Here is a 135,347-nt window from a genome sequence, read left to right as displayed (position 1 = left end):
TTAGATTGGCTCTCTTGTCTGATCATTTCCTGATAACATTTAAATTTACAATAATTGATTGCACAGCAGTGGAGAGTAGACTTTATCACAGTAGATGTCTTTCTGAAAGCGCTGTAACTAAGTTTAAGAATGTAATTCACCCACTATTAACACCTTCAATGCCCTGTACCAACACAGAGCAGAGCAGCTACTTGAACACTAATCCAACAGAGGTCAATTATCTTGTTAATAGGATAAAAAAATAAATAAAATAGAGCCACAAATCAGAAGTACCTGACTCCGTGGTATAATTCTCAAACATGTAGCCTAAAGCAAATGACTCGTAAGCTGGAGAAGAAATGGCGTGTCACAAATTTAGAAGATCATCATTTAGCCTGGAGAAATAGTTTGCTGCTTTTTAAGAAAGCCCTCCGCAAAGCCAGAACATCTTACTATTCGTCACTGATTGAAGCAAATAAGAACAACCCCAGGTTTCTCTTCAGCACTGTAGCCAGGCTGACAAAAAGTCAGAGCTCTTTTGAGCCAACCATCCCTTTAACGTTAACTAGTAATGACTTCATGAACTTCTGTACACATAAAGATTTAACCATTAGAGAAAAAAAATACTCATAATTATTTTACAGAACAGAACAGAAGAAGTTTCCTCAGGTAATTCTGGAAATAGACTCTTTGCAAAGTGGCGAATTTGTAAATAGCAGACAAAATGCTGCAGAGAAACATTAAGGAGCTTCAGGAGCTGTGTGAATGAGGCAAAACATAAATAGACATCCAGAGTGGAAAGCAGTGCAAATAAATGCAAACACAGCTTCATGACACTCATCTTTTATCAGATGGATGTCAGTGTAAGCTGTTTTTATCACATTTAACCTGAGATTGAATTTTGTGTAATTTCTGTACAAAATTTAGGACAAGTATGAAAAAAGTGTTTTTTGTTTTTGTTTTGTTTTGTTTTAAACATAAAACTGTTTAGCCAACAACACTGTGTTTTGCAAAGTAAAGCTTGATTCTATCCATTGTATGGTCAGACTTAGCAATGCAGAGATCCATATATTGTTGTTAAGCTTAACATGGGAATGCTTTACAAACATTCAGAGATGAACTTACACACTGGCTTTACTTCTCTGGGATAGCTTCCCCTGAGATTAAACGCTGGTTTGCAAGCACATAGGTTCCAAATCCTTTCAGTGTGAAGTAACGGCAGACCGCTGACAGATCTCGCACACCACAGCTGCTCCATCACGTGACGCATACTGCTCCGACGTGCTAAGGTCATGAGTTGGGTTATGTTGGGTTATGTCGCATAAGTCTCCAAGTTTTGTGAGGTGCTTTTGTGATAGTTAATGGATCAGATTACATTTTTATTTCTCCTTGATGTCCGATCGAGTAATTTAGGTCAGATACATCGGATCAGTTCATCCCTAGTTACTATAAGGTCATTAAGATAAGATGGGCCTGATTAATCAAGACCTAGTATTTGAGGAGCAGGATTTTAAATTCTGGATTTAACAGGGAGCCAATGAAGGGAAGCCAATATAGGAGATGTCATTGTAGGTGTAATTCTAGTTTGAGTTATATTCTTGGATTTGTGATTCTTCATGGTTTTGGTTCTCTTTATTGTTTTCTACTCGTCTTATATTTCTTAGTACAAAAAAGCTTTTATTGCTGGAAGCCAGAAAATACAAACTAAACTGGAAAAAAACATCAAACTAAACAAGACAGGTAAGCAGGTGAAAAAACACTGCGAGGAATGAGGGAGATCGCCACACAGACCAAGGAAAACACAGGTCAAGGTCAAGTTTATTTATATAGCACATTTCCAAACAATCCATGCTGCACAAAGTGCTTAACAATGTAAAATGCCACTAAAATAAATAAAATGTAACACAATGATGCAGTAAAATATAGAAAAAAACCCCCAAATGAGTAGATAAAATAAGTCAATAATAACAACTAAAACAACAACTAAGGCTGTTAAAAACAAATTGCTTGGGTCGAAATGTGTTAAAAGCCAGACCAAAAAATGTGTCTTTAGTAACGATTTAAATTGATCAAGTGTTTGTGCAGATCTAATATTTAAGGGAAGGCTACACTGTAAAAAAAAAAGAAGAAAAGTGCTGTTTTTACAGGAAAACGCTGGCAGCTGGGGTTACCAGGGACTTCCTGTAAAGTGCAAACTTATTACTGCTTTGCCTGCACCAAAACATGCAAAAATATATATTGAGAAAAAACTGGAGAAGAAAATATCACTTTTGGGAAATTTTTGCAGCCATCATCAATAAAACAATTGACAACATTGCATTGCACAACATTTAATTTTTTTCCAACTTGCACAAAATGCAAGGCTTACAGCAACCACACAATTCAATTAAAATGCTATAAAACTGTGGAACATTCCCGCAAAACAAGAACCATCTTCGTGAAACAAGATGTGTCAGATCCTCTACCAAAAAAGGTTACATAGTGACCTGTTAAGACTTTAAAACAAAAATGAAAAAATTCGTGCCAAAATTATCGTAATCACCATCGCACACACCACAAACTGTGTTGTCACCATGCCCATAGCCTTGGTCATAGAACACATCAGGAAAACCACCTGTGAGGAAACAAACCTACACAGGTTCTCAAGAAACACTGCAGTAGCAGCACTGTAAAAAAAATAAGAATAAAACTGGAACATTCTTTCAAAGCAAGAACATCTTCATGAAACAAGCAGGTGGCAGGCCCTCAACCCGAAAAAGGTTCGATGTACACATTGTGGATTTAATAAAGAGAAAATTAATACAGAAAGCATTAACACCACTTGTGGTCGGCGAGATCCTGAATCAAGGTGAGGAATCGAGGGTTCCCGTGGATTTACAGAAAGTGTGCAATAATTGATTAAACAAAATCAGGCAGGTGCTTAAATTTGGGCATTTTATTGATTCCAAAACCTGTAGAACTAATTATTGGAACTGAAATTGGCTTGGTAAGCTCAGTGACCCCTGACCTACAGCTGTGTCTCTAATAAAACCTCTGTAACTTCAGAGATGATGTTCATATGTTGATTAATGGTTTTCTTTCGTTTTTGAGAATATTTTTATAAAATCGCAGGCCAGGAAAATCACCTTCATGTTTTTCTGTGTTGACACAAAGACATCTGCTGTGATGCTCACACCTTTGATAAAGTCTTGCGAGTGTCAGTTTCCTTTTTATAGATACAAAAATATGTAAATGTACTAATCTGAATTATAATATTTCTGACTGTCTGAGGCAAAATTTCCCAGATTCAAATCGAATTGAATCGAATCGTGGATCGAATCAATCAGTGACGATACCCAGCCCTAGTTGGCAGGGCTGGCATGTGCCTGAAGCCTGGAGGAGACGACATCAGCTGCATCACCACTGGGGTGCGCTGTTGGTGGTGGGAATGTGGGAAGTACACTTCAGCGTAATCAAATCCATTCATGTCATCGTTAGCCTGACATCAAACTTCAGACTCTAATTTAAATGATAAAGTTACCCTCAGCCTGTGCATGAAGCAGAAATGAACAAAATAATGAAAATATCCAAAACACTAATGCAAAACAAGTCAACTGTACCACAAATAACAATCATCATCATCTCTAAAAATAATACTTAATAACAAATTAAAGATTTTATTATTGGACTGTTTTTAACTAGCTGTACCTAATAAACTGGGAGCAGAGAGTCCACATTGACTTTGTGCATTCCTCATCATTAATATTAGCTGGTAGAAAGAGATGCTATAAAAATCAAAGAGCTTAAAATCAGACCACAGTTTTACTTTGTTGTGAGCAGAGGTGGAGAGGCTGCAGAGGTCTGTGTTTTCATCTCCATCTGGTTGAAGGCTTTTGGTGTAGCGTACACTGAACCATAGCTGGACTGGCCCGGTGGGCCCGATGGCGATTTTTTGTTTTTATGGGCCGATCGATTTTTTTTTACATTTTTTTATTTTTGGAAGGGTATAAAAATGAAAGGTGTTGGATTGGCCAATTGGTCATGATCAACTCTGGGCTGGACCAATTACAGCCGAGGAGGTCGGATGCACCCTTCCCCTTGTTTAGCAATCTTATAGGCCATCCATCGGCTCTTTGTTACTTCGGAAACATGGCTTAAACAATTTCCACGACGTAATCCGATAACAACCGATCTCTTTACCCGGCGGCTTCCCGTGGCTGTCATGCAACAGGTGTTGTGCCAAAAACTGATTTCCAATGTTTGCGTGTATTTTTTATGTGTAATATCTATGTTGGTAAATAGACTTCGGTGAACAGCGTTTAACAAGGGGGTACATATAGAATTAAAAAAATATCTGTTTTTTCAAGTATCTTTACAACTCTGTGTTATTGTACTTACATTATAACCAATCCGGTCCTTTATCCCCACTTTAAATATTTTTACAGAGCTATTGTAATATTTGAGCCATTTCTGCTGTCCAACTACTTCTTACAAAAGACATTTTTAATGTTAATTAGATTTTTTTTTAACGGCATAAATAAAGGTTATATAAAAGTCACTGCCAAAGACTGATTGCGGCTTCTACCTTGTTACAGTAATGTTGTTTGTAGCTCAATATGACTTTATGTCATCCATGAGTGACGCATTTGACATATGTTTCACATATTATAGCCCAACAAGTTACTTATAGCAATTTAAATACCGGAAATCAGTTTTTGGCAGACAATCATTTTTTGGCACAACACCGGCTATTGCAGTTAATAATACAACAGTTTCTTGCCATTTTTTGTGTTTCTTTTTATCGCTGTGTAACTGAGTTCAACTGAAAGCCTGCATGCGCTAGTACCGCTTGCCACAAGTTCCCAGAATCCTTTGCGGTTTTACCCCTGAATGACGTCACATTTTTGGTGGGCCGGTCTCTAGTCAAAATGCCCGGGCCGATTTTTTGTCCTAGTTCAGCCCTGCACTGAACACACTCCTGCAGGAGGTGAACTGCTCTGTCCGTCCTCTTCTCTGATCCCTTCACACAACTGGTTGTCCTGCAGAAGGAGATCAAAGCAGCTGCTTGATACAAATCAAGCTGTGATGAAGCTCAGGTGTCTCACAATTCCTAAAACTCACCTGTGTGATGTCACCACGCTCAGATTCCACAGGAGGTCCTGAAAAAACATCAGAAGATAAACATCAGTCTCTAAGACGTGTTCACCAAGTAGAACCTGAGGAAGTAAACTCAGGATCAACGATGATAACTGGCAGTAATCAGTTACTGATGCATGTGCCGCCAATATGAACCACAATAACAGCAAACTGAGAACAGTTCCTGTATATTTTTATTTGATCTTATTAAATATCATTTTAGTTAATTCACTACTTTAAGCTTTTAGTTTAGTTTTAGTTAACTCTAATAACCTCGATGGACACACGTTTATCAGGCTGACTGTTACAGGAGAATTAAACAAACTTTGTACAAACTGTGATTATTTTGTTGAGGAAGAATCTCTGTGCCAGGCTCTGTTTGGCTTTTCTGTATATAAAATGATGACAATGATATTTTCCTACTAAATAAACTGCATCTGTTGGCAGACAGAAGCTGATTTCAGGCATTTTCTTTGCATTTTTCTCGTCTGACTCCTGTTGTTAGCACATAAATCTGTTTCCACTGTGACATGATGAGTAATTTCCTACAATGTGTACTCCTAAATGTTTAGGGGAGACCGGGGATAGTTGTAACGTGGGTCAGTTGTAACACTTCCAATTTCTCCAATCAGGGCTAAGTTTCAAATGATGTGACTCATCCTGTACATGCCCAACTCAGTTCTGCTATCACATGTGAAAAATCAGCACATTTGGTCAAACACAGACAATTTAACACGAAAAAAAGTAATTTGTATGCCAAAAAGTAAGTTTTTCTACTTTATTTTAATTTCTAATAGAATTATCTGCTTTGCAGTTAAACTCATCAAACTTAAATTATGTTATTTGTATGTCTATGGGGATATATTCTGTGTAGGTCTTTAGTGCTAATGTTTTAGCTGTTGGCTGTAATGTTAGCTAGTTCATGGCTATAGGAGTCTGGGTCAGTTGTAACAGCAACAGTCTGGGTTAGTTGTAACAAAAATACAGATGTTACAACTTACCACACTATTACTTGAACTTAAATTAAACAAGTTGTGGCAACAACATCAGCAGAGAGAGGTTCACTGGTCACCTTTGTATATGCAGTTAATGCCATTGGCAACACAATTCCTCCACTGTTTGTGTTCCCACACATACATTATGCAGACCACTGTGTAAGAGATGGACCAGTAGGAAGTACTGGTAGTGGAAATAAATCAGGATGGGTGTGAGAAACAGATTTCCTCATCTTTCTGAAGCACTCTGCAAACCACACCAAGGTAAGCCATGATAAAAAGTAATGGAATTGCGATGCTGGTGAACAACTACATTTTTTCAGCTTCATTGTTATGTTCAAAATTGGTGCAAGAGTTGTAGGTTATAATGCCCACTGAGCCAATGAGGCCAAACTCAAGGAAGACCAACCAAAATTAATGAAATATTCAGTTGCAGAAAATTCCATAATTTGTCTTTTTTGGGGGGTTGGAATATGTTCAAAAGCTAGATTTCTGCATTCTGTCACACACACACACACACACACACAGCTACATAAATGGCTCTAAGTGCATTCATGTGTTGAATAAACAAAGATTACATGTTAATGTTTTGTCAGTACCCTTATTTCATTGTGTTACATTTCACCCCAGGATATGTTACAACTAACCCAGACTATGGGGCTAATTGAAACATTTCACTCTTTGTGTTTGAGACCATACCATGCAATGGGTAATTGTGCTGCAGAGAAAATAGCTGCACTATTTAATAGCCGAGACATGTAAATACTTTGCATTACATTTTGAATCCACTACCTTAAAAGAGCTCCAATTTACAGACAGAAATGTCAAAAATGTTACAACTATCCTCGGTCTCCCCTACTATTAAAACTTGTTCACTGAGTATTAGACTCCAGGAAATGAATGTGCATTAGTGTGATGAGCTCTGAAGTGATGAAAACACTGTTGTCATGTGTTTCCTGTAGCCTCACCTTTGGGTTTAATGGCTCTGCTCTTCATCAGCAAAGATGCTAAAAAGATGCTGATGACAACGACCAGAATCAGACGCACATAAAGCAGCACATCTGCAAGAGCTGAACAGAGAAGATTTATTTTACTCACACAGTGTAAACAGTTGTTACAGCAGTGGTGGTGGAACAACTGACCGCAGGCGTTTCCTCTCATAATTGTGGGCGGGGCATATAAAGAGGAAAAGCTGTGCGCGGTCGTCAGCGTGTTACTCCTGTAGAGTCCTGAGTTGTTGTCTTTTTTTAATTTTTATTTATGAAATTATTTAATGAAGTAGTTACTCAGAAGCACAGAAAGTATTTATACTTTCACCAAGTTTTCTGTGTTAAGTTCCTGCTGTTGTACTTTCTGCTAAAACTTGAGCAGCTCCTCATTCTGCTTCAAACACACAGTAACAACTACAGCTCCCACAATGCATTCCTCTGTCTGTGTCTGTTACACTGACACTTGTGAAAAAGCTCTGAAACCAAACAGTGACTAATCACAGTCTGTATCTGTCATCTAGCACAGATGTCATGCAGTGCTGCTCTGAGGAAGTCAGCCTTGTTCTCTCTCAGCTGCTGAGGTGGAAACTTATTTCTCATTTATTTCTACAGTTTTTCTCTTTTACGTCACTAAAAGATCAGAGTGATTCTTCCACAGCTCGTAATGTGTCATTCTTGTGTAGTTCACTCATTAATGGATCTTCATCACATGTAAATCTACATACATATAAAAATCTATAACGTACCTGAACTTCCAGAGGAGGCTGATGAAGGTGTGGAGCTTCCTGAAGTTGAGCTTAAACTCTGTGTTGTTGGTGGTGTGGAGGCTGATGAGAGAAACACTGAAGCTGAAAAAGGTCTCAGAGTCCCGTTTGGTGTTGAAGTGGTTGAAGCTGTGAACAATGAAACCATCAGAGTCATAATAAGACCACTTGAAGCAGTTTATATATCTGCATGTGACTGACGTGGTTATGGGCTGTTTGACAGCAGAACTGATGAAACTTGATGTTTCAGATAAATATAACATCTGTAGGTGATTTGAAGGAAAAGTAGCTGCTTTTGAGACGTGAAGCTTCTGTCACACCTTCAAAGACAAACACGACTGTTAGCAGAAACTCACCTTCTGTGACAATCAGCTCAAAATCATCGTTTCCATCTGTCCACAAGTATCTGTCCAAATAGCACCTATACCGTCCGGAGTCAGACTGTTTCAGCTGTGTGATGCTCACATACAGAGTAGGATATGAGATAAAATATTTTTTCACATATTTAATGCTGTATCTGCCGTTCCGAGCTGCATCTTCAGATGTTTCAACAAGAATGTTTCCATCTTCACATTTTTCCTTACAGAAGAGTTTCCTGCTTCCAGAGAAAGTAAAGTTACATGCAACTATGATGTTTCCTCCTTCCTCTGCTCTGTAGGTGAGAGTTTGTGCTTTGACCAAACCAGTGTTTCCATCCTGAAGTGCTGCTGAAAGGATGAACAATCATTAGTTACAATCTTACTATAGATTAAATGTTTTTTAATTATAATTATTAATTTGAACTGATGACAGAAGTTCAGTTAACTTCACTTTTCAGTTTTTATTTGCAAACAGCAAACTTCCTGTTTTATACACAAACGCAAATCTGATGTGGAAGATTCAGAGTTTAAGGTTGTGAAAAAGATAAATAAAAGTCAAAATTCATTTTTGTATCTTTGACGACATCATCATCATCATCATCATCGGCAGCAGCTATTTCTATATTTGTATGTGAAATGAACATTTTAGTCGTGCTGCTAAACATCCAGTTCTCACGTTGTCACCGCTCACTGTGCTGTTGCTCTTCAGCTCATTAAGAGAAGAAATGAAAAACAGAGTGTTTGTTTCATCAGCTCTACTATTATAAGTTTGTCTCTCATAGAAGAGTAGACGAAAAGTATTTGATTATAGATTCAGTGTCCAATAAAAGTAGAAATTTTCTGGGGATCAAACTGGTTTGAAACTAAAAATAATTTGCAAATTACAAAAAAGTTTGTGGAAACATTTAAATTCCACACAGATTTATATATTTCAAACTGGATATATTTCACAGATTTTCTTATACTTTTAATAACCTGCATGTTTAACCACAACAACCACTAACTATGAGTGAGAACAAGGAAATGAAGAAGGAAGTTGCAAAATTAAAAAGTAAAATGGAGACAAATAAAAGTTAGAACAGAGAAAGTGACAGAAATAAGAAGAGAATTTACTCACTGAGGAAGATGAAGCAGAGCAAAGTGTGTTTCATCTCAGAGCTCTGATGGTTTAATGCTGCTTCTCTTCTTCTTCACTTCAAACCAGGAACTTCTTACTTATCTTAATGAAGAGGTCACGCCTACACACACACACACACACACACCCACACACACACACACACACACACACACACACACACACACACACACACACACACTCCTTCTCTCTCACCACTCGAGGGTGAGTGATGCGATCCTAAATCCCAGCAGTCTGAGTGTGTGTGCAGGTCTGGATCCTGGAGGTCACGCTGGAAGGATCCATCTAGTGGAATCACTGGACTCTCTTCATGGAGCTCATGGCTCAGTAAAACAGCTGACAGAGACACGGAGCATCGTTGATCACATGATCCCTTATCTTCCCTGCTTAGCCTCTTGTGTCTTTGTCTTGTCTTGTGTTTTTACTTACTTTTCCCTGAACACTCTCTCACAGTCTGTTCTCTAAAACCTAAAGAGGAATTATGGACTTGATCAACTGGTCCCTGAATGCAATTGACACCCTTTTCTCAACGAGAAGTCTGAGCTCGGGGGAGCCTGAGTGTTGAAGATATCTGGAACCCTGATAACGGGGTTCTTGCTGATCGGAGCTGGCTTGGCCCTGACTTACCGAAGATTAAAGAAAGCGGAATCAGCTGTTCAAAACCCCACAAGGCTGCCCGCTGGGATTGAATCGATGGGGGTGAATTCTCTAAATGGGCTCACTGAGCGCAGCACGCATAAGATCTTGGAGAAGCTTACGGCTGCTGTGAACACTCAGAATAAGACCTCTGAGCAAAACTTGATCACATCTTGGAGAAGCTCACTGCGGTTGTGAGTTCTCAGAATCGGCTCTTTGAGCATAAGAAGGAACACATCACGGAGCGTAAGTTTGATAACATCATGGAGAAGCTCACGGCTCTCCAACGGGAGATTGAGAGACCAGTGTCGGACTGTTAGAGCAGCTTTGAGTTGTTCGCACTAAAGTAAAAACCCGGGGAAGATGGCGGTCGACTGGACCAGCGCAGACATGCTGCAGGACCGGATGTGCTGTCTACACCGGCTCTCTCTTACCCTTTACCCGCCCCTGTTGCTTGTGCTCTTGTGTTTCTATGGTGTATTGATAGTCATGTGCTGGAAAGAATTTTCAGCAGGTTAGAGTGATTGTGGATAGAGATGGAAAAGAAAACAGAGAGCGAGACAGAGGAGGATAGATGGTGGAAAACTTGCGAGGACTAAAAATAATGAAGTAAGGGTACTAGTGAATATACTAGACCAAAGAGCCATAAGGCAGGAGGAAAGGGAGAAGACCACAGAGAAGATTCATGGATGTAGTGAACAAAGACATGTAGAGTTTGGGTGTGAGAGAGGAGGATGCTAGAGATAAGGTGAGAAGGAGGCAGATGATTTGCACTGGTGACTCCTAAAGGAAGCAGCTAAAAGATCGAAAGATTCAGTAAAATTCCTGAGATACAAACACATCAGTTGGACATGTTATCTGCTAGACTTGTAGTCAAGACCTCCTAAACCAAGACCAAGACAAGACCAAGACCAAGACAGACCGAGTCCAGACCAAGACAAAGTCGAGACGAGACAAAAAAGTCTTTAAACTGCAGCCAGATGCTGCTTCGTTTACGGGTGTCAGGCATATTTATGTGTTTTTGCTTTCGCACAGCCCTCCTCACCGCTGTCTACTGTCTCACTCACTTACTGAGAGGACAGACGCACGCTCCACTTGACTGTTGCGTCTCTCACCCTCTCTGTTTTTCACATAATGATATATCCTATATCCTTGCATGTGATTGGCCACAATATGGAGGGATTGGAGCATAGCTGAGCCACGGTGTGAGAGCTGAGCAGCGAAAGGAAATTAAGCGAGGAGCCGGCTCTCGCTCAATGGGAGTCGACTCCTCTGATTCACTACAAAGCACTCTCTGAGCACGGCTCTTAGAGCTGATGCGTTTGCGCATGACACATTATCGAACGTTACGTTGTGTGTCACGAATACTGTTGACTCCAAATCTCCCGACCACTATGTGGATCTGAGACAGCAAGACCGAGACAGCGAGACCAAGACAAGACCAAGACCAAAGTCCGTCGAGACCAAGACAAGACCAAGACCAAAGTCCGTCGAGACCAAGACCAAAGTCTGTCAAGACCAAGACAAGACCAAGACCAAAGTCCGTCAAGACCAAGACAAGACCAAGACCACGTAACCGGTCTCGAGACATCCAACTCTATTATCTGCATATCAGTAATTATCATACACTAAAGTTTTAATGAGCTTAGAGGTAAGTATAGGGGCATCTGTCCTGGAAGCATTTTTAAAAAATCATGTTTACTTTTAATGAAGGCCACAATGTGGTCGAAATCAAGCCTCATTTACTCATTATTAAAATGTTTTATTTCAATATTTCCTCACTGTGGTTGAACACATTTTATCACTTTATGTTGGTCATTATTAGACATCAAACATCAAAACTACAAACTGTCAAATTCAAAATGTTGAAAGTCTCTCCAATACAACATTAGTGAAATACTTTTAGTTTTAATACAGTATTATTATACTGTAATAATATGTATAGTATTACAATAAACACCTATGTGGAGCAATTCACATCCTTTCACACACAGACTGATGCATCACAGTATTTTTTGCATCATTTTAAGAAGGGCTCTATGAGAAAATTGTGATTGTGAAGTACGAATGTCACTCTGCTTTCACTCTGTGGACTGATGTCCTGCCACTAACACTATTGCTGTTGTTGTTCACACGAAATTGGTTTTAGTTGCCTGCCTTATACTATCTGATAAGACCAGCTGCGACCTGAACAAACAGGAAGTCAAACATACTGTAGTAAAATTTGCCCTTGTCAGTCAGATCATGTTCCTCTTGCTCACGGTGTTTGTGAGTCAATCGAACATGAAAAATTGAAGCACAAGGTCCTGGCATGTTTCACACCAAGCTAAAGAAGCTAGCTGTACAAATGAACAAGCTGCTAATGGATGAGATGAACCCAGAATGGCTAAGAGACGGCCAGACAGTCCTGATCCCAGGACTCTAGAACGGATGGATCCCATTCAACTACCAACCAACAACCTTCCTCAGCACAATGTGGAAGCTCCTGTCGGGCCTTATAGGGGCCAAGATGAACAAGCACATGACTCAATACATGAGTGGAGCAAAGGACATGCTGCATGTTCATGGGCTGCATTAACTGAAAGAAGCAGCAAAACTACAAAAAAAAAAAAAAAAGCAGACCAGACTGGACTTGAGTATAAAGTTAGATGCTAAAAGAAGGAACTCACTGTGAGTTCCTCATTTCTTTTTCTGCGTTGTTAAGATCAAAGTTCCTGAGAAAAAAATCTGCTTTGCACCACATTTCACTCTGTTTTTTTTCATTGTATCATAATGGGACAGATAGTTAACCAGACTGAGGTCTCCAACAGAATGTTTGACACTGCTGTGAAGTCTTGTGTCAGGACACCTTTGGAAGATCGAAAATACTGCAGGTTTGTATTTTTCGTTTCTAGCCTCGGATGGTAGGAGGTTGCAGAAACACTTCCTACTGAGCCGCAGTTGTTTTGCATTTTGCGTTTTGGTGTCACAGCCAGACTTTACTTTATTACAACATGCATGAACACATATTTCAACATTACTGTGAAACAGGATGCTTCTAATTTTGGAGACATTGCGAAAATGAGAGAGAGCAGTCTTACATATTTGTTGAATGTGTGCATTGAAGGACTAGCTAGACACCATATTTGTTTTAGGGCTGCACCCTGTGGAACTCCATAATTAACCTTTGTGTTGAAAGAGGACTCCCTATTTACATGAACAAACTGCAACAAACAAACAACAAAATAAAATGATACGACCAAGAGAAATCTGGTATTTTGTAAGTATAATAATAAACGCAAATTCACAGTGTAATTGTGTAACTTTATTCGCAGCGTCCGCCTGAAATGCACCAATAACATTGAGAGTAGCATCCTCCTCTCTTCCCCTTAATGCTCCCTGGTCACTATGGTAATGCATAAATATTTATTTCAAAATAAGATACACAACTACAACACAGGAAAAGACCCATGGAAACCGAGTTGAAGATAAAAACCCTGAAAACCATAAATTGCACACCTGAGGCCATCTGAGACGTCACCTTTTTGTCTGTCCTGCACTCTCTCTCTTTTTCTTTCTCTCTGATTGTTAAATAAAAGTATAAACATGTATTTATAAGTTAAACTTGTGTTTGAATCCTGCAGGTTATCACACATTTGATTTCCATGTGTGAGAACTGCAAGTGTCCAGAGTGAGGGCAGACTGAGGGACCCACTGCTGCACATCATCTGTGAGACTTTGCGTGTGTGGGGAAGAGGAGGAAGAGGAGGAGGAAGAGCCAGCACCAGCTGAAGGTGGAGATAATAGAACTTTGTGAACGACTGCTAGAAACGTTTAAAAGCAGCGATGTGGTTGGGGATGAGGAGAAGGTCTCTAGCCCTCCACCATCACCGGTCTCCTCCATCATCCCTGCTCCTTCTTCAAAGTGGCATCCATGCTGCGATGCTCCTCACCACAGCCGGATTCCAGGACGTCGGAACAACCGGCTGTGGTGAGTAACAGATATTTTCTAGTCACCTACTAAAAAATTGACCGTTTGCTCTGGGACAATGTTTTGTGTGGGGAGCAACAAAGCCCGTTTTTCTTGTGCTTCTTCTGAGCCAAAGATTATTACCATGGGCACTGTCCATTTCGAGGACTTGCATATTAATCCTGTGAATAAGTAGATTTCCCCCCTCTGTTTCTCTAGTCAGCCCTGAGTCTGTCAACTCAGTGACTGTTCATTCCGAGGAAATCTGCTCCGAATTAATGGATTTTAAGAACTCACCCGAAACTCTGGCTGATTGGGACCCACACCCAGTTTCACACCTTGGCTCAGGCGATTAGAGGATCATCAGGGGGTCCTTTTGTCCCTCCGTGGGGGGAAACTCCCACTAGGTTTATATCTGGGACTCTCCACCATTTGACCTTAGAACTGAAGAAGCTTCTCGGATGAGAGGTGAAACGTCTTCAAGCAACTTAAAGAAGTCCAGACGCTTTTCTTTGCAAGCTCCTTTGACTACGATGACCTGGATGACTGAGAACCTTCACAGACGATTTTAAGAACTGTTCCCTCCATGCTCTTTCTGAGCCTGGGACATTTATTACAGAGTGAACTCCTTCTCTGAAGCTTGAAAGACTGTTTCTCCTGAGAGCTCCACTGAGCTGCCATGTTTCTGTTCCACCAAAGGTTTTCGCACCATCTGGTTCAGTTTCTGTTCCCGCTGGGGGCTCAGGAGAGCCGCTCCAGCCGTCCACGGCTTCCACGCCACCCTCTGTTTCTGCTGGGGGCTCTGAGGAGTCCATCCAGCAGTCTGCGGTTTCCACGCCACCGTCTTTCTCTGCTGGAAGCTCTGGAGAGTCCATCTAGAGAGTTCGCCCGGTTGTCCATGGCTTCCATGCTGCTGCATATTCTCGCTGGTGGCTCAGGAGAGTCCATCTAGCTGCCAGCACAACTGTCTGCGGCTGTCACGCCATCACCTGTGCCTCCACCACGCATGGCGTCCATGTCACTGCCTACTCAACTGCTAGCTCAACCACCAGCTCAACCATCCACAGCTTCCATGCCACCACCAGCTGAACCACTTGCAACCGCCACGCCGCCATCTAGTCCAGTTGCGTCTCCGCCAGAGGTTAGTGCGCTGTCTGGTCCTGCTACGTCTGATCCTGCCTCGGCTGGTCCTGCCTGCTAGCCATGTGAATGGCCATCATTGAACAGAGAGGGTGATTGATGACATCACCTAATAAGCAGTTTTGAGACGCCTTGCTTCAGGTGACCTCAGTGGGTCATATGATATATCACAGTGTCTTCACCCTAAATGTTTTTTCCACATCTTGGCTCATCTGATGAGGCACATGATCAATAGTGGGCCAGTGACCACCAGGATTCAAACACCTGGGATTCTCCAATTCTTGGTTTTTAGAACTGAAGAAGCCTCCTGAATGAAGCATCTTCAAAACATTGCTGAGCTTCAAAAGAAATCCAGTTGCTTTCTTTTTCAGTATCCTTTGTTAGAAGAAGCTGAGTCGAAATACTTCCACTGCAGAAGTTAAGGAAATGTGTGTATTTTTATATTTGTATATTTATATTTTATAAAAGAAAATAAAAACCATACACTGTTAAAACTGCCAATGTTCATGTTTATTTTCATTAAAAATGAGTAGATTACTGCATCTCTTCACTTTTTGTCTTCCTTATATCACATGTCCTTAAAAGATAGCAGTCTGTTTCCTGGTTTCACTGAATCTATCCTACAAAATCATAATAGCAACATTTTTTGTATCTGTTGAGCTAAATTATAAGCAGCTGTAATGAACTTTAACCTGAGGCTATATAACTGTGCAGTTAAGCTATAAATATGTCAAAAGTAAAAAAGTAAATAAAGATAAACTAACTTTAGTATCATTTATACTGAGCTGTTGCCCGCTGAGATAGTTGAGGTTTCACCCATAGCTTAAGTACTCATGTAATTTTCTACACCCTGCCTGATGCCGAGGCTGGCTGGTGATGGGGGGACTGGTTGACTGCGTCCCGGGATCACTGCTGGCTATGGGAAGGCAGCTGTCCATCCACACTTCAGAGTGTGGGGATGGCTGTGTGTGTCCGGGGCTAGCTTGGGCCTCTTCGTCATGCGGTGGGGGCTCCGCTGGGTGTTGGGCAGTTATTGAGTCTCGCCTTTGACTTGTGCTGGGGTGGCCACCGGGGTCAGTTGCCTGCTGGCTATGGGAACTCCGTACGGGGCCTCTGTCCCTCGGCCAGGATAGCATGGTGTCGGGATTCAGATCTTCAGATCTCTTGGGAGCTATAGATAGCTGGGGTCTCTTGGGTCTTTCCCTGGCCTTCACCTTCATTTTTCAAGTATTTTTAAGTACGTTTCATGACAAACAATCATAAACACTCCCATCTTCTCTCTCTCTGGTTCTCTCTCTCTCTCACACACACACGATGTGCTTTGTCTTTCAGGTGTTGCCTATTGTTTGTATACTTTGTCACAGCTGTAGCAGTTGGAGACCCAGCATGTCTGTTTGTTTCATCCTCAAAATTTCCCCCACCCTCATGGGGCGATCGTGGCTCAAGAGTTGGGAGTTCGCCTTGTAATCGGAAGGTTGCCGGTTCGAGCCCTGGCTTGGACAGTCTCAGTCGTTGTGTCCTTGGGCAAGACACTTCACCCGTTGCCTACTGGTGGTGGTCAGAGGGCCCGGTGGCGCCAGTGTCCGGCAGCCTCACCTCTGTCAGTGCGCCCCAGGGTGGCTGCCATCACCAGTGTGTGGATGACTGGTTGTGTAAAGTGCTTTGGGGGCCATTTACTATGTTTTTCTCTCATTTTCTTCTTCTATTCCTCTAAATTTCTTCACCTATCTTTTGCCAATCCAACCTTCACACCCTGTCCGCTCCAACATAATATCCACACAAAGAATAATATGAATAATAAAATTAAATAAATAGATAAAACAAAAACATAAAAAGAGGAGCCTACAGAGAGTCTACAGTGCCAATCGTGGGAAAGTAAATATGTTTGGCACAACAAAGCATTCAGACCATTACGCTTGTTACAGCTGCTGGACAGGTTTAAAAAAAGTACTAATATATTCATTGTGAGGAAATAGTAGAGTACACAGGAGGTGAAGCATCTTTGGTGAGGATGGCAGTACTCAGGTCCACCTGAGGCATTGAGTAGACAACATCAGTTGCTTCACCACAGGGGGCGCTGCTGGTGGCAGGAATGTGGGGAAAATGCACTTCAGCGTAGCAGAGGTTATCTGCCTTAAAGAGATAAAGAGGTGAGATCAAACATTAGAAATAAGACTGTTAAAATGAAATAATGTTGAATATTTAAATTGAAAAACCCACATCTGAAAACAAAAATCAAGAATACATTTTTGTCATAATCATCATAAAGCCTCTGAAGTCACCTTTCAAAATACCTTTGTAACAAAATCTGAACATGACAAAGTTCACAAACGAAGGATTTACTAGACTGCTTTTTTTTTCTTTACTGGACAGTGTTTTACAGTTGAGTTAAATACAGATTAATTAACCTTAACTTTTGATATATTTGTTTTTCACCAGAAAGGTGTTTTTTTTTTTAAATCCCACTGAGTATGCAGCTGATATTTATTCAAAAATACAAATTTCAGTATAGAAAGGATTCTTTTCAATCTTTTTCTCAATTTAAAAGATTTTATCTGCTCCAAACAAAGAGGAAGAACTTTTATTTTTTCAGTCTTCAGTGGAACATTTGTGTTTGAGAACAGATGAATTACTTCACTACACAAACAGTTGCCTGGTTTATGACCTCAGCTTAGAATCACAACACAGTTTTACTCACGTTGTTCTGAGGAGAGGTGACGAGGCTGTAGAGCTCTATATTTTCAACTCCATCTGAACGGGGGTCTTTGGCGGTGGCATAAACTGAAGACACTTCTACAGGAGGTGACCTGCTCGCTATGTCACACTTTCTAATATCTTCATACAACCTGTCGGCCTGCAGCAGGAGAACAAACCAACTGACAGATACAAAGCAAACAATAATGAAGCTGATGTGTGTCACAGGTCCTAAAACCCACCTGCGTGTCAGCATACTCTGTTTCCACAGGAGGTCCTGAAAAACATGCAGGTCAGAAAATAAACGTCTGTCTTTAAGGCTCATAACAGGAAGAAGAACCTGAGGAACTAAACACAGGAACAATTTGAGGAACTACATATGAACTACAGTTAAATGAGGCACATGGCTGATAAAGAATCAAAATCATATCAGTCAGTTTCTGTTGTGAGTCATAAATAAACATTTTTTTCAACAGCGTGACAGAAACGTCACACTTGACTTAATTCATGCAAACGGAGACATTCTGAGCTGAGCATGTTTAGCCTTTTCTGTTTTCCTAGCCTCACCTCTGGGTTTAGTGCTCCTTCTCTTCATGTAGAAAATCAGCAGAGCTGCTGATAAGACGACGATCATAACGAGCAGAATCAGACCCACATAAATCAGCACATCTGCAGGAGTTTAACAGAGAAGATTTCTTTTACTCACAGTGTAAACATGTGGCCTACAGGTCTGTTCATTTAGCAGCAAAGTTGTGCACATACAGAGTAACAAGTTGTGTTGCAGAAGGTAGAAATGTGCTAATCACAGTCTATATCTGTCATCACAGATCTCATGCAGTGCTGCTCTGAGGAAGTCAGCCTTGTTCTCTCTCAGCTGCTGACCTGCTGTGGTGGAAACTTATTACTCATTTATTTCTACAGTTTTCCTGTTTTACGTCACTAAAAGATCAGAGTGATTCTTCCACAGCTCGTAATGTGTCATTCTTGTGTAGTTCACTCATTAATGGATCTTCATCACATGTAAATCTACATACATATAAAAATCTATAACGTACCTGAACTTCCAGAGGAGGCTGATGAAGGTGTGGAGCTTCCTGAAGTTGAGCTTAAACTCTGTGTTGTTGGTGGTGTGGAGGCTGACGAGAGAAACACTGAAGCTGAAAAAGCTCTCAGAGTCCCGTTTGGTGTTGAAGTGGTTGAAGCTGTGAACAATGAAACCATCAGAGTCATAATAAGACCACTTGAAGCAGTTTATATATCTGCATGTGACTGACGTGGTTATGGGCTGTTTGACAGCAGAACTGATGAAACTTGATGTTTCAGATAAATATAACATCTGTAGGTGATTTGAAGGAAAAGTAGCTGCTTTTGAGACGTGAAGCTTCTGTCACACCTTCAAAGACAAACACGACTGTTAGCAGAAACTCACCTTCTGTGACAATCAGCTCAAAATCATCGTTTCCATCTAGCTGCCAGCGTCTGTCCAAAGAGCACCTGTACCGTCCTGAGTCAGTCCTGTTTCAGCTGTGTGATGCTCACATACAGAGTATATGACAGAGTATCTGTTTTTACATATTTAATGCTGTATCTGCCGTTCTGAGCTGCATCATCAGATGTTTCAACAAGAATGTTTCCATTTTCACATTTTTCCTTACAGAAGAGTTTCCTGCTTCCAGGTAAATTAAACCTGCATGCAACTGTGATGTTTCCTCCTTCCTTTTCTGTACGAGGGAGAGTTTGTGCTTTGACCAAACCAGTGTTTCCATCCTGAAGTGCTGCTGAAAGGATGAACAATCATTAGTTACAATCTTACTATTGATTAAATGTGACAGATGATTATCACGTTGTTGTACTTCTTCAATATATGAAATAAAGAATAAGTCAGTGTTGTTTCAGGAGATCTAGTAAGTTGTTCAGAAGGATAGAGAAAAAAAAAGATTGGAGGCTTAATGTACAATAAAAAGTGATTTCTGGGGATCAAAGTGATGTGAAACTAAAAATTATTTGCACACTGCAGTCGTGCAAAAGCAGAAGTTTGTGTAAAAATTGAAATTCCACACATCTTTATATTTCGGGGTTGTATCTATTTATAACTATTACAAAGTGTCCTTTCTCTGAGCTGCATGTTTGAGTGACTCTTTTCCAATTTGTATGAGAGAGAACAAAGAAGTGAAGCAAGTTGTAAAACCAGCTGATTACCTACAAATGACAATAAAGTGAAGGTAAATAAGACTTAGAACAGAGACAGTGACAGAAATAAGAAGAGAATTTACTCACTGAGGAAGATGAAGCAGAGCAAAGTGTGTTTCATCTCAGAGCTCTGATGGTTTAATGCTGCTTCTCTTCTTCTTTACTTCAAACCAGGAACTTCTTACTTCTCTTAATGACGAGGTCACGCCTTCAAAACTCACACACACACAAACACACACACACACACACACACACACACACACACACACACACACACACCAAGACTTTTTTTTAACTGCAATAATGTTTCTTTATTTAAGTTTCCTGTTTCCTCACATAACTTCAATGTTCTTGATTTTCAGAGTATCATTCACGCTCTAAAGAAACCGACTGCGTGAGGTTTACTAAACTATAATTATAGGATATAAACTAGACTATTTTATAACTAGACTAGTTGACTAATGTTGGCTGTCCTCCATTTTCATCACACCAAACAGAACAATCTTTAGTATTTCATTTATCAGACGATGCAGAAATAAAATGTCTATTTATTTACGACTTCTATTTTAAGTTGTGTGTCACAAACTGAATCTTTTAATGTTCAGAAGTTCATCCAGTCTCTATCCAAACTTAAACACAGCAATACTTTTAAAGGAAATATTTACCAGGTGTTTATTTTTTATTTATTCTTTTTAGATTATTTGAAGTTAATTTATTTTTGACATTGTGTTGTTTCTGAAAAAACTCTGACCAAACAGAATAACCTTATATATGTTACATTTTTATTTATTTTATTTTATTTTATTTATTTATTTATTTATTTATTTTATGAGCAATTCTACCCCCAGGTCAAAAACATACAAAAGAAATAGACCAGTAGCCCCCAAACCCCTGGGTTATGGAGCGGTACCGCGCCGTGAGAGTTGATGCTTGTTTTTATCCTTAACTCGGTTTCCCTGGGTCTTTTCCTGTGCGTTATGAATAAATCTTCTTTGTTTTGGTACCGTTACTGGTTTTATTTTGTTGTATTTATCCGCGACACCTTAAAGGCCGGTCCATGAAAATACTGTCGGACATAAACCGGTCCGTGGCACAAAAAAGGTTGGGGACCGCTGACATAGACTATATATATAAGCCATTATGTGTGTGTGTGTGTGTGTGTGTGTGTGTGTGTGTGTGTGTGTGTATGTATATATATGTATATATATATATACATATGTAAATGTACCTGTACACTGCCCAATTTACATAACCACGTAGAGGCAAGGACCTCACAGCACATGCAAACTCCAAGTGTATTATAAGAGTTTGCTGCACACAAGATTGGCAAAAGTACACACATCTGTACTTACTTAGAAGTACAAATACTGCTGTTAAAAAGAAGTTGAAGTACTGATTCAACTTCTTTAGTCAGGTAAAAGTACAGGCTCTGAAATGTAAAGCAAAAGTAATAAAGTAAAAAGTAGCTCTTTGGAGGATATTTCCATTTTGGTGCAAAGCTAACTGAACCTTGTGCTATAATAACATAATTATAAAATAATATCACTAGATGGGAATAAAAACTTTTGTTACGGCAGTGAGCACCGGTGTGTTTGTGGGTCAGACACAAAAGCAGACATGAGACAAAATGAACTGATGATCAAACAAAAAGCGAGCCTTTATTATGGCTGATACAAAAACAAACAAACAAACAAACAGAAAACAAGGACAGAAAGACAAGGCCAGGTGAAATACACAGGCTGGTAATGAGGGAAGAGAAACACCTGGGGAGACACAGCTGACACAAATAATCATGACCCCACAAGTGGAAGTAAAACAAAACACAGTGAACTCATAAATCAGGAGACATAGATGAAACAAAAACTAGAATAAAACTTAACCAAATCGTAGCTCATAATAACAACACAAGAACTTAACATATTTCCAATAAAACATACGGAATCAAAAATACAAAGTAAAGTCAAAATGCTGCATCACAGACCAAGCCCCCGACAACTTTAGTCGAACTTTTTAAAATTCTAATTATACTCAGCTTGAATCTGAAGAAAAAGAAGGAAAATAAAGGCTATATATCCATTTTCTGTTGCCTTCATTGTAGAGGGTGACTTTGCCTCTAAACAGGAAAATGTGTAGCTGTCCCAGTAAGATGTGATTATATTGTTCAAAACTGGGCATTTAATGTAATTCCTATGTTGTATTGTTGCCACCTTCTGGTGGACCTGAGTATTGCGCTTTCAGGTGCGCATGGTTTGGACAGATGTTTTAAGTCAGCTTTATTTTTAGCTTTATTGGCAGCTGTAGCTTGTGGATAAAGAGCAAAACTGGACATGAACTGCAATGGCTCAGTGAGAGGAAAAGAATCATAACTCACAATCATTTCTACCAAAAGCTCCAGTGGATTTTCTTAGTGCACAGGCTGTGATCAGCCGACCTGCTGCTCTTTGTGGATGTGAGCAGATGTTTCATGAGTTGTCCTGCCTGATTTGCATCCTCTACACTGTTTATGCTGTATTTTTTTTTAGATGGTATAAAGTTTGTATGAAAGTGGAATTCAGTGGATGAATCTAAGCATTATGAACTTCAATTCATCTCTGCTAAACTTGATACAACCTTACTCTGACCATGAAACCACAGCCACTGTGCACCATAACTGTTCTTTAAGTCCATCACAGTACAGATCCTGCACTAACCTACTGAGGATTTTCATGCAGCCTTTAAATAACACAGTTAGTCTACCTCAGTTTGTTTTGCACCATAATACATATACTGAAAAATCATAATGTCACATGTACAGACCCAACATTTAAAAACATGAGGACTTACATGTGAGCTTTATATCAGGAGTCCTTCCCTTTAAAACTAAGTTCTCTTCTTCCTCCCCTGTCTTTCTTATCTTTCTTCATCTCTAAGTGAAGTTAGCTCTTTAGTTTTTCTACATGTGAAATACAGCAGCTGGACCTTTAGCTAGCAACACACTGTGAGACAAACTGCACACAGTCTGTGTGTTTGCTGATGTTTGTTGAGCTGACTGAAACGCTGCATTTGAAATTACCTGACACTTAAAAACAAGTCACTCCCTTTATGCTTGCTCCTCTTCTGTAACGCTAGTCAGATGCTCAAATACCTTAATCACAACCTATGGACATCTGCAGTCGTTCCATTGTTGAGACCAAAACAAAAACAGAACAAAACAACAACAACAACAAAATACCTTCCTACTTTTAACCCCTGACTTTGCACACGTCATTTCTTTTTGTGCAACATCGAACAAGATTGCCTTTCATGTGCTTCTGTTCAGGCTCAAATTGATTTGATGTTTGAAAGCTGGCAGTGACAAAATAATACTTCAACCCAAATGTGTTAAACCAAAAGTGAAAAACCTGTTTTGAAAATGTAGGGAGTCAAAGTAATAAAAATAACTGAAAATTGTACTTAAGAACAGTAACAAAGTATTTTTACTTCCCACCTGTGGTTGCACATTATTATATATGATGTATTTTTTATCTATTATGTCTACAAATGTCAAGAAGTCACAAACAAAGGGAGAACATGTCACAGGTTTATTCATTAAAATGATTTATTAAACAAATAGACATAACATTACTCTTTTACACCCCAAAAATACATGTTCAATATCAGCTCAGGTAGAATGGACAGTCACAATGAAGCAGTTCATTTTAATTTGCTCTGCGCTTCATATCCTTGGCCACCAGATGTCACCAAAGAGCACTGTGTTGAAAACCTTCGAGTAATGAACCTTTTTCAATACAAGCTTCAGAAAGCATCCTGTTGCTATGCCAGCTTATATCGGTCATGTGATTTGGAGGTGCGACAGAGGGCCCCAGAAGGTTAATAACACTCACCTTAATTCAATTTTCAGAGTGGAACAATCAACCAACTGTGTTGAAATCTGAAATGTCCATGGTGTTGATTCATAATGTGCTCTGGCACAATCACAGGCATCCGTAAAGCCGCTCTGCGCTATGAGCTGCACCATTTTTAAATGATGGAGGGTGGCACCGGGGGTGTCAGGAGATTATTTTAGTGATTTTTAAGTGAGTGGTAAAATGAAGAAGAAGATTTGGGTAAATGCTGTTTTTCTTTTCTAATGAATGCCACAATGTGATCAAAATCAAGTCTGTGTTTCCTGTTTGTAAGATGAGCTGTAGCTGATAAATGTTTTATTAAAATATTTCCTCGCTGTGGTTGAAAAGTTTGAAATCAGAGCCAACAAGTTTTATCACCTTGTGCTGGTCATTATTAACCACTGACCTACAATATATAAAACAATAAACGGCTAGCAGACAGATGTTAGATTATTAGTGTTGATTTCATCTGTATGTATCATATTAGCTGATCAGCGGTGACATAAAGAAACAGGAAGTCAAACACCACATTGTGGTAAAATTTGCCTCGGCCGTCACATCATGTATCGTGCTTCAAACCCGTTTTCTGTATTTTGAATTCTCTGCCCTCATTTCATGCAGTTCAGAGAGAGAGCAGAGATCCTCTTACACAAAGCTGCGATGGGGGTTATTGTTAGTACAGCGATTCCTCTAAAACAGATGAGACAAACACTGATGTGATTCTCTGCTGCTGTGACATCCAGTTAAATTACTTTCCTTCTGCAGTTAGTTTGCTTCTTTGAGAAACATCAACACTGTGTCCCAAGACAATGTAATGTTCTGCAGTTAAATATCGTCTCACCCTGAGGAATGCAACCCTGTCTTATTGCAGTTCTTCTAATTACACACTCTTTCCCCTTTAGGGTCGACTCAGAAAGGAAGACAGTTTTTCTGTTTTTACAAAGGAAACTCTGCCTGTTCTTAGGCTGCAAACCACAGACCAGACTGACCTGGTTGATAACAGGAACAGAAATGAAGATCTAACACTGCAGTTTATAGAATGAATATCAATATTTGACTATTTGGTGTTAAACACAGGACTTTGATAGCTTCTGATACCTTATAGACTGCATTATTAAACCACAAAAATATTGTCTTTAGTTACAGTTCTTTAATAGTCATCGTTTCAGCTTTTAACACTTAGCACACCCCGGTGATGACTCATTTCTGGGCACTAAACCACGACCTTCTCATTTAGACAAAGCGCAAACGCATTTCCCACGTTAACAGAAGAAACTCGCTGTGGCTACGGACTTCCTCTTTTCTTTTTCTGCACTATTAACATCACAGCTTCTGAAAGTTTCAGCTTCTGAACTACCTTAGAAACACATTTCACTCGATGTTTTTGTTTTTACTGTATCACAAAGTGACCGATATTTAACCAAACTGAGGCCTCAAAAGTCTGATGTCAGCACACCAGTGGAAGATTTATAGCAGAGTACTTATTATTTTTATAGCCTTCAATGACAGGAACCTGCAGAAACGCTTCATACTCACTGACCTCAGCTGTTTCTGCACTATATACAGGATGTAAACTAGTACTTGAGTGGTATATATATATATATATATATATATATATATATATATATCACAAATTACTGTACCTATCAGTCTGGGCCACAGGTGTCGAACTCCAGGCCTCGAGGGCCGGTGTCCTGCAGGTTTTAGATGTGTCCTTAATCCAACACAGCTCATTTAAACGGCTAAATGACCTCCTCAACATGTCTTGAAGTTTTCCAGAGGCCTGGCAAGGAACTAATCATTTGATTCAGGTGTGTTGATCCAGGTTGAGATCTAAAACCTGCAGGACACCGGCCCTCGAGGCCTGGAGTTCGACACCCCTGGGGGCTATACCTACAGCACCATGTACCACGTAATGGACCTGATGTTCACTTTGACTGACTGCACTAATAACCTGCAACATTTTGATTTGCAAAAAATGTCATAATTTGCAGATAAAGCAATAAAACCTTGTTCTGCTCTTTATAGATGTATTTGATATGATGTCTGTGCATAAATTAAAAAAAAGAAAATGTCCTGTTATTGCTTTAAAGGGAAATTTCTTTTCTTGTTTTTGGAAATATGGTGAAGAAGGAATAATTTGTACTGAGACAATTCTCAGCAGAGTCATATATTTAAACTGTATCTACATAAAAGGAAGTAAAGCTTTGCTGTAGACAGCAGAACTGAGGGAGTCAGTTCAAACACTTCAACAAAGTGAAAATATCACTTTGTTGAAGTGTCAATAGCTTGACAGAAGAAACAACACATGAGCTTCCTAAATCATCTTCTGTGTGATATTGACTCTGTGCAGCATTTATGCTGTCACCTGACCTTCATCCTTTCTCTGTTTACCTGCAGTGTCTCATTATTTCTTTCAACCTTTCACATGTTGTATTTAGGCTGTTATTTCTAATATTTGCTGGGATGATAGTTACTGCATCTAGATCTAGAATGTTAAACCTGCCAATCTTCATGTTTTTTTCACAAAAAAACAAACAACATGTCTCTGGGTCTGAGCTTTTTGGGTTAATCAGTTAGAGCCCAAGAAGATCGTCATTGTCCAAAACGTTCTTCTCTAAACCAAACGTAGATCTTCAGTCACAGATTTAGTGTCCAAAAACTGTCCAGGTGCCAACTATTGACTTTTCAGGGTCTTGGGTTCAATGACCCAGCACCCAACTGTTGAGTATGGCACAAAAAACCCCTATACAGGTAGTCTGGTTGTGCTCTCTGATTATAAAGTCTTGACCTGGTAACCTGTAAGAGCTGTGTGAGCTAATAAAGAATACGACTCAGACTTTACTGTTTCACAAAAGGTTAGAAAGTGAATGCCCACAATTTAGACTTTAAATGCAAGAAATTTTATTCAAGAAATTTAGCAAAAGCAAAAAAGAAATCTAATAGTTTAAGTGATGATTTTTACTGTCTACTTGTGCTAATGCTGATTTTGCTCTTATCTTTGGTGAGGAGAGGTTGGAGAAAGGATGAGCACAGATCTGAAGATGCACTTATCCTCATGTTCTGAGTTGATGATAATCACTCAGCAGGAAAGCCACTGGGCAGTGGAAGTATAATGTAAATGAAAATCCATCTGAATTAACTAAAGAGGCAAAAACGAGCAGATGAAAAGCCAAAAAATACAAAATTTTGCACATCTACAGGTTGGACTGCAGTTTCCCCTCGAGCATCGCTGCTGGAATTTGAACTGTGAACCTCTTAGATCCAATCGTCTGAACTGCTCATCTCACAGAAGACAAAAGGGAAGAACTCAGAATCACTTTTATACTTGCTCACCCTTTCTCCCCTTTCCTTCACTGGATGTCACATCTTCACATTTTAGCCAGCCAATCAAGGTGCTGACATTTAATTATCCGAGGTCCACCCACACCTTATCCCCTCTGTCTATCTGACTGTGTTACTATCAGTAAAACCACATATAAATCATGGTTCTGTGTTTAATTTTTCTAAAGAGTCGGTGACACAGTTCTCAGATATTATAACACTCATTTCTGCTACTCAAACTACATTTCTCATTTACATATTGATCAAACTTATATTTTGATTTATCTTTGATTAAGAATAGAAATGCTTTATTATCAGGAGACAGAGTTTCCTCTGATCATTTTTAATCACATAATGCTGGATATTAAGACTGTTAAACCTCTTAGCTGTGATGTAGAGGCAGTAAACTTCAATCTCTGTCGCCCTCGGATCACAAGAAAAAGTTGATTTATTACAGTTCAGTTATTTAAACAGTATTATCGTTTTACAGTTTACTGCATCCTAAAAAATACCGTAATGCTGAGCACAGTGAAACATAAATAACAGATATAAAACATATACATATATATGCAAATGCAATAGCTTAAATGAATATAATAATATTGTTTTTAATTTAACAAAATAAAATTTGTTAAATTAATATAGTAAATTCAGGACATTCATCATTTTCAGTGTAAAATGACATAAATAAGAAGTTTTATGGTTACACTGTTGGGACCTTATATTTGTGACCAATATCTATTAAACAGTTTGTAGAATTTCATTCCAACCAGCTCTCATTTCATTTTGTATTAAAGGTCGGGAGGATACAAAGAGATCTTCTCAGAACTATAAGAGACATCCATCACTGACATTTATCCACACACGGGATACATGTGGAAAAACACAACATAACATGACATTTAAATTCATGCCTCAAATTCTTGTCATCTGTTTTCACTCTTGTATGTTTTTCATACAAGTTTCACACAAAACAGATACAAACTTTATAAGATTTATATATATCTTTTCCATGTGGGATATCACACTGCATTCAGTAAAGTTGTTAGAATATCCTTCTCAATATAGCCTGTTGGCAAACATTTCTGGATTATATCGAGTAACAGACAGAGACAACTTCACAGAGAGTATTTTTTTTAAACAAAAAGTTGGACCAGCTTTTTGAGGTCTTTAATGATGCATTATTCTCTTTTCTGTAAACACAAGTGGCCATATTTGAACAAAAAGGTGGCCGGAATGGTACTGGCTAATGCTAGCTAGCACTAGTTAGCTATGCTGGTAAAAAAAAATCCCTTTGTAGTGAGATTAATGCTATTTGTAATCATCTTTAGATGTTTTCAAGCTTTCCAAAGCTTCATAATTTTTTCTTCATGTCAAGTCAACTCAGCTTTATTTGTATAGCACATTTAAAAGACATCAAGTGTCGGCCAAAGTGCTGAAGTCTTTCATATTATTTCAGTTGTCAGTTTTAGTTTTGTTTGCTTTCAGAAAAAAGGACTAGTTAGTTAGGTTAAAATCTAACCAGTTAAAATTACATGTGAAATTAGCCACCTGGTTAGTTGCTAACTACATTTAGCAACTTCCCTCCATGGAGTATGGATATGGAACGCCAGGACTGCGTTCCATATATGGTCGTGCTGGCGTTCTATAATGGAGAGCCTGCTTGCTGGTTAATCTATCATTCTGCACAGCTTTTTCCTAACAGGCTAACTGCTGAAAACAGAAAAGCTAAATGCCATGCCTAACCATCCAACAGACATTTATGCTGCAGTTTATTTCATTATGATTTTATGTAATTGTCTATCAATTATGACAATAACATTATTGGGAAATACTATAGTTTGAAAAAAAGTGAATTAGTTATCTTTTAAGCTAAATAATAAATAATTATTGTAAAACATTGCATTTATCCAAGGCTAATTATGTTCACCTGCTGACTACTGAGGTGCCATCCACAGCATTAGATCTAATGTATTTCAACAGTAGAGTACAGAGGAGGTGAACCAACGTTGGTGTGATTGGCATAAATCGCAGGTGTACAGTAGACAGTGTCACATATATTACCACAGGGGGCGCTGTTGGAGGAAGGAGTGTGGGAAAAATCCACTTCAGTGTAATCAGCATCATTCATGTCATCTGTAGCCTGAAATAAAAAGGTGGCATCAAGCTTCAGGATCTTAAAATGAATTTGTAATTACATGAACATTTAGAGCTACTACCAGAAAGAAAATCAATTTTTGTACATGCAGGTTAAAAAACTAAATTTGTGAACTCTTAAAAAAAAGTTTAACCTCATCTTGTTGATAAAGTAAGAGTGATTTAAAATAGAAATCCATTTTACTTATGCTAAAGAAACTGATACCAGCACAAGCTGTGAGCTTCCACTCTGCTGTTTTAACAAAAGATCCATCACTGCTCTGTTTATCTGTCATTGGTCATTTCTGCTGCTGATTTGTCACAAGGCTTCACCACAGCTGGCAGCTCTGCATGGTTTGATTTAGAGTTTTTTAGAGTTTTGATTTAGTTTTACATCTGCTGCTCTTCCTGAAGCAATTTCTGTTTCTGCCTGGAATCAAACCAGCAACTTTTTGCAAACAGTAAATCACTATAATATAAGAGAGAGTATAACAGATCAATCCAGACAACTAGTGAATTACTTTACTGCCCAAAATGTTGCACCGATCATTGTTTCTGACGTCAGAGTTTAAAATCACACAATGATTCTATTTACTGTGTTCTGAGGAGCGGTGACGAGGCTGTAGAGCTCTTGGTTTTCAACTCCATCTGGTTGCGAGCCTTCGGGGTAGTCATAAACTGAAGACACCGGCACAGGAGTTACACTGTTCTGAGTTTCATCCTCTGTGATGTTTCCATAAAGCCAGTTGGCCTGGAGAAAGAAAACAAACTGGCTGATTGATCCTAATCAAGTAGTAATGAAGCTCAGGTCACTCATAACTCCTAAAACCCACCTGTGTGATGTCAGCATGTTCAGTTTTCATAGGAGATCCTGAAAAACATGCAAACATTAAACATCTGTATTTATGTCACATTAAGTCACACAGTAACAGAACAGTATGAGGAAAAAGTAGTGAAGAGATTAAACAATGATTGATTTGAAATAAACTGCAACCAATAACCGTGTCACAGTGCTTTCAATTCCTTTCAGATTTTCCTGTTACTTTTATATTAAAGCATAAAGTTATTTACACTTTCACATTTTGCAATAAAAAGTCCCCATAATAAATATTACACAATCTATTATAAAGGTTTGGCTTAACATTAAGTTTAGGGTTAAACCCCAGGAAATGAACCTGCATGCCGGTCATGTTGTGGACTGAAGAGATGAATTTGTTTACTACAGGCTCACCTTTTGGTTTATTCTTCCTGTGCTTGTAGAAAATCAGCAAAGCTGCTGATAAGATGGTGATCATAGCGACCAGAATCAGAGTCACATGAAGCAGCTTATCTGCAACGTAATAGAACAGATTTTATACTGTTACACTCTAAATATGTGATATGTAATAAATGCATTTTAACAATAAAGTTTCACTCATACAGCTGACCACAGACAAAGACAGAGATACTCTGAGTTACATTTCCTTTTGAATAAAATTATTTTAATGAAGTAAATATTAAAGTTATGCGGGTCCAACATCATGTGAAAGACCACTGAATGAACAATGTGGGGTCAGTTCCTTGATCATTAATATGCAAATTGTCAAAGACCATGAGTACCATTCACAGAGAGTTGGGAATGGCTGCAATCACAGCATTGTAAGATGGTGAAAGATGTACCCTAAGGCCCCCTCCTCGATTCAGAGACGGTCTTTTCACCTAAATGGCCTCCTCTGTCTGATATTTACTGCAGTACATTTATTTTATAACTTCACTTATTTAGCTTACTCTTACAAAACATACTCAAAAAAGAATAATACAAATTTGGTTCAAACTATAATGAGGGTACAATAAGATGGAATAATAATAAAAATGTTTTAAAAAAGAAATAAATTAATATACCTCATCATGAAGCAACTCAGGTACAATACACAATCTGTACTTTTCTAATTATTCTAAATATTCTTAACTATTTACATATCTTTGAGTATCGTGCTCTGTTTACACACTATCTGTACTCTAATTTTAACAACTGTACAGTACTCTGCTTTGGTAACTATTGTCCATGATGTAAATATGTAAAAATTGTGTTTCTGTTCTGTGTCCTGTTCTGTTTGTATATGTGTTTTTTTTGCTGCTGATACAACCAAATTTCCCCTTGTGGGACAATTAAAGGATTATTCTATTCTATTCTATTCTATTCTATTCTATTCTATTCTAACTGGAAATTTCACTTTTGATACTTTAAATCTATTTTAATTTAAATACATTTCTCTTTTACTTCTAACAGAGCCGTGTATTTCTACACTGTGGCTGTTTCTATTTATACTTTTAGGAATAAATCAGGCCGCTTCTTCTACACCTGCTGATGTGACTTTAATAGACATGAATGAGGTTTTTATTTTGGGATAAACACAACGATGGATCCACACTCACATCCACACAAATACAATGTACCTGAACCTGCAGCTGTTTGAGGCTGTCTGGAGACTTCAGAGGAGGCTGGTGATGGTGTGAAGCTTCTTGAACTGACTTCCACATGCTGTGTTGTTGTTGTTGTTGTGGAGGCCGACAGGAGAAATGTTGATGGTGATAAAGGCTGATGAGGTGTTGAAGTGTTTGAAGCTGTGAACAAGAAAACAATCAGGATAATAACAATGCTGATTGGAGCAGGTTTTCTGTCTGCATGTGAGTAATAGTGGTTGATATGTGTTTAGAGCACAACTCATGAAACTAAACTTGTAGTGTAAATATGACACATGTAGTGTAACAGCAGTCTGGCGAGGAAGGAGCGGCTAGCAGGTCCAGTGGGCATGTGGTGTGGAGGTTAGCCGGATAACTCGAAGCCAGTCGGTTAAGTTAAACAACAGACCTTTATTTCTTATCAGCAACGTAAGACCATACGAGCCAGGTCTCCACGGCTCTACTCTGTCCGTACATACATGTCCGGGGTTCGGTAGTCGCCGGTGCCAGGTCGTTACAACATTAAGGTACTTCCTCGTAGAATTGAACATGTACAGCATGAAATGGCCGCTGCTAACAACAACAACACCCACTAGGAGACTCCCACAACTACTACAATAATAGGGCAACCCCCCCTAGTGGTGCTATAACCCAAAAGGGTTGTTACATCACCCCCCCGGCAATTAGCAGGCTGTCCTCAGCCGGACCCAGGTAACCCTCCTCCCGCTACCCTTTTTCACTATACATAGTTACATTAGGTAGTAAGCAGGTTGTGGAGGAATTGTTAGACATCCTTACCTTACAGCATGGGTACAGTCAATAAACAAACTTAGTGTTTGAAGCAAACAATACAGAACATGCAGTATTACTGCCAATCCATCTTCCAGAGATGGTCATAGACAAGGGAAACAGTCAGACATACAACACAACCGGTCACTCAAATCGGTACAACAGAAAACCAAACAAAGGCTCTCACGGGCCACGATGACGAGGGCTCAGTGGAACAGAACAAGTAATCACCCCTTATGAACAGAACAATTACAGCCTGCACATGTATGAAACCAATCCTCAGCCAACATTGAGTCTGTCCGTATGATGACGGTTAGTCCACCTGGTAGCAGTCCAACCCTCAGTGATTCTGGGGCACCGGCGGGGTCTCAAACGATAGTGTTCCCCCTCAGCCGGTGGCGACTCAGCGGCGCCCTCAGCGGGGTGCCCGCCTGCTTCGATACCCCCTGAACTCGGGGATGAGGGCTGTTCCCACGTTTCAGTCTCATCCAGGCTCTCCTGAGCCGAAGTCCGGTGCCCTGAAGGAGATGTGGAGTCCCAGGAGTAAAATGGCTGAACGTTCACGACATGGAAGACTCCTGCGTCTTCACCAGTGTCAATCTTGGCTAATCTGTAGTTGACCTCCCCAAGCTTCTGAGTAACCTGGAGGGGGCCTGTAAACAAGGGTGCCAGCTTGGCTGCGAAGGAAGATTGAGCGTCCGATCGATGATGAGCTTTGACTTTCACCAAGTCTCCGACTGCATAGGTCATCGGTCGGCGTCTCAGGTCGTAGTAGCGTTTCTGCCTAGCGTGGCTGCGAGCCAGTGTCTCCCTGGCACGATCGTGGGCCTCCTGAAGCGACGCTTTAAGGGTCTCCGGATAGGGCATGGATGACTCCTCGCTCTCTCCAGACGGCTTAGTAAGCAAGTCAAGGGGAGTCTCCAGCTCCCTACCATACAACATCATAGCAGGGCTGAGTCCTGTACTCTCATGGGGGGCTGAGCGCAGCGCGAAACAGATTTGGGACATGAACTTATCCCATGACGCGTGCTTATCGCCCACGTAGGCGCGGATGGCTGTTTTGAGAGTTCTGTTCACTCTTTCGGTCGCATTAGTTTGCGGATGATACGCCGTCGTGAGGCGGTGGGTGGACCCAAGAGTGGAGAGAACAGAATCAAACAGCTCACTGACAAAAGGTGAGCCCCTGTCCGAAATAAGGTATCTAGGGGCCCCATGCCTAGCAAACACCTCGTTAATGAACTTACTGGCCGCCACTCGAGCGGTCGCATCCCGAACCGCACACACTTCGATCCACTTGGAGAAGTAGTCCACGAAGACCAGTATGTACGAGTTCCCCGAAGCGGTGCGAGGTAGTGGTCCAACAAAATCGACCCCTGCGTATTCCCAGGGTCGCTGGGGCGTAATGGGGACCATGAAGCCCGCTGGCTTTCTTTGACTGGGTTTTGTGAGTTGACATACTGGGCACGACAAGACGTAGCGTTTAACTTCAGATGCCAACTTGGGCCAATAAAACCTAGACTGAATTCTTGCTAGTGTCTTAGCAATCCCCAGGTGACCTGCTGTAGGGTGGTCATGATAATAACCGCACAGGGTACCCCGGAGAGCCGTAGGAGCATACAGCTTCAGCTCCTCCTGGGGCCGAAGATTGCGCTTATGTTTCGGGCCTCGGTAATAGAGTAGGCCGTCATTGACCACCAAGGACGGTGAAGGACTGACGTCCGAACCCAGATCGGGGGAACACTCCAGGTCTCGGAGCTTTGGACCTGCACCTGGGTCATCCAACTGCAGCTGCCTTAGTTGAGTTCGGTCCTCTAACAAAAGGGGAGGCTGGGCACGAAGATCCATGCCCCAGATGACAGCATGCTCTGGCAAGATTTCAATAGGAGGACCCTCTGGTGCAGGTAGTGGGTTGCGAGACAGAGCGTCTGGCACCCTGTTGTGCACCCCCGCCTTATGTACGATGGTAAAGTCAAAGTCCTGCAAGCGCAGGGACCACCGCGCCAACCGGCCGGTGGGGTTTGGACGTGACATCAGCCACTTAAGGCTGTTGTGGTCAGTCAAGACCGTCACGTGAAGCCCTTCCACATAGGGACGAAAGTGTTCTAAAGCCCAAATCACAGCCAGACACTCCTTTTCTGGCGTAGAGTATGGTTTCTCTGCCTTGTGAAGAGCTCGACTCGCGTAAGCGACCGCTACTTCCCTACCCTCTGCATCCTTCTGCATTAAGGCCGCCCCCAAGCCCAGGTCACATGCATCTGTATGGATGAAGAAAGGCCGGGAAAAGTCGGGGAGTGACAGGACAGGCGCTGTTGCAATGCTCTGTTTCAGGAAGTCCATGGACTCCTGACACCTGTCATCCCACTGGAAGGTAACATCCTTCCTTGTCAGGGCGTGCAGAGGTTCTGCATGGCGAGCATATTCCTTTACGAATCTGCGGTAGTACCCCGTCAGACCGAGAAACTGCCGCACCTGTTTCATTGAGGATGGAGTTCTGAACTGCATCACAGCCTTGATTTTGTCACTGTCCGGTTTAATGCCATCCGGGGTAACCCGGTAGCCTAGGAAGATGAGCTCCTTCAGGCAGAACTGGCATTTCTTGAGCTTCAACGAGAGGCCCGCAGACCTAAGTCTCTCGAGGACCTCCCGCAGGTCCGACAAATGCTGTTCGAGGGTAGGGGACACAATCACGATGTCGTCCAAGTATACAGCACATGTCTTGTAAACAAGGCCGCTGAGGACGTTGTGCATCAGCCTCTGAAAGGTGGCTGGTGCGTTGCAGAGTCCGAAAGGGAGCACGCGAAACTGAAACAGCCCACAATGGGAAACAAAGGCTGTTTTAGGGCGTGAGTCCCCTGAGACCGGCACCTGCCAGTAACCCCTCGCTAGGTCCAATGTTGAAATGAATCGACCTCTCGCTAGGAAGTCGAGAGACTCATCGACCCGCGGTAAGGGGTACGAGTCCTTCTGAGTCACCTGGTTCAGCCCCCTAAAGTCCACACAGAACCGTGGGTCAGCGCCCAACCTGTTAACAATCACGACAGGTGCGGCCCATGGGCTCATGGACGGTTCAATTATGCCATCTTCCAGCATTTTCTAGACCTGATCTTCAATGAGTTGTTTCTTTGCAGGGGAGGTGCGGTACGGGGGGAGGTTAATAGGCCTCGCGTCTCCCGTGTCGATCACATGTTCAGTTAAAGACGTGCGACCCAAATGTCCATCAAACATACTGCTAAATTGTTCAAGGAGGACAACTAATAGTTCTCTCTGACTATCTGTTAGGTTTGCCTCCAGAGCTTTGGTCTCCAGCGAGGGCTCTACCATGTCAAGCGTCATAATGACATTATCATCGCTCAACATATCAACTGAGCAACCCTCCTCTTCATCCGCGCCTGGGCATGGAATGTCGCCCATAACTACGGTTCTTGAGGGGATGTGGATTGTCAAAGAGGCCCTGCTCATAAAGTCCATCCCTAAGACAAAGGGGGACGACAAGTTGCGGATGACAGCAAACCGGTGGTAAAACCTTTTGTTCAGGAACCCTATGGGCAGCCATGTAACACTCTCCGGGAGACAGCGAGCACCGTCTACTAGGCTCACCGGTGGACCCATCCACTGGTGGGTTCTGTTGGGAGACAAGTTGTTCTCCAAAATGAGTTCAGCCCGCACAGCAGACAGGGATGCCCCCGTATCTAGCGTAGCGTCTACTGCCACCGAGTTGAAGTTAATTTTGGCTTTCAGTGGAGTATTCCAGTGTGCTCCAGACTCTACATCTTCCATGTGCCCCACAATGCCTTGCACAATCTGGTGGGCATCATGCGGGCGAGGCATACTTTGCGAATGGGGGGAGGGCTGCCTCATTGAAATGTCCTCCCCCCCCGGGGGTTTCCCGACTGCTGACTGGCCGCACGAGCTGTCGGCAGTGAATCCAGCCCCTCATCATCGACCAGTTCCAGGCCCGGCGGTGGGCCTGGGAGAGGTCGGTGGGAGGTTGCCCTGGGTCTGGTAGCACCTCGTTCTTTTGGGGCAACCCAGGTGCAACTTGGGCACGTGCGTGTGGTAAACCCTGGGCGGGAGCATTTAAAACAATGTGGTTCTCTCGCGCTTGCAACACTAGGGGATGAAGTAGGGGTTGAGCGGTCAACTGGCCCTAAGGCTGTGTGGAGCTCGTGCGCGCGAAGCAGTAGGTCCATAACCGATGGGACCGGCGTACCGTACAACGCAACCCGATACTTCTCCAATGAATGTTTACATATGAGCACGATCTGTTCATGCTCCGGCGGCGGGCATCTTAGCTTATTAAACTCGCCGAGCATGTGAGCTACAAACGTTGGGAGGGGCTCCTCCGATGATTGGACGCGATCAAGGATGCCCCGCCAAACGTGCTCTTGGTTATCAGCTGACACAAACACTGATTCAAAAAGTTGGTAAAAATGTGCCCATGTAGTAATGTGAGAGCTGAGGGCCCTAAACCATTTACTGGGTTCTCCCTTGAGGAAGTGAGGGAGCTCACTCAGAACCTGCGAGTCGGTTAGGCGCAGCGACGATCTGTAGCTGTCCACTGATTGGAGCCATTCCTCCGGTGACACTCTGCTGTCACCAGCGAACACTGGCGGCTCCAGCTTGGCCTGGTGCAGCGCTGCGGCGATCATCCTCGATGTATTGCAGAGTTCTGCCGACTGACGCTGGAGAAGCGAAGGGGGCTCTGCATTAATCCCTTTCTGTGTGAATGGTGTGGAGAAAGCCACTGGGTTGGGGGTTCTCTGAGGAGATGTTTGCTCCCCTGGTTCCCCTCTCGCGCCACCATCCAAGTGTTTCAGAAGGCTCTTTTGTAGCTCCAGCGAATCGTGCAAGCAGACTCGCAGTTTCTCCACCTCTTCCTGCAAGCTTTCCACCTTAAGATTGAGGTCATGAGGGGTAGCGGGAGGGATGATGTACTTTGTCAGGCTGGGAGCTTCAGCATCCGAGTCGCAGCCGTCTCCCTCGCTCCCTGTGTCTGGGTGGGACGCCATTTCAAAAGTATGGCCGAAACCACCCTCTCCCACAAAAGTTATGGCAAAGTGAAAGAGCGTTCACACACAGTACCTAAGCGTTAATATCCGTCAGACAGAAAGCGTCCGTGCACACTCTGATGCTTCGATGCTTCACACAAAACAACACGTCCCTCTGAATGAACACTGAGTCAAAGTCACTGTAGCGTTAGCCTTAGCTTTAGCACCGCCGATGTCGTAACGGTCCAATAGCACTGAGTTAGTGGTCCGACGGACCGCACAGTTACTCACGGAGTACTCTCCCTCGGCAGGCGAGCGTGTCAAGCGATGGGTCGGTGGTCTTCCACGCCTGCAAATATCGTTGAAATCGCGGGGAGTCAGCTCCTTCACGGGGTCCTATCGGCCCGGCCAATACAGCCAAACGAAGAGAAAAAAAAAACACGCCACCTCAGCCGAAGTGTCGATCGTTGAAAAACATGGGAAATATATCCGAGCCCACCGTCTGTCGGTCCGGATGACGATGAAGATCCAGAGAACAATGTTCGGGCGCCACTTTGTAACAGCAGTCTGGCGAGGAAGGAGCGGCTAGCAGGTCCAGTGGGCATGTGGTGTGGAGGTTAGCCGGATAACTCGAAGCCAGTCGGTTAAGTTAAACAACAGACCTTTATTTCTTATCAGCAACGTAAGACCATACGAGCCAGGTCTCCACGGCTCTACTCTGTCCGTACATACATGTCCGGGGTTCGGTAGTCGCCGGTGCCAGGTCGTTACAACATTAAGGTACTTCCTCGTAGAATTGAACATGTACAGCATGAAATGGCCGCTGCTAACAACAACAACACCCACTAGGAGACTCCCACAACTACTACAATAATAGGGCAACCCCCCCTAGTGGTGCTATAACCCAAAAGGGTTGTTACAGTAGGTAAATTGAAAGAAATACAACTGTGATCAGTGAAAAGTTCACATCTTCAGGGACATGAATATGATGTTTTTATTTACCTCCTGTGATGACAAGCTGAAAATCACATGGTTGAAAACTTCTGTCCAGTCTGCACCTGTACCATCCTGAATCAGACTTGTTCAGCTGTGTGATGCTTGCATGCACAATATCCTTTGAGAAATAATTTTTTTCATATTTGATGCTGTATCTGCCGCTCTGAGCTGTGTAATCAGCTGTTTCAATGAGAACGTTTCCTTTTTCACATTTATCTTTGCAGAACAATGTCTTTCTTCCAAGGATCACAAATTTACATTCGACTGTGATGTTTCCTCCTTCCACTCCTTCATAGACGAGAGTTTCAGCGTTGGCAAGTCCAGTGTTTCCATCCTGCAGGTCTGTAGAAAATATGAACAATCAGTTACCAACTTCCTGTAAACACAGCATTTGATTTTAAATATTTTATTAAATTAAACTGAAACAGAAACAGAAGATTATTCTGTGTAACTGAGAACAACATTTAAAGGTAATTTATTTAAATTCACTCTCTTTGTATTTTTCGTTTGAACAAAAACCATCCTGGTTCTTCCTGACATCGGTACAAGCCATCTGCTGAAGAACCGCTCAGTTAAAAGTTTGAAAACTGACCTCATGTTTGTCTGTGCTAAAATCTTGATCTGCTTTGAGCTGTGCTGTTCCTCCTGAACTCAATGATAAGCTTGTTTCCTTACAAGCTCTAAATGTGGTTTAGTGGTTTGGAAAAGAAGGAAGCAGCACTCTGAACACAAACGAGCTGCTGTCGATCTGAAAGCAGCTGCTAACCAGGTGACGTGTCAAGGTCGGTATCCCCGACAGAATTTGCGTCGGGAGCGCGCACTGGGCTTTCGGTTCACAAACACCTCTAATAATGACTTATTATTTCTGAAATGTTGGAGGTTTTAGCTCTTTATACAGTACAGTTAGAGAAGGATACAAATAATTACCAGTCAAAATATTCTCTGTTTTTTGAAATCATGAGAAAACCACGAGAACCATAAATGCACAATGAACCATAAATCATGTAACCCACAAACTAAACGGTAATGTAATGGAGGCGGAGTCAATTGGATCCGCTCTCCGTCCACACCGAATGCTCCGACTTAAGGGAAACTAATTCCGACGGGGATACCTGCCTTGGCACACCTGTCAACTCGAAGAGGCGGGGTATGTCTTCATCTCAACAAACTACGCTGTAATTCTGTCATTTCCGTTGAATGCTGAACTTTTATCAGTATCGATGCGTCGTTTTATCTGCTCCGTGAGAACAGTGATGTACATTGACTCACAGACAACCTCAGCTTCTGCTTTCAGCACTATTTCTGATGTAGTGCAAAACCTGCAAACATTTTTATGAATAATAAATAATAAGAATTTACTCACAGAGGAAGATGAAGCAGAAGAAAATGTGACAGAGTTTCATCTCCAGGTTCTGACGGCTTAATGCTGCTTCTCTTTCGTCTCCGTTTGCAAACCAGGAACTTCTAACTTTCGCTTCTTGTTGTGGTCCCTCCCTCAAACCCACACTCGCTTTCACAGGTTTTTTTGTCCATTTATTTATGGTTTAGTTTTACATTTTCTTTTAACCTTTTTTTGTCTTCCAAAACAGAGTTTGGAGTTAACTAATCTTATTTAACTGGCTGCAGTTTCATCGTGTGAATCCATCTGTAACTCACCTAAAGGAGCAGTGACACTGACAGAAAGCTCAACACTGAGGGGCTTCCTGTCAAAATAAAAACTGTTTAATACAAAACTGTGGTCACTCACCTGCCACATACAAAATTATGTAATTATTTGTCTTTGAAAGTTATAAGTTAATTTAGCTTCTACTTCCTGAATATGTTACACTCTGTTGTCTATGAGTTTGTTATTTATATTTCTTGATTTCTTGTCCTTTTGTGTCCAGTCTGTTAGTTTCGTCCCTGTGTTGTGTCTCCAGTGTCTCTGTGTTGTTTTACCTCTGGTCTCCCCAGTTGTGTTCAGGTCTGTCTGGCTGTGGTTTCTCCTTGTTCCCATCTTCATTTCTGTGTTTCATCCTTTTGTCTCCCCAGTCTGTCATGTCTCCATGTCTGTTTATCCCCAGTCCAAATTCCATGTCTCAGTTTCAGTGTGTTCCTTCCTGTTTTATTTTGTTAGTCCCCGTCTCCTGCCTGTACATTCAGTTTTGCATCCTCTGTCTTGTTTGTCAGATTTAGTTCACCTGTGTTCTACACGTGCGCTCTTTTTCTTCAAATCGCTTAGAAACACGCTATTTAACGTCATTAAAGTCCTGGTTAAGGTCACGAATAAGGTTATGGTTAGGGCTAGGGATAAAGTTAGGTTTAGGGCTGGAATACAGGGCTGGAACGTCTATTTCCGCGGGAGCGTCATTGCACTGGATTTCAGCCATAACCCGCCGCGTACCATAAGAACGCCGAAGGTCTCCTTTTGCGTTCCACAGGAACGCAGCGGGATGTGACAAAACGTCAGCATGTTACGCCTCGGGAGTGAGAACGGGCTGAATGGACATGAATGCAGAAGTTGCATTACCAGCAGGGGGAGTAATATATGTAAAGCCATGAAGTCGGTAGTGAGGACAAAGTACATTCGTCCTTAATCATCAGAAACAGTTAAGCTAGGTGGCTAATATGTATATACATGTAAATGTGTTAATAACATTTATTTAAAGGCTTTCTGATGATTATTTTCATTTTGGCTTGAAATAAATCTCCCTCTGCTGTTACTGCAGCTTCTGCATGTGTGTCCATTTCATGTTTTGTAAGGGGCAAAGTGTAAAATGTACACGGTGGACCAGCATGTCTGTTACATGTTTTGACACGATACTGGGTTTAAAGATGGAAGCAATGGGAGAAAAATGACCGGTACGCTCATGCAGTCATTCAGTTTGACAGGAGTTCATGTCTGAAAACTGGTTATTGTGTCTGAGTGTAGAGTAGGTTTGGTCGTGATCTCTGCTCGCTGTATTGAGACTTTGGTAGGTCGAGTCTTCACATGAGGAGACTGGACGATCGATTTCACTGAGACCAATCTGGGAAAATAAAAATAACAAACTGACTGAACTGAGGAGAAAAGACAAAAACACAATGACAGCAATGACATATTAAAGCAGAAGATGGTGATGCGCAGCAGGTTTTTAGTTTCAGGATGGAAACAGAAGCTGTGTGTTCTATTTATAGTACACAGAGAAGTGAAAAAGTAGATTTTGAACTCTGGTTAATTTCGGTGCCGCTTCCATCTTTTAATATAAAACAGAGACTAGTGTAGATTTAAATGAAAATGAATCATATAATAATAATGGATTTCATTTATATAGCGCTTTTCGGGCCCTCAAACCGCTTTACAATTCCACTATTCATTCACTCTCACACACTGGTGGAGGCTACAGTTGTAGCCACAGCTGCCCTGGGACAGACCAGTAGGCGCTAGGTGAAGTGTCTTGCCCAAGGACACAACGACCGAGACTGTCCGAGCTGGGGCTCGAACCGGCAACCTTCCGGTTAGAATTAGAATAGAATAGAATTCAACTTTATTGTCATTGCACATGCACAGGTACAGGGCAACGAAATGCAGTTTGCATCCATCCAGAAGTGCTTTAGTGATATAGATATATTACAATATATATTAGCAATAATATAGATATGTAAGTATATTACAGAAATGGGTCTATTATGGTATGTTAAAATGTACACGGTATGAAGTATGTTATGAATATTCTATAACTATAAGTATGTACAGGCTATGAACAGGATATAAATATGAAATAAAAAACTATACAGAAATCTGAGATATACAGTTAAACAGACGAACTGCCAACTCTTTGAGCCATGATCGCCTTGATCTGATTGAAACTGGAATGAAATATTGTTTTAACATTTTCCTATTAGGTCAGCATTTACCAATTTAAATTGAAAATCATGAACTTTTTGTAAACCATGAAATCACTTTTTGTTTTTCTTTTCTGTCATGAATTGCTCTGTGGCAGGCAGGAGATTGGACCCAAAATGCAGGGTTCGCAACACATGGGGGCGAACTCAAAATGCAGCTTCATTGCTGACTCGAGGGAAAACGATACAAAACTATAAAATATAAAAATATAAACTAAACTAGAGGGAGAGAGAACATGAGGAGCATGAGGGAGAGAGGCAGACATGATAGGCTGGGGAAAACAAGATGTCACAAGAACTCACACAACCATGTAAATGCAGACACCCAGGGGGAGACACAGAAGGCAACAACACAGGGAGAATACTGAACAGAGTGACGTAGGAAACCCAACCTTAACGTAATGCAAAAAATGACAAAAAGCACAGGAAACTTAAACCGCTGGGCCAAAATGACCCAGGACCACGCCATTTCTTTCCAGTCTCGTACAGATTTTAAAAGATGACATAGAGAAAAAACAAACTGAGATAAGTCACCTCAGTGTGGTCAAATGCTGAGTGTCTCCTGCTGTTCAAACCTGTAGAAAAGACAGGTAATAAGTTTCATTAGCTTTAGTCACTTATTCTGAAAACATGTAATACAATTTTAACAAAATGTTGTGTGTCCAGTGTGTGTGCCTGTCCTGTGATACACTGAGTATGTCAGCAACCAATCAGTACCACAAGAAATATTTTGAACAAAGGTTATTACAGTTAAAATACATTAAAAACAAAAATGAGACGTGAAAGAATAAAAACAAAATGCAATTTATTTAAATTAAACCCACTTCTCCTTATTAAGGTTGTGGGGATGCTGAAGCCAACTCAGCTGTCACAGGGCAAGAGTCATGGTACACCCTGGACAGGTCTAACGCAGGTGTGTCGCTAATACAGTTTTTATTGTAATACCTACTTATCTTAAATCTTGCCTCTGACATATGCCCTCCTCAGGATAATAATTGAAACTAATAAAACTGAAACCTGAAAATCCACTCTGGAAATTAACTGAAAATAAACTGAATTGAAAACAAACATGAAAATGCAAAAGTATAATAACTCTGTTGTCAATTAATGAATCTTAAAGGTTTTAAATAATGTTTGAAGGTAACTCACCGTTAGAGCCCTCGGCCGTGATTCTGTAGATGAGCAGCAGAACAACAGGCAGCAGAACCACCACCACAGATAAACGTATCACCAGCTCCAAGGACAAACCTGGATGACAGACACACAGACACAAAACTTCAAATACTGCTGTTCACGAGTTTTTAGAAAAAGACATGAAATGTTGTTGAGGTTTGCTCTTGTTGGGGAATTGTAACTTGTTTCTCTGTGTGAGGGAATAGTTGTTGTTCTGGGTATGGATCATTTGTCAAGTAAATAAACTGCTGCTCAGTGTCTTGAATCATTCTGTGCTGCTGGACTTTGGTCTTGGAAATGTGAAGAGTGAGTGAACATAAAGCATGATCTGTGTAGGTTAACAGTAGGATCTTAGGAAACAGACGTGCACCACAGCAAATCATTTATAAAACATAAACTGCAGCAAAGTCTCACAGAAGATCCTGAAATGTTAATTGAATTTTTTCTATTAGTTCAAGTTTGTGGACTCGACTCATTCTTCATGTTGAAATGCTATTATTGAAGTCACATGACTGTAATAAAAACAGAGGACAGTTTTCTGTGCACACAAACAACTTTTTATCAGTTTTTCATGTTTTGCCATGAGACTGAGCTTCAGCTCCAGCCTTTTAGCTCAGCAGCTTGAGTCAAATCTAGGTAATTATTTTAAATTCCCATCCATCTAAACAAACTGGGAGAGAACCATCACTTTCATTTCCATGGTGTTACGGCCCTAGCAGGGCCTCCTCCTGAAAGTGCCTGTGTGGGCGTGTCCCACCACCTCTTCTGCCTGTGGTGCCACCTTTCCCTTTTGTGCAGCTGACTCTCGTCAGTAATCAAGGAGATTTAAGCCCAGGAAAAGGTCTGGGCCAGAGTGCCGTTATTGTGGTTGCAGCTAGTGAGCTGTGTGTTTGTGTGGTTGTGTGTTTGCAGCTAGTGAGCTGTGTGGTTGCAGCTATTGAGCTGCTCTCTTTTTGACTTTACTTTATTGACCACCGCTTGAGTTGTGTTTGTTTTCCTTAAATGGTGATAGCGGCTTGTCCGTCTCTTTTAGTTGAGCTACTTTAATAAAACTATTTAATTTAACCCTTTTGCCTCCTTTTCCTGACCCGGAAACTTTTTGTTACTTCCCCCCTCATCGCCTGGACCCTTTTAGGGGAACGTAACAATGGTCACTGGGACATTAAAAACTCAGTGAATAGAATCTGTGGTCTCATCCAGTTCATCAGATTCAAATGTTCTGCAACTTTACCCCAAACTTTTGAAAATAAGACTTTAAATGTGTTTTTCCCATAAGCCTCACTCCTAAGCATGCACACAGTTTCTGACCATTATGACAGAGCAAGTCCAGAAGATTTGGATTTAATGAGCCTCATCTCCATGATGAAAATCAGAAAAACCGATTAACAGAACAGATTTAACTGTTACAATTTGTGCACACAAAACTAAACACAAATATTCAAAGTTAATTTTTTTCCATTATTTTTTTTAATAAAGTAAGGGAGATTCATCAAAATGTTTTTGTCATGTGTATCTGCTGTAATGCTTATATAAATTCATAGGAAGAAATCTAAAAAACCAATGAATTCAAATATTGACTGATCACATCTTTGTCTGCCATCAAGAACTCATGTAGTGACACTGAAGAAGTCAGCCAAGTTCTCAACCAGCTTTTATGTGCAGTGGTGGTAAGTTTTTAAATGCTTCATTTAGACGTTGTGCTCTTTACATTCCTAGATTTATCTCATAACTTCACTTCCTTCCTAATTTTATATGAATTTTACAAAATGTAATATCTTAATCTTCTTCCACTTTTAAAGGGCGGGTCGCGGGGGCAGCAACCTAAGCAGAGAAGCCCAGCCCTCCCTCTCCCCAGCCACCTCATCCAGCTTTTCCAGGGGAACACAAGGGCATTCCCAGGCCAGACGAGACATATTATCTCCTCAGCGTGTCCTGGGTCTCTTCTTCCGGTGGGACATGCCCGGAACACCTCACCCGGGAGGTTCCCAGGAGGCATCCTTGTCAGATGCCCGAACCATCTCACCTGGCTCCTTACTATGTGGAGGAGCAGCAGCTCTACTCTGAGCCCCTCCCGAATGGCCGAACTCCTCACCTCATCTCTAAGGGAAACACCAGCCACCCTTGGAGGGAGCTCATTTCCGCCATTCTTTCAGTCACTACCCACAGCTCACGACCATAGGTGTTGGGTGAGGACAGGGATGTAGATCGATCGGTAAATTCAGATATTCGCTTTTACACTCAGCTGTCTCTTACATCAAATACATAATTCAGTTTAAATTATGAAAAGGTTGCCATTGGGAGCAATTGACAGATAAAAATTCACAAACATAACCTCATCATAAAACAACTCTGGTAATTTTACTTTTGATACTTTGATAAAATTTTAATGTCAATACTTTTTTGTGTGTATTTCTACACTGTGGCTGTTTCTACTTATACTTCAGGAATTAATCAGACTGATTCTTCCACACTGATGTGTCGTTAATAGACATGGATGAGGTTTTTATTTTTGTGATAAACAATGACAGATCCACACTCATGCATATACGATGTACCTGAACCTGCAGCTGTTTGAGGCTGTCTGAAGACTTCAGAGGAGGCTGAAGGTACGAAACTTGTTGAAGTGAAGTTTGTTGTTGTGGAGGCCGACAGGAGAAACGTTGATGTTGATAAAGGCTGATGAGGTGTTGAAATGTTTGAAGCTGTGAACAAGGAAACATCAGAATAATAACAATCCTACTTGAAGCAGGTTTTCTGTCTGCATGTCAGTAACAGTGGTTAATGTGTCTTTACAGCACAACTTATTGAACTAAACCTGTAGTGTAAATATGACACATGTAGGTTATTGAAAGAAAAGTAACTGTGGTCAGTGAGAAGTTCACATCTTCAGAGACATGAATAAGATTTTTTTACTCACCTCCTGTGATGACAAGCTGAAAATCACATGGTTGTAAACTTGTGTCCAGTGTGCACCTGTACCATCCTGAATCAGACTTGTTCAGCTGTGTGATGCTCACGTGCACAATATCCTTTGACAGTACATTCTTTTTTACAAGTTTAATGCTGTATCTGCCGCTCTGAGCTGTGTAATCAGTTGTTTCAATGAGAACGTTTCCTTTTTCACATTTGTCTTTGCAGAACAATGTCTTTCTTCCAAGGATCACAAATTTACATTCGACTGTGATGTTTCCTCCTTCCACTCCTTCATAGATGAGAGTTTCAGCGTTGGCAAGTCCAGTGTTTCCATCCTGCAGGTCTGTAGAAAATATGAACAATCAGTTACCAACTTCCTGTAAACACAGCATTTGATTTTAAATATTGTATTAAATTAAACTGGAACAAATTATTATTATTATTATCTAATTGAACAAAACAATTAAAGATAGTTCATTTAAATTCACTCTCTTTGTAGTCTTCATTTAAACAAAATCATCCTGGTCCTTCCTGCCAACACAAGCCATCTGCTGAAGAACAGCTCAGTTAAAAGTTTGAAAACTGACCTCATGTTTGTCTGTGCTAAAATCTTGATCTGCTTTGAGCTGTGCTGTTCCTCCTGAACTCAATGATAAGCTTGTTTCCTTACAAGCTCTAAATGTGGTTTAGTGGTTTGGAAAAGAAGGAAGCAGCACTCTGAACACAAACGAGCTGCTGTCGATCTGAAAGCAGCTGCTAACCAGGTGACGTGTCAAGGTCGGTATCCCCGACAGCATTTGTTTCTCCTGCGTCGGGAGCGCGCACTGGGCTTTTAGATCACAAACACCTCTAACAATGACGTATTACTTCTGAAATTTTGGACGTTTTAGCTCTTTATCTGCTCTGTAAGAACAGTGGTGGGCATTGACTCACAGACAACCTTGGCTTCTGCTTTCAGCACTATTTCTGATGTAGTGCAAAACCTGTAAACATCTTTATGAATAAGAAATAAGAAGAATTTACTCACAGAGGAAGATGAAGCAGAAGAAAATGTGACAGAGTTTCATCTCGAGGTTCTGACGGCTTAATGCTGCTTCTCTTTCTTCTCCGTTTGCAAACCAGGAACTTCGAACTTTCGTTTCTTGTTGTGGTCCCTCCCTCAAACCCACACTCCTCTGCTTTCACAGGGTTTTTTTTGTCCATTTATTTATGGTTTAGTTTTACATTTTCTGAATTTTCAATTTCAACTTTGACATTTTTTTGTCTTCCAAAATAGAGTTTGGAGTTTACTAATCTTATTTAACTGGCTGCAGTTTCATTGTATAAAGCAGTGAGATCCATCTGCAACACACCTACTAAAGGAGCAGTGACACTGACAGAAAGCTCAACACTGAGGGGCTTCCTGTCAAAATAAAAACTGTTTAATACAAAACTGTGGTCAGTCACCTGCCACATACAAAATTATGTAATTATGTATCTTTGAAAGTTATAAGTTAATTTAGCTTCTACTTCCTGAATATGTTACACTCTGTTGTCTATGAGTTTGTTATTTATATTTCTTGATTTCTTGTCCTTTTGTGTCCAGTCTGTTAGTTTCGTCCCTGTGTTGTGTCTCCAGTGTCTCTGTGTTGTTTTACCTCTGGTCTCCCCAGTTGTGTTCAGGTCTGTCTGTCTGTGGTTTCTCCCTGTTCCCATCTTCATTTCCGTGTTTCATCCTTTTGTCTCCCCAGTCTGTCATGTCTCCATGTCTGTTTATCCCCAGTCCAAGTGTCATGTGTCAATCTCAGAGTGTTCCTTCCTGTTTTATTCTGTTAGTCCCCGTCTCCTGCCCGTACATTCAGTTTTGCATCCTCTGTCTTGTTTGTCAGATTTAGTTCACCTGTGTTCTTGTGAGTTCCATCTCCCTGATCACCTCCTGTGTATTTAAGCCTTTAGTTTCCTTCACTCCCTTGTTGTGATCTCCCCTCATGTTGTGTGTTCTCCCTTCTCTCTGTCAGTGTTAGTTTTCAGTCTGTTTGCTCCTGTTTTACTCATCTGTATGTGTTGTTAAGTTTGCCATTTGTTAGCTAATAACGTGTTTTGAGTTCAAGTGTTTCTGCTGAGTCCTGCGTTTGGGTCCACAGTTGTCCTAACACACAAATGTGTCATGACAACATGTTTTAATCAAAGAATGAGACGAGTGATTCCAAATAGTTTAGAAACTTTGAAATTACTTTTATTTTAATTAAAAAGCAAACCTTCTAATAGGCGACTTGGGCAGACTGCACATCCATTTACATCATTCATTTACACTGTGGCTAAAACTTTTTTTGCTAGGCCCCTCTTTATTTTACAATCAACGCTGCTGTCAATACATTCTTCAAAAAATGCCTCTCTGTGCAAAATGGGTTTAAAAACATAAACAACTGTGGGATACTGTTTGTCCGTGATTTGAACCGGGGGAACAAATTGTGGCAGGGTCAGTGTTGCGCCAAGGTAGGTATCACCGACAAAACATATTCCCCCTGTGTTGCGAGCATTCGCTCGGCACGGAGTGCGGATCCAGTTTACTCCGCCTCCATTACAGACTATTAGACGTGGAAGTAGTGATGTTTTAGTTTTATGAAAAAGTAAAAAATGAGTGTTGTTACATTACCATTCAGTACAGCAGAAAATGATATTTATTGTTCTCATGTGGGATTAACAAACGAAGGATATTTTTCCTGATAATTATTTATATCCTCCTGTAACTTTACTGTATAAAGAGCTAAAACCTCCAAAGTTTCAGGAGTAGTTAGTCGCTATAGTGTTTGTGAACTAAAAATCAAGAATGTGGGATACTGTTTGTCTGTGATTTGGAGAGCCCAGCGTGTGCTCCCGACGCAGGGAAAACAAATTCTGTCGGGGAGACCAACCCTTGGTTTGACAGCTGTTGTGCAGGTGAAGCCAAAGGCAAGATATGCTTCATCATATGTTTGTGTTTGGCTTGGAAGGAAGTTGGTTTGGAAGCATATTTGGTGATGCTTCATCTTCTGCTTTGCATTTGTGTGGGAGCCCCGTCAAAAAACCTGCCTATTATACTAACAGTGTCCACTCTTCTTTTTTTTAAAAGATTCATACCACACCCCCCACGCTATGTGGCATGTTCCCCACTTTGGGAACCACTGAGCTAAAAGATTGAACCGATATATATAATAGACACACCGGTCCACTGTGTCCATTTCACGCTTTGCCTCTACAAAACATGAAACGGACACGTCCATACAGAAGTTGCATTACCAGCAGGGCGAGGACAAACGTATGAAGTACATTAGTCTTTAATCATCAGAAACAGTTAAACTAGGCAGGTAATATAATATGTGTGTGTGTAAATGTGTTAATAACTTCTGTTTAAAGGCTTTTCCGTAATTGTTTTAATGTCAGTGCGCCCCAGGGTGGCAGTGGTTACAATGTAGCTGCCATCACCAGTGTGTGGATGGGTGGATGACTGGATGTGTAAAGCGCTTTGGGGTCCTTAGGGACTAGTAAAGCGCTATATAAATACAGGCCATTTACCATTTACCATTTGGCTTGAAGTTACATCTCCCTCTGCTGTTACTGCAACTTACTGCAACTTCTGCATGCGTGTGCATTTCAGTTTTGAAAGGGGCAAAGTGTGACATGTACATGGTGGAGCAACGCGTCTATTACCTGTTTGGTCTTAATACTTGGTTGAAAAGGATGAAGCAATGGGAGAAGGTGACATGGATGAGATTGAGTTGTGGATTCTAAGAGGTCCATAATCTCATTCCCGCTTTTACAGCAGTTTGATGATCAAATCTTTATCACTGACCCTGTAACTTGGTTTAAAAAGTCATTTTTCCTTCAGAAGGAAAAATGACTGTTCATGCAGTCATTCAGTTTGACAGGAGTTCATGTCTGAAAACTGGTTATTGTGTCTGAGTGTAGAGTAGGTTTGGTCGTGATCTCTGCTCGCTGTATTGAGACTTTGGTAGGTCGAGTCTTCACATGAGGAGACTGGACGATCGATTTCACTGAGACCAATCTGGGAAAATAAAAATAACAAACTGACTGAACTGAGAAGCAAAGACAAAAACACAATGACAGCAATGACATATTAAAGCAGAAGATGATGATGCGCAGCAGGTTTTTGGTGTCAGGATGAAAACAGAAGCTGTGTGTTCTATTTATAGTACACAGAGAAGTGAAAAAGTAGATTTTGAACTTTATTTTGGTTAATTTCGGTGCTGCTTGCATCTTTTAACATAAAACAGAGACTAGTGTAGATTTAAATGAAAATGAATCATATGATTGAAACTGAAATGAAATAATGTTTTAACATTTTAGGTCAGCATTTACCAATTTAAATTCAGAATCCTGAACTTTTTTTTAACCATGAAATCTCAGTTTGTTTGTTTTTCTTTCCAGCCTGGTACAGATTTTGAAACCACGACATAGAGAGAAAACAAACAGAGATAAGTCACCTCGGTGTGGTCATATGCTGAGCGTCTCCTGCAGTACAAACCTGTAGAACAGACAGGTAATAAGTTTGATTAGCTTTGCTATGCCCTCCTCAGGATAATAATTGAAACTAATAAAACTTCAACTAAAACTAAACATTTTCTAACAATAAACCATAAACTGAAACCTGAAAATCCACTCTGGAAATTAACTGAAAAAAATCTGAATTGAAAACAAGACATCAAAATACAAAAGTATAAGAACTCTGTTGTCAATTAATGAATCTTAAAGGTTTTAAATAATGTTTGAAGGTAACTCACCGTTAGAGCCCTCGGCCGTGATTCTGTAGATGAGCAGCAGAACAACAGGCAGCAGAACCACCACCACAGATAAACGTATCACCAGCTCCAAGGACAAACCTGGATGACAGACACACAGACACAAAACTTCAAATACTGCTGTTCACGAGTTTTTAGAAAACGACAGATGAGGTGTGCTGACTGGTACATTCAATGGGGTTGGTGTTTTTGGACTGAATCACTGGATGGACGACACCTCTCCCCTCTAGCTGTGAGCTACTTGTGAACAGTCTTTGTAAATAGTAAATTGTACACACTGATCATACACTCGCTGCAGACTGGTAGCAGTGAGAGGTTCATTATTGTGTTGAAGACTTTTTTCTCATGTTTCTTGGTTTTGAGCTTCGCTCTTGTTGGAGAATTGTAACTTGTTTCTCTGTGTGAGGGAATAGTTGTTGTTCTGGGTATGGATCATTTGTCAAGTAAATAAACTGCTGCTCAGTGTCTTGAATCATTCTGTGCTGCTGGACTTTGGTCTTGGAAATGTGAAGAGTGGGTGAACATAAAGCATGATCTGTGTAGGTTAACAGTAGGATCTTAGGAAACAGACGTGCACCACAGCAAATCATTTATAAAACATAAACTGCAGCAAAGTCTCACAGAAGATCCTGAAATGTTAATTTTATTTAATCTATTATTTCGAGTTTGTGGACTCAAATCATTCTTCCTGTTGAAATGATATTACTGACGTCACATGACTGCAATAAAAACAGAGGTAGGGATGGGTATTGATACGATTTTCACGATTCCGATTCCATTTTCGATTCTGTTTAACAATTCGATTCTTTATCGATTCTCTTATCGATTCTTTTTAAAAAAGGAGAACACTAAGGTCGATTAGCTTAGAACTTTGTTTTATATCTTCTCTTTGAACAAGATAGAAATTTAGGAGTAACATGGCCTTACAAACCCAACAGTGAGATCTTAAGAGATCCACAGCCGACGGCTCTTCAATGGGGTGTCACAGGGTCCCCGGGGAAAAAATATTGTAAATGTAAAATAATAAAATAAATATTCTCCTGTAGCAATAACAAAGTATAACATAAATTATTCAGTAGCAATTACACAAGAATATCCAGTAATGTCCCTGCCTACAATTAAACACATTCACTTACTGAAAATCATCTGCTGTGGCAAATGGGTTCAAGCCTTTTACCACAAACTGAGTCACTGCTCGGTGACATTCGTCTATCCTGGCCTGAAAGGAGACGCTACCGGTAGACTGCAGCGAGAACTGCCAGCATCTGAGCCAGACTCTGTCTGTCTCTCTCATCATGGTCACCTAAATGCACAGTAATGGCAGGTTTTGTAATGAGGCAGATCGCGCTAACATAATATGCACTGTTAGATGATTATTTACCTGCTGCATTAACGGGAGAGGACGTGCAAACGTTACCGCTGCTGCTGGGTTGAGATTCACGAGTCCGGAGCGGAATTAAAAACACGACATTCATTTAAGGTCATCGTGTGTTTTGTGAGCAAATGCTTTTGCATATTCGTAGTGTTTCCTCCCTTAAATGAAATATCTACTTTGCAAGTATTGCAAGTTGCCCTGTTGTCATCCGTTCTCGTAAAGTATAATCAAACTTTTGAGCGTTTGAGCCGCTTAGGCGCCGTGTTTCCTGCCAGGTAAATGACGCTCCGCAACGTGGTGACGTCATTCGGGGCGACTGGAATCGATAAAGGAATCGTTTGCAAAAATGGCAAACAATTCCAAGGAATTGAAACGGTGGGAATAGGGTTGCCAACCGTCCCTTAAAAAACGGAATCGTCCCGTATTTAGAAACAAAAGTACACGTCCCGTATTGAGCTAATAAGGGACGCACTTTGTCCCGTAATACAGTGAGAATCAAAAGTAGTCTATAAGTTTTAATGTAATTAACGCTTTGTTTGAAAACATAATTCCCAGCCCCGCTCCTGCTTTGTGACCAATGAGCTGACAGCACACTTTTGACAATTCGAGTATGACAATTCAGATTGCCGCTCATCTCATTGGTTGAGGAAAGGTCGCTTGCGGAGAAAATACCGGAAGACAACAGATGACCACAACAAAAAGCATGGCCAACAGGGAAACAAACGCCGACACTGCGGTGCAAGTCTCAGACGACAGTACACCTGAAGCTGGGCAAACACTGTGCGATTTTCAAACTGCACGATTGGCTCGCATGGGTTATAAGTTCGTAGGTCACGATGCAGGGTCTCACACTATACCGCCCGATGCTCTGATGCGACCTGAGTGCTCACACTGTGCGTCCATAAAATGAAGGTTATAACAGAAAATCTGTCGCTCGCTCTCCCTCTCTGTCTTTCACTCACACAGACACACACCGCCATCAACTTTGCTAAATTACTAATGACAAACATGATCAGGCAGCTGTGATTGAGCAGCAATGTAAATCCAACTAGTTTCACGGTTGTTGTGGTCGTGATAATTTGGTGATGCCACATCGAAAAGGCTCGGATGAGCTTTCCAAAGTTCTACAAGTTGTGCCTCCATCGCTTGAGTCCAGATCACACGCTGCACAGCCGTGCTGCTCCGTCTTTTTCACCGACGTTTACGTGTTTGCGCGTGAGCAGTGTGAGCGGCTGCGGTGACACCCTCACGAGCGATTGATGATCGGGAGCTGGTCGTGAGGTGTTAATCGCTTCTCGTTACCCCACGTATACTACACGATGAAGGCCAAAATCGGGCCGATCACCAAATTGGTCGCACGACTCAAAAATCGACTCAAAATGGGCCACAAATCGCACAGTGTGAGCCCGGCATTAGACCAGCAATGTTTGTTCCTCTCAGAGAAAGAAAAAAAGGCTGCAAAAGTACAGGGAAGAATGGGAAAAGGAAAACACCTGGCTGGAAAAGTACACGATAACACCTATAAAGCGCACTGCACTGTGTGCCGGCGCACTTTTTCCATAGGCATGCTTCTAATGGTGGGCACATGAAGAACATGAGGGGTGTGAAAGCTCGGGGAACCCTTAACCAATTTTTGTCTACCAGGCCACGGCAGAACCAGATATGGTAAACACTGGTTTGTTTGTTTTTAAACCCTCTGGTTAAGGTTAAAATGGGCATGTGCAGTGAATATCAGCGCTATGTGGCCAGAAGTGTGATAATATAATTTATTTTGTGTAATAAACAACTGCAAGGATAGATGATTACAACAAATAGATGAGTAATACATAAAAGTAATACATAGATGAATAATGATGATGAGTTATGATGCGTAATCATGGGAACAAGTGGGTTTACAAACGGGAGCAAAAGCTGAAATAATGCCTCTGCTGAAGCCAATTGCACTAAATGCACTAAATGTGCACTGTTACAAGAATATTTTTCTTTCTATTGTTTTCTATTAATTTATATAATTTTAAGTTAAGTAGGACAGAGTTCTTTTAAAGAAAGATTTACTTTTATTATCAAAAGTTAAGCATGACAGGCTTCTGTTTAAGAAAGAGACCTGTTTTATTGTGTTAATGTTGTCATTTTGAGCTAAAAATAAATGCCTAAATGATTTTTGTTTCCCAAGTGTTGATATCACAAAGAATACGCATCTACTTAAATCAAATTCAAGTCAAATGGTTAAAAAATAATAATTTCACACACAAAAAAAGAGCTAAAAAATTCACCACACTGGGAAGGGTGAAGACAACTGGGTCGCCCGGCCCTGGCCACGAGGTGTCCCTTATTTATTTCTCAGGGAGTTGGCAACCCTAGGTGGGAACCGGTTCTCAACAAGAACCGGTTTTCGATACCCATCCCTAAACAGAGGACAGTTTTCTGTGCACACAAACAACTTTTTGTCAGTTTTTCATGTTTTGCCATGAGACTGAGCTTCAGCTCCAGACTTTTAGCTCAGCAGCTTGAGTCAAATCTAGGTAATTATTTTAAATTCCCATCCATCTAAACAAACTGGGAGAGAACCATCACTTTCATTTCCATGGTCACTGGGACATTAAAAACTCAGCGAATAGAATCTGTGGTCTCATCCAGCTCATCAGATTCAAATGTTCTGCAACTTTACCCCAAACCTTTGAAAATAAGACTTTAAATGTGTTTTTCCCATAATTCTCACTCCTACTAAGCATGCACACAGATTCTGAACATTATGACAGAGCAAGTCCAGAAGATTTGGATTTAATGAGCCTCATCTCCATGATGAAAATCAGAAAAACTGATTAACAGAACAGATTTAACTGTTACAATCAAAATATGTAATAAATACATTTTATCAATAAAGTTGCACAGATACATATTCAAAGTTTAATTTATTTTTCTTTTTTTAAGTAAGTCATGGAGATTCACCAAAACATGACATAGCATGAACTGATAACATCTGAAGTGGGGGCTTTAAAAAATAAAAACTAGTTTAAAAAAATGTTTGTCATGTGTATCATGTCATGTTGTAATGGTTGCTGGTAAGACTTGAACACCTCCTCATTCTGCTTAAAATGTTCAATAAAAACTAACCTACATGCAACATTCCTGAGTGACTGTTACACTGATGCTTATATAAATTCATAGGAAGAAATCTGAGAACCATTGAAGTCAAATATTGACTGATCACATCTTTGTCTGCATCAAGAGCTCATGTAGTGACACTCTGACGCCCTTTACAGCACTACATTTATTTGATGACTTCACTTTTTTTTTATAAGTTCAGATTAATTTACTGTTATACTTTAACTCTAGTTTAATGTCAATACCTTTTTGTTTTTTGGGGTTTTTTGTTTTTGTTTTTTTACTTATATGAAAATTGTGTATTTCTACACCGTGGCTTTTTCTTCTTATAGTGCAGGAATAAATCAGACTGCTTGTCGGGTGGAGGCCGACAGAAGAAATGTTGATACTGAAAAAGGCTGATGAGGAAGTGTTTGAAGTGTTTGAAGCTGAGAATGAGGAAACAACCAGAATAATAATAATAATCATGTTTTCTGTAGGTTTCCTGTTCGCTTGTGAGTAATAGGGGTTAATGTGTGTTTACAGCACAAGTCACCACTCCCTCCTTTCCTCTCAGGTGTGTCCAATTAGTAAAACGGGAAAAGGGGGGAGTCTCTCCAGGACAAATTGACGGTATAACCAAAACATGCAATATAAATAAAACACTGCACAAAATATAACCAAAACATGCAATATAAAAAATAAATAAGCACACTTCACATTAAAACACAGCAAAGCAAAACAACATCCGTCCTTCCCTGGATGACATTTACAGCACAAGTCATTGAACTAAATTTGTTGCGTGACTATATGACACATGTACGTTATTTAAAAGACAAGTAACTGTGGTCAGTGAGAAGTTCACATCTTCAGGGACATGAATAAGATTTGTTTTACTCACCTCCTGTGATGACAAGCTGAAAATCACATGGTTGAAAACTCGTGTCCAGTGTGCAGCTGTACCGTCCTGAATCCGACTTGTTCAGCTGTGTGATGCTCACGTGCACAATAGGAGTTAAAAAATTATCTTTTTCATATTCAATGCTGTATCTGCCGCTCTGAGCTGTGTAATCAGCTGTTTCAATGAGAACATTTCCTTTTTCACATTTTTCTTTGCAGAACAATGTTTTTCTTCCAGGGATATAAAATTTGCATGTAACTGTGATGTTTCCTCCTTCCACTCCTTCATAGACGGGAGTTTCATCATTGTTAAGTGCAGTGTTTCCATCCTGCAGGTCTGTAGAAAATATGAACAATCAGTTATTACCAACTTCCTGTAAAAACTGCAGTTTGATGATATTTTATTAAATTAAAACAGATGATTTTTCAGTGTAATTCAGAACAACATTTTAAAGTAGTTCATTTAAATTCACTCTCTTTATATTTTTCATTTGAACAAAATCATCCTGCTTCTTCCTGACATCGACACAAGCCATCTGCTGAAGAACAGCTCAGCTCAGAGTTAAAAGTTTAAAAATTGACCTTTTATTTGTTTGTGATAAGAAATTGATCTGCTTTCAGGTTTTTGAAATAGTTGCTTAATATTCAGTTTTCAGTCTGTTAACATTTAAGCTGTGCTGTTCCTCTTGAACTTAGTAAAAAGGCACAAATAACGTTGTTGTCTTTTGCCCACAGTTAGATTGCTGCAGTTTAGCTTTCACAGAAACGTGACTTACTGGCCAAGACCTTTTATTCTTTACTGAAAGCCAGAAGTTACCTGGAAAACTCGAAGTGGTGGGTATGTCCTCATTCAAACAAAGTATACTGTAATTCTGTTACTGCTGCATCAAAATCACAGTATTATCCCACTGACTTGTATTTGAAAATCCACAGATGAAGAAATTAGATGATAGATAAATAAATTTTGTAGAATTTGCTGATAAATAATTAAACTTGTTTTGACATAAAAATTGTCAAAAGCTTCCTTATAGTCATGATGTTAACCTGAATTACATAAAACACTGCATCAAAAAGAACAACAAAGTAATTACAGATGTTTATAGAAAGCAAAATTAAACTGAACCAGCCTTTTAAACATTCTGATGTGTTAATTGCTGAATTAACGAGGTGCACCTAAAGCCACCATGAATACCGAACCCATATTGTAGCGTACAAAACGCTGAAGGCGCACAAACTTTTTTTTAAAGTGTGGCTGTTGTGACCGCGGTTCAGTATCGAAGCATCCAGCTGTGGACATTCACTCACAGACAGCTTCTGCTTCTGCTTTCAGCACTATTTCTGATGTAGTGCAACACCTGCAAACATTTTTATAAATAAGATATAATAATAAGAATTTACTTACGGAGGAAGATGAAGCAGAAGAAAATGTGACAGAGTTTCATCTCGAGGTTCTGACGGCTTAATGTTTAATGCTGCTTCTCTTACTTCCCTGTTTGGAAACAAGGAACTTCTAACTTCTCCTCGCAGTCCCTCCTTCAAATTCACACTCCTGCACTTTGATGTTTTTTTTCTACTACAGAGTCAAAGATTAAGTGTCCATTTATTTATGGGTTTCTTTTAAATTGTCCTTCAGAAGTTGATTCTTTTGGTTTCTGGAAGTCTGTCCTGTGTCTAACAAAGCAGACTTTTCAGACTTGATCAAATTAATATTCATTTAGCTGTCTGGCTGTAGTCCAGTTTCGTGTGAAACCGAAAACACTGCATCATCTAAAAGCAACTCGACTACTAAAAAAGCTTTGACACTGACAGAGAGGAAGCTCCTCAGTGTCAAGCCATCAAAATAGAAAATTTCAACAAAAATCTATTCACTCACTTGCCACTTTATTAGGTACACTATGTTAGTACTGGGTTGGACCCCCTTTCGCCTTCAGAACTGTACTGGAAAAGATCCTGAGAGATCTCGGTCCATAGTGTTATGATAGCATCACGCAGTTTCTGCACATTTGTCAGTTACACATCCAGATGTGAATCACCTACTTCATCACATCCCAAAGCTGCTCAATTGTACTGAGATTGGGTGATCGTGAAGATCATCTGAGTACAGTTAAGTCACTTTCATCTTCAGTAAACAAGTTTGAAGTCATTTGAGTATCTCAACACTGCACCTTATTTACTTGAAGGAACCATCAGAAGGTAGGTACATTATGATCATAAAGCTGGACATGGTCAGCAAAAATAATCAGGTAGGTTCTCAGTTGGCCATATTGAATGTGAGTATTATAAGAATGTGCGTCTGACAGAAAATAAGAAAAAGCAGAACAGGTCAAAAAATTTGCAGTTTCACCTTCTCATATGTGAGGGAATGAATTACAGAAAACTTTGCGGCCATGAGCTGTTGTAAAGTTTGAGTTTCAGGGTAGAAGCAGAAGTTGTATTTTAGAGTATTTAAGATACAGAAAGTGAACGCTCATTAAGGAGAAGTGAGCTATGTAGCCTGTGCTTTGTGAAGTTCAAGCGCACATTTTTGTTCATCTTTTCTGTAAGAAAATTGTCACTTGTTTGAGACATAACGCCCTTATTTATAAATGGCTCGTAAAACCCAGTTGATTTTAAAGTGTGCTGAGGAAACACATTGTAACTGATGTTGCTGGTTGTTCACTGTCTGATTCCTCCATCAGAGGTCAGAGATACAAATGAAATGATGGCAGCTCATTAAAGGCTCTGTTAGAATGTTTCAGTGAAATCAAAGCCTGGATGGTGTTAATTTTAAACTTCAGTGACAGCTAAACTAATTCCACTTATCTGGGTCATGGGGGCAGTAGCCTAAGCATGGAAGACCAGACCTCCCCAGCTACCTCCAATACGGGGGAACACCAAGGCGTTCAGGCTGACAGATATAATCTCTCCAGCATGTCCTGGGTCTGCCCCGGGGCCTCCTCCTGGTGGGACATGCCCAGAACACCTCACCCAGGAGGCTGTATATGTCTGAAATAAAGTTATAATAATAATAATGATGGACCAGTATGGCGTTGGCATCACTGCAGCCGCAACACCAATCTGTCAGTGGATGTCCTGCTATCCTCTGTCTTCACTTGTGAACAAGACCTCAAGAACTCCTCCACTTGGGGCAATAACTTGTTCCTGACCCGGGGTGGACACTCCACCTACTTCTGACTGAGGTGTCCTAAGACTTGGAGCTGCTGAGTCTCATTCACGCCGCTTCACACTCAGCCCCTCTCTTCACCAGAGTCCAGAACATACAGCTGCAGATCTGCTGATACAATTGTAAAATCATCGACCTTCTGGCCTGGGGTGGACACCCTTATGATCAAACATGGTCTTTGTCATTGATAAACTGTGGTTTGCACAGAAATTCAGTAACAGAACACACTGTTCCTCTCAATTGTGCCCCTCCAGGTCACGTTATTATTGCCTACATGAGCACTGAAGTCTCCCAGAATGATGGGAGTCCCCAGGTGAAGCACCCCACCCTGAGACGCCAAGAAGCCCGGCCATTACCTGACCAGAGGTTTCAGGGAACAAACCCTCTCGTCTACAGGGAGAAACACCAACGTATTGGTAGCAAGCCAAGGGGATACTGGGATATAGTCCAACCTCTCTCCAGGAGACTGGCTTTATCCAAGGTTTGGAAACTCATCTACCTTCACTACCTCTGCTGTGATTAGATGAAAATTGTGTTGTTTAAACTAATTTTAATTTCCATTTATTATAAGAGAATTTGAAGCAACATGTGTTAGCTTACTGTCTGCTGCTAAATTGTTTTGCTACATTGTGCAACATCAGCTTCAAGCGATAATCAAACACTTTTCTTCTAATGCCAATTCTGCATGAGAACTTACCTGACTCAACAGCACAACCTTGTGGGGGAAATTGTGCAGTGCACACCTTAAACTTTGCAGGTCAGGCCAGCCCAGGCAGGGTTAAACCGACAGTTTTCATTGTCAGTTTTCCTTTTGTTGATAAAGGTTGAAAAAGAAATATTGTTGCATTGTGCTGAAAATCATCACTGCTGATCTTTGTAGTCCCTGCAGTTTTACAGCTTCTAGACCTGTATGCTGCTTGACACTTCACCAAAAGATCCTTTTATCTCATCTGGAACATGAAGTCAGAATCAAAGGCGTGATTCTGATTTAAATCATATCTGACCAATTAAAACTTCTCTGTACATTTAGGATTGTTCCACAACAGCACCACTTACTACTCTGTTGTTATAAGATAAGATAAGATAAGATAAGATAAGATAAGATAAGATAAGATTGCCTTTATTAGTCCCTCACATGGGAAATTTATTTTGTCACAGCTGAAAGCGGACAGTGCAAAGTTATAGCAAAAATTAGAGAATACTGTGAATACAATAAGAATAATATACTGTACACAACTGTTTAGTATAGAATAAATAGAATAAAATAAAGTATACAGTAGGATAAAATAGAATACAAATGCTATATGCAACTGAGTAAAGACTTTGTAAACTTTGTCAGAAAAAGAGTATTGCACTTAGTCTTATTGCACCTGTGTGTGTTTGTGTGTGTTTGATCAGCTGCAAAAGTCTTTGTTGTGGAGTCTGACAGCAGTGGTTCCCAAACTTTTTTTGCTAGGTCCCCCTTTGTTTTATAAGAAAATATTCGTGCCCACCTGAAAAAATATATCCTCCAACCACACACACCCATTTTTTGTTTTCAAACTCTATTGCTGTTTATTTTACACCTCAAACTTTTTTGTAAACAATTAAACAAATAAAAGTAAACTGCAATAAATCACAGGTTACAATGCAATAAACTTTTATCTCTTTTGAATAACAAAAACAAACCATCTTTATGGTGTAATTATTCAATGTGTAATTGTTTTTTTTACTGTGTAATAATATTCAACATTGCTATCAATACATTAAAAAAAAAACCTCTCTGTGCAAAATGGGCTTGAAAACATAAACAACCGTGGGATACTGTTTGTCCAGGGGGACAAATTGCGAGAGGATCTGCCTGATATTATTTGCATCCCACTATAACTCTACTGTAACTATACTGTATAAGGAGATAACATCTCCAAAATTACAGTAGTAGTTGGTCATTATAACACATGAACATTACCTGATGCTGCTGAGTGAAGCAGAGCAAAGTTACAGAGGTTTTATTAGAGACACAGATAAGCATTTTGCAATTTGGCATAATTTAAAAAAAGTTTAAATTTCTGCGTACTGAACAGCAGAAATGAGGCCTTCTTGTCAGAGATCATTTTTGGGGGGGAAATAGTGGCCGACAGCGCTGTACATGACTTGTGCATAATAAGAGAACAAATAATGCAAAAACCAGAGATTTTTAGACTGGAAACTATTCTTGAAATACACTGAGAGGGGGGGAGGAGGGGGGGAGCTGAGCAGGAAGTGTGATTATATTGTGGTGGAAGCAAAACAGCCAAAGTAAGAAGGAATTAATGACAATATTTATCAAACATGAAGTGCAGTTCTGATCTTCTTTTGCTGCTGGTTCAGTGTCTTTTGGTCAGAGAGTGACAAAACCGGCAGCTTCAGAAGCTGTGAGATGTTGGCTTTCAGCCCCAATGGCGAGTCTGTGTACGTGGCGTTGGGTGAGAAGCCGACATCTCACAGATGCGTGTGAGCTTTAACCTGAGATCCTGGCATTTCTGGCAAAATACAATTATATCTAAAAATGTATTCAGGATTTAATAAGTCGAGTTAAAAATAAATTATTGAAATCCACCCCTACTTGGCACCACCTTCCTGCAGGTGAAGCCAAAGTCAAGATATGATTCATCATATAGTCTTTAGCTTGGAAGAAAGGTGTTTGGAAGCATATTTGGTGATGCTTCATCTTCTTGTTTTTGTGTTTCTGTGAGAGCCCTGTCAAAAAAACACGTCCATTATGCTAGCAGTCCAAGCATTCGTTTATTTATTCATACCGTGCCCCCCCCCCCCCCCCCCCCGCCCCCCCTCTGCAAATGCTCTGTGGCCCCCTAGGGGGCTTGCCCCCCACTTTGGGAACCACTGTTTTAAGGTCAATTTTGACCTTGACCTTGACAAAGTCAGATGTTGGACGTTGCCAGGGTTGCCTCTTGTCTCTGATCCTCTTTTTGATGGGATCTCAAGGTGTATCCAGTGTGAGCTCATAGGGCTATAAAGAGACACATTAATATTGAGCAGAATTGAGTTCAACATATTGGTGGGATCCTCCACAGCAGTCCCAGTTTCTCATGTGGCCCATTGGAAAAATGCATTGCCCATTTCTGCTTTGGAGACTTAGGCACACTAAACTGGGAGCAGAACCCGGTATAGACCCAAATTCCACTGGAGGGATTACCTCAAGATTTCTGCCCTGAGAACATCTCAGCATCCACCTTTTTTTTTTTAAAAAACTGCAAATCCAACTGAAGACTGTTTTAATATTTGGTTTTCTTCTTGTTTTTTGTCTAGAAATGTAACAACAGGCCAATAGAGCGCTCAACATAGAACTTTTTTATCAAAGTTTTTATTTAATATGTTGGGTTAAACAATACTTGCTTGCCTTACAAATGTGATAAACACACACATGAAGAACACATTGCCTTTCAATGCAGACACTGAAGAAATGTGTTTCCAGATTTGAAGTATTTTTATTGAGAAAACACATGTTATGTCTTTTGACCGTTCATTTCCTTGAAACACATCAAAATATTCTTACATTTTATTTACTTAAATAGTATAATCCTTCTCGTGAAATATTATTTTACAGCAAAACTGTAACAAATACATTAACATTGTTCAATAAAACATAAATATAAAACCAATTTTAAATAAGAACACATATGTGCAAATGCAATATCTCAGAAAAATAATAATGTAATATTATTAAGATTATATAGTAATACGTATTTAGTTACTCTCAGTAGACAAATGAGTGAATGATATGTGAGCCTTATTTGGACTGATTGGGACCTGATGAATGTAAAATCAAAGAATTACCTGATTTTTGTTTCTGAGAATAATGAGATCCACATAAATTTCGATAGTACAGTGGCAGCATAATGTCCTCGTAAGTGGATCTCTGGCCCTTGTAGAGCAAAATTGGGTATTTTGGTGTCGACAACCCAAAATGTATTTTCCACATACGTGGATGTCAGGTCCTTGGAGGTTAAAGAATGTATACGAAAGATAGATGTAGCCACCATGACAGCTTGTCAACCACCTGCTTGTAGCAGGTCACAGTTTATTTCTGCTGTGATTTTATACACAAAAAGTTGTTTAGGACCAGGATGGCTTTGGTGAGAGTAAACTGGAATAATAACATAATATAATAACAGTTCCTTTGTTTTTTGTTTTGTTTTGCAGCTTCCTTAATTTGTTTCTTTTTAGTATCAGTTTTTTTCAGGTCTGGTAAAAAACAAACAAACTACTATTTGATTAAAATAAATGCTTTTAAAATGATTAACCATGCACACCGTTAGCCAAAGTTATGGAGCATGAGTTGAGGCAGAATGGTCTTGAGGTAAACCTCTATCCAGAGTGTTAGCCACAGTAAAAAATACAATTAGGGATCTCTAATAACGCTGCATGATTACAGACACAGGTTTGGTTATAGGATTAATATCTGGAAATCCAACAGCTAAATGCAATGTACTACTAACTGACAGGTCAGTTTGCAGAGCTTTATGCAACTGTTTCATTAAATCTGTCCTACAGAGTTTCTATGGAAATATTAATGGGAATTGTAGTTTTCTGTTAAGTTAAACTAAACTATCAACTACCATAAAAAAAACATCTTTAACCTGAGATTAACTGATTGAAAGCACATTAATATTTGCAATAAACAGAAAAGAACATTCAGTTTTGTCTGAATTATAATCACCTCTTGATCTTTGTGACAGGTAAAGTGCCATCAACAGCATTAATACTGTTTCTTAACTGCAGAGTACAGAGGAGGTGAAGTATCTGTGGTGTGGTTGGAAGGCCTGGTATGTACCAGAGGTGTGGAGTAGACGACTTCATCCGTTTTACTACAGGATGTGTTGTTGGTGGCAGGAATGTGGGAAAAATCCACTTCAGCATAATTAACTTTATTCATGTCGTCTTCAGCCTGAAAGAAAAGTGAGATCAACCTTCAGAGCCTTAAAAACGTGTTTGTTATTAAATACAGGTTTATGGAGCTACAGCCTGAGACATCCTTCTTTCTTGTACACATAAATTGTACCCACATTTTGAGTGTGAAATCTTTAAAAACATAACCCTCAGCCATGTTTTCTGAATTGCTCTTTAAGTTATATCTAAACAAAAAGTAAACAAATGTCTCGTGAATAAAACAAAAGTGTTTTTATGTAGCTGTACCTAATAAACTGGACCCAAATCCTGCGCATTGAATTGGGCCATTTCTAGTCATTGCTATTAGCTGGCAGAAAGAAATGCAACAGTATATCCACAGGGCATAATAATAGTATAATATCCATCCATGATTATTGATGAATTACTTCGTTACTCAGACTGGTTTGTCCTGGATTTGGACATCAGAGTTTAAAATAAGAAACGAGTTGTATCTACTTTGTTCTGAGAACAGGTGGTGAGGTTGTAGAGGTCGATGTTTTCAGCTCCGTCTGGTTGGGGGCCTTTTGCAGTGGTGTAAATTGAAGGCACTTCCACCTTCCTCTGTGGGGCCCCCTCTCTTACTTCTTGCTTGGCCTGCAGAAGGAGAATAAACCAGCTGGTTGATACAAATAAAGCGATAATGAAGCTCAGGTGTCTCGCAGCTCCTAAAACTCACCCGTGTAATGTTGGCGTACTCTGTTTCCACAGGAGGTCCTGAAAATGCAGGTCAGAAAACAAACATCATTTAACATAATTGATAGTCTGACCTGTTTAAAGCCAGGCTGGAAAACTACTGATTTTATAAGATAATTTACTGAGTATCACAGCTTTTTTGTTAAGACACAATAGAATTTAAACAAAATGTACACGAGTCAATTTTAGTTTTTATTCTGTCAGCAGCAGAGATGATTCATCAGTGGGTGGTGAGTTCATACCTGATGAAGCCTGCAGCATAAGTTTAGATTAACTGTAATGTCGGGTTAATCTCCAGGTTTATTTTATAGGTTAACCTCCAGGAAATTAATGTACATCAGTGTGATGTGCGCTGAAAAGATGAAACACTGCTGTGTGTTTATTGTAGGCTCACCTTTGGGTTTAATGGCCTTCCTGTTCTTGTAGCAAATCAGCAAAGTTGCTGATAAGATGATGATCATAAGAACCAGAGTCAGAATCATGTAAAGCAGCTTATCTGCACCTCAACAGAACAGAGTTTTAGTGTTACTGTCTTAATCAACAAAGGTTAACTGATGCAACTAAAGACACACAAACTAAACAAAACAAAACACAGTTTGTGCAAAATTATCTTTATGATGTTGTAATTCAAGGAAGTTCATTAAAATGTGAAGTAGTATAGGAAATGTTTTGTTTTTGAAACAAAGGTCTTTGTAGTACTCACGTGTAATACTCGAGTGCCTTCTGATTGTTTTTAAAATATTTGGTAAAAACCCCACATGAAGCTTTCCTGTATGTGTGACTGTTACATTGATACTTGTATAAATTCATTGAAAGAAATCTGAGAAACTGCTGACTGATGGACCAACAACATCTTTGTCTGCCACTAAGAACTCATGTAGTGAAACTCTGAGGAAGTCAGGCATGTTCTCACTCAGCTTTAATGCCCAGTGGTTTAAACTTCTCGAGTTCTTCATTCAGATGTTGTGCCATACTGCACTACTTTTATTTGATAACTTTTAAGTTTAGCTTAAAATAAAATGATTCTTGTACTTTACTTTTGGTACTTTAATTCTATTTTAATGTGAATACTTTTTTTTCTTTTACTTCTGTTACGGCCCTAGCAGCAGGGCCTCCTCCTGAAGGTGCCTGTGTGGGCGTGTCCTACAATCTCTTCTGCCTGAGGTGCCACCTTTCTCTTTTACACAGCTGACTCACATCAGTAAATAAAAGTATTTAAGCCCAGGGAAAAGTGAACTCTGGGCCAGAGTGCCATTTGTGTGGTTCCAGCTAGTGAGCTGCTCTTTTCTTACTTATTTTTTAGTTTATTGACCAATGCTTGAGTTTTGCTTGTTTCGTTAAATGGGGATAGTGGCTTGTCCGTCTCTTTTAGTTTAGCTTCTTTAAATAAACTCTTTAATTTAATCTTTTTGCGTCCTTGTCTCCTTTCTCTGACCCGGACACTTTTTGTTACTTTCCCTCATTACCTTGACCCTTTTAGGGGAATGTAACAACTTCTAACAGAGTTGTGTATTTCTTCACCGCGACTGTTTTTAATTATACTCCAGGAATAAATCAAAGTGCTTCTTCCACTCCTGCTGATGTGTCATTAATGGACATGGATGAAGGTTGTTTGATAAACACGAGACTGATTCACACTCACACATTCACACGTGCATATATGATGTACCTGAGCCTGATGACGATGTTTCAGGAGAGGCTGATGAAGGTGTGAAGCTTCCTGAACTGAAGTGTGTTGTTGTTGTTGTTGTGGAAGCTGATAAGAGAAATGTTGATGTTGATAAAGGCTCATGAGGTGTTGGAGTGTCTGAAGCTGTGAACAAAGAAACAATCAGAATAATAATAATCCTGCTTGTAGCAGGTTTTCTGTCTGCATGTGAGTAATAAGTGTTAATGTGCGTTTACAGCACAACTCATGAAACTAAACTTGTAGTGTAAATATGACACATGTAGGTTATTTGAAAGATATGTAACTGTGATCATTGAGACTTTCACATCTTCAGGGACATTAAGAAGATTTTTTTTACTCACCTCCTGTGATGACAAGCTGAAAATCACATGGTTTTAAAGTTCTGTCCAGTCTGCACCTGTACCATCCTGAATCAGACTTGTTCAGCTGTGTGATGCTCACGTACACAATATCCTTTGACAGTAAATTCGTTTTTACAAATGTAATGCTGTATCTGCCGCTCTGAGCTGTGTAATCAGTTGTTTCAATGAGAACGTTTCCTTCTTCACATTTGTCTTTGCAGAACAATGTCGTACTTCCTGGTAAATAAAATTTACATTCGACTGTGATGTTTCCTCCTTCCACTCTTTCATAGACGAGAGTTTCATCATTGTTAAGTCCAGTGTTTCCATCCTGCAGGTCTGTAGAAAACAGGAAGAATCAATTATTACCATCATGTAAAACACTGCAGTCCAATGATAAAGTATTTTAAATAAATAAAACTGGAAACAGATACTTATACACTTTATTTGAGTGCAACATTTAAAAGTACATCAGTTAAATTACATTTTTACTTGTCATTAGACTTTGAGTCTTTCTCTGCAGATGGTCTGTGTAAATCTGTACAGAGTTAATCTCTTGAAAACCAACCTTTCATTTGTTTGTGAGTTTATGGCATTTTGACGATGCTGCGTAAGTGTTGCCCTGTTGTTCTTAACTACGTTAATAAAAACGTCATGGAAAAATGATTGTTGCATTACAAGCTCTGAATAATTCAGAAAGAAGGAAGCAGCACTATTTACTTCCATACAGATATATTATTCTAAGACTACAGTCTGCATTTTAACTGTCTGTCCGAGAAAAGGCAACCTTAAATTAATCTTTTTAGACATTATAGAAGAAACATTTGACTGGAAACAAACTGAGATAAAACATTTCTGGGCAACGCAGTGGGACGAAACAAAATTTCTGTGATCTTACACCACGATTAACCACAGGAACAGAGAAAGACAGAAACAGTTTGTGGTTAAAACGGTTCAACAGGGAACAAAATTTAGGGGTCAACTTTCATTTATAAGAAAGCAACCAAGTAACACTGAGAAGAGAAAAAATTAAATATGAAGAAGAAGAAAATTTACTTACGGAGGAAGATGACGCAGAACAAAATGTGACAAACTTTCATACTGATGCTCCGAAGAGTTCAAGCTGATTCTCTTCCTTCTCTATTTACAAACTAGGAACTTGTCACTTCTCTTATTAATGTGCCCCTTCCTTAAAATAAACACTCCTCCTGTCTGCAGTTTTACCACAGAGACGATAAGTGTCTGTTTCCATTTAAATTATCCTCCAAAACTTTACTCTTTTGGTTTTCAGAGTTCTTTGTTGTCTCTACCAAAACAGACTGTATGAAATTCAATGACAATTTCTTTTAAATAATTGTCTGACAGTGAACTACAGCTTCCCTCAGTTCCTCCTCCATCCTCTTTCAGCTCACCCCTCTGTTAAGACCAGCCTTCATTTAAGTCAGCTTTCTCCTGATTGGCTTGTAAACATGAGTTTGTAACGGCAGGTGGGTGGAGCTTCCTGAGCTGTGTGTCAAAGATTTCAACATCTAAAATATCCCCTCTAACTGACGTCATACACAGAAAAGAAAAGAAAGACTGTCTATCAAGTGAATGCTTAGCCTGAGCTTCACAGTTAGGGTGATCAGATGTTCCTCTCTTTGTGGGACTCGTAAGACTTTTATTATAGTCAGAAGACTTTCACGTGAGACAGTCTAGTGACCTGTCCACCTCTCACCCTGTGGGACATGCGAGGCTCCAGAATCGGACGGCCAACTCCTCCTTGGAGGAGTTGGCCGTCCGATTGGGGTCTGGAGTGTGGGGCCTCCCTGCTGCTGCGGAGTTGGGGTGGTCTGCTTCTCTCCACCCCAGGGAAAAGGGTAACACCACCTGGGTCTGGGTGCAGTTTCCCCTTCCAGGAGCAAGGGTAAGTAGACCTGGGGCTTAGAGTACGCTTGGGGAGTGTGATTGTGTGTATAGTGTCTCTCTATGTCTGTCTCCATGTTGGGTGAGTGCTGAGTAATTGCCTATGTGTGCACGAGGGTGGGAATGGATGTTTATATCTGTGTGCGCCTGTTTGTCTGTGTCTATATGTCAGGTCGGGTATCAGGCCCTCACGCCCTCAGACATCGGTGCATTGGTGGTTCTTTGTGTTCGGGGATGGGCGTCCAGGTACACACCGACTCACTCCTTGGTGGCTGCTTGTCAGGGCCTGGAGCCTGGGGCTAGCTCGGGCTCCTTCGGGGGTGGGGTGCCCTCGGCCTCTCGACCTGGGGCTCGGTCACTCTGGCATAGCTGAGTGACTCCCCACACCCTCCAGCAGATGATTACATGAAGGAACCTTCTAAATACACGCGCGCTCATGCTCACAGGTGTACACACGGGTGCTCACACACACAAACTACACCCTTTTTGGCTCCTACCTCAAAGCTCACTGTGCGCTGTCGGTCTTACGTGCTGCACAATAATATTCAATATTTAGTATTTACTGTTATATTCACATAGATCATCGCAATGATGTTGTTTATTATATTGCTCTTTTTTTTTGCTTGTTTTCTCTTTTTTCTTTCTCAACAGGTGATCCAGGTGATTGATATTTGTATTTTTTGTCTGTTTGTTTTGTTGTTTTGTTGTTTTTTGCCCTTTATCACCGTTCCTCTTCCCCGCTATTTTTCTTTCCCTCTTTCTTTCTCCCTTTTCTTTTCCCCAGTCAAGTCTGTCCCGTGTTTAGCAAGTGAAAATAAAAGAAAATAATCAATTAAAGCAAAGGTGAATCAAATAGACCAATACGGCAAGGCTGGGATGGTCTATTTGGTAAAGTAAATCCGTTGTACTTCTTTCTTTGCCTTTAGACAATAATTCTGATGGCAAAAGAACCAATCAGGACAGGTGGGGAAAAAAAGGCAAACATGTTTTATTTTATGTTATTTCATTTTCAATATCTTTGTCCTTTTTGATATTAGAGAGTATAAAGTCACTCCTCTGAGGTTCAGATTTGTCCGTTATGTTTATGTTTTACTATCTGGAGGAAAGTTACACAGATTTTAAATACAAAACATTTGGAATGCATGCTAAGGCTGCAGGTACATCCTTAAAAAACTAGAAATAAATCAAGTGCATGAAAATAAACCAAGATAGTCTCTGACGCTACTCCGTTACATTTCCTTGAACTCATAGTTGGTGCACTGTAGAGTTTCCTGTCCTCTGCAAATGACTCATATCTGCCATCATTAAAAGTTGGCAGGCACGTGGACGTCTGCACAAAACCTTGAGCTCAAAGTCTGATGACAAAATCCGCGTCACTGAGCCTGGTAACGTAAACAACAGAAGTATTGCCATGTTTCATGCAGTCATTCAGTCTGACAGGAGCTCATGTCTGAAAACTGCTGATTGTGTCTGAGTGTAGAGTAGATTTGGTCGTGATCTCTGCTCGCTATATTGAGGCTTTGGTAGATCGAGTCTTCACATGAGGAGACTGGATGATAGAGTTCACTGAGACCAATCTGGGAAAAAAACAAAACAATAAATTAACTGAACTGAGAAGAAAAGACAGAAACACAACAATAGCAGTGACACAATAGACCTAAAGCTGATGACATACTGCATGTTTTAGTGTCAGGGCGGAAACAGAAGCTGTGTTTTATATTTGCTTAGTATAAAAGAGAAGTGGTATAAGTGGAGTTATTTATTTATTTATTTATTAGCAGTTTTTCAGTTTGATCAGCTTCATACAATAAATTTATTGTAATACAGCAGAGTCATTGAAACGCTGCTTTTGTTTTACCAACCAGACCAAAAAAATAAATCTATTTCAAATGTAAAAGTATACGACTGAAAATGTCACTATTTGAATGAAAGCTGATCACTGCTGCCCCCTGTGGAGGACAAATATTTATACAACCAAACATGTAAGCAGTGAAAAAATGTGAAGTCTTAATTTCTCTTTTTTTATCTTGAGTTTAGTTTCATACATATCCAGAAAAAACACATCTGCTTCTGAAACTACTAAATATTTTACTTTCTTGTAGTGTGCGGTTGCTGTCAGATTTCGTACTTGGGTTGATGGAAACAGCAACTTTGTGACTAAAACACTATGTCAGGGCTCTGTGTGCGGGCAGGCGGAGAGGAGGATCCAACCGCAGGACTCAAACACAGAATTGTAAATCAAAACCTCCGCTTTATTGCTGACATGAAAACCAAACGTGAAGTGAATACAGAAACCAAAAACATACAGGCATAATCTGAGGGTACGACATGACACAGAGCACAGGAAAACACAGGGCTTATATACACAGGGTAGTAACGAGGGAATCAGCAACAGGAGGGAGACACAGCTGGGAGAGATCAGGGCTAATGAGACAGGGGGAACAAAGCTGCACACACTAATATAAGACAAAGACTTTCACAATAAAACAGGAAACATGAATCACAACTCAGAGACACTGACTCAACACAGAGAGACAGAAAATGACACATGGAACTGAACTATACATGAAACCACAATTCCGAAAACATGGATAACAGAAACATGAAACTCTAATAATAATCATCATCATCACAATCACAACAAGAGAACAAGAACACAATCCATGATGCAAAATTAAACCAAAACATAATAAACTCAAAATACTGGACCCAGAACTGTGACACACTAAGCTGCAAGGCACAAAAGACCGAGATAAACTGAGCGGGATTTAAAAAATCAGGTGATGATTCTTTTGGATTATTAATGTTCAAATTACAAACAAACAGTTTTTTAGTATAGTATAATGTTAATGCATGTTAGGCACATGCTGAAGTGCAATATTACTTAAAAGTTTCCGATTAGATCAGCACATAAACATAAATTGGAAATCCTGATCTTTTGTTTCTTTCCAGCTCAATAGTAGAGTTTTTTTTTAAAGATGACAAAGAGAGTAAACAAGTAACAGATAAGTCACCTCAGGCTGGCCTTGTTCTGAGTGTCTCCTGCTGTTCAGACCTGTAGAAAAGACAGAAAGTTACTATTAACTTTATTCACTGAATTCTTACATGTTTTTTCAGAGTCTAAAACATTTTCAGCAAAGTGCTATGTGAGTGCTTTTGCCTGTTGGATATAAACTGTGACGTAAACTGGGCAACCAATCAGTGGCAAAAGAAATATTTTGAATGAATGAATATCAAATGTGCAGATAATGTTGGAAAGTAACTCACCGAAAGAGCCACCAGCCCATTTCCTGTAGATAAGCAGCAGAACAACAGGCAGCAGAACCACCACCACAGATAAACTTATAACCAAATGCAAGGAGAAACCTGGATGAAAGACAAGAGAGGCGGAGACGCACAGTTCCTGGTAAATCCTGGTGAAATATAAAGTGAAATACTACCATCCCTGATCACATGTGTAGCATTTGTGTGTGTGTGCATTTGATGCTACGTTGGTGTTTTTGGATGGATGACTACCTCTCCCCTCTACTTGCTGTTAGCAGTGATGTAATTATAAACAGTCTTTGTAAATAGTAAATTGTACACACTGATCATACGCTGTTGCAGACTGGTAGAAGTGAGAGGCCTCATGTTTACTGGTTAGAGCTTCTGTTAAAGAAATATGATTTATTTTCCTTTTACTCTTTTTAAGGAAGAGCACAATTCAGTAAAAACGTTATTGTTCTGTGCTTGGATCATCTGTCAAGCAAATAAATTGCTGCTCCATGTCTTGAATTCTGTTCGGTGCAGGTTACCACTAGGAAACAGAAATACATTACAGGAAATAATCTATAAAATATAAAGTCATACAGAAGCTCGTGAACTTTTTGTGTTAGACACATGTTTGTAGACACAAATGATTTTTCATGTTGAAATACTATCGTTGAAGTTGTGTACAAAAACAGCTCTTTCTTGACACTTTCATGGTTTAGAACTGAGCGCTAATCAGAATAAATGTTCTGAATCCTCACCTCATCATCTAGATGTATGAGAGGCAGAGCGTAATCAAGTGCTGCATTTCAGTAGGAGTAAATCCATGTAAACAGCTAAAGTATTTTTTATAGTAGAGTCTACATTTAAAAAAAAAACAAACAAAAAAAAACAAAAACAGAAAGACCACATTTTATTTTATGTTTTTGCAAATACAGTATCAATATGAGTTGAAGTGAAATAAAATGACACTTATATGGTTTAGTTTTATCTGCAAAGAAAACCTTCTAAAGATTTGTGACAGAATATGATTCCTCTGAAGGCAGCTTTTGCAAAAAAACAAACAAAAACAAAACAAAACCATAAAAAACAAAGAAACCAAATAAGAAAGAGTACTTTATTGATCCCCGTGGGGAAATTCCTCTCTGCATTTAACCCATTCACTCAGTGAAGCAGTGGGCAGCCATTGGGCGCCCAGGGAGCAGCGTGTGGGGACGGTACCTTGCTCAGGGGTACCTCAGGGTGGCTGTTCAGGGGAATTGAACCCCCGACCTTCTGATCGTGGGGCCACCACTCTACCTACTGAGCTATCCCTGCCCCTACACTTTTTTTTTTTTTTTTTTTTTTTTAAAGAAAGAAAGAATAATAAGTAACTGTATCTAAACTTCATGTGTATAAGAAGCAGTTGTGCTTGAAACTGGTGCTATCTATCAGCAGGATGATGCTTCAAACTCTCTTCTGCTTTTGGGTTCATGCTTGAAAATACAGCCAAAAATAAACTAGTAAAGTCACTGTTTCAACACCAGCAACAACATGATAGAACAAGAAGATTACATTTTCTAGCTGTAGGTCCATCCTGACAGGACTCAGACCCACACTCACTCACTTGAGCTTTTCCTTTGTCTGTGACGGTTGTAGTGAAACGTGTATAATTATATATAGAATTAATTTTTATCTTTTATCAAGACCACGTGTAGTGATGCTCTGAGAAAGTCCCTCAAAGCTGTTGACATTTCATTTAACTGCTGTGCTGTTCACTTCATAACTGTCACTGTCATAACTTTTCTTCTTCTATAGTTTCAGCTTAATGTTACGAAATGTAATTTAATCCCACATTGATATATCCTAGAAAATTAGAAGCAAGTCCATTTTACAGTTAACAGACGTTAAAGTTAAAATCCAAAAAATATAATGTCCCCGTTTATGAAATAAATTGTATTTTTACTTTGATAATTCTGTTTTAGTGCCAATACTTTCGTTGTCTGTTACTTCTAACAAAGTTGTGTATTTCTGTGGGGCGATTGCCTTGTAATCGGAAGGTTGCCGGTTCGAGCCCCGGCTTGGACAGTCTCGGTCGTTGTGTCCTTGGGCAAGACACTTCACCCTACTGGTGGTGGTCAGAGGGCCCGGTGGCGCCAGTGTCCGGCAGCCTCGCCTCTGTCAGTGCGCCCCAGGGCGGCTGTGGCTACAATGTAGCTGCCATCACCAGTGTGTGAATGACTAAATGTTTAAATCCTTAGGGACTAGTAAAGCGCTATACAAACACAGGCCATTTACCATTTTCAGTAATAAATCAGACCGGTGCTTACACAGCTGTTGATGTTTCATTCATGAACATGGATGAGGTTCTTTGACAGACATATGGATGGATGCACACTCCATTCACACAGACATGCACGCATGACGTACCTGAGCCAGGTATTGTTGTTGTTCTTGTTGTTGTGGAAGGAGTCATGGAGACTGAAAAGAGAAATACTGATATTAGTAAAGGTCGTGAAGTGTTGTTTGATGGTGACGTGATTAAAGCTGCAAACACAGAAGCAATCAAAACTATAAGATTCCTGCTTTTGCATGAGAGTAATGGGGGTTAATGTGTGTTTTGCATGTGAGGATGTGTTGCTTAACATTCAGAGACTTCAGTATGTCAACATCCATGCATCTCTTATTATCACAGATATTTTAAAAATGCTGAGAAAACAATGTTTAAATTTAGTTTGTTTAAATATATTTTGTAAATCTATTTTAATCCTCGTTTTTAAGTCTAGTTTCACTGCATTGTGGTTGTGACATGGAAGTTTCTGTTTTTGTAGAGCCTGAAAAGAGAAATACTGATGTTGAAGAAAGTTGTGAAGTTATGTTTGATGTTGAAATGATTGAAGCTGTGAACAAGCAAGTCTTTTGTCTGATTCTTTCCTTGTTTGTTTGTCTGCATGCAAGTAATAACATATGGAGTTTATTTAAATAGAAAACAAGCTACTATTGAGAAGTAAATGTTGGTTCAAAAACATGAAGAAGAGTTTTTAGTAGAGACTCACCTTCTTTGACAAAGATCTTGAAATCACATGGTTGTAAACTTCTGTCCAGTGTGCACCTGTACCATCCTGAATCAGACTTGTTCAGCTGTGTGATGCTCACGTACACAATATCCTTTGACAGTAAATCCATTTTTACAAATGTAATGCTGTATCTGCCGCTCTGAGCTGTGTAATCAGGTGTTTCAATGAGAACATTTCCTTTTTTACATTTTTTGCAGAAAAACATCTTACTTCCTGGGAAATAAAATTTACATTCGACTGTGATGTTTCCTCCTTCCACTCCTTCATAGACGAGAGTTTCAGCGTTGGCAAGTCCAGTGTTTCCATTCTGCAGGTCTGTAGAAAATATGAACAGTTACCTGCAGTCTGAATAAATATTTTAAACTAAATTGAAAAGATGTAATTATTTAAAACAAAATAGCTGAAATTAGTTTCAATTCAATTTCACCTAAAATCTCTACTTTTACTTTTGAATTTGTGAACAGAAGTCTTCAATTCAATTCTTCCTTAAAGCTGCAAAAAAACATCAGGGTCAGACTAAGCTCGAAAGCTTAGTTACAGGCTTAGTTTTGTTTGTGATGACTTCTTTATTTGCTTTTTGTGTATTTGTCTGTCAGATGAGGTTTTTGAAATTGTTGTTTAACACATGTTGTAAAGTTTTCAGTTTGTCAGCACTTAGGCTGCGCTGTTCCTTTTTAGCTTGAAAAAATTGTTGACGCATTGACTTAAAAAACAAGGTCTAAATCAGGGGTGTCAAACTCAAACACACAGTGGGCCAAAATTCAAAACTGGAACAAAGTCGCGGGCTAACATTAATATTTATTGAAAAAAAAAAATCTTCCTCTAGATATAAGAATGAATCTTTTCTTATCGACTCAAATAAGTTTTGCTGGAAAACTGGATATGGAACAAGCAAAGCTTAATACTAAACAATATATATATTAGCTGTATAATACCAGTAGGCCAGCTCTAATAGTAATTTGATATGGCTTCGCGGGCCAAATGTAATTAGGCTGCGGGACAGAGTTTGACACCTAAGGTCTAAATGGTGAGTCGTTCAAAAAACTGTAAAATACTGTAAAAACTGTAAAAATAAAATGTAAAATACTTGTAGCATTTAGTTATTTAAAAATACTGTTTAAGTCCACTTTAATTTCAATGACCAATTTACATTATTCATAATATATATGCTAAAAGTGCATTAAACTGTGTGCCTCTTGTCTTTATCATTTCATTTTTAACCTTGCTGCAACTGGCTTGAACTTATTTTCAGGATGAAATATGAAAACAGAACAAAGCTGCCTGCAACTACAGAACAGGTGGTCCTCTCATTACGCCAAAAAGAAAACAGGCAACCAGGTTTTAGAAAACAAAATCAGTACACAAATAAGAGGGAGATGGTTATTTCTGAAGTTAGCATTAAAGGTGAAAACATTCTGGAACAATAACATTCTTCAACATATCTGTGGCTTTAGAGAGACTAGGATCTGAGTCTACCGGGTCGTATTTATAGCCAATTCAATGAGTTGAGACAGATTCTTCAAGATTGGGCAGTCCAGAGAAATAACAAGAAGAAAAATTAAACAGAATTCAACAAGGCTGCCTTGGAAAGATGTTTCCCTTCATAGGTTGGTGTCCTGTATGGCAGTTCAGAAGTGAAAGCCAACAGTTTCAGAGTCTTAGTTTATACAATATTTCTTATTCATAATGGATGTTGCGTGTTGTCGTTTTTCTCCTTCTCAGGCCCCTTAAAAGCTGATACGTCCTCCGTCTAAACTTCTTGCTCTACTGTCCAAGCACAGTTCTCTTCATCTCCTGATAGTATTACTCCACTTGCACACTTCAGAGCCATCATATCATTGTGTGATCAAACAAGACCTGATCTCCACTTCAAGGGACAGAAAATAATAAATAAATAGATAAATAATGATTCTGAAAAGAAATCTGCAATGCTTAAATTTTTTAAAATCGAAATATCAAAACATTTTTTCTCCTGGATCTCAGGAGGATGTTTTCAGCTTTAAACACCACGTTGAAACAAACGTGTGAGTGATGAAACAGTACGCAGACGAAACGGTTTATGAGGAACAAAACTTACAGCCGATCTCCTAAAAAAACAAAAAGGCCAGCGATGGCGAGAGCAGAGAAATGAGAGAAATGTGAGGTTAATTTACTCACTGAGGAAGATGAAACCGAGTAAAGCTTGACAGACTTTCATATCGAGGCTTTGGTGGGTTCATGCTGCTTCTCTTCCTTTGTCACTCACAAACAGGAACTTGTGTTTTTTTGGTTTTTTTTAATGATGACACTTCTCCTTCAAACACATCACACACAGATACACACTCTTCCCTTCTTCATTTAAAAAAATGTGGTCCTACAGAATCCATTTATTTATCCTTTTGGGTTACGGAGCTTTATTTAGTTTCTACTGACACGAGCTGTTTGGGTTTAATTAAATTCCATGTATGAATTTACTGGATGGCAGTATTGTAGTTTCATTGCATCAAACAATGAACACAAACCCGTCAAACTGCAAACACTGCCTAGCAACTGTTTTTACTCCACAATCAAAGTTATTCTAAAGCCGTACTCAGCTGGATTTCTGTGAGTCTCAACACACAGAGCCTTAACTGTGCCGTAGGATATAAAATTCTGATATTTATACTGTTCAGCACTAATGGATTTCAATTCAGTCAAACATTTCTTAGAAGCAAAGGGTTCTGCACAGAGAAAATTACCTCTGATTTAGTTTTAATGAAATTCTTTGTTTGTTCAAGATATAAATTTCCTTATTGCAAAACTTACTGCTAGTTTGAGATGACGGCACGGTGCACCACAGGCAGACAGGCATGCATGTGGTCAAGACGAATACTAAGACAGGCTGTGACTTAAGCAAGTAGGCCAACCTTCCCACAACTGCAACACTACCAGCAGCAGCCTCTTGACTTCTGCCCATACCGGCCAGAGATTAGGCCGACGCTGTGGAGCTGTGCAAATGACACTACTTTTATTTTTAACAGAACTTTAAGCAACATGTGTTGGCTTACCCTTAGAAACCTCTGCTACAAAAATCTGATTTAACTGCGTGCAGCAGGTAAGAATAAGGACACTTCCTTCATTTGTGACTCTTCTGCTTGAGAACTTTCCTCGTTTACTCAATAGTACAACTTTGTGGCAGGAACTTTTAGTCCACGGAGTTCTTATGGATCAGTATTTACATTCAAATTGCAGAGGTTTCTCCAGGGGAAAGCCCTTTTACTCGGCAGCCATACTGAAACATATCTGGGTACTTAGATGGGCAGTTTGGGCAGTTATTTGGAATCATTGGACATGAACAGAACATCCAGTTAAATCTGAGAAAAGAAATTATGGTAAATGGTCTGTATTTGTATAGCGCTTTACTTGGTCCTAAGGACCCTGAAGCGCTTTACACTATACACAATCATCCACACACACATTCACACACTGGTGATGGCAGCTACATTGTAGCCACAGCCGCCCTGGGGCGCACTGACAGAGGTGAGGCTGCCGGACACTGGCGCCACCGGGCCCTCTGACCACCACCAGTAGGCAATGGGTGAAGTGTCTTGCCCAAGGACACAACGACCGAGACTGTCAGAGCCGGGGCTTGAACTGGCAACCTTCCGATCACAAGACGAACGCCCAACTCTTGAGCCACGATCACCCACGTGGGCGATTCATACAGGAAAGAAAGAAAACAGAACCGGGTAAACAAGTTTGAATTTATTCTGGATTTTCTACACAACATCAAAAGTATACATACAGACTCAAATATATTCTTACACTGACTTTAATTTTTTACCAAGTGGTTCTGAAAGATCTACAGTGTTTTTTGACTACACAAGGACAAAGCCTATTAATTTCTAGTTGGTGATCATGACTGACTTCAACAGTTAATTCCTCTTTTTGCCACCATTAAAAAGGTTCGTTTGAGAGCACTGACTGGATTGACCAATACTCAGTAAAGATCCAAGAAGGAGAAATGTATATTTAGACAAACTGGGAAGATCTCTTGGAACTATTTCTAAACAACTGCAGATTCCAAGATCATCAGCTCAAATAACTGTATGTAAGTAAAAGTTATTTGGATGTGTCAGCACTTAGTAGCATCATGGTCTGGGGCTGTTTTGCTGTGGTACTGTACATCGCACAAAGTGGATCGAATAATGAAGACGAATGACTACATCCAAATATTTCAGCTTCACCCCAAATCAACAGCTTGACAGTTTAAACTTAAGTTAAACTGGGGTGAAGCTTCAGGACCATGATCCCCAACACAATTCAAAACAAGTTTTGGAAAAAAGCAAGCTAACATTACGCTTCTCAAATGACCCTGACCTCAATCCTACCAAATATTAGTGAGGTTATTGTGTACATATATTATAGCCTGCAGTCTGTCTCAAATGACACATGTATGGTCCCGTGTCAGACTTTTTCAGTTGTGCGATCCTCACATACAGAATATCAGATGACAGAATACAGTTTTTTTTACATATTGAATGCTGTATCTGCCATTTTTAGCTGTGTTCTCTGTTGTTGCAATTAGGATATTTAGTTTTTCACATTTTCCCTCCCTATGGTCACGGCTGGGCAGCAGTCGTGTGGTGGAATGAAAGAGGACCCAAGATGCAGATGGCAGTGGAGATGCAGGTGGAGATTTATTTAAGGTGAAAAAACCCAAGATGAGGGCAGAACTAAACATAAACCTAAACTGGTGAAACTAACAAACAGAGGACGCAAAGCAAGGAACAGAGGACGCAAAGCAAGGAACAGCGAGCCACAGAGACATACCAAAATAATGCAGAGACACAGCTGGAACTAATGGGCATGACGAGACACAAACCTACAAAGTAAAACAGGAAACTCACAAACTGTTTCACAATACCAACTCGGGGACACGAACAGAACACACAGGAAGGACACAGGTAGGAATGATAGAAACACTAAACACACAACTCAAACCATAAGAACAAATGCAAAACAGCAGAAACTGGAAAATAATAACAATAAACTCAAAACACTGGGTCAACGACCCAGGACCATGACACTGAGCCTGATGAACGACTCTCTGTCATGGTTGAGTCACGGAAGTTCAAATTCTGTTGTTGTTGTTGTGGAGACTGAAAACAGAAATACTGATGTTGAAAAAGTTGCGAAGTGTTGTTTGATGTCGAAATGATTGAAGCTGTGAACAAAGAAAATATCATCTTTGTCATCTTTGTGTGTCTACATGAGAGCAATGGGAGGTAATGTGTGTTTTACGGCAGAGCTTCGCATGTGAAATGAGGATGTGTTGCTTAATATTTAGAGACTTCAGTGTGTCAACATCTGTGCAGTGCTATTTCTCTCATTATCATTCACATTTTAAAAAAAGTAACATTGTTGCTGCATCAGGAACCGGTTTGACAAACAGAGCAAATGACATTAACATTTAGTTTCTTTAAATATATTTTCAAAATCTATTTTAATCCTTGTTTTAAAGACTAGTTTCTAAGGTATGTGTCATGGTCCTGGGTCGGTGACCCAGCGCTTTAAGTTGATTATTATCATTTTTCTAGTTTATTCTAATTTTGTATTTGTTCTTAGGGTTTGAGTTGTGTGTTTCTATCATCCCTACCTGTGTCTCTCCTTTGTGTTCTGTTCGTGTCCCCAGTTGGTTGTGTAAACAGTCTGTGTGTTTCCTGTTTTACTTTGTAGGTTTGTGTCTCGTTATGTCAATTAGTTCCAGCTGTGTCCCCTCCTGTGTGCCATTTCCTAATTACCTGGTGTGTGTATTTATACTGCGTGTCAGCCTGTGCTCCTCGTCGCGTCATCTGTGTTCATTCCCTATGTTTCTCTACGTCGCCCTGTTCTGCCGTCCTCATCTGCCATCTCTGAGTTTCTCCCGTTGACCTTATGTTCCAGGTTTGTTTGTTAGTTTCACCCAGTTTAGGTTTATGTTCAGTCCTGCCCTCACTTCTGTTATTTTCACTGTAAATAAACCTCCACTCGCATCTCCATCGCCGTGTGCATCTTGGGTCCTCATTTATTCATCACACGACTGCTGCCCCAGTCGTGACAGTATGTATTTCAGTGGAATGAAAAGCCAAGTACCGGGGTGGATATTTCATTGGATATTCAAAAACAAGTTAACCATTTCTCGGCAGAAAAACGAGAACGAGAACCACAGAAAATAACAATATACATAAGAAACAGAATATATAACAATATATTTAAAACTATATAAGAAATATATTAAAACAGTTTACCATTAAAATGTTTCATCAACCATGCAAAACTTAATGATTAATTAAAACAAAACAAAGACAAGTAACACCGAGAAAGCACAAAATTACAAGATTACAGCGATAAAGCAGAACAAAAAGTGACAGGCTCTCATGTTGAGCTTCTGATGGTTTAATGCTGTTGTCTTCCTTCTTCACTTGTAAACCAGGAACCTTTCACTTCTCTTAATGATGAGGCCAATTCTTCAGCTCTGCATTTCTACTTTTTTATTTATATTGTATATCATGTTTTCTATCCCCTGAAAAGATCTCACGTTGTTATCCTCATCCAAAATCACACATGTACAGTAGAGAGTACATATTACTGTTTTAACTATAATGATAATTATATCCATAGGAAACAAATGTCATCAGTAATATTTCAGAAAAATACAAACCCTTCATTTGTGTGCATTTTGTGCTATTCAAAAATATCTCTGTTTCTGTATATTGAGGCCAATGCAAAATGTTACATCCCTTGGCTTATGTGTCATCTCATGGAAATATCATGGACATTTAAAGACACTACACAGGGTAGTTTGTGTGTCAAATGTAGATAAAAATAGTGCAATGACAAAAAGAAATGTAGTTGAGTAAATGGTGAATAATTATTAAACTATTAAGAAAAAATTCTAAAGAAAAATAAGTTAACAAAGGAAGGAGTGATGTGGTTGTGAAGATAAACGTGATTAGGTGGAAATAGCACAGAATCAGCTGATTACGCTGTAGTACAAAAAAGTAGCAATGCAATAGTGAGCTTTGATTAGTCCTTAGCTCTCATTAATAATTTGCTTTTCTGAAAAGTGAACCCAGGGCTAACCTGGATGAGATGAAATCCTGCTTCACAAATCAATCTTTGGGTTTCAGAGAAACTTATTTTAGTGCCAGTGAGCTTTTGTTTTGTTCACCAGATGAAGCGTTACTTAAAATAACAACAAAATAAAAAACATCATGATGCAATCTTATAAAAGTCCAAACTAAATGTAGCCTTTTTATCAGCCTTTTTTGCCTTCGAGTTGTCACATTCTTCTTATGTTGATGTAACTATATTTTCATTGGATTTCACAAGGAACGTTGCATTAAAACAATTCCCAATAGGAAGTTTGAATAAGCAGTCATCTAAAAATTTGCATGAAGTGAAAATATTACTTCAAGGAAAAATGAAAAATATGTGGAACAAAACAGAAATTCTCTGATATTAAAGTCACAAACTTATGTGAACAATATAAAAAGTCAGTATAAAAGTCATTGCAAACAACGCAGTTTATAATAAATTTCGCTGTCTTGTTGTCTGTACTATTATTAGACAGTGCTGTGGCTTTGTGATCCACCTTTTTTTTTCTCTTGTTCTTTCTACGCAAATTTGAAAGCTTGATTTTTCCCCTCCTCTTTTTGATTTTAGAAATGAGATTACCTGCACCAAACACATATTCTCTTTTCCAACTTTGCTGGTCTCGTTCAGTCAAACTTGTGGTGCAGACAGTTCATTTTTGTTAAAATTATGAACGCAGCAAAGGTGTGTTTGCATCCATTCATGAATAAAGATGGAAGTGAAAATTTGTTTTACGACACCACCGTTTCTGAGTTCTCATACATCGCCACTAGGTGGTGCCTTTGACTTGATCAGTTTTTGATCCATCGACTATGATGTAGTGCTTCCGCACTGGGAAAAATACCAGCGTTGTAGATGCTGGTAAGGTTTATAGCTGGGTCATCACCACATAGAACAGGGAGGTCTTGCAGTACAACACTGGGGAAAATAACCAGGCACAACAGGACCTGTACTACTATATTTGCACTAGAGGCAGTTTGTATTTCAGTGAATTAATAGCAGAAACATGCATAAGTATAAATGTGTGTAAATGTTGGAGGGAAACCATTTAGATGTAGAAAAAAGAATGAATGTCTGTGAATGGGTGAACGAGGCGTGTTGTATAAAGCACTTTGGGTGTTCAAATAGAGTAAAAATTGCTATATAAGAACCAGTCCATGTACCTTTATTCATAAAAATATTCTGCAAACAATCAAGACCATACAGTTAAAACTGTTGATGTTCATGTTTATTTTAATTAAGATTTAAAACTCAGGTTGAGCACAGTGAAGCAAACTAAAATAAGAACACAAAGATCCTTGAGCAATAACCCACAGAACTGTGATATTGTTAAGATTATAAAAACAATTAACACAGTACTTTCAGTGTCTGTGTCAGTACAAAATTACACAAACAAGCAGGTTTGTGAGCAAAGCTGGGGGCCTAGAATTCAATTTGGTGTTCTGCTCATTTATTAGTTTTTTTATGGTGGGTTGCATTTTGTTTCATCTGTGGATTTAGGCATCTTCACATTAAAGTCTAACATGTGTTTGGATTTGCTGGATTTGTTGAACCTTCCAAATCAGCTTCACAATAAGACTGCGCCATGTATTATAGAGATTATGGGAGCCAAGCGTGATAGAAAACACTGGATAATGGGACAAGAAGAGTGCAGTCCCAAAAGCTTTATTAAAATAATATTTTAATAATAATGGATTGGATTTATATAGCGCTTTTTGCCTTTACAATTCCACTATTCATTCACTCTCGCATTCACACACTGGTGGAGGCAAGCTACGGTTGTAGCCACAGCTGCCCTGGGGCAGACTGACAGAAGCGAGGCTGCCATATCGCGCCATCGGCCCCTCTGGCCATCACCAGTAGGCGGTAGGGTAAAGTGTCTTTCCCAAGGACACAATGACCAGGACAGAGAGCCCGGGGATGGAACCGGCAACCTTCCGGTTACAGATGCGCTTCCCAACCCCCAGCGCCACGGTCGCTCCATTATTTTTAAATCAATTCACCCATGATTTTTTTTTTTTTTGCTTGTTTACATTGCCAACAGAAAGTATACAGAAACTGTCTCTAGTGAACTTGTCTTTACGGTTTTCTGACAGAATGTTTTTGGGTTTTCTGCAGCTTTTCATGCCATTATTCACTTTTCAGTCTCAGTTTTTTTGGGTTTGGGAAAGAAAGAAATCACTTGAGGTGAATTTCTACATCTGAAAGAAGCTGTTTTGCTAACTCCATTTATGGATGTTTCTCCAAGAACAACCTGCTGACTGACCTGAGACCACTGCATGCTCTCACACAGCAATAGATGTTCCATTTCAGTTGGGTTTTCCTGTATTTGTTAATGGAAAATACTCCAGTTTCCAAAAAGTATGCATGCAATCAATTATCTGTTAAGTTAAAGTAGATATTACTAAGTAATTAAATAAATTAATCCGAGGCTAATAGTTTGAGCATTCAGTTCACTTAAATAAGCAGAAAAGAACCTCATTTTCTATGAATTACGAACACCTGTTGATCTTTGTGAGAGGGAAGGTGCCATCGGCAGCATTAATACCGTTTTTTAACTGCTGAGTACAGAGGAGATGAAGAATCTTTGGTGTGGTTGGAAGGGCTGGTATGTACCACAGGTGTGGAGTAAATAGCATCAGTTGCATTACGAGATGGAGCGCTGTGGGTGGCAGGAATGTGGGAAAAATTGACTTCAGAGTAATGAAGAGTACTTGAGTTGTCTTCAGCCTGAAAGAAAAGTGAGAACAAACTTTAGTTTCTTAAAAGCATTTTTTAATCAAATAATTTTTTATAGATTTATTTAAGATAAGATAGGATAACCTTTATAAGTCCCACATGTGGGAAATTTGCTTTGTTACAGCAGTGGACAGTGCAAAGTTGCACAGAAAAATTAGAGAAAATCACTGGAATAAGATATCAATAAGATACTGTACACAATAGAATAGAATAAAATACTATATACAATCGAATAAAATAGAATACAAATGCTATATACAATTCAGAATAATACAGCGATGCCAGAAAAAGAGTAATGGACATGTGTGGGTTTGTGTGTGTTTGATCAGTGGAAGTCTTTGTTGTGGAGTCTGACAGCAGAGTGGAGGAAAGACCTGCAAAATCTCTCCATCCCACATCGTGGGTGCTGCAGCCACTGAAGGAGCTGCTCAGTGCTGTCAGAGTCTCCTGCATGGGGTGGGAGATGCTGTCCAGCAGGGATGACAGCTTAGCCACCATTCTCCTGTCACTCATGCCTCTGGGTCCTGGGCATCCTAGAACAGAGCTGGCCCTCCGGATCAGCCTGTTTAGTCTCTTCCTGTCCCCGACAGAGATGTTGTCGCCCCAGTAGACCACACCGTAAAAGATCGTGGCTCAAGAGTTGGCAGTTCGTCTTGTAATCGGAAGGTTGCCGGTTCGAGCCCCAGCTTGGACAGTCTCGGTCGTTGTGTCCTTGGGCAAGACACTTCACCCACCGCCTACTGGTGATGGCTAGAGTGGCCGATGGCGCAATATGGCAGCCTCGCTTCTGTCAGTCTGCCCCAGGGCAGCTGTGGCTACAACTGTAGCTGCCTCCACCAGTGTGTGAATGTGAGAGTGAATGAATAGTGGAATTGTACAGCGCTTTGAGGCTCTCGAAAAGCGCTCTACAAATGCAATCCATTATTATTATTATTATTAAGATGGCTGAGGCCACCACAGAGTCATAGAAGGTCTTCAGGAGTGGGCCCTTCACTCCAAAAGACCCGAGTCTCCACAGCAGGTACAGCCTGCTCTGCCCTTAATATATGCATAAACAGTAAAAATCCACATTTTGTGTCCCAAATCTTTCTAACATCCTCACTTATTCTCGACATTGTTGAATATACAGTGTACAAAACAAGCTAGCTACTTTACTGATGCAAAACAAATCAACAGCAACACTAACTACTTCCTCCAAAATCTTCGTAAAATTGACTAATCATCTCTCGAAATACATTTTGAACAAATAGTGAACATAATTTCATCAGTGAAGGTTTCATCAGCTGCACATCTCTTTCCCATTGACATTCCTAAACTCAGTGCAGCGAACGACCCAATTAAAGAAATTAAATGGTGAACAAAGTTTACAGAAACTACAGCTGATCCTAAATGCAACAGTCAGACGGTGGCGCCAGTGTCCGGCAGCCTCGCCTCTGTCGGTGCACACCAGGGGCAGCTGTGGCTACAATGTAGCTGCCATCACCAGTGTGTGAGTGTGTGTGTGAATGGGTGAATGACTGAATGTAGTGTAAAGTGCAAAGGGGTCCATAGGGACTAAGTAAAGCACTATACAAATGCAGGCCATTTACTTCTTACTTAAAACCAAAAATAGAGAACACATGAGCCCTGTTTTAGCTTCTTTTCACTGGTGACCTGTTCATTTGAGAATTGACTTGAAGATTTTTTTTGTGAATTTTCCAAGGCCCTACGTAGCCCCGCCATCAAATCCTATTTCTAATCTGCTAACGCTGTACTTGCTCGCACGATCTGATATCCTCGTGTTGGTGTTGTTCCCAGATCATCATACTAAAGGTTGTTCCAGGATCAACATTGCAAGTGACCAATCAGAATGTTGTGATGTCATACTTTTGCGACTTCGGGAAAAACCGTCGTAAAACAAAAAACTGTACTTAAGCTGCGAGAAACTGCCTTTGTCCGCCGATCAACGGACCCTAACCCTGACCCTAACCCTAACCCTTTAATAAACGCTAAGCAGAATTGATATTGTCCTTGCAACATTGGAATTTCATAAATGCACGAATGGGTTGGTGCGCAAAAGAATAACGTCACAATAATGTGATTGGTCACTTGCAATGTTGAACCTGGAACAACATTTTCATGATGATCTGGGAACAACACCAACACGAGGATATCAGATCATCCTACTGCACTGCTCAGCCATAACCTGAGGTCCTCATTACTTTTTTTACTCAAACTGTTACCTAATTTAATATAAAGATCCAGATTTCTGACCTCAAAGCTTAAAATCAGACCACAATTTCACTTACTGTGTTCTGAGGAGGGGTGCTGTGGAAGTCTATGTTTTCAAATCCATGTGATTGGGAGTATTTGGGGTACGTGTAAGCTGAGGACACACTCAGGGGAGGCAAAGTGTCCATTTCTCTGATCTCTTCATAGAGCTGGTTCACCTGTAGAGAAAGAAGAACCCAGGTTATTCATACAAATCAAGCAGTAATGAAGCTCAGGTGTCTCAGAATTCCTTTAACTCACCTGTGTGATGTCACCATTTTCATTTTCCAAAGGTCCTGAAAAACATGCAGGTCAAAAAATGAGCCACATTTGAAGAATTAAACCAGAAACTGTTATTTTCATTCATTTCTGCTTTTAAAAACTTTTTTCTTTCTTCCACACACAGACATCTCCGAGGTAGATAAATAATGCATTTTATGTTTTTCGGTACCTTTCAAAACCAGGTTTTCTGTGTGTGTGTGTACATGCTTACAATACATGTAACACATATAATCTAGGAATGTGTCAGGCCTGAGGCCTTAACTCACTTAGCTTCTAACTGTATTTTAGTCTACTTGGCAACAGATGACCAGAGTCAATAATTAGCCCCAGAGACCCTGAGGGCTTGAAGTTTATTACCTTGTATGGAAGGTGTTATAGAAAAGAGAAGTTCTATGTCTGTTTATAGCCATTAAAGATGTACAAGATGTACCATTCACTGTAATTAACGTCTTTAACCTATTTTAATCTGTGATTGACGCCATGGGGGGGGGGGGTATACCCCACTGCTTTATAAGTATCCACAACATGTATTTTGGTCAGAGGACATAGGCTGATGTTTTCTCCTGTGTGTTAATAAACTCATCGTTTGATTGCACTTTTCTGGGGCCTCCGTGGTTTGTCTCACTGCTCTACATTGATCGATTTCGCGAAAGTGTGTATGTGTGTGTGTGTGTGTATGCGCACCTTTGTCTTTACTGGCCCTCTTGTTCTTGCAGAAAATCAGCAAAGCTGCCGAGAAGAGGATGATCATAATGGCCAGAAACAGACCCACATAAGGAAGCATACCTGCAGCAGCTTAAAAGAACACATTTGTTTTACTCAGAGTCTAATGATTTTTTTCATTATCTACTCGGATTGACTCGCCAAAATTTGACTCGGATTGACTGGTTTTCCATTACAGTCAAGTACTGCCTAATGTGCGAGGTCATTGTCATAGCAACGTGACGCGAGCATCCCATGATGTAATTACGCAACATGAAGCAACATTGGATGTCGACACACCTGCTGCTTGGTCTGTGGCTTTTCGCCAGAGTCGGGGGACCAAATGTAGCCATTTCCCTCAATGTCGGGTTTCAAAAATGGTGGTTTTGATTTTTGTGAACAAGGTGCTATCATAACTCATCGAGTGATGCCAAGTTCGGATCTCTTGGAAACCCGGCCGAGCAGGTACTATTTTAGTGCCTGGTACCCGAACCGTAACAAGTCTGTGCAGGTACTAATGGAAAAGGGTCTGAATAACCGAGATCATATCTACATCAGTATATTACATATTAAACGCAAAATGTATAATGTACCTGAACTTGCAGGCGATCTCTGGGGCTGTTTTGAGGTTTCGGGGGACACGGATGAAACTCCAGCACTTTCTGAACTGAAGACTGAAGTCTCTGTTGTTGGTATTGTTTTTGTTGTTTTTGTTGTTGATGTTGTTTTTGTTGTTGATGTTGTTTTTGTTGTTGATGTTGTTTTTGTTGTTGATGTTGCTGTTTCTGTTTTTATTATTGAGCCTGATGACAGAAATGTTAAAGTTGAAGTATACAAACAACATGAACAATGAAACAATGAGATTAAATCTTAATAATTATGCTTAAAGCAGATTCAGTGTTTGCATGTAAGGTTTAGTTTGTGGTCATCAGTAGAACTTATAAAAACTAAATTTTAAGTTTATGTAAAGCAATGACATAAAAACAAATATTTTTGTTGGAACTCACCTTCTGTGACAAGAATGTAAAACTCATGGCTCAGATTTCCATCCCAAGTTTTGGTCAAATGACACATGTATGGTCCTGTGTCAGACTTTTTCAGCTGAGCGATGCTCACATTCAGAATATCAGATGACAGAACACCATTTTTTACATACTGAATGCTGTATCTGCCATTTTTAGCTGCGTTCCCTGTTGTTTCAATTAGGATATTTCTTTTTTCACATTTTCCCTTACAGAAGAACTTCTTGGTGCCAGAGTAAGAAAATTTGCATTTAACTGTGATGTTTTCTCCTTCCATTCTTCTATAGATGGGAATTCCTCTATCGACTTGACCAGAGTTTCCATCGTGCAGTGCTGTAGACATGATGAACAGTCAATAGTTAATATGTACCCTGTAATATGTTGTGAATAATACATTTTTGTACATTTAATTTAATTGAATTTATTCACTTTTATTCACTTCATGTGAACGGTCATAAATGTTTAGTTGAATTCACTAAATTCTTATTTTACTTGCAAAGTAAAGTAATTTTACAAACAGCAAATGTCATGTTTTTTCCTAATATCTCCACAAATCATCAGCTGAAGAAGACTCAGAGTTGAAATTTTGTGTAAAAGCTAGAATATCATCTTGAGTTTTACTCGTTTCAGAATCAATCTTCATCCGCTTTTCCGACCTCCGCACGCAAAATGAAGATGTGTTAGTGAACATTCAGAGACTTCGGGGTATCAACACTCACGCAGTGTTGTTCCTTTTGTTTCATATTTAACAAGTATGAAAAAAATAACATTGCTGTTGCCAGTGTTGGGGAGTAACGGAATACATGTACCGCCGTTACGTATTTAAAATACAAAATATGAGTAACTGTATTCCGTTACAGTTACCGTTTAAAAAGGTGGTATTTAGAATACAGTTACTTTGTTGAAATAAATGGATTACATGGCGGTACTTCCCTGTTTCATATTGTCGCGGGTCAGGACTGTTCGGGTTTTGTTTGACAGCTACGTTCTGTTGTTCCAGGCGGCAGCGTTACGGTTGCCATGGTTACAGGGCGACGCTCTCTCTCTGCATGTTTCCTGGGTGAGAGAGGCCTTTTTGTTGTTGTTGTGCTAAGCTAATAGGCAGAATGCTACAGGTATAGCTCTAAAGAATGTAGCATCATAGACAGTGTAGTCCGTGCTGCAGGGAGAATGGACTGACATACCCGTTATGTGTCTGTGAGCGAGGGAGGGAGAAAAAGGAAAAGTACGAGCTGTCATGGAGCAAAAATGGGAGCTGGAAGCATGTAAATATAATAATAACCACTGCAGCCAAGAAGAGAGCCTGACGAGCCCAGTTGTAAGTAAGCTATTAAGACTCGACTGTACACCGTGTTCCTGTTTTTCTCTGAAACAATAAGTTCTGTTGGAGCAGCCTTTCAACGCCTCTCTCTGTCTCTCGCTAGCAAAGTTGACCCAGACAACAAAGTAAAACTATTTTTCGGCTACGAGCCCAACACAGAACCCACCGTATTAGTCAGAGGTCCCTTTACTACGGTTCGGAGCCGCGGACCTTCAGTAACAGTAATAAATCACAGCAATAGTACATTCATGTAGTTGTAAACAGCATGATAATATATTAAGTAATCCAAAGTATTCAGAATACGTTACTCTCATTGAGTAACGTAACGGAATACGTTACAGAATACATTTTGGGGCATGTATTCTGTATTCTGTAATGGAATACATTTTAAAAGTAACCGTCCCAACACTGGCTGTTGCATCATCTTCAAGCAAAGAATGGTTAAACATAATTTACCACCAAACTGATCCACCGTGTTCTTGCCAAATGCTCCTCAATCAAAGATTTCCTCACAAACAGACCTCAGTCAGTCAGACTGCCTCCAACTCTTCGCCCAACTGTCACTCAGCATCAAGTCTCCGCAGGGCTGTATTCTCAGCCCCCTAATTTACTCCACGCACACACATAATTGTGCATCAATCCAACCAATGAACATCATCTTCAAGTATGCTGATGACACCACCGTGAATAGGCTCCTCTCTAATAATTCCTGCTGAGGCTCAGAAAATAACCTGAAGCTGAACATCCTTAAAACAAAAGAACTCATAATGGACTTCAGGAGGCACAGACAGATCCACAACCCTTTGATTCTAAATGTTGAATGGGGGGAATCTGTCTCCCCCTTTCTGGAAACCCACATTTCCACTGATCTCACCTGGACCCACAACACCAGCGTTCAGGTGAAGAAGGCCCAACAGTGGCTGCACTTTCTTTGTGTCCTGAGGAAGAACAACCCCGGACGAGAAACTGCTGCTGGCCTTGTAACGCTTGTCTGGAGAGAGTGCTCTACATAGGGGCCATAACTGAGAAACAACTTTCATCTGCCACCCCTGGAGGCCATGCCAGCTCCTCCTGTCTCACAAAAACCAGGGCCATCACAGGTGACCCCTTGATGCCCACCCACCATCTGCTTGCAGTGGGTCAGGTCAATCAGGTCCCACACCACCACAAACACCTTCTTCCTGTGGGCCATTCAGACTGTTAACAAGCATCGGTGTTGAACTCCAGGTCTCGAGGGCCGGTGTCCTGCAGGTTTTAGATCCAACACAGCTGATTCAAATGGCTAAATGACCTCCTCAACATGTCTTGAAGTTCTGCAGAAGCCTGGTAATGAACTAATCATCTGATTCAGGTGTGTTGACCCAGGGTGGAATCTAAAACCTGCAGGACACCGGCCCTCGAGGACGGGAGTTCGACACCCCTGGTGTAGATGATGCAGCACTACGGATTTGTACCACCTGTGGTCTGTCTTTCAGGAAGTCCAGGATCCAGTCGCATAATGAACCACCGATTCATCATGAACCTGGATGGATTAATAGGGTTGAAAGTGGAGCTCTAGTCAATAAACAGCTTCCACACATATGTGTTCTTATGGTTCAGGTGGGAGAGGGCAGTGTGCAGAGCCAGTGCTATTGCGTTGTCTGTGGGTCAGTTTGGCCTGTAGGCAAACTGAAAAGGATTGAATGTAGCAGGCAGTGAAGACATAATAATGTCTTCCTGTGTCTGTACATGTTGCAGCTCTTCTTTTTGTTGCTGCTTTATCAGGAACAAAATTTAGATCAGGGAGCATTTCCCAGTAGATGGAACCTGGGTTGAAAAGAAATAAGATTTTATGTCCTGCACAACAGTAACAGTTTTAACCCTGATTATGCACAGAAGGTCATGGTGGGCAACCTTACATCACCTTACATCATCTGCTATCACCATTAACACAGGAGTACCGCAGGGCCGCGTTCTTAGTCCAGCTCTTTTCACCCTGTTCACACACGACTGTAAACCCATCCACTTCTCTTCTAACACCATGCATAGTTCTGTATTTTACTGATGTGGTTGTTTTGGAGCGTCTCATGTTCACCTTAAAACTTGCTGTAAGACTCTGATTAAACCATCTTGCTATAACTGGTCCAGCAGAGTCCCATGTGACAAAGACTGGACTCTGGACTTCAGGTGGATTTCTTCTTCTTCATCATCTTCAATTCTTCCTTCTTCTAAAAATCACTGTTGTCGTCTGACAGATAATCTTTCTGTCATCTTGATTGATTAAGCAAAGCTACATGTATTTATTTGTTATGTCCTATCCCTGACTGACACACACACACACACACACGCACAGACTAGAATAACACACAAACCAGTTAAGACCAGTTCCCCTTGTTTCCTTCCTTTGTGTTGCAAAGCGGTGAGGTTGAAACAACAGTGTGTGCTTGTCAACTATAAATACATCCTTAAAATAAAACAAATTAAAAACAAGTGTATGCAGATATTTGGCTGTATATTCAACAACAATACAAGGAAATCAGGATAATTTCTTTAAAAAAAACTGAAGTGAAATTATTGAAAAACAAAATAAACTGAAGTCGTGTTTAAATAAAAATGGGGAAGTTAACTTGTACTTTCAGAGGCACTTACACCTCTGAACATGTTTAACTACAAACACTGACAAAGAAACACTGTTAAACTTTACAATTGTTCATCAAAGATGCAAAACAGCTCCAACAGTCCAAATGTTGAGCCCAGTTTTTTTAGTTTTCCCAGTGTGTTGCACAACAGTGATACTGTAAACTATCGGTTCCCCATAAAAAATCTCAACTATAACACTACTCTTAAAAAAAAAAAGTATATACGTGGATATTTTATTAAATATTGAACTGCAATGCAAAAAAAAAATAAAGATAACCTTAGGTAATAAAAAATGGAGCCATGCTTAAAAAAGGTTCCTGCATGGTTTATATTTGGGAAAGTTACCTCATATTTTTAACAAACGTCATGTTCCATTAAACATATTTAACCACATAAAGCAATGATATGCAAGAATGAGTAATAATACAAAAATTTACTTACTGAGAAAGATGAAACAGACCACAGTGCCACATACTGTCTTCATATTGCTCGTCTTACAAAGCAGGAACTTCTCACTTCTCTTAATGATGGACTCCCTCCCCCGCACACGTCATACAGCTCTACACTTCTCCCCTTTGCTTTAACTTCTTGAACTGCAGAGTGAAGGATTCTGGGTTGGTTTTTGTGTCTCATCACTTCTAAAGCTGCGTTAGGCTGGATTTACATCCTTGGAGTCTAAACAAAGCCGCAAGCCAGATGGCTAGCAAGCTCAACACAAGAACGTGACACGCTGCTGTAGAAATAATGATGGATGGATATGAATAAAAAAAATAATCAAAAGAGAAAGTCACAAAGATTATGAATTCAACCTTTTTGCTCACTGAAGATATTCATTTACAACGAATATTTAATAAAGAATACGTAAGAAAGAATTTATAGACGCAAAGGACAAAAATAATGAATTGAAATAGAAAGAAAGCAGCAAAAATAAAGATTAAGTAAAGACTAGAAAATTGGAATATAATTGAGTATTTAGATATATTCATATTTAAAATAGTTTTATTTTTTTCAGTTGCCGTGTCGGTGGTCTTCAACTGTCTGAGAGCAAGGATTAAAATAAAACAGAATTCAAAATGAAATGCAGAAGAACATGAGATGACAGATGACTCAACCTTTAGCTGAGTCATCAGCTTCCTGTTTTAAAGAAGGACACCTCTCAATACATTCCTGAAGTTCACAAAAACAAAACGTAAATAAATACATAAAATTGTTTGTAACCAGTGGGGGGATTAAAACAGGCATAGTCATGAGGGAAAGAGGATATTTTAAAATGTGCACTGGTAAACTTTACACTCTTTAATATCCACACACAGAGGTCTGAGGGATCTTTCAGCAACCGTGAAACCAACATCTGTTCAACTGACTGGTCGTTAGGGAATTATTTCATATCTGATCAGCTCTAGAAGAATACCTGCTCCAGGGCAGGTTAGGTTTAATACCGGTTACCATGGTGATATACCCTGGTAAACTTTAGGAAGCGAAACTTTGTAGTACAGGAAATCCTCTTTTGCACAAAGAGGCAAAAGTTCAGGAACATAGTGTAACATTCATTAAAGTACTGTGTGCTGTGCAAGGTTAAAAGAAGTAGCCAACAGAGGGAAACAAAGGTCAACATCGATACTCTGCGTTATTAAAAATATTTATAACTCACCGCAGGTTTAAAACAAAAAGATTTTGATGACAATGACTGCATGTTTTAGATTTAGATTATTTTTTACATAGTGAACATAATCAATCAGATAAACTGGCTTTTAAATTCAGTCCACTGTACAATATGTTTCCTATGAAGTAAGAACAGTGAAATAAGAATACAGAACCAAACTGAAAGAAGACAGTATAGGTCGTTTTTCAAATGCAGTAGCTAAGAGAAATGTATCCTTGTTTACTTTATTATAACTGTTCATAAAGTACTTTCAGCTACTGTCAGTACAAAACAACATAAACAAACAGCTTTTACCGAGAACAAGCTTCGTTCCAAAAAACTAAACATCCAGTCGGATAAAATTTACTGCATACAAAGTGTAAATAAAACATAAATATTCTGTTCCATCATCACATCATGTGAAGTCTTTTGTTTCACACTGCATCGCGGTGGCTTCCAAGTTAAACTTTGAATCATTTGTGAAAAAACTCCTCTCAAACACGTTGTTACGCCCCTCTGCAACCTCTATTCTCTTTGCAGTGACAGTGCAAGACTCTTCAGGTGTTGCGCTTTTTTCAGTTTTTATTTTATTTCAGTTTCGGTTTTATAGAGTACAGAGGAGGTGAAGCATCTTTAACGTGGTTCCTGAGGCTAGCATGTATCTGAGGTGTGGAGTAGACAACATCACCCGATTTACCCCAGAGGGCGCTGTTAGTTACAGAAATGTGGGAAAAATCCACTTCAGTGTAATCAACTTCATCTGTGTCATTTTCAGCCTGAAAAATAAGTGAAGTTAAACTTTAAACGTACTTAAAAAATAAACCCATCCAGCAGATAAAACAGGAGTTATTTTTAAAATTCAAAATATATAATGTTATAGGAACAAAGGATTTGTCCTGGACTTAAAAAAAAACTAGCCAAGCCTAATAACCGTGAACCAGAGCGTGTTCACTGAATTTGGACATTTTTTTATTTTTTTACTATTAGCTGGCAGAAAGAAAATATCCTGTCAATGATTACTAATGACACTACCCAAACAGGTTTATTCTGGTTTCTGACCAGTCAGACCACACATCTACTTACTTTACTCTGAGAATAGGTGACGAGGCTGTAAAGTTCGAGGTTTTCAACTCCAGCTCGCTGGCAGGTTTTGGGAAAGGCATCAACTAAAGACACTTCCACAGGAGGTGAACAGCCGTCTCTTATCTCTTCACACAATCGGTTATTCTGGAAAAAAGATAACATACTGGCCAACTGATAAAAATCAAAAGGTAATGAAGACTGCGTGTCTCATAATTTCTAAAACTAACCTGTGTGATATTAGCGTATTCTGTTTCTACAGGAGGTCCTGAAAAATGCAGGAGAGAACACAAACATCTGGCTTAAACACCTTCCAGGAACTACAACCAACTACAAAAAAAGGAACTAAACTTGGGAACAATATAAAGAATGAAAACTGAATATCTTTCAACTTAATCTTAAAGATGTTTTCAGTGCCACAGCCAAGTCACACTTGACTTAATTCATGCCCATTGTAATCTGCTACATCTTGCATCTTTTTTTCCAGCTGTGCAGATGTTGTGCTTCTGAAATGTTCAGCTTTACCGGGACATCTGTCAGCTTTCATATATGCTAACATCTTAATAAGTCAACCCAGTGGGTATCAGTCTAGTACTTCCATCAGCTTTTAATGAGTTTGAATTTTCCTAAGTCGATTGTTTAGCAATGTATGAAAACTGGTCAAACTCTGTGCTGAACACCTTTCAGTCAAACAATCAGATGTTGTCACAGCAGCTTTTTCCAGATCAGAAATCAACAGGTTTGACATCACCACCTACTGACCAATCAGTTCTCCAGAAAATACTGAAATTATTCCAGGAGCCTCTCTCTCAGACCTCTGCAGAGAGAATATAAGAGTCTAATGTTTTTCAGTTGTGTTGAAAGTCTCTGAGTTTGCCTGATGAGAATTAGGAATAAATAAAGATTCTTAGACTCAACTTTACTCTTTGATTTTTTTTCTGTTGCCAGCAAACAGTTTAACAACAATTTTTTTCTATAAGCATTTAACCATCCTAAAACTCTTTTTACTTGTTCCATTGGCAGATTTTTTTTCACTTAATACAATAAAAAAAAAAAAAATTTTTGTAAGAAATAAGTGAAAAAAATCTGCCATTGGAACAAGTGAAAATTCTCCAGATCCAACATGCAAGATGCTAAAAACAAGTTCATATATCTCACTGAAGTGTTACTGTGTAGCTGATTGTGTCTTATTTTAACTGCGATGAGATATTTTTGACTTGAAATGAGACAAATATACTTGGTAAGTTTTTGAATTTTTGCAGTGCAGTATAAAAACGTAATTAAGGTTAACCCTGAGGTTAATCTGCAGGAAATAAATTTGCATTGCTCTGAAGTGGTAAAAACACAGGTGTGCTGCAGACTCACCTTTAGGTTTAGTGGCCTTCGTCTTCTTATAGAAAATCAGCAAAGCGGCTGATAAGAGGGTGATCATAATGACCAGAATCAGAATCACATAAAGCGGCTTATCTGCACCTCAAGAGAACACATTTCTTTTTATTATTATATTATACAAACAAAACACAGATACTGTGAGTTACATTTCATTTGTATGAAATTACTTTTGGTCCTCCTAATTTATTTTAAGATAAAGTTTCAGTTTCGACTGTTGCACTTGAATCCTCCATCACATGCAGTGCCAACTACTCAAATGAGGCTGTCCTGTGTGTGACTACCAAGTCTAACTTTTTACGTTAAGCTTGCATGCACATCATGAGAAATGTAACGTAATGTCAGGTCGACGTAGCCCACAGCTATTGTGATTGGCCAGTTCTGTGCCGTCTTTTCCCCGCTGCATTTTTGTCTACTTTTTGATGGCACAATAGTCATAGGATCAATATAAGGAGTCACAAATGTCAGCAAAGTTCTAGAAGAATGTTGAAACTTCCAAAATGGACGTGAGAGAATGTATAAAGCATTTGATCTTTTTCTATCCCCTGACACCACATTTAAAACACTGAGACATGACCACACAGTAACAGGTAACCACACAGAAGTGGAAGTCTATAACATCTGTCATCTAGATCTCATGTCATGGTGCTTTAAGGAAGTCAAACGTGGTCTCACTCAGCTGTTCATGTGCAGTTCCCGAGTTCTTCATTTAACTCTTGCACTGTTTATTTGTTTGAAAACTTTACACATTTTGTAAATTGTGCTTAAAATTACAAAATCAAATAAATGACAACGCATCATTAGTAATTATAAGGTTAAGATAAGGACCCATTAATAAATTAAAGTTTACACTTCATGCTTACACTTTAGTAGTCAGTAATATGTCTGAGCGATGTTTCTACTGCTCTTGAATGTGGTTGAGGTTTTTGATAAATACACAGATGAACCCATACCTGGACCTGCAGGTGTCTCAGAACGGTTCAGGATTTCAGTGGAGGAGGATGTAGATGTAGCGCTTTCTAAACTGAAGTTAAAACTTTGTGTTGTTGTTGTTGCTGTTGTTGAGGTTGATAGGAGAAAGGTTGATGATGAAAAAGCTTTTGGAGTAGAGCCTGGTGTTGAAGTTTTTACAGCTGTGAACAAAGAAACAATCAGTACAAAAACAATCCTGCAGTTTGTATGTCTGCATGCGAGTAATGTGGGTTAACAGGTGTTTTATGGCAACGCTAAGCTTATATTCAAAAAATGACTGAATGGAGATCAGTTGAAAGAAATGTTGTTGCCAATGAGATGTGAATATGTTCACATCTTCAGAAATATGAATACAATTTTTGTAGAGACTTACCTTCAGTGACAATTATCTCAAAATAATCTGGTTTCCAAGTGCTGTCCAAAGTACACGTGTACCATCCTGAGTCAGACTGTTTCAGCTGTGTGATGCTCACATACATAATATCATATTTAAAAAATTTTTTGACATATTGAATGCTGTATCTGCCGCTCTGAAATGTGTCAGCAGTTGTATTAATCAGAATGTTTCCCTTTTCACATTCTTCCTTGCAGAAGAGCCTCCTGCTTCCACGGATAAAGAAGCTGCATTCAAGTGTGACGTCTTCTCCTTCCATTTTTCTGTGTCTGGGTGTTTTTGCATTGACAAGAGCATCCTGCTGTGCTGCTGAAAAGATTAGCATTCAATAGTTACCATCATCCTATAAAGACAGATCGTTATGTGCTTTAAGTGTACAGTTAAATTCGTCATATTGTTATTTAAATATTTAAAAAATTTAAAAAACAAACTTCCTGATTCTGACATCTGCTGACTGAGAGTTACTTGAGTGTCATTTGCTTCTAATGATGTATTCATCTCCATATTTTTTTACAGTGTATTAAATATTCATTGTTTCTATCATGGAAAAGGTTTTGGAATTGTTGCTCAACATTAAAATTTTCATTTTTTGAACATGCATGCTGTGGTTTTTCTTGTGAGCCTAAAGAAAACTGACTGAAGCCTCATTAGTTCAAAAAAGAGGAACCAGGTGCATGTGGGGTTTCGAAAATGCTCGTAGAATTTAGCTGTGTCTAAATATACATTTCCAGCTAGTTTGCTTGGATACATTTGTATTTGGAAAAACAGTGAGACTGTCTATACATGAAAAGACACCTGCGAGTTTTAGTATGGCCAACGTTCACAAAAGATACAACAAAAATGAGAATAGCCATTTCTGCATATGAGATTAGGATGAACCTAACAAGAACTAAGGAGCAAAATGCAGCTTAAAGAATATTATTTATGTGATTTTTTTTTTTTTTATTCTAAGGAGTTTGGAAAGAAAAGCGTCTGGACTTCTTTAAGTTACTTGAAGACGTTTCGACCTCTCATCCGAGAAGCTTCTTCAGTTCTAAGGTCAAATGGTGGAGAGTCCCAGATTTAAACCCAGTGGGAGTTTCCCCCCAAAGAGGGACAAAGGACCCCCTGATGATCCTCTACCTAATCATATGAGCCGAGGTGTGAAAACGAGTGTGGGTCACAATCAGCCACGGTTTCGGGTGAGCTCATTGTGAAACCTGGCCCCACCCTATCATGTGATTTCCTGAGGTCAGATGGCCCAGGATGTGAGTGGACCTTAAGACGTCTGGGAAGGGATATCAAAACTGGATTAACTCCCACTGGGTTTAAATCTGGGACTCTCCACCATTTGACCTTAGAACTGAAGAAGCTTCTCGGATGAGAGGTGAAACGTCTTCAAGCAACTTAAAGAAGTCCAGACGCTTTTCTTTCCAAGCTCCTTAGACTACGATGACCTGGATGACTGAGAACCTTCACAGACATTTTTTGTTATTGTTTTAAAACTTCTATTTTCAGTGACCTGCATGTTCAAGTTACATGTTTCCAGCTCTAAACACCACAAAACAAACATGTAAGAGAAGAAAATTAAGAAAGAATGAAACAGTTTGTGGTTCAACAGAAATCAGTGATTCAACATGAAAAACCAACAAACAAACAAACCTGGTGATTGATTTAATAAACAGACACAATTTTCTGTTTTTAATAAACAGAAAATAAAGATGCAAACAACAAAGAAAGAAAGAGAACACAAGAATTAAGAATATAATTTACTCACTAAGGATGATGAAGCAGACCAGAGTGTGACAGGCTTTCATCTTGAGGCCCTGATGGTTTAATGCTGTTTCTCTTCCTTCTTAACTCACAAAACAGGAACTTCTCTCAATAATGAGGTCACACACACACACACACACACACACACACACCTTCTTCTAAATGTGTCATAGGCTAATTTTCATTTCATTTTCTGCTTAAAAAGCATCTCATCTGTGTTGCTGCATTCATGAAATTATGTTTATGCCCTAAGTTTAAAGCAGACACTCTTGTGCACGCACTGGCTTCTCGCTGTATGTGGCTAATGAGTTTGACACAATCGAAGTTCTTCAGATTTTGTCAGCTGGACACTGAAATTTCTGTTTCACTGTATCTTTAAAGTGTTCTGGTGATTGAAGCTTAACAAAGTGTTAATGACACCAGTTTGAGATGACTTTTGCTTTGTTGAATGGTGCTTTATTCTCTTGGAAGTCACATTACAAGTTGGTAAACTGATGCACATCATCAGGAAAAAGTACTCAGAAAGGATGTGGCAATAAAACCTTGACTGCTTTGTTATCAAGGTACTTAAACAGTGACCACAGAAGACTCCTGCATGAGAACATCAGCAGCAGAAGCCTGGTGGCTTCAAACTGTGAGTTTGTTGTAGGCAGTGATTACAAAACAAGTAAAAGGGCATTCACACAGAAAGTGACTCACATTGTGCATCACTTTGCCGCTAACATTCAGCCCCTAGTGGAAATTACAGCTTCTGGTTGCCTAATCTATACTGTCATAGGTTAATCATGGTAAAAATGGTAAATGGTCTGTATTTGTATAGTGCTTTTCTAGTCCCTAAGGACCCCAAAGCGCTTTACACAACCAGTCATCCACCCATTCACACACTGGTGATGGCAGCTACATTGTAGCCACAGCCACCCTGGGGCGCACTGACAGAGGCGAGGCTGCCGGACACTGGCGCCACCGGGCCCTCTGACCACCACCAGTAGGCAACAGGTGAAGCGTCTCGCCCAAGGACACAACAACCGAGACTGTACGAGCTGGGGCTCGAACCGGCAACCTTCCGATTACAAGGCGAACTCCCAACTCTTGAGCCACAATCATCAATATTTTCATTTCTACTCTCATTGGTAGTTGCTTTAGTTGCTTGCCATGAGAAGTTTAACTCACGACTCACTCATTTTGCATCACCAGGAGGTATTTTGCTTGAAGTTACTGAATGTTGTTGACATTCTTTAAAAAGTCAAACGCTTTTTTCTCTAAAAATGATACCTTTACTATCATATTTGCTGTTGCAAAAATAATTGATTTTAACCTTAAACAACATATTTTGCTTTTTTCACTAAATATATAAACTTTGGTTTACTGCTGCTGTGCAAATTGCTCAGTGAATCTCACTGTCTGGGGCTCAGTTATCAAGAATTGCCAAAGCTGCAGGTGAACATGAAAAACTCCCTACATCGGGCATATTAAAAGGTCCAAAGGTGAACACTGACTTTAAAAAAATAGCCAACATCTTTTAAACTGATAAGGAGCAAAATCCTTCAAATATACCAGTAGGTTAAGTGTTTGTTTAGCTTTGTCTGACCAGAGGGGTACACTATGAACACAGACAGGCTTTCTTTGAATTACCTGGCTCGATGAAAACTAAAACCTCATTTGGAGATAACGAGTATCACATTATCAACTTCCTCTGTAAAAGCCAAAATTTCTGCTTCAGACTTTTTGTGCACGCGCATAAAAATAAGCATTTTCTGTGTCATATGAGATGATCTGAATGCATGTCTGAAACTGTCTATTTTGAGTGCGTGAGACTGCAGTAGGTTTGGTCTTGGTCGCTGCTGGTGGGATCGAGGCTCTGGTAGATTGAATCGTCACATCTGGAGACTGGACAAAAATTTTCATAGAGGGCAATCTGGGGAAAAAAGAAAGCAAAATAAATTATTTAAATAATATTCAAATAAAAAAAAGAAAAGAAAAAATAGAAAATAACACAGGTGGCTGTAGTTCAGGAGACAGAGCAGGTCTAACAATTGGAAGATTGGTGGTTCAATCCCTGGCTGCTCCAGTCTGCTTGACACATATCCCTTGCCAAAGCTGATGGTTTGAGTAGAAAAGCACTAAAAACTATAAAAAAAAAATTATAACAGCTGTAAGGCAGCTTTTAAGAGATACTAAGGAATCGTGTGTCTGCGGTTGCACAAAAAAGATTAATGTTAATGGGCCAATGCTACCACCTACTGTCTCAAATGTCACATTGGCTAGGAATTGCAAAGGACTGTGGGTAATCTTCAGAGTAACAGGGGATTCACGCAGAGGTATGTGCTTGTGTGTCATGGACATAAATATGAATGCAATTAGAAGTTCATCTGGCTGTGTTAAATAATAGCTTTTGTTCATTCCAGTCTCTCCACCACCGTGGGTAAGACCAAAGAGCTGTCAAAGGATGTCAGGAATAACACGGCAGACCTGAACACAGCTGGAATGGCTACAAGACCATCAGCAAGAAGCTTGGTGAGAAGTTCACCACTGTTGGTGCAATTGGTGCACTGTTGGAAATGGAAGCGATATAAAATGACCATCAATCATTCTCAGTGCAACCATCCTCATGGGGATAATAACTAGAAAGCTAGTGTATCAGCCCAAAACGTCACAGGAGTTTGTTAATAAACTGAAGGCTATTGGGATCAACTGGGAGTGGGGCAAAATTCATCCTGATACGTGTTTATAATTTATGTAATTTGTAGGGTTTTTTTCTAGATTTTTGGTTGATTGTTTCTCTCCAATAAACTGAAACCATAAAATCACTTTAGAGACTGTTCATTTCTTTGGAAGTGAACAAACCTACAAATTTAACACGGGTTTAAATAATTTGCACTTTAGCTAGATAATTCTGATGTGATGCCATCTTTTCCCACAGAGATCACTCCATCCATTTAGAGACATAACCATTCTTGACATACTGCAATTACAGGGGATTGTGAGTAATGGATGATTCATGTAGTGAGCTTACCCTCTGTCCTCGAGAGATTAAATTATTTTTTGTTATCCTTTGTCATAAATGTAGATGCTGTATAAATGGGGTGTTCCTCCAAACTTGACCTGCCTCTTATCATTCATTCATATGCCTCTGAGGGATTGTTAATGTTCAAACTACACAAAGACATCTGATACATTCTTGGTATAAATCACCAATTAGGAAATTGAATTTGAATGTTAATTGTGGAAAACCATTTGTTCCATTGGGTGAGAGAACATCTGTATTTACTAAATAAAAAGCAAAAGCCTGACTTTTTCTGAGCTACAAATTCACACTGTGCTTTGTTTTGTTACAGAGTAATAGTAAAGCAAATACAGACGAGTCACCTCAGTCTGGTTGTGGTCTGAGTTTCTCCTTCTGTCCAAATCTAGGAAAAAGACAAAAATTGATATTTTACATCATTAGATTAAATTAAGTGTGAGTGAAGTTGGTGTCTATCCTGTTGGATAGAAGGTCTGAAGATAAATAATTTGAATAACTGTTAAAGGTACAGATAGTGGTAGAAGTTTACTCACCAACAGAGGTCTTGGTCCTTCTTTTGTAGATCAACATCAGAACAGAAAGCAGCATTAGTACTACCATGACCACAATTATAACAACCAAAAGCAGGGAGAAATCTGGGTGAGAGCCTGGATGAGAGAGAGGAAAAAAAGAAAAAAAGAAATAATCTAAACTGTGAACCAGTCTTTGTTTATATGACATGCATAATAATAATAGCATTAATACTTTAAATGTGAAATGTCTTCTTCCCAATGAACAATTACATACATTTCAGTAGTTGTGGTAAAAACTATTACTCAAATCCATAAATTGCCTGCTGCCAAATCCACGAAGTGACAGCTAAGTCGATCCCCAGCTACATATTCAGGCCTGCATCTTTCATCTTCTGTTATATTGGTTTGGCGGCTTATAATAAGAGTTATTGGTAACTGATAGTAATTCATTGAAATTTCAGTTAAGCAACAAAAAAAGACTTTAATTTGGTATATTTCTTATTTTCATTGTAATATCAGGACACTGACCCTCTTAAGTTTAAATACTCTGTGTGTATTTATAGTAAACACTGTCTGTGAAGGTTCTCAGTCATCCAGGTTTGGAAAGAAAAGCGTCTGGACTTCTTTAAGTTGCTTGAAGACATTTCACCTCTCATCCGAGAAGCTTCTTCAGTTCTAAGGTCAAATGGTGGAGAGTCCCAGATTTAAACCCAGTGGGAGTTAATCCAGTTTTGATATCTCTTCCCAGATGTCTTAACGCCCACTCACATCCTGGGCCATCTGACCTCAGGAAATCACATGATAGGGTGGGGCCAGGTTTCACAATGAACTCTCCCGAAACTCTGGCTGATTGTGACCCACACCCAGTTTCACACCTCGGCTCAGGCGATTAAAGGATCATCAGGGGTTCCTTTGTCCCTCTGTGGGGGGGAAACTCCCACTTGGTTTAAATCTGGGCCTCTCCACTATTTGACCTTAGAACTGAAGGAGCTTCTCAGATGAGAGCTGAAACGTCTTCAAGCAACTTAAAGAAGTCCAGACGCTTTTCTTTCCAAGCTCCTTAGACTATAGTAAACACTATTTGCATATTACTATAAGGTGTTAGTAATTTATGCATGGGTCCTGTTAGCAGTATACTCAATTTGTACTTTAAGTTGCATAGTCTTGATTTTTCAATACATGCTTTCTTTTCACATAATACAGTAAGGTCTCATCTACATCAGTATGAATACTTGGCCAATAGGCTACACCCATAACAGGCAGGGCTCCAACAATTCGTTGACTATAAAAATACGTTGATGTTAAATTTTATTGTTTATGCGTCATATTTTAAAACCACCTGTGTTTTTGTAACTGTAATACATTACAGGAAGCTACGGGGCAGTATCACCCCTCGTCTGCCAAGACTGTACTCAATACTAATGAAGAAGAACGTAGCACGACCAGGAGGACAGAAGAAATTGGAAAAAGACATTTTAAAAAAAATGTTAAAGTGTTTCATAGAAAACAAAGTTAAATGCAGACTGTACAAAGTGGAGCTTTCCTTCCACGGCGGCACTACAGTGCACGGCAGCTCCTGTGACATCTACTCTGAATAGATCAGTTTTAGAGAGTGCGTTGGATTGATACCTTGTTTATGTTAATGTCTGTACGGTAATGGTTATCCTAATGTTTCTACAGTAATGTTTATCTTAGCTTACCTGTTGGAAACATCTCATAGATGATGCTTGCTGAGAAAACACAATTTCAGTTTTGTTAGCTAATGAGAGAAACGTGACAGTAAACTATTAAACAGGAGTAGCCTCACTACCAGTCAGTCTGGACACACCTTATTTAGTGTTTTTTCTTTTTTTACGTAACCATTTACATTGTAGATTCTCACTGAAGGCATTAAAACTATGAATGAACACATAGGGAATTATGTAGTAAATAAAAAAGTGTCAAATAACTCAAGACATGTTTAATATTTTAGATTCTTCAAAATAGCCACCCTGTGCGTTGATTACTGCTTTGCACACTTTTGACATTCTCTCCATGAGCTTCATTGAGTCTTGAAGGAGTTCCCAGAGATGCTGAGCACTTGTTGGTCCTTTTGCCTTCACTCTGCGGTCCATCTCATCCCAAACCATCTTGATTGGGTTTAGGTCAGGTGACTGTGGAGACCAGGCCATCTGGCGCAGCACTCCATCACTCTCCTTCTTTAACACAGTCTGGAAGTGTGTTTGGGGTCATTTTCATGCTGGAACTCTGTGTGGCATTCATCTGGGCTCTAAACTGAGGTGCTGTTAACTTGTGATTTCTGAGGCTGGTGACTCAGATGACTCTTGACTCTTTGTCATCCTTTCCTGGGGCGGTCCTCACGTGAGTCAGTTTTGTCATAGTGCTTGGTTTTTGAGACTGCACTTGTGGACACATTTAAAGTTTAACCTTCAGTACTGATGGACTGTCGTTTCTCTTTACTTGGCTGATTGGTTCTTGCCATAATATGGATTCTAACAGTTGTCAAATAGGGCTTCAGCTCTGTACCAACTTGACTTCTGCACAACACAACTGATGGGTTCAAACACATTAAGAAGGCAAGAAATTCCACAAATAACCCTGACAAGGAAGTGAAACCCATTTCAGGTGACTACATCATGAAGCTCATTGAGAGAAGACCAAGAGAGAAACTATAATATACAACCAAATTTGTGATTAGTCTTTTTCAAATTCTGTTTTGTTCCGTCTTACTAGTATTAAGCACATGCATATGAATGAATTTGTCCTGAAAAGAGGCTCATGCACCTCTCAGACTCATTATAGAGAGCGTCTTTAGAGTGATTATTAGCTGCTGGGGACGTCATCTCAAAAGAGTGTCCATTATTGTCGACTCGTCATATTCTAAAAGCACATAAATGGATTTTTTATCTGCAATAACAGGAACAGGAAGTTACAGGGCAGTATCGCCCGTGTCATCTGCAACGACTGCACTCAATACTAGCAAAGAAGAATGTAATGCAACCAGGAGGATGGAAGAAAATGGAACAAGAGATTTTAAAAATGTGAAAGCATTTCACAGAAAACAAAGCTGAATCCGACCACTGCAATCGTGAATTCATGAACTGAAACTTTGGAAGCTTGTTATTTTGGACAGGAAAATAAAATCTTATATAATTTGAAGCTTTATTTGAATTTACAAAAAATGATTTCCTATTTGCACAATATTTTTTGTTTAAATACTAGCACTAATTTGTATTACTTAATACATTTTTTATGCATTTCATTTTTATTCTAACTGACCTATTGAGCAATGTTAAAAATACATTTGATTATTTTCAAATTCATATGTTTCTGGGGTCATTATTTTAATTATGCTGTGGAACGAGTTGAGATAACCTGGCGATATTCACAGGTGGGCAGACTTGAGCAGGTGAGGTACTGGAGTCTTGAACAGGAGGTTTCCCCACAGGAAGTGGAAATAAGAGTTATTGAAAATATCATTGATTAATTGACTAAATAAAGAAAAATTAGATTTAATTAGATTAAAAATATAGACATTTCCAATAATTCATGATGAAAAGACAAAATATTTTATGTTAAAATCATGTGGTTATAATACCGTAAAATTCAAAAATGTAATATTTCTATAATTGTTAGTGATTGCAAACCTCTCGACTAAACATACCATAGACAGACCATAAAACAGAGACCTCCAGCTGCACAAATTTACCTTCACAGATGACACCAGCATCCTCATGGTGGCTGCAGTTGTGGGATCCAAACCCTGAGTGATGGCACTCAGAGAGCTGTGTTTCGCTGCCTGAGCATGTGACATTGTCCAACCAGATGTGTCTTTTACCCTGTTCAAATTCTGCATTTGTTGGTATGGAGAGGAGCCTGCCACAGCCCAATTGTCTACACACCACCTGCGCTTCCTCTGGGCTCCAGGCATCATCACACACCACCCCCCACTGTCCACCGTGGAAGATCTCCACCCTGCCAGAGCAGGAGTCATTACCTCCATTAACCAGGCGGACCTCCCCCTCAACTGCTGTGCTGTTATCCACTGCTGTTGTAACATTGATATGGACCCGATAGGGTGACGAGACCTTTGGTGTTGGAGCAGGTGTGGTGAAAGGAACTCCAGGATCTGTTATGTTCACCTCTGTTTACAATAAATAAAGAGATAGTACTGCGTTGGTGTTGAAATCATTTTTGTTATAAACAGCAGAATTTAAGGACAAGGTAGAAAAAATTATTTTTTACAGTGCAATCTTATTTAAAGCAGAACATTACCTGCACAGTATGCAAGCTGGCATGTGGCTGGCTTCACAAGTTTGTAAACATAGTAGTTTCCATAGCAGTGTTTGACATGGATGGTGTGTGACTCAAATTGGCAGCAGTTGCCTTTCCAAGAACTGCACACAGTGCGAGTTAGAATTTCACCCGACTGTGTGGGATGAGGTTGTGTTATCCACAGTGGAGCATGAGTTCCACACCTGTTGGGGTCGAGACACCTCTCTGGAATATGAGCACCAGATTCCCCCAGAAACAGGCGATACCAACCTTGCCAGTCAATGTTTTTATCACAGTGTAGGACCTGAATATCTGTGTTATTCGTTGAACGCCAGTCATCATTCAGTACACTGTAGTTATGACAGGGGTCAACACACTGGGAATTACTGCAGTCCATCCCTGAAAGACAAAGGCTTTTTACTGCAAGGCAAATTCACCCATATTCATACAGCACTTTATTCTGTGCTTCAAGCACTTTTCTAGCATACGCACTGGGGGTTGCACGGCATAAACGTGTTAACGAGCTAATCGCACCAACACGTTGACGGCGTGCAGCCGTCTCACAGGGCGATTCCCGTTAACTCGCTAACGAAGATTTGCTGCCTTAATGCAGTTATAGCGTTAACGTCATTTTAACGAGATTAACGCTGACAGCACTAATTTATATTAAATATCCTCCTATTGTCAAGGAGTGCAGTGTGGCAGGCAGGAGTAGGACCCAAAATGCAGGCGCTCAGACTCAAGGTGTTAACTTAAAGTCACAGCTTTATTGGCTGGCAGGAAAAAACATACAAACTAAACTGGGAAACAACAAACTAAAACACACAGGGAGATCCACACAGCAAGAGGGACGACACGACACTGACTCAGAGAAACACAGGGTTTAAATACACTGGGAAGTAACGAGGGGAATGAGACACAGAAGGAGGGCACAGCTGGGAGAAATCAGGACTGACGAGACAAGGAAAGCAGGACGCATTCACATAAGACACGGACCTTCAAAGTAAAACAGGAAGTACGACATAGAGACGCGAACTTGACACGGTGGAGGCAGCAACTAAGAAACACAGAGACAAACCATAAGGTAGAGGACTCTAAGAACCGAAAGACACAGAGGGAAACTCAAACATGCAGACACAGACTTACACAGAACAGAGGGTACACAGAAACATGAAGGGCAAGGGATCGAAACTAGAAACCACAGAATAACTCACACAAGTACAATAATACAAAAAGCACAAAGAACTAAACATGCTGGGTCAGGGGACCCAGGACCCTGACACCTATGCTTCTTAGTTTGTTTGTTTCTTTCATTAGTTATCCCAGAGCTTTAGATTTAATTCCTTTTAAGTTTTATTATTTATCGTATCTTCTATCTAAAATATCTTCTGGGTTCTGTTCTTTTCTTGTATTTGCTTGACACTATTCTCCTTAGTGTCTCTGTGTTATATGGGTTTTTTCAGTGTATATCTTTTTCTTTTTTAGTTTGGTAGTCTTCTATCTCTTGTGCTCTATATTTACTTTTTCTTCCTTAGTCCCCTGTTCCCTGATAATTCCACTTGTGTTCCCACCTGCTTATTCGTTTCCCTCATTAGGCATTAATATACACTATATTCCCAAAAGTATTCACTCACCCATCCAAATCATTGAATTCAGGTGTCCCATTGCCACAGACATAAAATTAAGCACCCAGGCAAACAGACTGCTGCTACAAACATTTGTGAAAGTAAGGGTCACTCTCAGGAGCTCAGTGAATTCCAGTATGGTATCGTGAAAGGATGCCACCTGTGCCACAAATCCAATCATGAAATTTCTTTACTACTAAATTTTCCACAGTCAACTGTTAGTGTTAGTATAACAAACAGGAAGCTATCAGGAGCGACAGCAACTCAGCCACAAAGTGAAAGGCCAGAGTAAAATCACAGAGTGGGATCAGCAGATGCTGAGGTGCATAGTGCCCAGAGCTTGCCAACTTTCTGTTCAGTCATTGGCTACAGACCGCCAAACTTCACGTGGCCTTCAGATTAGCTCAAGAACAGTGTACACAGAGCTTCATGGAATGGGTTTTCCATGATCACCAAGCACAATGCACAGCGTCAGAGGACTCTAGAGCATTAACGTGATCTCTGGAGTGACAAATCACACTTTGTCATTTGGTAATCCAATGAGTCTTAAGAGACGCACACGAGCATTCTCCTTCAAGGGATTACAAATCTGCATTCGCTTGTGATGTTTTCACTTACCTGTATGGATGGAACTTTCTGCGTTGGCGAGACCAATGGTTCCATGCAGGCCTGTGAAAATGATAAACATTATAGACTCACTATATTCCTGTAAAATACAGCAATATGTTTTATGTTCGTTAAATCCAAAAGAGATGAACTTCCTGATTCTTCCTGACATGTACACAAACCATCTGCTGAGGAAGATTTAATTAAGATCCGGCAAGAGAGAAAATGGATTTAATTTATTGGTCTGGGATGACATCTTAATTTCCTTTTAGTGTGTTTCTTTGTCAAATGACATTTTTTAAACTGTTGGTTAGCACTTCAAGTTCTAAGTTTAACACTTGAGCGATGTTGTTCCCCTTTGTGTTGATAAAGATGCATGCAAAAAAAGATTGTTGCTTTGTAAACATTTTCTAAACGGAAGAAAGAGGAACCAATTTTCTGGGTAGTTTTGAAAATTATGGTATCATTTAACTGCTTATAAATATCTTAGCCGAGGTCTCTTTTAAGACTCTTTTCTCTGGTTTGTTATGAAGAAACAGTCCAGTTTGAGTGGTTGTACAAGTTAGACTGCACTTTTTGAAATAGTATGGAAGAAAGACCTCTTCATATATTATAAAGATTATTTCTAGGGAGCAAAGTGGGAGGAAACTAACAAAAATAAGCTGCAAACCGTGGTTGTGCTAAAAGATGCTTGTGTAGGTTTATATTAAGGAGTTGACGTGTTTTCAGTAAACTGCAGTGTAAGTGTATTTTTGAATCTGAACAATATGGTAGAACAACATGCTTAACCACAGGAGATAGATGGAAACTGTTCAACAATGAGCAAAATTTACCAATTAACTCAAATAAAAAAAGAAAACAAACAGAAAATCAGAGAAATAGGAAGATTTACTCACTGAGGAAGATGAAGCAGCTCAAAGTGTGACCAACTTTCATATTTAATGCTCCCTCTTTTCCGTCTTCACTTGCAAACCAGAAACTTCTATCTTCTCTCAGCAATGTAGTTCTGCCTTCAAATGCATCACACTCTGTTCTGCACCCCCTCAGTGCAAGAGCTGACCACAGGCTTGGAGGTCCTAGTAGTCAGGGACTGTTTAGGGTTTGGAACAGATTGTGTAATTATAACAATATGTAATTTATGACCTTGCAAGAATTGCACAAAATCCCAGTCTCATTACATACTCCGATGCAGGAGACAGAACCAACAGTATGGGTCCATTTTCAGAAGTGTCCATAAAGAAATACACACTAAATTATCACAAACTATCACAGAGTTGAAATGGCCACCTCTTAAACACTCACCTCTTAGCCAAGTGGATTCACCTGCTGTGTGGATTGGTGAATTCAGCCAGCTGTGCAAAGCAACAGAAAATTTATTGGTTTTGCAAAAATTAATAGCATGCCTAAAAGAAAAAAGCAGAAGCTTTAACAGTTTCTTAGTTGCTGTCTCCACCGTGTCAAGTTCGCGTCTCTATGTCGTACTGTATGATGACATACAGTAAATACACCCCGTAACAGTAAGTGAGCCTGGACGGAAGCAGAAGTTTTGTGTTTAAAGTGTTTAAGATATGCTAATTATGTATAAAAAGGAAGTGAACCATGCATTTGTGGTGTGCGAAGTTTCGAGGGACATCTTGTTTCCCTTTTCTCTGACAAAATAAGTTATAGAAACACCTGGAAATGCCTTTTACCCAGTTTGCTGGTGTTTAAACAGCTATTCATTATCTTTGTATTGTACAATGTTTAGTTTTTACTCTACTAAATTAACCTTTACTGTTCAGTTTTTATTCAGATTGTGTTGAGTTGACAAATGCACAATAGACTGAACTTAAACAGTAACAACAAAGAGATAAAAACACTAAATGCTCTATCATCAGTTGTACAGAGGAACCAAAAGTGAAGATAACTGAAAACTGCCTTTATTTGAGGCTTACAGCAATCCTAACACTCCCCCCCCCCCCCCCCCCCAACAAGTTACAGACACAAAAAAAAGAAAAAAAAGGAAACCTGGAGCAAGAACAGGTGAATGGACATGAATGAGCCTTCCTAATGAAACAATATTCTAAAGTCATGCTGACTTATAAAAAGGAGAAGGGTAAATTTTGTCCATGTACATCAGGGGTGTCAAACTCCAGGCCTCGAGGGCCGGTGTCCTGCAGGTTTTAGATCTCACCCAGGGTCAACACACCTGAATCAAATGATTAGTTCATTAACAGGCTTCTGGAGAACTTCAAGACATGTTGAGGAGGTAATTTAGCCATTTAAATCAGCTGTCTTGGATCAAGGACACATCTAAAACCTGCAGGAACCGGCCCTCGAGGCCTGGAGTTCGACACCTGTGATGTACATGGACAAAAGGGATACTTTTTCTGCTTATTTCATGTTACAGGACAGGCAAAATAAAAAAAGAAAAAAGAAAGAAAAGAAATTCTTTGATGATTGTTATTCCTGGGTTTGTTTATCTTGTCTTTAGCTTGTCCTGATCCCACGTTTCACATCTAGTCAGCCTTGTCTCTGTGTTCCCTGTGTTACCCTCTGAGTCTGTTATGTTGTTGTGTGAAGCTCTGACTGTCTGTGCGTATGTGTCGTATTTCCTGTTTTACTGTGACAGTGTTGTGTGCTATGTCAGTGTGTCTACTTTTGCTTCCCTTTGTCGCTGTAAGTTGATTCTGTTCATCTGGACGTAGCGTTTTGTGGGAGAAACGTTTCGTCACTCATCCAAGTGACTTCTTCAGTCTCAGCTGACTGCAGGTTTCCCCAATCTTATAAACAGTACATTTGCATAATGACTGAAACCAGCCCACTGAGGGAACAATGGGCTGGGAGGTCAGTTCCTTAATCATAATTATGCAAATTCTCATAACCACTGACACTATGTTACTCTGTTTGTGTCGGGGGCAGTGTTGGGGAAGTTACTTTAAAAAAGTATTTAATTACTAATTACTTAGTCAATATTGTGTTTAAAATACTTATTTAATTACTGTGTCATTAAAGTAACTTAATTACTAAATAAGTAATTTAACTAAATACTTCTTAAAATCCCTATAAACCTTGAGTGGGCAAACAATAGAAATTAAACTCTTTAAATAATAAATAAATTTTTTTAAAGACGGAGACTCTACAGTACGCAGAGGTAGTATCTCTTCCACAATGTAGCCGGCAATCATTTTTTAAGCTCACCTTCAGACGCTTTCTGTGCTGCTGAAGTAAAATCAAGTTTTGCCTGCTTAGCAGGAGTTGCCGCGGTGTTATCCATGGATGATGAACAAGGATCACTCAGAAGTGTTCGTCTGTGCTCTCGTGTCAGCCGCTTCAGTAGATTACTGCTATTAACAGCAGCCGATAGTTTTTTCTCCCCAGGACATAGCTTACATATTAGTGTAATATTCTTGTCTGCTTGTTTCAGAAAAGGGAAGAGACGGGAATATGTCCATTTTAAAAAAACAGCCACTCGCTTCAGCCGAGTCCGACATCTTCCGCTTTAGAATACGACTATGCAGCAAACTGGCGCAAAATGACGTGCACCTGCACTGCAACGATGTTAAAGAGGCAGAGTTTACTTCTACGTTTAGAAGACAAATTATTGAAATTAAATAGTGATATTCAGCGAGTTTAATTATTTTACAATGTAACGCAAGTACATTGTAAGTAACTGTAATTAAAATACCTAAAAATTAACAGTAATTAGTTACTCTACTTTTTCAGTGGAAAAGTAATTTAATTACAGTAACGCGTTACTTAGTAACACATTGTACCCAACACTGGTCGGGGGACTCTATCCTTGGGGTGGACCAATTTTTGGCGGAGCGTGTTTTGGGGTTAAAAAGCCACAGAGACGCGGCGTTTAGAAAAAATGCGTCTCAACTGTTCCGATACTCCTGACACATATGGGATCACTGCAGGTTTTCGCTTGGGCAGCGGTTGTCCTTCTCTCCTGGGTCGGCTGGAGCTTTCTTTAGGTGTCTTTCCAGCTTTGACAAAAGTCCAGCTGGGATAACCACATTTACTCAGGGCCTTCTTCATGTGCTGTTCTTCTGCCTCCCTGGCCGCTGTGTCATTGGGGATGGTGTTTGCTCTGTGTTGTAGCGTTGAGCATGCAGCGTACTCAACCTCTGGGCGACCACTATGGTTACAATGCAAGTCCACAAATCACCTGGGATGAGGCAACTGATCCTGGTGGTGCAGGTTTGCAGTTAATCACCATCTAATTTATAAACACAGACAGATTGCCATCATATCGTAATCACCTGGGATCAGTTTGCATGAAGAGCACAGCCCTATTGCTGCATCAAATAGTGACACAAAACTGTGAGTTACCAAGAGGTTTGTGACAGGTAGTTTACTAAAAATATATAGTTGATATATAGTTACAATGACCATATCTCCGCTGTAGACTGCTCCACTATCTTCCTCTCCCTCAGGAACAGAAATCAGCTGAGGAGGAGTTCACAGGACAAAAAAAAGCCTGTTTGATTTGTTTTCTTTCAACTCAACCTTTATGGATACAACTGGGGAAAAAAACAATAATTTAACACAAAGTATAAGACAAATAATGCCATAATTGTAACTCTAATGTAATGACTGAATTGGGTTGGTAACATGTTACATTACATGTTACAAAACAGATGTTTTCAGCAGCACTGAATTATTTTATTATTAATTACTATTAATAATAATAATTCAGTGTCCAACCTGTATGGCTAATTGAACCATGTACATTGATTTTGGCTTTTTTACATTTTTGAATATTAATGCAATTAATACAATATTTCTTATTTTACTTAGACAGATGTCTGCCCGGGATCCTAAAGTGGGAGCTCACAAAGAGCTAGTGTTTCCTCTTAATTGGCTGGATATGCCTGACATACACTGCTTCAAGCCCTCAGTGGGAGTTATTCGTAGCCTTCGGCATGAATGCATGGTTGGGCTGGAGGATCACCCCTTTCCTGTCCGGCAACCACCTGCAGCAATGCCTGTGGACCTATGGAGCATGGAGTTCACTAATCTTTTTGGTAGATATTATACCCAGCAAGAAGGCAATTTCAGGGACAGACATTTCAGGTCAGTGTCCTCAAGCTGTTTGAAAGATGGCACTGAGGACAAGGTCCAGGTACCAAGGGGTAGCCAGGGCACAGATATGTGAATTGTAAGTTGCTGGGCAACCCTCAGGAACCATCTTTCATGCCCGTCTCCTAGAGGCATAGAGAGGGATGCCATATGTTTATGAGACATTCGGGCTGCCGTACTCACACGGGGCAAAGACAGCCATAACATAGAAACCAGAAGACAACACACAAACACACACACTGGGTTTCCCATGTCTCAACGGGTAAGACACGAAGCATCCCCACACCACTGCTCTTATTGTTTATCTTATGGTGTGAATGAGATGCTTGATGTTACATGTTATGAACTGGGAAGCCTGAGAGTGAAACTTGTGAGAACAAGCTGGGTTCCTCTAGCAGGCCAGTGAAGCTTTTGCTTGCTGAGCTAACACGTTAGCCACAGCCAGGTCCTGCTGGCTGTGTAAACCTGCAAAACCGTGGGCAATACGCCAGGGGATACGACCGGCTGTAGGACCCTAGACGTGCAACAGTGCTACTGTGCAACCCTCAAGACCGTGAGACAAGGTGCCAGCAACTAGTCTCACTGTAGCTTATAAGCTTTTAATAATCTAATCATTTTTTTTTCATAACAGAGACAGGCTCCCAACCACGAAGGTAAACAGACACACCCTGCCTCCTAAACCACACAGTGTGCCACACAAAGTACATGCATGCAACCAAGTGGAAATCAAACAATCACCAATTTGATCTCTCTCTAGAGAGCTAGTGTCAGGGTTCCTGGGTTGGTGACCCAGTGTTTTCAGTTTTCCCACATCAATGTTTTCACTTCCTGTTTTTTCCCCATGTCAGCTTGTCTCTCATGTCATTAGTCAGATTATGTTCAGCTCAGCCGCTTTGCTCTTCCTGGTGTGTAAACAGAATCCAGCTTCACAATAAAATGTGCCAGCGTCATCATTACTGCTGCCAACGGTTTTTATGTTTAAAACTGAGGCTGCGTCTGCTTAATGTTGTCAGACTGTTTATTCATACGCTGCTCCTAAATACATTTGTATTGCAGGTCTGTTTTTCATAGCAAATGTGGGTGAAACACTTGCATTTACATAGTTTAACACATCGGTGCACCACAGAGCCGCGCATCACACAAGGCATTGAAGAAAATACATTTTGTCAAGAATTTTTTTAAATGAAGTTATTTAATTGATGAGTCGTTGCAGCCATAGTTGAAAGTTATGTCCAATTTTTTGGGTGGTCTTTGGCATTCTTCAGTACATTCTGTGCAGTTGACCCAGAGCAAATCATATAAGATGCATGTTAGAGAACGTAACACCACAAATGTGTGAAGAAAGAGTAAAAGATTAAGTATCAATTTATTTCTAATGTTCTCTTTTCAGCACTCCATTCAGCATCTGCTGAAACTGTCACTAGAGATCAACTAATCCCGCCTAATATTTATTTATTGCCTGTAAGGACTGCAGTTCCATCATAAACATGAAGCTTAAATTGTGCTCCAATCTGCATATTTACATTTTGCGAACTGAAATCGGCTGTTTTGCTTTGTAATAACAGCTTACATAAGATGTGCAGGAGATGACATTGCTGCTTGTATGCAAATTCAATTCAATTCATCTCAATTTCAAGTAATAGCCCAAGAAAAAAAATGGTGAACAAAATACAGAAATTCTCAAAGATTATGTAAAAAATGGGCTTTAATATAAACTTCACTGTTTTTCTTATTATTTGATAATCATTAGTCATTGAATCATCAGTCAATCATCATTGTGTGAACTACTTTATTAACTTTGATCATTGATTATTGTTCATGTATTTTTTTCCTTTGCACTAAAATGGAACTTTTCTTCATGTGCAAAGTTGTGTGAAGTTAGTACCAACTACTTTTAAGTAGTTATCAACTACAGGCTAACTTTCTATAAACTCCTCAGCTAAATACAAAGGTGGACTATCCAATGGACTATGATCAGGTTGCTACAAATCAGTTATGCCTGTTGATCCACTATGAAATGCATTATTTCAGCAGTTGCTTGTTTCCCTGACTAATAAAAATCACAATGGCATGATCAATGGAGGAAAGTTTGTATTACCAGTTGGTCTGAACAAACTACAACTATCATAGCAATAAGCCTAATAATAGTAATAACATTACTACTGATGGTTTCCAACAGTAGAATACAGAGGAGGTGAGGCGTCTTTGGTGTGGTTGGCTGTGCTGAAATGTACATGAGGCGTGGAGTACAAAACATCTGCATGGCCACAGGGGGCGCTGTTGGTGGCAGCAATCTTACTCAAGTTCTCTTCACTCTGGAAGATACAAATCAGTCTTTAGAAACTATTTTCTAAACAAATTAAATTGTACAGATACACAAAGATTCCAATTTATATAGCACAAATTCACATTTCTTTTTTTCACAGTTTACATCATTTAAAAAAGGGGGTTACACCCAGCTGTGCCTTGTTAGTAAAAAAAAAAAAAAAAAAAAGGGGGGGGGGGGTAAGAAAAAGAAAAAGAAGAAAAGAAAAAGAAAATAGGTAGAAATCACAGAAATAGATACTATGATGATGCAAAAACAAATTGCAGCAACACAAAGTGCTTCTTATGAAATCATCCTGAATCCTTGACTGTAAGAGGACCATGATCTTTATATTGATGGATGATTCCACAGTTCCCACTACCTGATAAAATCCAAAAATGCTCTGGCATGAAACCTGAAGAATCAAGTACTTACTTTGTTCTGAGGACAGGTGACAAGGCTGTAGTCATCTATGCTTTCAACTCTGTTTCCTTGGGGGCATTTGGCAGTGGTGTAAATTGAAAATACTCCTTCAGGAGGTAAATTGCTCAATCTGTCCCCCTCTCTGATCTCTTCATACAACTGACTGGCCTGGAGGACAAAAAAAGTTAATTGAAATCAAATGAAGCTAAAATCAAGTTCAGGTGTCTTGTAATTCCTAAAACTCACCGTTGTAATGTCAGGGGACTCTGTTTCCACAGGAGGCCCTGAAGAACAAGCAAAAAGTAAACATCTGTCTTTCATATGCTGCTCCAATGCTGTTTAAAAAAACCTAAGAGAACACTTTAAAAACACATCAGATGTCAATTAATCTCATTTGGCAAATGCCAGTCAGGCTCCACGGTGCCAGGTAATGAACAGAGGGCCCACTAAAGTACATTGGCAACTCAGGCCACCCTCATGAAGTCTATTTCTGATTATTTAGTCAGAGACCTTCACACTAGTACACCTTTTGGAGGTCATTTTGCACAAAGTAGCAAATACCAGCCCTGCTGATGTTGCTGAGTTGGACGATCTATGCAACCTGTGTAAGGTCCAGGTATCACCTCATTCTACCAGTAGTGACACTGACATTAGTCAAAAATACAAAAGAAAAAAGATGGGGAAGGTAAAATTGTCAGTGGTCTCCAGTTGTAAAACGATTCTTGTTTTGGGGGGGTTGCCTCATTGTTGTCATCAATTCATTAACACCAAAGGAGCTGAACGATTATTATCCTGATTACATTTTTTCATTCATTATTCTAATAAGAAACTGCAAAGATTACTGACTTCACAACTGTCGGGAGTTCAATAACTTGCTGTGACTAGTCACGGTTCTGAATCCTAAATGAACATCTGGTCGTGTGGTTAAAAATAGAGTTGCATTCACTGCCACAGCAAAGTCACAAGCAATGAAGCTGCCAAATCTGGCTGCACCTCAGATGTTGTGTTTATGACTTTAACTTTAAACACTCATCAAAAATCCAGTTTTTCGATCCCCTTTTACTGTAATCATGAAGTGATGATAAAACTTTCTGGTTTCTTTGGCCATTCAAAGCTATATATATATTTTTTACTTTGACTCAATCTTAGATCTCTAAATGTTTGTTCAACAACATAGTGTATAACAGTATCATCATTAGGAGTCTAAGAATATAAGGTGTTAAACAGAAACTTTATGGTAAATATGGCAGAGCGATGATACTGTTATGCAACTTGCGACCCTTTTTTTAAAGTGAGAAAGTTGCCATAAGTCGCCCTCATAAGCCTCAAGCTTTGATTAGGGAGCTGGGGGAGGAATCAGGGTTCATGATGCGGAAGCACTTTTAAGAATTACCAGCCACATATATTAATACATTTTTGCAAGGCAGCTTGTTTAAGGTTGGCGATAGACATCAATACCGTGTTTTCTGAAGTGATGAAGACACTGTCTTATGTGCATGTTTACTTTAGGCTCACCTTTAGGTTTACTGGCCCTCCTCTTCTTGCAGAAAATCAGCAAAGCCACTGGTAAGACAGTGATCAGAATAAGAGCCACCACAGGCAGCGTACCTGCAGTAACTTACCACAAGATATTTGTTTTAGTCAAACAGTGTAAATATATGGCCTAAAGGCTTTACTCACTTTTCAGAAAAACTGCATACATATATATATATATATATATATATATATATATAATGTACCTAAATTTGGAAGAGATGTCTGTGTTTGTTTGGAGGTTGAAGAGGAGGCTGGTGAAGGTGTGGTGCCTCCTGAAATGGAATTTAAACTCTGTGATGTTGGGGTCTTTGGTGATGTTGTCACTGTTGCTGTTGTCATGGAGGCTGATGAGAAAAATGTTGAAACTGGCGAAGGTTGCACAGTAGACTTTGGTTTTGAGGTCACTGAAGCTGTGAAAATGAAACATCCACAATCACAACAATACTACTCAAAGAAGTTTGTATGTGTTCATGCGAGAAACAGTTTGGGGTTGTTCTGTGTTTTACAGAAGAATTTATAAAACCAATTTTGTCTAAATATTATGAGTCACTTGAAAGAAAATAATTCTTCATGTCTTCACAAACATGACATTTAGTCAACTCACCGTCTGTGACAACAATCTCAGATTCTTCATTTGAATCAAATGGCAAAATTCTGTCCAAACAGCATCTGTACATTCCAGAGTCAGATCTTCTCAGCTGTGTGATGCTCACATTCAGAACTGTCTTATGTAATGGATAAAATCCTGCTTTATATTTAATGCTGTATCTGCCATTCTGCGCTGAGTCATCAGTTGTGTCAATGAGAATGTTTCCTTCTTCACATTTTCCCGTACAGAAGAGTCTCCTTCTTCCAGGTAAAGAAAATGTGCATTTAACTGTGATGCTTCCACCCTCCATTTCTGTATAGATGGGAGTTTCTGCATTAACAAAACCAGAGTATCCTGCATCCTGCAGTCCTGCTGAAAATACAATAAATCACTAGTTACTTTCTTCTCATAAAATTTTGCAGCCTAATAAGATCTATTAAAATGAAAGAAGACAAATCTTCACTTTAACACAACTTTTCAAATAAAGTCAGCGTTTTCAGTATGTTTAACTTATGTTTTAGTTATTTGAATTTGCAAACCATGGACTTCCTGGTTTTTGTTGGCATCTACACAAACCTTTTGCTGAGGAAGACTCAGAGTTACAAATTTAATGATAAACAATTCTAATTAATTGAAACAGTGGGAACCGGTTCTTGTTGAGAACCGGTTCCCACTGTTTCAATTAATTGGAATTGTTTATCATTTTTGCAAACGATTCCCTTATCAATTCCAGTCGCCTCAACGTCACCACGTTGCAGAGCCTCATTTACCTGGCAGGAAACACGGCGCCTAAGCGGCTCAAACGCTCAAAAGATTGACTGCACTTTACGAGAACAGATGACAACGGGGCAACTTGCAAAGTAGATATTTCTTTTAAGGGAGGAAACACTACGAATATGCAAAAGCATTTGCTCACAAAACACGTGATAACCTTAAATCAATGTTTTAAAATTACTCTTACTAAGCTTTCTGGGTCACAAAATAAACTTTTAACATATTTTCAGGCGAGAAAGTAGCTGTGTAAACTTCAAATACCTGCTCAAAAGTTTGGCTACACTTTACGAGAACAGATGACAACAGGGCAACTTGCAAAGTAGATATTTCCTTTAAGGGAGGAAACACTACGAATATGCAAATTTACAAACTTGCAACAAATATAGACAAATGACTTTGAGTTTCATTTATTTATGACGACATCTTAATCTGCTTTTTGGATGTTTACAGGTTAAAATTGTCTTTTTTGTTGCTTAACATCCAAAGCTTTCAGGTTGTCAACACTTGTTCTCTAATGTTTTGCTTCACAAAAGATGAGAATGGTACAGCAAACAAGGAACCAACTCTGAGTACCTTTCGAAAATGATGGTAACATTTAACTGCTTTACCTATCATTTCAAGGGTTTCTTGTCTTTGTAAAGCAGTTTTTAGTTCTTCACAGGTTTAGTTGTACTTCCAGTGAACTGCATGTTTGACTAACTCTTTCCAACTCTGCGTTTAACCACGGAAACCAATAACATGTAAGAGGCAGATGAAAATGAAAAAATGCTGAGACAGTTTATCGCTACAACTGCTCAACAAGAAGCTTAAACTTACTGATCAACTAGAAATAAAAAGGAAACAAAGACAAATAATACTGAGAATAACAAAATTAAAGAAATATTAATAAATTGACCCACCAAGAAAGATGAAACAGACCAAAGCACGGAAGACTTTCATACTGAGGTTCTGAGGCATACTGATATTCAGATGGCTTCTCTTCTGTTTTCACTTTCAAACGAGGAAGTTTTCACTTCTCTTTTATGATGTGGTCCCTTCTTCAAACAAATCTCACACACACATGCATACACACACACGCACACACACATACACTTTTGGTAAAGTTGTTAGTGAACAGCTGCTTATTTACAGAGTCATAGACCCAATGGAATTACAACTGTGTGAACTCCAAGTAACTGGCTCTGGTAGGTTGAGCGTTGATGTTTAAAGAACAATTCATATGACAGTAGACTTCAAACCAAGTAGTTCTATGTGCATTTTTATTTGCCTTTCCTATTTGAAAATTGTCAGTTAAACTCTCAACATCACAAAAGTACCAGATGAATAATGAAGGCGTCATGGCCTTGAACACAGTTCAAGGTACAACTACATAACAATAAGACAGAGGTCGGGAGAGTTGAAACAGAAATTTCCCATCGCCGTATATTTATTTTGAATCATTCCATCATTCCATCAAGACCCTACCATAACACAGAGAAAACCCCAACAACCAGACGACGCACCTATGAGGAACCACTTGGCAATAGTGGGAAGGGAAAATTTCCGTTTTACTAGGTAGAAACCTCCACAAACAGAACCAGGCTCAAGCAGGGGCAGCCATCAGCCATGGCCGACTGGGAGTGAGGGGAGGAAGACAGGACAAGAGACACAATGTGGAAAAGAGCCAAAAATTAATAATAACAAATGAATAAATACAGAGTGGTGCATAAAAACAAAGAGTGAAAAAAAGATCAATGAAGAAGAAAGATGCAGTTGTCATACTTTAAAATGGAGCTGGTTTCTGTCTACACATAAATGACGAGGAGCAAAGAGGAGAGAGAAGCCATTACCGAAGAGTTGAGGTCAGCTGTCTGTGCGTGTGCATGTGTGTGTGTACACAAGGTAGCCCAGGAGATAGAGCTCCGGGCTCCAATCTGCATGCCTAAGTATCCTCGAGCAACATACTTAAACCCAAGGTGCATTCATTAGAGTGTGCAAATTTTAGATAGAAAGCATTTGGTTGTAGGAAAAGGTGCATGTATGAATGGCTGAATGAGGCTTCTTACACAGAGCGCTTGAATGCTCAAGTAAAGAAGGAAAGTGCAATATAAAAACCAGTCCATTTACACACATAGACAGTCAAATCTGAACATGAATATGAAAAATACCATCTGCTTTGTGGAAGCAGCCATGTTCAAACCTGTAGAAAAGAAGAAAGTTGACAAATGTTTGTACACCACTATTTTTACTTAGTAATTCTGAAAACGTCATACTAACAAACATAGCTTACAAAAAAACCTCCAATAGCCCAAATACAATACAGATTACTATCTAAGACCAGATAGATCTAAACAAAGGAGTGAGTACGGATGGGAATCGAAAACCGGTTCTTGTTGAGAACCGGTTCCCACTGTCTCAATTAATTGGAATTGTTTATCATTTTTGCAAACGATTCCCTTATCAATTCCAGTCGCCTCGACGTCACCACGTTGCAGAGCCTCATTTACCTGGTAGGAAACACGGCGCTTAAGTGGCTCAAACGCTCAAAAGTTTGGCTACACTTTACGAGAACAGATGACAACAGGGCAACTTGCAAAGTAGATATTTCCTTTAAGGGAGGAAACACTACAAATATGCAAAAGCATTTGCTCACAAAACACGTGATGACCTTAAATGAATGTTTTAAAATTACTCTTACTAAGCTTTCTGGGTCACAAAATAAACTTTTAACATATTTTCAGGCGAGAAAGTAGCTGTGTAAACTTCAAATACCTGCTCAATTTATCAAGACATCTCATATTTGCAAAAGTGCTCCAACCTTTTCAGAGACGTCTCTTACCCACCAGCTCCAGCTGACTGGGAGGTCAAGACTCACTAGAGTCGGTGAGAACAGTGGACATTTTAAGACCTCCGCGGTCTTTCGCTCGTCAGGGTAAACATGATATATAAGTCACTTAGATAACTTAAAAATGTTATTGTTTGGCTTTTTTCAGTGTTTTATTTGCTCCTAAGTAAATCGGTTTGGCAGAGATTAATAGATGTGAATGTTCCCTTATTATTGTGGCATAATTACTTCTATCCACAATAAATAAATTAAACAAATAAGTCAAGCTGTCCTACCTTTATAGTTTTCACACAGCTGAATAAACCTCAAACAGAAAACTGATTAAACAGAAGTGTGAGATGGTCGAGAATTTACTCCAGTGTCCTGTTATATTTTAGATAGCAAGGAGCAGACGGCTGAGTTTATTAAACTCCACCGAGACCACTGGTAATGCACATCTGAAGCCTAGACCATCCAAATTCACAGCCACTCACTTTCAGCCTACCCGGCCTTCGAAGGACTGCCCTATGTGGACTGAACAGGGTTTAGTCTCGACAACCTGTGAGAGATGCTTACGGAAGAAGACAATAAAAAAAAAATCACATCACACATACCTTGTGTCAATCAATCAGAAAGTAAGAAAGAAGAAAATAAAACATTTAAAGTATACAAACCTGAGCTGCCATCCAGGAGGGGCAAAACGGGCCTTTATGGCCTTACTATCGTCTTCTCTATCTGCTTTCTTACCTATTTGTTCAGTTTATTTAATTTTGAACATTACTTTCTCCTTGTGTGGAGCTAAGCCGGAGCTGCAGCATGCAGATACCATGTGGACTAGCAAACAAACTGTACCGTCCATGGTTCACCACCAGATGGTGCAAAAAAGCAAGATCTGGGCATACAGTTCACCAATGCATTAAATGCAAAAGATTGTTACATTGTCCTTCTGTTTGTAACCACTGTCTGTTTTTAACGACAGATTTAGATTTTTTACTTTAATACAGCCTCTGAGTGACCCCTATTAATGTCCTTTTCCTCTGCCAATTTGTTACATTTGTCACAGTTGTTTTAATTTTAACAACACAGCTTTCCCACAGCATACGTGCACCGTCTCATTGAAAGACAAAAGGCAAGTAAGAAATATCCTTAGCCCACTTATTTTGAAATAGAAAAAAATGTATTTACTGTATGTTCTACAACATTTTTGTATGCTTATACAGAATGCTGTATGTTGGGTCTGTTTTTCCACAAGCCCTGCTAGTTTAGAGACTTATTCATCATGAAGAACACACGACATAACAGAACATCTTCAACCGGTTTTTTACTCGCTAACGAGGGAAGTTTTGGTCAAGAACCAGCTCTTGAAGCTCAAATCCTTCAAAGAGCAGCTTCCCTCGCAGCTATTTATTGACAAACTGTTACAGTACACATCACAGCACAAGCACCTCCCCTCGTAAGACCCCTCTTGGTTACAAAGACAAGGCACTATGTGTGTGTGTGTAAGCACCTGTATGCATGTGCAAGAACGTGTGTGTGTGTGTGTGTGTGTGTGTGTGTGTGAATGTAGAATGTATCTGCAATGTATCTACTCTCTGTATATTGTAACAACTGTCCTTGATGTAAATATGTAAAAAATTGTGTATGTTTCTGTTCCGTGTCCTGTGTACTGTTTGTTTGTATATGTGTCTTTTTGGCTGCTGTTACAACCAAATTTTCCCTTGTGGGACAATTAAAGGATTATTCTATTCTATTCTATTCTATTCTATTTAATAAAACCTCCCCCAGCACAGAGGTGGTCAGGATCAAAGGAATGGCTTTGATCCTACTGCTTGAACCAAGACTGTACAAATTTAAGAAACACAATGACACATTCAACAATTAGACTTAACTGTTTTATCCTAGTGATTTATTCAATACATGAGGGTTTTGGGGGGGAGGATGGGGGGGTTGTTATTTTATGTTTTCCAGTTTTTTCTTTAACAGGTCCATGTACTGACTAGCCATTAATAACTGAGATATAACATTACACATTTGACACCTCTGCTCTAGGTTAGATTAGTTTGTAGACACATAATATCTCTTTGGAAACAAGGTTGTCAGTGAAGGATGAAAACTTTAAGGTCTTTAGCCTTTTTTTTTCTATCGCTCAGGTGCTATAAGGTATCTTTGACATTTTAATGTGAATTGTGAACTCATCCTTCTTTCCTTGGCAGCTCTACAACAGATTATGAACTGTCAGTCTTGTTTTGTAATTGAAAAGCTTATCAGCCAGCTCATGAGGTGTTGTGTGCCTATAGGTTGGCTGTTTTGTATGTCATACAACTGTAGTTGTATGTCCATAGTCCATAGTTCAATGTCACTTGTTCAAGAGAACATGTCTGCTCTTTATGGTAAACACCACTGCTGTGTGATTGAATACTGAGTATTGTAAAGCTGGGTTTTTCTAAACCAGTTTCGTCTTTGTCAGGTGGTGTGTACTCTACAGTTTGGACATTGAATGAGGTGTCCTTCCCTTTTAGGAGCTAAACCACCTAACAATGTACGTGTAAGGATCTCATCGTCTTTCCGCTTGTACAAGCCTCAGTCAAATAAACAGTAAAACGAAACTAATTTGGATTAACGCCTGTGTTTACAGATGACTTTGAGAGCTAGACAGAGGTGGAAATGCCAGAGAAAACTGGATTAACTCCTACGCAAATATGGCAGTGATGGTGAACAAAGGGCATTGAAAATGATGATGACAGTGCACCTGTTTAACGGGCAAAGTAAGCAAAGTCCTCTTGGGGAGTATTTAAAAGACCAAATACAAACATCTCAAATAATCACAAAGACAATGGTATGGTTTATAAAGGCCAGACTTACACTGTCAATATTAATACTCTGATTTGTGACGCGCAATCTGAAATGTTTTAAAGGTCATACTGTCACGGTCCTGGGTCATTTTGACTCAGCATTTTCAGTTCTTTTATTCCTTTGTATTATGGTTTGTATTCTGATCCTTTTGTCATGCCTTGTTTATTAGTATTCTATGTTTAAGTTATTCTTTGTGAGGGATTAGTTCTTAAGTTGTGTCTCTCGTTTAGTGTAAGTTCAGTTCAGTGTCAAGTCTGTGTCTGTTTCTTGTTTCCCGTTTTATTGTGAAAGGTTGTGCCTCATCTCAGTGTGTCTAGCTTTGCTCCCCATGTCTCGTTAGCCCAAACCCTCCCAGCTGTGTCTCCCTCCTGTTTTCCATTCCCTGATTACTCCCTGTGTATATAAGCCCTGCGTTTTCCCGTGTTCCCTGTTGCGTTGTACCCTCAACTAGCTGTTTGTTCTGTTTCTAGTGTTTCGTCTCCTGCTCCAGTTTAGTATTTCTTTTCCAGTGTTTCAGTCCTCGGTTCCTCTGTTCAGACTTTTGTTTGTCTTTTGGTGAGTTTAGTTAGTATGAGGTTTTTCCCAGCAATAAAGCTGCGCTGCTTTAAGTTTCACTTCTGTGTCTGAGTTCTGCATTTTGGGTCCACCACTCCTGCTTGCTCGCCTGCCACACAGCCAACCATGACACATACTCCATATAAGAGTTGTGAAAGATAATCAATCAGAGGTGATCGTGTTGATGGAAGAAAAGCTTTCAGGGAACAGGAATGCACTTCTCAAACAGATGAAGGTTTTTCATAGTGGAGTACAGTAACCAAGAAACTGGTATCAGCCCCTGGAATTCTTTGTGTTAGCTCATTTGTCTTAGATTATATGCACATAATAACCACAGGCTCTGTGGTCGGCATGAAGCTGGACACTCTGGTGACAGTGGCAGAGAAAAGGACATTAAAGAAACTGCTGGACATTATGGACAATGCTGGGCGTCCTCTGCACACAGTCATAAACAATCAGAGGAGCCTATTAAGCGACAGGTTGCTTCTCCCAAAGTCAAAAACCAACAGACTTAAAAATTCCTTTGTCCCACACGCCATCAGACTGTTTAACTCCTCACTGGAGGGGACAGGGAGGGGAAACAGGGTCAAGGGAGGGCGTGAACCACTGAGCTGTAGTGCTTATTTACACTCAATATTTTGTTCTTATATTCGACTGTGCAATAATCACTGTGCAATATACTCACTCAAATGTTCAATCGTATTTATCCATATTATATGTTCTGTATTTATATATGTGTATATGTGGTATATTTATGCTTATATACTTACTCTCATTCCCCTTATTGTATCTGTAACATGCAACTTCTGTCGGTGCTGTGTAAAAATGGAAAGCATCGAAGGCGTTTGGAAAGGGAGGGGGGATGAGTGTGTATCAGTGTATGTCTATGTGGGTGTGTAGAGACTGTCCTACACACAGCCAGGCTAAGTAAACAGTCTTCCAGCCTACCAAGGTGACATGTGTGCGTGCGTGTGTGTGTTTATCCTGTGTTCAGCTGAGAGAAAGCGTCACCACGCCCAGTTAAGCAAAGGTCCACAGTCTTCAGTGGACCCAGGAGGCCTTGAAGGAGGGACAAAGAGTTCTGACAACAGTCCTGTTTTCATAGGAGAATTTTTGTTGTTCCAGTCAGCTTCGACCTTGGCGGGCCTTTAGCTGACACCAGTGGGATAGCCGCATTAGTGATCATGGTAGTTGTTTTGGTTAGTGCGAACAAACTGCATCCAGTTTTACAGTTTTGTCTAATGTCCATCACTGGTCACCAGGTGTCAATTCCCGTTCTTCTTCTCCAAGATCTTCTTCTTCTAAAAAGAAACAGGAGAAAATTATGATCAAAATAAAAGGCAGTCCAGCCCTACAAAGTCCTCTATAAAGCATGAAGCACTAAGGATGTTTACAAAGGTCTGCTGGTTGGGATGAGCCAAGGATGAATGAATGGCAGTCCATGGCAGCATCATCATATAGGTCACCTCCAGCTAGCTAACCAATCCATACCATCCATCTTCAGGATACACCAATCACAGAGAGGCACCTGCACACTGAGATTTACATACTAAACAATAACCCTACAAAACAATGACAATGATGTTTTTGTTAGTCAAAATAAAAATTACTTGAGGCAATTTTGCAAAGTATTTGAAAGTCAAAATGCTCTTGATTTTTTTCTTTGTTTTGTTTGTTCGTTTCGAGTTTAGTTGTCTAACTTGTAGATAAGCGTTGTCATTGTGACACCTACGACCTGACCAGTCAGATGATGAGGATGTGATTAGACTGATGAGGAAGCCCAGTAAAAAAAGCAATTCTGGGGGGGGCGGGGTTTTGTAAGAAATGCTATGTTTCTTATTTTCAAATACTTTATACATCTGAAAAATAATATCAGTTTACGTAAAATTTAGATACTGATGTTTATAAACTTTTTTTTGCAGAATTTTTGGATGAGGAAGGTATCGAGTGTAATGGGTTTTCTCTACTGATTTTATAATTCCACTTCCAAAATAAGTCAAATTCTCTAAGATTATGATTTTGTTTTTTTAGCTGGATATGCTTAGTTTTATTTTAGTACCTTTGTATAGGTGTCAAGCTACCCACCTTCCCTACTGCAGCAAAGAAGCTCCAGCCCAGTGACAACGGCATTGGGACAAGCCAATGCATCACTGCTTGTGGATGAAGTAAAGTAATAATCTCTTTTAAATATACCTCACGGAAGTAGTTACAGGCTCATGCATGTGTTTTAGTCTATGAAGATGAAGTAATTTCTGGCCAGGCAGATGGCCTTGTGGAAGCCTTTTCAGGCCTGCATTAGTGTGCTTCCAGATTTTGGCCCAAGGAAATATCCAGTGAGTATTCACTCTATCCATTGCCGCAACAAGGTCAAAAGTGTATTCTAGACAAAGTGTTAGTCACTGCTTTAGAATCAAGTTTGGTTATGATTTATTTTACATACAAGGCAGTAGTTACAAGCTCAATCAAATGTTTCAGACTTGCTTGGCTTAAGGCCCTTTCACATAGGATGCTGCATGCTCAGCGCTGCGCTCTGGAATGAGTGAGGAGTACTTGTGCATTTAACTGGGTTGAACTTTGACTGCTGTGCCCTGTGACGTACCATCGCACAACCAATAGAAGCAAAGCCTACAGCTGCGTCAAGTTCAACCAAATGATGAAGGAAACGAATTGTACCTATCTGATGTGAACTTTTTGACACATTGACATGTTTACGTGCATATATAGGGCTTTTGAGTAAGTCATCCCTTTCAATGGTTCTGGGTAGCTCAGGAGGAAAGCAGTGTTGTGGAAACAACACACTCTTCACTAGTCGGGATAGTTGTAAAGCTTTCTTCTTTATAACATTTGAACATAATACAACACAAACTTTCATAGTCAGAGATACATGTTTTGAAATGACAAGAAGCAGGCGCATCTAATATATGTAAAGTGGCCGCAATAGGATTCAAGAAATTTGATGATGCCGCCGCTGAAGAGTACATCAAGATGCATGTGCACCTCAAGCATGCACTTAAATAAATGAAGGTAGAGTATTCCCTCAGGGCTGATAAGCACATCCTACAGTACTTTGAACCAGAATTGTGTTCATTGAGTAGTGCAGAGCAGCCTGTAGCAGTTTTAAGTTTTAGGATCTCTACAATGTCTCTACATCTCAACTGGTGCCATAATGCAGTTTCAAGTTCTCAGTTCAAATGGCAACTCTCACTCTGCGCGTGTCTCACACTTACACACACGCACACTTTTCCACAATCAGTTACATTTTTCCCCTTCATAGGCCACTTTAACACTTTGTGCTCTGGTGTCTTCCTTTATTACCAGTGGTGTTGAACTCTCTCTGGCTTGGTTTAAGGACCTATTAAGGCCAGAGCAAGTGTATTAGGTTTTGTATATAGATGCATTTGATACCACTACACAGCATTGTTGATGACAACCAGGATCCCTGTTTATTAGTAGTATTATCATTTTTAATAAAGGTTTAAATGAGGGTAATGAATTGTAATTTATTTGCAAAACAATGTGTATAACTGTTTTTTGTTTTTTTTTGTTTGTTTTTTTTGCCTGTCCCATTTGGTTCTTTAGCCGTCAGAATTGTTGTCTGAAGACCAACAAGGATACCCAATGGATTTATTTTGCCAAATGGATCATCATGGCATTGCCGTATTGGTCCATTTGATCGACCTTTGTTTTTATTATTTATTTTATTTTATTTTCAGTTGTTACAGACGGGACAGACATGAGTGAGGGATAGGAAAGGGAGGAAGAAAGAGGAAGGAAAAGAAAAACAGAAGGGGAGAGGGACAGTGAGAAAGGGGGAAAAAAATATCTCCTGGATCACCTGTTGAGAGAGAAAGAATAGAAAACAAGCAAAAAAACAAAACAGAGCAACATACTAAACACAACACCATCGCATTAATCTAGCTAAGTGTAAACAGCAGTAAATACTAAATATTGAATGTTGTTGTGCAGCACGCAGGACAGACAGCGCACAATGTGCTTTGAAGTAGCAGCCAAGAAAGGTGTGATTTAAGTCTACGATCAGTGAAAACCCGTGTGCACACCTGTGTGGATCGGCGCGCTTGTATTCAAATGGTTTCCCCATGTAATGGTCTGCAAGAGGATGTAGAGAGCCATAGCCCTGTCCCCCAGGGCATGAAGCAGGCATGGAGGAGATCCAGGCCCCAGACATCCAGAGGCCCCAGAGTGCAAGAGCCCAAGGAGGACCACCGGAGGGGCATCCGTGCCACCTTCATGGGAAGGGCTGAGGATCCCCAGACGAGAGGTCACCCAGTAGCCACCGGGCAGAAGCTAGAGGGGGCTGCACCGGCGTGCCCGCTGGCTCCACCGGCAGCCAGCTGTGCCAGAGTGAACCGAGCCGCAGGCACAGAGGCCGGAGGCCCGAGGGCCCTCCGTGCCCCGGAAGAGGCCTGACCGAGCAGCAGGCGCCAGGCCCCGCCAAGTAGCCACCGGGAGTGAGCTGGTACATACCTGAGCGCCCAGCCCCGGACACCAAGAACCAACAATGCACCGACCCCTGAGGGTATCAGTCACCGGCAGGGAGTGTGGTGAAGGGAGATAGGCCTCCACACTTGGAGGGCCTGGGAGTTCCCAGAGAGGTGGAGTCTAAGACCCGACCTGACATATAGACACAGACAAACAGGCACACACAGACACAGACATGCATTCCCACCCTCATGCACACATATACAAACACTCAGCACTCACCCAACGTAGGAATAAATGTAAATGGACATGTACACACAATCACACTGCCCAAACATACTCTATACCCCGGGTCCAGGTATCCAATGTGTATAACTGTTAACCATGATCCAGAGGGTGGAGGACATGTTTATTGTACCAGTTAATTTTGCTGTAGCTTTTTTGTTTCAACAGCTAGTTTGAAATGGAAATGCATCACACCTTCGTGTGCATCTCTGTCATCCGCTGCTGAGACAGTCAAATTAAGTTATTGGAATATAATCTAGTGCCATTTCAGCACAGCTAAAGTATATATACCAATGCTACAGTTAAACTATTTACTAGTTAACACCCTTGTTTTCTTAACTAATATTTACTTAGTTGCATTCAGGTATGTCAATGTGTAATTCAATATTGAGTTTATTTTTATTATAATAACAAATTCCTAAATTGCAGTTGGCGGATGATGTGAACGCTCATAAAAAGGTACATAAACGCTGCGTGTCCCAGATACTGGCTGTGCAGCTTTGCTGGATCGTTCTAACAAGATAACGCTTAACTTCTTTGTTCGTATCACAGCATAAACAGAAGAAATAATTTTCTACTTGAATTTGTGTATAATAGTAGAAGATGTTGTGTATAAATCTGTCTGTTTTCTGTATCTTTCATTGTGACTCCTGCATGTCCTTTCTCACTACATCCATAAACCTCCCAGGGCCTCTGTGTCTTTCCTCTTGCCACAATATCCTACCCCCAGTCTAACCCTCATCGCTCTTCTCTGCATGTCCAGACTCTCTCAACCTCTCCCCTTTTACTTGATCCATTAGCTAAACCTGTACTGCCTCTCTAATGTAGTTATTAGCCACTCAAGTCGCTTATTTATGTCTGTCACCTCCACCTCCGCATTGTCTATTTTAACATGACAAACTGTGAGTTGTTGATTAGAGTTTGTGTCATTTTCTCTGCAATTGAACTATTTGCTTTGTATACGTCTGCTACATTGGTACTCAAAATGGGCTCCCTGTGCTATTGTAATGTATTCGGTTCTAAATTGGATGCTAACAGGTAGGGCTGGGTATCGTCACTGATTTCTAGAATCGATTCAATTCCGATTCACAAGGTCCCGAATCGATTCAATCCACGATTCGATTTAATTCGATTCGATTTGAATCTGGGAAATTTTGACAGTCAGAAATATTATAATTCAGATCAGTACATTTACATATTGTTGTATCAATAAAAAGGAAGCTGACACACGCAAGACTTTATCACAGGTGTGAGCGTCACAGCAGATGCCTTTGTGTCAAAGTAGCTGAAGATAAAACACAGAAAAACATGAAGGTGATTTTCCTGGCCTGGGATTTTATAAAAATATTCTGCAGTACATCAAAAACAAAAGAAAACCATTAATCAACATATGAACGTTACCTCTGAAGTTACAGCGGTTTTATTAGAGACACAGCTAAGCATTTTGCATTTTGCATAATTTTAAAAAGTTTAAATTTGTTCAGTATTGAACGGCAGAAATTAGGTTTTCTTTTCAGAAGAATGTAAAAGGGAAAAAAAACAGCGGCCGACAGCAAACTACGGTAGACTTGTGCGTAACAAGCAAGCGAATCACGCAGAAAACAGATTTTAAGAGGGAAACTGTTCTTGGAGAGAGAGAGAGAGAGAGAGAGAGCTGTGCATCGCGGTGGAAGCAAAACAGTAAAAGTAACAGTGAATTCATGACGATGTTTATGTGAAGCTTAGTTTGGATCTTCTTTTGCTGCTGGCTCGGTCAGTATTGTTTGGAGAGAGATAAAACTAACAGCTTTAGAATCAGCGCATAAAGGGCGTGAACACAAAGCGCGGACCGCCTAAACATCAGAATCAGCGAACTGTCGGCTTTCAGGCCAGACCGTGTCCGTGCCATCGGGTGAGAAAGGCGACATCTCACTGATTCTGTTTCGCGGGTCGCGCTGTGTGTTTACGTCTTTGTGCAGAATCCGTGTTCCTGCTCTCATTTACTGTCTTAGCTGTTTGGTGGTTGTTGAAATTTTGTGAGATTTCACCAGAGATTCTGGCATTTCGGGCAAAATCAATTTATATTAAAAAAATCTATTCAGGATTTTAATGAATCGATTTTACGTTATCCAAGCCAGAATCAATTTTAATCGATAAATCGATTATAAAAACCCACCCCTACTAACAGGTCTGAAACTGACAATGTAAAAATGGAAAGCATCGAAGGCATTTGGAAAGGGAGGGGGGATGAGTGTGTATCAGTGTGTGTCTATGTGGGTGTGTAGAGAGTGTCCTTCGCCCAGCCAGGCTAAGTAAACAGTCTTCCAGCCTACCCATGTGACATGTGTGCGTGCGTGTGTGTGTTTATCCCGTGTTCAGCTGAGAGAAAGCGTCACCACGCCCAGTTAAGCAAAGGTCCACAGTCTTCAGTGGACCCAGGAGGCCTTGATGGAGGGACAAAGAGTTCTGACAACAGTCCTGTTTTCATAGGAGAATTTTTGTTGTTCCAGTCAGCTTCCACCTTGGCAGGCCTTTAGCTGACGCCAGTGGGATAGCCGCATTAGTGATCATGGTAGTTGTTTTGGTTAGTGCGAACAAACTGCATCCAGTTTTACAGTTTTGTCTAATGTCCGTCACTGGTCACCAGGTGTCAATTCCCGTTCTTCTTCTCCAAGATCTTATCCATATTGCGTTCAATAAACACAGTCTGAGTACTCACAGCTAGGGATGGGTACCGGTATTCGATGCCATAATGGCGCCAGTTCTGACATAAACGGTAATAACCAGACCGAAAAGCAGCGCACATTTCAGTGCTTTATTTCGGGTTTTTTTTTTTCCTG

General features: G+C 39.9%; 10 protein-coding genes across 11 annotated transcripts; all 10 read right to left on the bottom strand.

Annotated features, from left to right (window-relative positions):
* Positions 1-3,780: 3,780 nt before the first annotated feature.
* Positions 3,781-9,352, bottom strand: LOC148097034 (uncharacterized). Its single transcript, XM_087833653.1, has 7 exons — positions 9,319-9,352; positions 8,199-8,549; positions 7,825-7,971; positions 7,058-7,159; positions 5,080-5,117; positions 4,926-4,997; positions 3,781-3,882 (listed from the first exon to the last, which is right to left on the bottom strand). The coding sequence occupies exons 1-7, from the start codon at positions 9,350-9,352 to the stop codon at positions 3,781-3,783; spliced, it is 846 nt and encodes a 281-aa protein (XP_087689779.1).
* A 19,614-nt stretch (positions 9,353-28,966) lies between these two features.
* Positions 28,967-39,889, bottom strand: LOC118455194 (uncharacterized). The gene is made up of 7 exons (XM_087834284.1): positions 39,850-39,889; positions 38,493-38,828; positions 31,708-31,875; positions 30,503-30,601; positions 30,105-30,142; positions 29,867-30,022; positions 28,967-29,278 (listed from the first exon to the last, which is right to left on the bottom strand). Exons 1-7 carry the CDS (start codon positions 39,887-39,889, stop codon positions 29,102-29,104), a joined length of 1,014 nt encoding a protein of 337 aa, XP_087690410.1. The 3' UTR covers positions 28,967-29,101.
* LOC148097033 (uncharacterized) lies at positions 36,357-37,511 on the bottom strand. Its single transcript, XM_087834269.1, has one exon. The coding sequence runs from the start codon at positions 37,509-37,511 to the stop codon at positions 36,357-36,359; it is 1,155 nt and encodes a 384-aa protein (XP_087690395.1).
* A 1,083-nt stretch (positions 39,890-40,972) lies between the features above and the next one.
* Positions 40,973-51,535, bottom strand: LOC102778179 (uncharacterized). Its single transcript, XM_087833649.1, has 7 exons — positions 51,502-51,535; positions 51,197-51,295; positions 46,441-46,779; positions 46,079-46,225; positions 43,500-43,598; positions 42,885-42,925; positions 40,973-41,494 (listed from the first exon to the last, which is right to left on the bottom strand). Exons 1-7 carry the CDS (start codon positions 51,533-51,535, stop codon positions 41,342-41,344), a joined length of 912 nt encoding a protein of 303 aa, XP_087689775.1. The 3' UTR covers positions 40,973-41,341.
* A 12,826-nt stretch (positions 51,536-64,361) lies between these two features.
* On the bottom strand, positions 64,362-68,770 carry LOC118455198 (uncharacterized). The gene is made up of 7 exons (XM_087834274.1): positions 68,450-68,770; positions 67,390-67,728; positions 67,028-67,171; positions 65,753-65,854; positions 65,342-65,379; positions 65,122-65,259; positions 64,362-64,663 (listed from the first exon to the last, which is right to left on the bottom strand). Exons 1-7 carry the CDS (start codon positions 68,487-68,489, stop codon positions 64,475-64,477), a joined length of 990 nt encoding a protein of 329 aa, XP_087690400.1. The 5' UTR covers positions 68,490-68,770; the 3' UTR covers positions 64,362-64,474.
* A 1,948-nt stretch (positions 68,771-70,718) lies between these two features.
* Positions 70,719-77,796, bottom strand: LOC148097032 (uncharacterized). The gene is made up of 6 exons (XM_087834281.1): positions 77,757-77,796; positions 75,579-75,914; positions 74,953-75,003; positions 72,562-72,660; positions 72,309-72,349; positions 70,719-70,871 (listed from the first exon to the last, which is right to left on the bottom strand). Exons 1-6 carry the CDS (start codon positions 77,794-77,796, stop codon positions 70,719-70,721), a joined length of 720 nt encoding a protein of 239 aa, XP_087690407.1.
* A 6,040-nt stretch (positions 77,797-83,836) lies between these two features.
* Positions 83,837-94,132, bottom strand: LOC148097031 (uncharacterized). Its single transcript, XM_087834271.1, has 7 exons — positions 94,071-94,132; positions 89,675-90,022; positions 89,261-89,470; positions 88,650-88,760; positions 87,945-87,979; positions 87,722-87,862; positions 83,837-85,424 (listed from the first exon to the last, which is right to left on the bottom strand). The coding sequence occupies exons 1-7, from the start codon at positions 94,111-94,113 to the stop codon at positions 85,236-85,238; spliced, it is 1,077 nt and encodes a 358-aa protein (XP_087690397.1). The 5' UTR covers positions 94,114-94,132; the 3' UTR covers positions 83,837-85,235.
* Positions 94,133-95,760: 1,628 nt separating this feature from the next.
* LOC148097030 (uncharacterized) lies at positions 95,761-100,902 on the bottom strand. 2 transcript variants are annotated; one of them, XM_087834276.1, is made up of 7 exons: positions 100,863-100,902; positions 99,086-99,415; positions 98,694-98,873; positions 97,717-97,818; positions 96,582-96,619; positions 96,355-96,498; positions 95,761-96,047 (listed from the first exon to the last, which is right to left on the bottom strand). In XM_087834276.1, the coding sequence occupies exons 1-7, from the start codon at positions 100,900-100,902 to the stop codon at positions 95,859-95,861; spliced, it is 1,023 nt and encodes a 340-aa protein (XP_087690402.1). In that variant the 3' UTR covers positions 95,761-95,858. The 2 variants fall into 2 exon arrangements, with proteins under 2 accessions (XP_087690402.1, XP_087690403.1); XM_087834277.1 differs by having other exon boundaries at positions 99,086-99,412.
* Positions 100,903-102,653: 1,751 nt separating this feature from the next.
* Positions 102,654-111,834, bottom strand: LOC148097029 (uncharacterized). The gene is made up of 7 exons (XM_087834270.1): positions 111,795-111,834; positions 110,911-110,961; positions 108,668-109,066; positions 108,102-108,536; positions 104,414-104,527; positions 104,225-104,265; positions 102,654-102,773 (listed from the first exon to the last, which is right to left on the bottom strand). Exons 1-7 carry the CDS (start codon positions 111,832-111,834, stop codon positions 102,654-102,656), a joined length of 1,200 nt encoding a protein of 399 aa, XP_087690396.1.
* A 6,284-nt stretch (positions 111,835-118,118) lies between these two features.
* Positions 118,119-122,549, bottom strand: LOC148097028 (uncharacterized). The gene is made up of 7 exons (XM_087834275.1): positions 122,492-122,549; positions 120,834-121,190; positions 120,433-120,639; positions 120,209-120,310; positions 118,940-118,977; positions 118,706-118,861; positions 118,119-118,280 (listed from the first exon to the last, which is right to left on the bottom strand). The coding sequence occupies exons 1-7, from the start codon at positions 122,547-122,549 to the stop codon at positions 118,125-118,127; spliced, it is 1,074 nt and encodes a 357-aa protein (XP_087690401.1). The 3' UTR covers positions 118,119-118,124.
* Positions 122,550-135,347: the final 12,798 nt, after the last annotated feature.

Source organism: Neolamprologus brichardi, chromosome 20, assembly GCF_056152115.1.
Source record: "Neolamprologus brichardi isolate AB-2024 chromosome 20, ASM5615211v1, whole genome shotgun sequence".
NCBI classification, from domain to species: Eukaryota; Metazoa; Chordata; class Actinopteri; order Cichliformes; family Cichlidae; genus Neolamprologus; species Neolamprologus brichardi.
The sequence above is the reverse complement of the archived record's forward strand: the minus strand, read 5'-3'. Positions and strand labels throughout refer to the sequence as shown.

What these genes read in the sequence shown, in the direction of transcription:
- LOC148097034 (XM_087833653.1), bottom strand. Translation starts at nt 9,352, where the DNA reads ATGAAACACACTTTGCTCTGCTTCATCTTCCTCA. An exon ending in GCTCTGCTTCATCTTCCTCA is followed by an intron (nt 8,550 to 9,318) that starts GTGAGTAAATTC and finishes TCATCCTTTCAG; the next exon opens with CAGCACTTCAGGATGGAAAC. An exon ending in TGAGCTGATTGTCACAGAAG is followed by an intron (nt 7,972 to 8,198) that starts GTGAGTTTCTGC and finishes CATTGTTCACAG; the next exon opens with CTTCAACCACTTCAACACCA.
- LOC148097033 (XM_087834269.1), bottom strand. Translation starts at nt 37,511, where the DNA reads ATGGCGTCCCACCCAGACACAGGGAGCGAGGGAGACGGCTGCGACTCG.
- LOC118455194 (XM_087834284.1), bottom strand. Translation starts at nt 39,889, where the DNA reads ATGAAACTCTGTCACATTTTCTTCTGCTTCATCTTCCTCT. An exon ending in CTTCTGCTTCATCTTCCTCT is followed by an intron (nt 38,829 to 39,849) that starts GTGAGTAAATTC and finishes TATTTTCTACAG; the next exon opens with ACCTGCAGGATGGAAACACT. An exon ending in TCAAACAGCTGCAGGTTCAG is followed by an intron (nt 30,602 to 31,707) that starts GTACATTGTATT and finishes ATTACGTTGCAG; the next exon opens with ATAAGCTGCTTCATGTGACT.
- LOC102778179 (XM_087833649.1), bottom strand. Translation starts at nt 51,535, where the DNA reads ATGAACCTCTCACTGCTACCAGTCTGCAGCGAGT. An exon ending in CACGGCCGAGGGCTCTAACG is followed by an intron (nt 46,780 to 51,196) that starts GTGAGTTACCTT and finishes TATTTTCTACAG; the next exon opens with ACCTGCAGGATGGAAACACT. An exon ending in CACGGCCGAGGGCTCTAACG is followed by an intron (nt 42,926 to 43,499) that starts GTGAGTTACCTT and finishes TCTTTTCTACAG; the next exon opens with GTTTGAACAGCAGGAGACAC.
- LOC118455198 (XM_087834274.1), bottom strand. Translation starts at nt 68,489, where the DNA reads ATGAAAGTTTGTCACATTTTGTTCTGCGTCATCTTCCTCC. An exon ending in GTTCTGCGTCATCTTCCTCC is followed by an intron (nt 67,729 to 68,449) that starts GTAAGTAAATTT and finishes TGTTTTCTACAG; the next exon opens with ACCTGCAGGATGGAAACACT. An exon ending in CCACCTGTTCTCAGAACAAA is followed by an intron (nt 64,664 to 65,121) that starts GTAGATACAACT and finishes CTTTTCTTTCAG; the next exon opens with GCTGAAGACGACATGAATAA.
- LOC148097032 (XM_087834281.1), bottom strand. Translation starts at nt 77,796, where the DNA reads ATGAAAGTCTGTCAAGCTTTACTCGGTTTCATCTTCCTCA. An exon ending in AACAACAATACCTGGCTCAG is followed by an intron (nt 72,661 to 74,952) that starts GTACGTCATGCG and finishes TCTTTCATCCAG; the next exon opens with GTTTCTCCTTGCATTTGGTT. An exon ending in ATGGGCTGGTGGCTCTTTCG is followed by an intron (nt 72,350 to 72,561) that starts GTGAGTTACTTT and finishes TCTTTTCTACAG; the next exon opens with GTCTGAACAGCAGGAGACAC.
- LOC148097031 (XM_087834271.1), bottom strand. Translation starts at nt 94,113, where the DNA reads ATGAAGACAGTATGTGGCACTGTGGTCTGTTTCATCTTTCTCA. An exon ending in TTACATTCTTGTCACAGAAG is followed by an intron (nt 89,471 to 89,674) that starts GTGAGTTCCAAC and finishes TTCTGTCATCAG; the next exon opens with GCTCAATAATAAAAACAGAA. An exon ending in GAGATCGCCTGCAAGTTCAG is followed by an intron (nt 88,761 to 89,260) that starts GTACATTATACA and finishes TGTTCTTTTAAG; the next exon opens with CTGCTGCAGGTATGCTTCCT.
- LOC148097030 (XM_087834276.1), bottom strand. Translation starts at nt 100,902, where the DNA reads ATGAAAGCCTGTCACACTCTGGTCTGCTTCATCATCCTTA. An exon ending in TGAGATAATTGTCACTGAAG is followed by an intron (nt 98,874 to 99,085) that starts GTAAGTCTCTAC and finishes CTTTGTTCACAG; the next exon opens with CTGTAAAAACTTCAACACCA. An exon ending in TCACCTATTCTCAGAGTAAA is followed by an intron (nt 96,048 to 96,354) that starts GTAAGTAGATGT and finishes CTTATTTTTCAG; the next exon opens with GCTGAAAATGACACAGATGA.
- LOC148097029 (XM_087834270.1), bottom strand. Translation starts at nt 111,834, where the DNA reads ATGAAAGTTGGTCACACTTTGAGCTGCTTCATCTTCCTCA. An exon ending in GAGCTGCTTCATCTTCCTCA is followed by an intron (nt 110,962 to 111,794) that starts GTGAGTAAATCT and finishes TCATTTTCACAG; the next exon opens with GCCTGCATGGAACCATTGGT. An exon ending in TGCTGGTGTCATCTGTGAAG is followed by an intron (nt 104,528 to 108,101) that starts GTAAATTTGTGC and finishes TCTCTCATCCAG; the next exon opens with GCTCTCACCCAGATTTCTCC.
- LOC148097028 (XM_087834275.1), bottom strand. Translation starts at nt 122,549, where the DNA reads ATGCCTCAGAACCTCAGTATGAAAGTCTTCCGTGCTTTGGTCTGTTTC. An exon ending in GAGGGCCAGTAAACCTAAAG is followed by an intron (nt 118,978 to 120,208) that starts GTGAGCCTAAAG and finishes CTTGTTCTTCAG; the next exon opens with GGCCTCCTGTGGAAACAGAG. An exon ending in AGTCCCCTGACATTACAACG is followed by an intron (nt 118,862 to 118,939) that starts GTGAGTTTTAGG and finishes TTTGTCCTCCAG; the next exon opens with GCCAGTCAGTTGTATGAAGA.